At 42.4% G+C, this 107,690-nt stretch overlaps 2 protein-coding genes and 1 pseudogene across 3 annotated transcripts; 1 reads left to right on the top strand and 2 right to left on the bottom strand.

Annotated features, from left to right (window-relative positions):
- Positions 1 to 13,122: 13,122 nt before the first annotated feature.
- On the top strand, positions 13,123 to 31,349 carry C1GALT1 (core 1 synthase, glycoprotein-N-acetylgalactosamine 3-beta-galactosyltransferase 1). Of its 2 annotated transcripts, none has more exons than XM_048510876.1 (4): positions 13,123 to 13,360; positions 18,877 to 19,115; positions 21,131 to 21,798; positions 22,866 to 31,349. In XM_048510876.1, the coding sequence occupies exons 2-4, from the start codon at positions 18,893 to 18,895 to the stop codon at positions 23,097 to 23,099; spliced, it is 1,125 nt and encodes a 374-aa protein (XP_048366833.1). In that variant the 5' UTR covers positions 13,123 to 13,360; positions 18,877 to 18,892; the 3' UTR covers positions 23,100 to 31,349. The 2 variants fall into 2 exon arrangements, with proteins under 2 accessions (XP_048366833.1, XP_048366834.1); XM_048510877.1 differs by having other exon boundaries at positions 13,123 to 13,365.
- Positions 29,406 to 31,974, bottom strand: LOC125440623 (annotated as a pseudogene).
- Positions 31,975 to 32,057: 83 nt separating this feature from the next.
- COL28A1 (collagen type XXVIII alpha 1 chain) lies at positions 32,058 to 107,294 on the bottom strand. Its single transcript, XM_048510411.1, has 36 exons — positions 107,253 to 107,294; positions 105,787 to 105,955; positions 103,917 to 104,473; positions 99,406 to 99,426; positions 96,639 to 96,713; positions 95,067 to 95,117; positions 94,006 to 94,047; positions 93,179 to 93,205; positions 91,272 to 91,316; positions 86,832 to 86,876; positions 83,773 to 83,826; positions 74,597 to 74,665; positions 73,351 to 73,419; positions 72,445 to 72,513; positions 68,524 to 68,592; positions 67,945 to 68,013; positions 65,944 to 66,012; positions 64,156 to 64,224; positions 63,268 to 63,339; positions 61,946 to 62,014; positions 61,020 to 61,091; positions 59,527 to 59,595; positions 57,466 to 57,534; positions 51,985 to 52,053; positions 51,727 to 51,795; positions 44,901 to 44,969; positions 44,273 to 44,341; positions 41,361 to 41,429; positions 40,510 to 40,590; positions 40,393 to 40,428; positions 39,847 to 39,883; positions 38,101 to 38,652; positions 34,680 to 34,852; positions 34,048 to 34,240; positions 33,360 to 33,537; positions 32,058 to 33,061 (listed from the first exon to the last, which is right to left on the bottom strand). Exons 2-35 carry the CDS (start codon positions 105,914 to 105,916, stop codon positions 33,365 to 33,367), a joined length of 3,471 nt encoding a protein of 1,156 aa, XP_048366368.1. The 5' UTR covers positions 105,917 to 105,955; positions 107,253 to 107,294; the 3' UTR covers positions 32,058 to 33,061; positions 33,360 to 33,364.
- Positions 107,295 to 107,690: the final 396 nt, after the last annotated feature.

Here is a 107,690-nt window from a genome sequence, read left to right as displayed (position 1 = left end):
GCCTCCCCATGTTATACTAGATGCAAGGATGATCAAACGTGCAAATTCAGAGGTTGGCTAGGACAGGGGGTGGAACGGAACCAGAAAGAAGATTGGGACAGTCATTGAAAGAGAATACTAAATCTGGTTTGAGTTATCTAGAGTTGCCAACATCCAGGTGGGGGCTGGAGATTTCCAGGAATTACAACTGATTTCCAGACTACAGACAACAGTTCCCCTGGATAAAACTGCAGCTTTGGAGGTTGAGAAGCATGGTATTCTAAGAGGCCCCTCCCCCCCAATTAACCCTTCAAAGGCTGCACGCACAAATCTCCAGGCATTTCCCAACCCATAGTTGGCACAAAATGTGAGAATTGTATAGATACAATAAAATTTTAAAATACAGGGACATGGAGAAATCAGCTGTTTTAAACTCCTGAGAATATGTCCAGCAAGGGATGCTGACAATCATGCCCCCTGGGGTTGCCAGCTCTGGGTTGGGAAATAGGTGGAGATTTTGGGGGTATCCAGTACAAATCTAGTCTTTGAACCCTTAGCCCAACCCTTTATAAAATAAAAGAGGATACCTCCATTCAAGGACATTCATTAGATTTCATTAGAAAAATAGAGGCCTTGATGATTCCTTCCAAATGCAGTACTTGTGACTCTTAATGTATTTTCTTTGTACATGAGTACTCCTAAAGATGAGGGTAGAATGATCCTTTATGATTCTTGACAGACCAAAGCAGATCGGACGGGGACAGAATAGATTTTGGTAGCGGTCGCCCTAACCCTAACTTATTTTTATTTAATTTATTCAATCTTCAATTGTTCCCAAAATTGTAACAAAAACCCAAAACCTAAAACTGACCATAGCCCTATTCTCAGACTGCGCCCTAGAACTCAACATAACACTAAGGCAAGCCCGAGCCTCTGCCCTTGCCTTAACCCTAACCCTAATTTATTATTTTTATTTAATTTATTGAATCTTAAATTGTTCCTAAAATTGTAACAAAAACCCGAAACCTAAAACTGACTATAGCCCTTCTCTCGGACTGTGCCATAGAACTCAACGTAACACCAAGGCAAGCCCGATCCCCTGCCCTTGCGTTAACCCTAACCCTAACGTATTGTTTTTATTTAATTTACTGAATCTTAAATTGTTCCCAAAATTGTAACAAAAACCCGAAAATTAAAACTGACCATACCTCAGACTACACCCTAGAACTCAGCATAACACTAAGGCAAGCCTGAGCCCCTGCTCTTGACTTAACCCTAACCCTAATTTATTATTTTTATTTAATTTATTCTGTCAAAAATTGTACCCAAAATTGTAACAGAAACCCAAAACCTAAAATTGAGCATAGCCCTAGCCTTGGAATGCACCCTAGAAATCAACATAACGCTAAGGCAAGCCAGAGCCCCTGCTATTGCCTTAACCTTAACCCTAACCCTAACTTATTGTTTGTATTTAATTTATTCAGTCTTAAATTGTTCCCAAAATTGTAACAAAAACCGGAAACCTAAAACTGACCATAGCCCTATTCTTGGACTGCACCCTAGAACAGGCAGGGCTCCCCTCTTTTCAGTCAGGCTGCATTTTGAGGGTGGGGCTCCCAGTCCAGTGCTGACCTCCCATCCCATGCGGCTCCTCACCTGGCTGGACACACCTTTTGCCCTGCTTCCCTTCAGGCCAGCAGGTACACTCCCGCTCACTTTCCGCTACGGTCACGTCCGCCCATCTCCATGGCAACTGCAGGAATGGGAGAGTGCATGCACACTTTAAAAAGTGAGTTATCACCAATACGCCTTGCCTTTTGTATAGCTAGATAATATAAATTTGCATAGTTTTAATGAATGATTCCTTATGACCTCTATGACAATGAATACATTCATCTAAGAAATACTGAAGGAAATTCCCTACGAGAGACAGATGCCCTCTATGAAAGTTGTGGAGTTTTCTTCAAGGAGAGTTTTTATGTTGATATATATCAGGAGATGATCATAATCTTTATGATACACCAAACCTTGAGAATGGCTGATAGAAACTGGAATTCAACCGGTTTTCTTGTTGTGATATGAACTTTGTGATGTGGACTTTGTTTATGAATACCTGTTTGAGTATCTTTGTGTTGATAATGCAACAGTGATATGGACTTGGAAATATGAACTTTATATTTATGTTGTTCTATTAGAGTATCTTTATGTTGCTTATGCATTATCAGATCAGATTCTAACAATATATACTGTCAGTAAATAGAAACTGTTTGTTTATACATAGCTTTATTGATCTATTTACAAGATAATTGGTACAGTTGGTGGTTTATGGCTAGTTTAGAGGGTAGACCAGGGGTAGGAAACCTGCGGCTCGAGAGCCGCATGCGGCTCTTCTGCCCTTGCACTGTGGCTCCACGAGCTGAGCCGCTGGCCCCATCCTTGCCCACCCTGCAGGCAGCAGGGCGGGTGCACCAACTGCCCGCGGCTGGCTAGGCCGCGTTGCGGGCTTCCCCTCTCGCCTGCCCCGTTGGAGCGAGGCGAGTGCTTTTCTGCTGGCCCCATCCTTGCCACGTCCATGCGCTTCTCAGAATGAGCGGAGTAAAAGGTTTAAAAAACCAATATATACAGTGTTATCTTTATTTTAAATGTCAAAAATTATTTGCGGCTCCAAGTGTTTTCTTTTCCCATGGAAAACGGGTCCAAGTGGCTCTTTGAAAAGGTGACCAGCCGTCCCGCTTTTGGCGGGACAGTCACGCTTTTCGGCAATGCGTCCCGCGGGGTTTTAAAATTTTCCCGATTACTAGGCAGTGCGCCAACGGGAGTGTGCACGCGGCCACAGGAGCACACTGCCTTTTGCGGCGCTCCCCGGTTTCCTGCCCTGTCACAGGGCGGAAAACAGGGAAGTGCCCCAGAAGGCAGTGCGGCAGCACGCACGCTGCCGCAGGAGCGCATTGCCTTTTGCGGCGCTTCCCGGTTTCCCGCCGAAACCGGGAAGTGCCCCAGAAGGCAGTGCGGCAGCGCGGCAGGCACACACGGCCACAGGAGCGCACTTCCTTTTGCGGTGCTCCCCGGTTTCCCGCCCTGTCACAGATTAAAAATCTGGTCACCTTACTCTTTGAGTGTTAAAGGTTCCCTACCCCTGGGGTAGACAATGTCATTATATGCTGCTGAAGTAACTCCAAATCTCCAGGAATGTCCTACATAGGAGCTGAAAACCCTAATCACATTACATAGGTCCCTGGAGGCCTGTTCCATTCTGTTGCCATAGACACAAATGAACTGGGCAATGGATCGGAACTAGGAGAACTTTATAGGCCCCTGAAGTGTTGTAGCCCTTTGCTGGTTGATTATTTCTGGTTTGAAGTCACTATATTACCCTACAGAAACTGAAAGAAGGCCAAACTTGCACTGAGGCCAGAATGTGGAGGCTAAATGGAGCTTTCGGGGTGGGCGTGTAGGTTCATAATTGTGTAAAAAAGTTCACCAGAAGTACTCCTAGTAGCAATGATATCCAAATTCCAACCCAAATGACTGGATGCATGATAACCTCTATGAAAAGAAACAATTGCTTTGTTCTGTCACAAGATAGCGCTCTTGAGGTATTTGCTGCAATTCTGCTGGTGGGAAGTTAAAAAAATGCACTACATAAGCTGAACCAGCAGTCTGGTGCAAAATGACTTGCAGTGCGTTCACAACAACTTTGAATAAGAAATTTGTAATAATTATGCCAATTATGCTCATTGTTTAATTGAAAAACTGTTCTACAGCGGATACCTGAGACTGAAGAAAGGTAAGTGAGACCTTTCTATGAACATTGTTTCCCAGCTACTCAGTACTCCACCAAAGCTGTCCCACTTAATCAGTTTCAAATTTATTTATTTATAAATATTCAAACTCCACCTCATACCAGTGTTTCTGGGCAGCTTGCACAGGTTAAAAACAATAAAAACCACATCAAACAATTAAAACATAGTAGAATATAACAACAATAAAAATAGCATTAAAATAACACACCCTGACCAGCAGCTGTAGCTCTGGTTTCCAGGGAGGCTAGCCAGGTGCTCTGGACACCTCCTCAGGACACTGTTCGATGGTGGAGTCCAATCCTGTGCAGATCTGAGTAATTTTATCCTAAAAGTGCACATAAAAATCATCATAGCAGGTACCAGGGAGAATCCTGGCTTCAGTCCTCCAAGTGGTGGACAGCAAACCATTAACCGCCCTAAATATCTCTGCTGAACGGTTACTTGCAGATGCAACGAGGGCAGAGAAATTCACCTTCTCTGCTGCCATTTGGTAGTCCTGATAATGGGTTCTCACCAGTGGTGGGATTCAAATAATTTAACAACCGGTTCAGGTGGTGGGAATTCAAATAATTTAACAACTGATTGTTTACAAGCACCATTTTAACAACCGGTTCTGCTGAAGTGGTGCAAACCTGCTGAATCCTACCACTGGTTCTCATCATGTCTGGTCATATCCGCAACACAATTTCTGCTCCCTGCACTCAAGCCATTGCCCCTCCTGTTTCATTGTCCTAAGATCTCCAGTTTACTGTGGAGCCTGAAGGGCTGAACCAGCAGGGCAAGGGCGCTCAGGAGCGATCATGTCAATGGCCTTCTTGGTCTCAGCATTCCAAAGCGAGACCAGGACCTCCACAGGAGCACCAACTGTGTCACCAGGAAAATCTCCCAGAGCTCTCAGGAATCCCTCACCCCTGCATATTTGCAGAAATGGTGAATCTCAAGAAGGAAGGGTTCAGTGCCCCTCATCTCCCCCTCTCCAGTTCTCATTTGCATATCTCAAGGGGCTTTTCAGCCTGAAAAAGGAACAATATAGACTCCAACATCTTGGAGGATTGGTAGAGAAGTTGGACAACTCACCACAAAGTCCTGCAAGCAAAAACCCTGTTGTAAATTGAACTCAGAAAGACCACTAATTACAGGTTTCTGTTCGCAGAATACATGTGTGTTTAACCATAGCAACCTTTGTTGTATTATTCCAAATTGTGTTTTGTTAAAGATTTCTTGTTTGTTTGATTTGTCTTGCAAGCTTTATGTCTGATTAAGAAGAAGAAGAGTTGGATTTATATTCCCCCTTTCTCTCCTGTAAGGAGACTCGAAGGGGCTGACAATCTCCTTTCCCTCCCCCCCCCACAACAAACATCCTGTGCGGTAGGTGGGGCTGAGAGAGCTCTGAGAAGCTGTGACTAGCCCAAGGTCACCCAGCTGCCATGTGTGGGAGTGCACAGGCTAATCTGAATTCCCCAGATAAATCTCCACAGCTCAGGCGGCAGAGCGGGGGATCAAACCCAGTTCCTCCAGATTAGAGTACTCCTGCTGTTAACCACTATGCCACTGCTGCTCAGAGAAGATATGCAGGCAGAAGTTATGCAAGTGGTGCCCAATCAACATGGGAAATTTGGATACAAAAGCTGTGGCTTTGATCTATTCAGAACTAGTTTGTCAAATGATACAGATTCTAGGAATGTAATTGAAGAGACTGAAAATACTGTAGGTGCAATTAGCTAGGCCTAGCTAGATGTTACAAGTACCATGTGACTGCTGTAGAAACTTGTTGCCAGAAAATACCTGCAAGATTCCATGGAAACTCACTCCTGAAGCACCACAGGGCCCCAGTTTGGATTGCAACTATGATGTGTGGCATGTTGGGCTTAAGACGCAAAGGGACAAGATATCCTAATCCAACCCACCCAGTCTTCATCCACATGCAGCTGAGAGGCGGTGAGAAGCAGTGTTCACCTGAGGAATGGGAACCTACTTTCAGCAAAACCCCAACCCAGCCCAGTCCCTTTCCCCTTCCCCCACTTTTTGCTTTTAATTTGCTGCCACTGTCTGGACTAGACCCCTTTCCCTGTACCTCCTTTGCAGTAGTCTGGCACCCTGAAAGTGGGGTGTCGTGTGCATGCTCCGTGTCCAAATCTCCAAGACTTTCACAACATAGAGCTGGCAGTGGCAACCCTACTTGGGGACAGGGCCAATGGCGAGCAACATCACTTACTATTTGCATACTATTTGCAAACTGTAGAGTTTTGGAGACTGCTATTAAGCCATTGCTTCTCCCCCTCTTCCAACGAGAGCATCTGCGGGTGCAAGGAGAAAAGCCATTTTTGCCAGTTCCCCCATCCTGTAGGAGATCCCTGATGTCCTGCAAGTTATTCCTCAGGGTTTAAGGTGCTTGGACTTCTGTGTCACAAACACACTTATTGTTTTAATTCAGATATTTTAATGATGAAAGCATTACAGTGTCTTTTGCATTGCCACGTCTCTGCTTGGTAATAGCCATGGGGGCTAAACTGAGGGTTTGTTACTTAAATGTGTGCTCCAGATTTCTTACCACTACCTCAGATTACAAAAATTGTCTAACATAAGCTATTTTTCAGTAATAAAATATATACCAAGCAACTCCTCCTACTACTCGTTACCAGGTTTTTTTCTGTCCTAGGAAAGGTACCTGAAACGAAACTACGGCTCATTCCGCACATGCAGAATAATGCACTTTCAAACTGCTTTCAATGCTCTTTGAAGCTGTGCGGAATGGCAAAATCCACTTGCAAACAGTTGTGAAAGTGGTTTGAAAACGTATTATCTTGCGTGTGCGGAACAGAAAAGCAGCATAGAAACAAAGTTTTTAAAAATTTAGAAAAAGCCAAGAACAGATCTCTTCAGATCTCTTTTCCTGAGTCTTCCAGGAGGATGTATGAGGTACTTTGTTGCAACCAGCACCCTGCTTTATTATAAACAAATAGCGCCCTGCTTTATTATAAAGAAATAATGTCCCACTACATCAGGCTTCATTTACTTGATCCAAACACTTTTCTTAGTGGCTCCTTCAGTATATAGCTGTACAATATATTTTACTGTGAAGAAACATCCCGTTTACATTCCCTGTTAATTGTTTTCAGTCAAGTGTGTATTTGGGATTGAGTATGTGACAGCTGTCAGTCATCATTTCAGTTGATCCCATAAACTGGCATGCTCAGACGGCATTCAGATTATAACAGGGCTCATCCAAACGAAGTTTATTTTGCTGTGGGTTTGGAGTCTGGTGACTGTGGGTGGGTCTGTCCTCTGGCAGGCCTGGGGAGAAGGAAGGGCCTCTGATGACAGGACATTAATCTCCCTTAACAACTGTGGGTGTTCCTTCAATGGGCACTAATTGCTATGTAACAACTCTGTTCAAGTACCCATCAGAATTTGACCCCTCCCAAGTTAAAGGGAAGGGCAATTTTCTGTTATGCCAGAGAAACAGAATTCTTTGAATTGGCTGAAGACAATCTTTCATTGCATTCTTCTAGCAATTCAATTACAAACAGGACTGCTCAGAATCTTACTATGGACCCCTCCATGTCATTTTCTTGTCATTTTCTTCATGTGAATTGCTCTCTAGTCTGGAGGACAGTCGTAATTCTGGGTCATCTCCAGTCTCCACTGGGGGTTGGAAACCCCATTTTAGAAGCATTCAAACTCTGCTTAAGAGTGTTCTATTAAGTACCCTGACCATTGGGAACTCTCTCAGATTTGAAGCAGCAGCCCTGCTGCCCCATACGAGTGTTTCTTTGTCTCCACCTGAGTTGTATATTGGAAATAAAGGAAATGTTTGGCAAACTCAAGTCTCCAGTGTAAAGTTCCCCAAAGGGAACAGACATAGGAAAAGGTACCTCTGAAACTTTTTACCTTTTTTGGGGGGGAGGGGAGCACCTACCTTTTTGATCCAGGGTCTTGTTACCCCTGGTAATACCTGGAGGGGTGGGGGTGCATTACTAGGGAATGCTGTGGATAGAGGAAGGCAGGAAAGTGACTGCTATGTGTTTTCTAGGGTGTGTAGCCATGGTCTGGTAGCTTTTGCTCCTAACATTTTGCATTCCTCTCAGGTCACCTCTGATTTTTCCCCTTGGCAGTCAAATGACCACGGAAATTCAAAAGCTGCAACTTCCTGCACTACTAAATCTGCATGTAGGGACAAACCTCCCTGGATCACCTTGCCCAGAAAGAGATTACTGCAAGACAATGTAGCCTGCCCTACAAGCTACCATGAAAGTCGACAGCTTGTGTTACAGCAATGAAATTAGAATTAATCAGGTGAAAGAGAGAGGTCAGCTTTCTTTCATGTTGCTACACTAACGTTCAGTTTGTCTCTGAGAAACCTTGAGAACGTTTGAATTCCACATATACTATAAGATTATGCAGGCCTTCTTCTAATCCAGTGACTAACCAATTTCAATTGAACTGCTTCTATTCCTATTTGTTTTGCTCTGCCTTCTGCATTGTTACATGGCAGATTTAATAAGCAAGAAAAGGCTAAAAGATTGTGCCCATGTAATGATGGCTCAGTTGAATCTCTGGCCCACCAATTACTTCACTGTCTCAGATTCAAGGAAATCAGATCCAAGTATGTGAATCTTACTCCTTTACATTTACCCCATCTCCCCGATTTAATTAGATTACACTACTTGTTGGACAACCCTGATCCTTCTCTCTGTACGATAGTGGCAGACTTTCTTCTGGCAATTACTAAATGCCAGTAGATTTCCTTCGTCCTAACATGTATATCCTGTACTGTATATGCTTTTTAATCTGTTTTATTATTGTTGTACTGCTTTATGCCAATAAAGGCTTGCTGATTTAAAATTTGTTTTGCTCCAATGAAGGGAAGAAGAAAAGACATGGTCATCTAATTTTCTCTAAACTAGGAGAAAGATCTGCCTAAGCATGGCCCAAAATAACCTAGACACCTAGTATTGAGAGTATGACTAGATAATATTGGAGAGGGTACAGATTTATGCTCCTATGAAACAGAAAAAAAACATATGCACTCAAGAGTATGCGAACATGGTGACAAGCTGTGCATATGCCTGGTTACCAATTGTGCACCCCTCTGAATATAGCCACTGCCTTTTGATATAAAGTTACCAGAAAACAGTAGCTTTATGTCAACTGTACAAATATTTTGTTTCTGAAACCACTGCATGGTATGGTGTTTCCCAAATTAGGTGTTTCCCAAATTAGGGCGGGGAGGAAAATGTTGAAAACCAAATAAAATTTTCCTATGGGTCTGTAAAACTGCCATTAAAATTTGCATATAATGGATCAGATCCAGCCAGTCTTTTTTGTTCAACCTGGTAGTTCTCCTTTCTGCTGCAACCTTTGTCACATATGACTTTTGCCCATGTAAGTCACATGATCTCTAGCCCAGCCTTTGGGTAGTCAAAGGGGACCTCATGTCTCCCCCTCTGGTTGGTTTGCTGCTTGAATCTAGTCTGATTTTACTAATGAGCATGAAGTAAAGATCCTGGAAGAGAAAGTTACTATATTGGGGACCTCCCATGTTTTAAAAAGGCCTGCCATTTCCTGTGGTATTAATTCTGCATGATTAGAACAGTGAACCACTGACAAATGCTTCAAAAAGGGCAGAGGGCAGGTGCAAAAGGGATGTTAGGAAAACACATACACTCCTAGATGTGCTTTCCAGAAGCAGCAGAGCAGAACACCTTGAAGGCCAAATCTCAATCTAAACAAGATTTCAAAGCTATATAAAGGGTTCAGAAGTGGGAGCTCCTCTTTGCTGAGAACCCTTGTGTATTCACTTATGTTAACAAACCCAAAGAAATGAGCTGTACATGTTGACCCATTCATTGCTGCCTACATTTTAGAAAGGCCTACTAGGTACATTCGCCCTTAGTTTTACTGCTGATTCATAACATTGGCTTCTCCTCTGCTAGGAAGACAAACAGGATCTAGATAAAAAGCTGTTCACAAAAGGTTAATTAAACAGGTGAAGACAAACATGGCTCTAAAGGCTATTTTATTACATTATAAATATTCCTTTGCAAGACAAACTGTAGATATCCTGGCTCACAGAAACGATGCTACATTTTGCCGACTTTCTGATCTTGAACACATCTGAATTATATCAGCGAGATCAGCGAGTCTAATTTTTATGCAGAATTTTTGAAACTGGGAAATGTGCCATAGTATGCTCTATTACTATGTATCAGACTGAAAGTAGGACAATGAAGAAAGCTGATCGGAAGAAAGTAGATTCCTTTGAAATGTGGTGTTTTAAGACAGTGTTACAGATACTATGGACTGCCCAAAAAAAGTGGGTTCTAGATCAAGCCTGATCATCTCCTTCCTGTTTTCAGGGTCCCTGGGTAGGGTTACCCGCCTCAAGGTGGGACTTGGAGTTCTGCAAGGATTACAACTCATTTCCAAGCTACTGAGATCAGTTCCCTATGAAGAAATGGCAGCTTTGGAGCGCAGACATTATAGCAGAGTGATGGCGAACCTTTTTGAGATCGAGTGCCCAAACTGCAACCCAAAACCCACTTATTCATCGCAAAGTGCCAACACAGCAATTTAACCTGAATACTGAGGTTTTAGTTTAGAAAAAACGGTTGACTCTGAGGTGTGCGTTACTTGGGAGTAAGCTTGGTGGTAGTCGGTGGTTTTGATTTGAAGCAACCGTGCAACTCTTCCAATGGGTGAATCACGACCCTAGGAGGGTTTACTCAGAAGCAAGCCCTATTGCCAGCAACCGAGCTTACTCCCAGGTAAAGGATCGTGCTTTAGTTCTTTGCATGAAAATCCGTGGGGCTTAACAGCGCTTAACAGGGTTACCTACACTGCTTCCCCAAAACTAGGTCTTAGGTTTAATGCTAATAATCGAGCCCAGTGGCCCAGACCAGCTTAGATGTGTGGGGGGGAGGGGGGCGACTCTGTTTGCGTGTGCCCACAGAGAGGGCTCTGATTGCCACCTCTGGCACCCGTGCCATAGGTTCGCCACCACTGTTATAGTATAACATCCTTTGTGTTCTTTCCCCAAATTCCACCCTGTCCCGGCACTACCCCTTAATCTCAAAGAACTTCCCCAGCTGGAATTGGCAAGCCAAGGAACTCATTCTTGCTTCCTGCTCCTCATGCTCCCAGCTCATTACTTATTTCTGCTTTCATGGCAAACCAATGAATTTCAGTTAGAATGCAAATAACTGCATTCCCAGCATTCTTCAGTAGTGGCCTATACTCTGTCTCACCAAAAGAAAAACCAAAAATGTAACTTCATTCGCCATATGCTGGACCATCTTTGTTTAAGAATGCTCCAGTTCAGCATGTGGCGAATGAAGTTACAATTTTGGTTTTTCTTTTGGTGAGACAGAGTACAGCATATTCTTCAGTAGCAGCCTAGCATACAGTGCAACACAGTAATTCATTCTAGTTATAGTAAGATGTGTAATAGCAACCAGGTCAGGCTGACAAACTGTTATGTTTCACTGTTTCAAATGGTCAGATATTTTCATTTCAGGGTAATAACACAGGGCAGAGAAGATGTTATCCTAGCCCCAGGAGTCACTATCTAGCCTTGAGTTTGCTCATGTTCGATTTATGGAACAATTGACACCAGTAGTGGGATATGAACTTGTTGTCTCCATACAACCTGTAAATTTAATCAAACACAATTCATTAACCATTTTCTGTTCTTCTCCACCCACAGGCAAACCCATTTATTGGGGAGCAACCTGACTTGAAAAGTAAAATGTGAACACAACAATCCCAGCTGCAGAAAGGAAAACTTACTGGACCAGCTCAAATTCCCAACAAGAAAACTGTCATTGTTTTTATATTTTTAAAATATATTTATATATTTATATTTTAAAATACAGCCTGGTGATTTGAAAAGGATGAAACAATGATCAAAGGGTATTCAAGTTCTAAAATTGTAATGCCTTTTTGCCAAGTATTAGTTTATGTAAACTCTGATTCTCTCTGCTTTTGCTATTGATGGGGGAAGTCAAGGGAGAGATCCTTCCACAATTGGCTCTGGTATCAATTGCTTGTGACTGATTCAACTCTTGCTTGGTTTCTTATGGGCCAGCAAGTGCCTCTGCCTGAGGGTTTCCCCTCCGAATATGGACAGCGTTCTCACCTTCCTAGCCAATTCAGAAACCCCAAGGAAAAGAAGCAGAGTGGTTGTGGTTAGTAGAAGAAACAGCCCTACTTACAAATATATAAATATATCTAGCAGGAAAACCCGCTGGACCTGTTTATTCATCTATATCCACACACCAGTCACTTATGAGGCAATTTGATACTGCTAAATAAGCTTGACAGTTTGGCACTATGCCCCATCGCAGAGATGTTTCCAGTTCTCATGGTGGGGATATTCACCACCCACAGCACTGACAAAATTGCTTCAAATGACCATCCAGTCCCAGGCCTTCGTGCAATTCAATGCTGTGCAGGTTTACATAGAAGTAAATCCTGCTTTATTCAGTGAGGAGTGCTTGGGCTTTCAGTGTTGTTCAGATACTATATACAAACACCTACACACGATATATGTGTATATATCTATTGTGTGTGTACTTGTGTGTATCTACATGTGTCTATAGTGTGTGTATACATGATTGTGTGTGTGTGAATGTGTGTGTGTGTGTGTATATATATATATAGTGTGTGTATATATATATAGTGTATGTGTGTGTGTGTGTGTATATATATAGTGTATGTATGTGTGTATATATATATAGTGTGTGTGTATGTGTGTATGTGTATGTATATATATAGTGTGTGTATGTATATATATAGTGTGTGTATGTGTGTATGTATATATAGTGTGTATGTGTCTATATAGTATGTATATATAGCCATACTTGCTCGCTCACACACACACACACACGCTGGCTCCCGTTACAACCAACTACCCCTCGCCTCCCACCCACAACCCCGTGTGAACGACGCCAGGCTATTGCCGCCAAGGCCCATCACGCTGCCCCTGCTTCAACCGACTCAAAGAGCCTCTCTCTGTGCCCCAGGAAAAGAAATAGGGCACGCTGGGCTCTGTGGCCCTCCGGATCCTACACCTTCTTTGCCTCACCCCACGCCGGTCACCTGTTCTGAACTTCTAGCAGGGCCAGACGGGGGGCTTTGGCGCCACTGGGCCGGCCCTTCTGGTTCCCTCCAGCAGGTCTTTCGCCCGCCGCCCGCCCAGTTTCTAGCTCTTTCCTCCCGAAGGCCGCCTGTTATTTTCCCCCGCCCTGTGGAAGGAAGCCGCGGCGGCAGCCCTCGCCCGCCCCAGCCGGCCTGGGGTCTCCGCTCCGCCCCCCTCTCCCGTCAGCAGGGGTTGGGCGGGGCCGGAGGGCCGGCCAAACGCCGCCCTGTCGCCGGGGCCACGCCGGGGCGGTCCGGCTGCTGCGGCCCTGGGCCCGATGAACTCGAGCCGAGGATGGGCGCCGCGTCGAAGCCCGCCCGCTTCGGCCGGAGGGGGATGCCGGTGCTAGGAACGCGGGGCCGGCCGCTCCTTCCCGTCTGACCCGCCGTCGCGCTGGGGAGGCTCCGGGGTGCTCGAGAGCCGGCCTGGCTGGGGCGAGGTGAGGTGAGGGAGGAGCGGCGGGGCTGCGACGGGCCCCGGGCCGAGGGGGAAGCGGGCGGCTGCTGGGCGACCCTCGGGCTGCGGTGGGGCCACGGAGGGAGGGGGCGCCGATCCCCGCTTGGCCCACGAGAACCCCACGCTTTTGCATCGCCCTGTCCTACACCGCCATTACTGCTCAGGGAGGGTTCCCCCGGGGGAGGGGGACGACGACGACAGCGGCGCTTGTAGCAACCCTGCACCCGGCAGAATGGATTGAGTAAAGGTCGGCGGAATCGCAGCTCGCCCGGGTGGAGGGTGGTGGGACCAGATGTAAAAAGCTCGTTTGACCTGTTTGTCCGAGGTAAGGGGAAATGATTCTCAGAAACTGGAGTAAGGGGAGGAGGGGAGTATTGAATCCCAAACCGAAAGCCGTTCCGTGCTTTTCTCACCAGTTGCAAAAAAGCCATCTGCGAGCTTTCCAGAACACTTCAGTCAATTCCGCACAGCATATTTATAGCGAGTCGTTATAAATTAACTCGTGTTTTTTTAGGATGCCATTTATGTGTTTTTTTTTCCAACTTTTTTGTGTGTCAGTCCCTTGGAAACAGAAGAGTTCCATCTAAACATGTAATCCTTTACTCATTTCCTAGATCTGCGACCACTTTACTCTCTTTCCCTATTAAGAAATATGGAGTGGGGGAACTTCTGTCAGTTTCCTTGCTATGGATTTTGTTTCCTGTCCTACTCTGCTGTATGGTAATATTTGAAGGATTTGGAGAAAATATTGGCATTTTACGATTTCCCAGCAAGTTTGAAACTATCTGTGTGTTGCCGGATGCCCTTGCTGCTGTTTCCTAAGTGACAGAAGGGAGCTCCCAGGTGGTGGTGTTTATTTTCAAAAGGGTGTGTATGGAGTGCGCGCAGTAATAATTTGGGTTTTAAAATAAGAAACTGGCAAGTCTTTCCTCCAACTCTGTCAGTTTCACTTGAGAGCCCAGGAATGCTGAAGAAACAGTTGTGAATGGTCATCTGTGGGATTGCGTTAGAACCTAGTCATAGGGGAATAGGTGCCAGCTTCCTGGTAGGGAGTGTCTTCTGCCATACTAGATGGAAGGAGTGTAGTTAAAATTGGGAGAAGTATTATTTGGGACAGTGGTAATCTGCATTCAGTTTCCCAGATGATAATTAAAGCCCTTATGCTTTAATTTTGCCCAGGAACCATTTTCTGAATGTGACACTAAAATGGCTTTGAATGCTTCTCTAGCTATTTTGGGCAAGCGTCTATAGTTTAATGTGGCACAGACAACAGAAGAGAAATTGGATGGACTTTCAAGAATCTAGATAATGGATGTTTAACGTTTGCTTTATTGACGAGCTCTTTCACAAATTAAACATATCCTATAGAGCCATTTTGCAAAATTTTAATCCATCAAATAATTTTATTTCTTTACACGAATACAGATCTCTTTGAGTAATATGTATCTAAACAGATCTCTTTGAGTAATATGTATCTAAACATTGATTCAGTAAGACACTTGGGCTATAAATAAACTTCATCCTGATTCATAATTCAGTGAGACAAGCAGAGTATAAATAAAATTTGCCAGCTCACTTATACATCTTGATTAACTTTCCCATATAGGTACACGAGGAAAAAATGTTATGAACGTGGTCCTATGGTCTTATTCAACACAACCATATAGCTGTTTCTGCTATTTAACAAGTAAACAGTGATTTAAAATAACATTAATTCTGTAATTCCTTAAAATAGAAATGTCACACGGAGATTGCTCAGTGTCGTTCATCGGAGAAATTCCCTCAGTAGCCTTGCTATTCCAGAACATTGTGAACTTAGCCCGACATTCCATACACTTATTTGAAATGTCAGGAGAGTTTCTTCATGTTCATTAGAGATAAGTTAATTGAATATACAATATATTTTCTTTGACTGAATTTGACCAATCTCTTAGTACTGGAGGGTTCCCCCCCTCCGCCCCATCTAGTAGCAAGGATTATTTTGGCAGCTGAAAGAAGGGCTAAGATGGATTCCAAATCTGACAAAATAACATAATCTTCAATATAAACCCAATAATATAGCACTTGAATTATGAGGTAAATTATTTTTTAACATATTATTAATGAAGTGGATTACAAAAAAATTCTAATTTAAAATTAAAAGTCCAGTGTGAGTTTTACAAGAAATGCACAGGAATAGTGTACAGTCTAAGAACAGATTTATGACCTTTCCACAAATAATGATTAATTCCTGTAAAACTGTAAGCATCTAATTTTAAATCTGAAACATTATTGGGGTGCACATCTGAATTAGACATCTGAATATCTGGATTTGTGTTGCAACACTCTTAACATCTGCCTTGAGAAAAGAACGAACTGCAGATTGAGTAGAAATAACCCTTTGAAATTTGTCACAGGTGGACTTTGTCCTGGCAAGTCAAATTACAGGCTTCTTCTTGCAAAGAAGTGAGTAAACCATATTTGAGTAGCCGTCAGATGCCATCCTAGCTTTTATCTGCAAGTTTAATCAAACTGATACTCTGCTACAGTTTTTAGTTCCTTGCTGAGCACCTTGTATTTCACCCTGTTTTTCTTGACAAATTGTAACCGCCTTCCTTTATCCCAGAGTGAAGGACTATGTATAAAAATGTGCCATGCTGTCAAATGTAATTGGTATAAACAGCTAAACTTCGCTTCATTACTGCTCAACGAATTGGCACAGTAATAGGCAGCCTGTTTTATTTATTCAGATTTTCACCTCACACATTCAGAGCGCATCCAAAAGAGAGCACACCAATGAATATAGGACAAGTACTATCATTTTTTTAGAAATGTGAAGGTGTAAAGGCTATAAAATATAAAATACTAGAGGACCCTAATAGAAATGAAACATTCCTGCATCCATAATTTCCCATTCTTAGAGAACAATCCTGCTCATGTCTAATGAATGGAAAGTGTTCTTAGGATTGCATGCTGAATTTCTGATCCAAACTAGTATTGTGCTTGCATAATTTATTATTTTTTTATCCTTATTTCCTTCTAGAAGTATATGAGGTGGAAAAGGAGGAATTGTTAGAACTCCCTCCCTCTTGCATTAACAGAGAAGGAACTTGTGCGAGGGGGAGCAGCCAATTCCCCTTCCCTCTACAGCGCTCCATGCAAAATCTGTGCTTCCTGAGAGTCTTCTGACCCTCAGAGGCATTTTAGAGATCTTTAGAAAGAAGAGGAAGTAAAAAAGATATTTTTTTGCTTATTTTGATTGTGGTTGTCTGACTCCAACCCAATCTCTTTAGTCTGCTTAGATTCAGGTTCCATGTCGCACAGAAGTGTTGGGGTTTTTTTGCAACTGTTAATACTTTTCATTTCTTAATGTTTCTACAGCGTAACAATTTTTTTCCTGGATAAGTAAAATGTTATATTCAACTAGCGGGCCCAGCCACGCGTTGCTGAGAGCAGCAGGGCGAGAGGTTGGCAGAGCCATCAATCTGAGGAACCGGGTTTGATTCCCCAGCCTAAGCCGGGCTTCTGAGCTGTGGAGGCTTATCTGGGGAATTCAGATTAGCCTGTGCACTCCTACACACGCCAGCTGGGTGACCTTGGGCTAGTCACAGCTTCTCGGAGCTCTCTCAGCCCCACCTACCTCACAGGGTGTTTGTTGTGAGGGGGGAAGGGCAAGGAGATTGTAAGCCCCTTTGAGTCTCCTGTAGGAGAGAAAGGTATTATAAATCCAAACTCTTCTTCTCTTCTTCTTCTTCTCATCACATCCGCAACCCACACAGATGTCCATGCAGGTCCAATGATCCCCAGCATAGCCTTTTGGGGTGATCAAATGGAATCCCTCTTTCCCTTTTCAATGCACATCGTTATATGGTGCTGTCTTGTTTTTTTAGTATAAGGTAACCCTTCCCATTCCACAACGGAACTGGGTCTCCAGAGTGTGAATCTCCGCTGTCCATGAGAGGCTGGTTGACACGCACAGTCCTTGGCTTGGGTAAGGCAGAACTGGGGCAAGCAGGCTATCCCAGTCAGGCAGCAGAGGCAGGGTGGTGAGGCGCTCAGATCGAGGCCAGCTCCCTGGGTTCATAAAGGGCCATGTGCAAAAGAAGCGGAGCAGGTAGTGTAGGTTTGCCCCCACCCCGCTGATTTTCTTAGAAGAAAAAGGCAAATTCCAGTTTGCTTTTAGTAAAAGAGAGCTGTGGTGAATATAGGTGAGGAAGTGGGTAAGTGGTGGTTGGATGTGAGGGAGGGCAGAGTGAGGTGTGTGAGGATGAGCTGGATGTGTGTTGTGTGGTAGCAGTGGATGAGGCACAGAGAGTGAAAGTTACCTGTGTATGGGGGGGGGAACCCACCTGACGTCTCACACGGCAAAGTGTGTATGTGTTTCACTTCCACTCTTATTACCTAACAGTATTACCTATTTACTGTTTTCACTGCTCATCTCTGCCCATCTGCAATGTTAACATTCTAAAGCGCCTCTAATGCCATAGACAGACAAGGTTGCACACTGGAAACATCTCTAAGGGTGACAGTTAAACACAGTCTGCTTCATGGCCTGGTGCGCCAGGAAAAAGACGTTTTACTTGGCCCAGGTATGGACTTTCGGCAGTTTGAAGGTCCGAGTACCTGCCAGCAACAGGGAGGGATGTCCTGTGAAAATTGGGGGCGATCCTTCCAGCAGTTTCTGAGGGAGACCATCAGGGACAAACACACTGTTAGATTTTTATATATATAGATTATGTTAATATTTAAATTGCTCATGTCTGGGAATTTTTCAGCTTAATAGGGTTGGAGTTTTTTCATTGTCTTGCATGCTTATCTTACATTCAGAAGTAAACATCGTTCTAGCTGATGATCTAAAGCCATCTTTCCGTGCAGTTTCATTAAGAAGTTCCTGATTGGATGACACATATCATCCTCCAGGATGGCAAATTCTACCCTTCAGTTGCTTTGGCTAAGATAGGGTACAAAATTACTAAGCTGATCTTCAGGCACTATTTCTAATGTTGCTTACTACATGTTCCTTATTTAATGTGTGATAGCCTCCCTTATATCAAAGCTATGCACTGATTAAAAACAGAAGAACCCACTACTGTTTGGTGCTGTATCACCCATTTCTTATGAAGTAGCCATCGTTTGAAATGACAAAAGACATAAAGATGAACAGGGTTGACTGCAGAGCACTTAACAAAGAAGTTTCATGCACAGACACACACTGAGAACGGAATGGAAAAAAATTGCCTCCTGGTTTAGTCACTCAGGTTCATTCTTGTTCATTGTTCATTCTTTTTTCTTTAGGGGAGGAGCTGTGGCTGAGTGGTAGAGCATCTACTGTGTACACTGAAAGTCCCAGGTTCAGACCTGGGCATTTTCCAGTTGAAAGGTGTGAAAGACCCAGAGATCACTGCCAATCAGAGGAGATTGTACTGAGCTTGATAGACAGTGGTTTGACTGTTTAAGGCAGCTTCATGTGTTCTTGTGTGTTCACAACTCAGAGTAATTCCCCTCTCCCTCTGTTGACAGAGAATCTCTTCAGGAAATGGCCGGTCCTAAATCTTTGCTGAATTTTCTGACCTTTATCTTTGGATCAGCAATTGGATTCTTCTTATGTTACATGTTGTTCAGCATAATACTGGAGGAACAGGTTAAGACTGAGCCACGTATCCTTTACAATGATCCTCATGGTCGTCACTCAGATGATGATGAAAGTGATCAACTGAACGGACAGATGAATTTCAATGCAGATGCTGGACAACATAAAGGTATATTTACATTCTGTATGGAGCAGTGTGTTGCTTTCCTTCACAATATAACTTTATTGTCAGTAAAGAAATGTGTCACTTGAGTCTTTAAAAAATAGTGTGTTTCATCACATGTAAACTTTTGGACTGCATAGTTTTGGGACAAAACCCAAGATTGGAACCAGTAGTTCCCTTTGGCTGTGAGCTTTCCTTTGGATGCGGGAGTTGTCATTAATGGAAAAGAACCTTTGGATCTAGCCCAGTAGTGTGCCCAGTAACTTGAGGAGCCAGCTGTGAATTACCCCTGGCTTTGATAGGATTTATTCCCATCGAAGTGTACCTTGCATCCTAAGAGCTTTTATAAACTTGCATATCTGCAATTGAAATGAAGGTCAAACAGCTTAACACAGAAATTAGAATGGTGTTTTCATAATTATATTTTTGTTGGCTGCTGAATGCTAAACTTTCATGTAAAATATAAACATAAATGTGAACAGAATAACCCTTTTAACATGCACTTTAAACTGCTAAAAATTAACATATGGAGGGAGAGAGAAATTTGCCCTCTGGTCAACAAATGTGAGTATAGAGTATTTCCTATTAAAATGCAGTGTAAGAGACCAAATGGCTGTAGAAAATACATACATTCAAGTTCCATCAGTATTGTGGGAGACCTTGGTTTAAAATGCTTGTTAGTATTGACTTTTTCTGACCACTGTCAAGTTCAGTTGTCTGCAGTCCTTTTTGCTTAGAAGACAGCCATTGCAGTTTTATTTGAAATGCTAACTGAGCACTCCTAAAGATCCTTTCCAGGCAGGAAGCCTCATTGTAGATACTTGAGTAGGATTCTGAGTAGATCTGTTTAGGATTTCTTTCTGAGTTCCTGCTGGCTTTGGATACAAATGGGTAGAGGAAGGTCATGGTTTTAGAGTTCTTTGGTAGAGAGAGGAGGCAGGATTTTATGGCTTACTTTGTTGCCGGCTGTCAGTCTGACTAAACAGTTGACAGAGCAAATGTTAATCTCTCATTGAAGATTTTGTGTATATGCATTTTTGTGAATATTCAATACCTAGACTTGGAAATGTGAAGACATGGTTGATTCCGAGTGGCTTGAGTGTTACATCCTGGATTTTGGGATGAATGCACTTGTCAATCATATCACCTTATGCTAAGAAGACCTAAATTAGGCTGCATTATTTTAATGGTCTGATAATAAACCTACCCCTTCTCCAGGCTAGACTATTGTATCTTGCTGTGTGCAAGGCTGAGCTGAACTGGAAACTCCAGCTGGTCCAGAATGTGGCACCGCAGGTCCTTACAGGGACTCTAAGATCGGCACATATTCAGCTAGTGCTCTGTCATCTGCACTGGCTCCAGGTGGAGTACCAAATCAGGTCCAAAGTTTTGGTATTGACCTTTAAGCCCTTAATGGTCTGGGACCTTCATATCTGTGGGACCATCTCAATATAAACCCCTCCGCCAAAGAGCATAGCACTCATCAAACAACAACTTGCTGGTGGCCCCTGGGCCGAAGAGCATCCAGCTGTCATCAGCCAGAGCCTTCTTGGCTCTGACTTCAACCTGGTGGAACTCTCTCTCAAGTGAGACCTGGAACCTGATGCAGTTCCTTAGGGCCTGCAAGACTGAGATGTTCCACCAGGTCTATCGTTGAGGACAGCGATAGTTTCCCCCTTGCTGGCCTCCCTCTCCCCTCCTCCCTCTCCCCCCTTCTTCCTTTCTCCCCTTTCCTTCACCCTTCCCTTTTCTTCTTTCCTGTTATCCTATTTTACTAGAATTTAATTCAGCCGTACCTTCCTTTTGGTTGCTCTTCAGTTGTTTTAGTGCCACTGGGTTTTATTGAGATGTTAATGTTATTCATATGTTTTAATTGTAGAGAATTTTGTTGGCACCTGCCCTGAGTCTGACGTGTCAGGAAAGGGCAGGGTAGAAGCCGCTTCAATACATTTATTTATTATTACATGATTAAAACTGAAGTTTAATGATGGTGTTTGGAATATGATTTTCTTCTTCAACAGATGAAAACAAAAATGTCGCTGAAGAACTCCACCAGAAAGTAAAAATCCTTTGTTGGGTAATGACTGGTCCTCAGAATCTGGAAAAGAAGGCAAAGCACGTCAAGGCAACTTGGGCCCAGCATTGCAACAAGATGCTGTTCATGAGTTCCGAGGAGAACAAAAACTTCCCAACAGTGGGTTTAGAAACAAAAGAAGGTAGGGACCAGTTGTACTGGAAGACTATTAAGGCTTTCCAGTACGTCTATGACCATCATCTGGGTGAAGCAGATTGGTTCATGAAAGCAGATGACGACACATATGTTGCGCTGGACAACTTGAGATGGCTTCTTTCGAAGTACAGTCCTGAAGAAGCCATTTATTTTGGAAGGAGGTTTAAGCCTTATGTGAAACAGGGCTACATGAGTGGAGGTGCAGGCTACGTGCTGAGCAAAGAAGCCCTGCGGAGGTTTGTGGATGCTTTTAAAACTAGCAGATGTTCTCATAGCTCTTCCATTGAAGACTTGGCATTGGGCAAGTGCATGGAGAGCATTGGTGTAAAAGCTGGAGATTCCCGGGACACAAGCGGCAAGGAAACATTTCATCCCTTTGTGCCTGAACATCATTTGGTCAGAGGATACTTACCCAGAAATTTTTGGTACTGGAATTATAACTATTACCCTCCTATAGAGGTAAGTCACCCTCCCCTCCCCTCCCTTGCATGACACCCCTCCCCTCCCTCCGCTAGGGTGAGTGGGCCATGTCCAGATGCTGGGCCCCCTCCCCCTCCCTCCCTTGCATGCCACCCCTCACCCCCTCCTCTCCTTCCCCTCCCTTGCATGCCACCTCTCCTCTAGGGTGGGTGGGCCATGTCCAGATGCTGGGCCCCCTTCCTTTCCTTCCCTTGCATGCCACCCCTCCCTCCCTCCGCTAGGGTGGGTTTTTCGATCTGTGTGTCTAACCTTTTTTAATACTCTTTTTGTAAGCTAAACTGACCTCTAGAGTATTATCTGCAAGTCTGTCCCTATATATAATATTTTGGGTTGGATCCCTTTGAAAACTTCTGCTTGTGGAAAGGGGATCATTTTTTTGCCTATTTCCTTCCTCTGACTCTCCTTCTCCTTAACAGTTTTTCTTGATTCCTGTCTCCCAGGAATATCATTTGGGGGGCATTTTGGACTTTAGTGGGAGAAAATAAGGATGGCAGGAGAAGAGATTACCGTTTATACTCGTGTATACACCGAGTTTTTCAGTCCTGTTTAAAGGCTGAGAAAAGCCCCCTCGGCTTATACGCGAGTCACCATTACTATACATCACAAAGGAGGCTGGGGGCGGGGCTGGGACAACCTCCCTGCGCTGGGAAGCTGCTTGTTGAGGGTGAAGGGGGAACCCTGAGGCACCCTGGCTGGCTGGGTTTCCTCAAACCCCACAGAGGGAGCTCCTTATTTGGGCAGTGACATCAGGGGGAGTCACTGCCCAAATAAGGAACTCCCTCTGCCTCCTAGCTTCCCACCCTCGGCTTATACCCAAGTCAATAAGTTTTCCCAGGTTTGGCAGTAAAATTAGGTGCCTCGGCTTATACATGGGTCGGCTTATACACAAGTTTATACGGTAAGCATTTTCTAGCTAAGCCTCTTGATGGCTTTCCAAATTTCCAGCATTTATACTTGATAATATTTTTAAAAAGAGAAACATCATTTCGCAGCCTTTCTGAGCTTTCATTATATTCTTCTTTTCTGTTTTGCTTTCCCTCCCGTAGGGTCCCGGATGCTGCTCTGACCTGGCAGTTTCTTTCCACTATGTTGATGCTGCCACTATGTATCAGCTGGAATATTTGATTTATCATCTCCGTCCATATGGTTATCAATTCAGGTACAATCCTGATGTTGCTGATTTTCCTAAGAATTTAAGAACACAAAATTTAAGCGACGCAGCAAAAGATGATACGCAACCCAAAGTTAAAGCAGATGGTCCTCAGATGGCCTCTAAATAAAAGGACAGCTAGTGCACTGAAGAAGCCTTATGGAATGACGAACTGAGACACTGAGCTCACAGGCAGCTTGATGGATTCTTTAAAGTGTTCCATCAAGTGGCTGTAGACTGCAGGTGCTGGCCTCAGATGTCCGGAAGAGGTTTCACAGGTTGTGAAGTTGAAAGGCCAGATTTTTTTTTCTAGCGAGCCATGAAACCTGTTTGGCTGTTTGGTAATGGATGCAGAGGATTCCTGTTGTCACCAGTGACCACTGTTCAGATCCATGTGAATTAGCAGTATAGTAGATCTCTGAATCAAGGACACAATACTTTACCGAGTCGCTACTTAACATTTTTGACTACTTAGGCTCATCACATACTGAGAAGCATCTTGAACAGATTCATTCTTCAAAATGTATCTAGAAAATCTGTTAAATAAACTGCCTGTGTGTGTAGAAGCTGAAGTTTCTTCTGAAAATTTTACACAATGTTAAAAAGATCGAGTTTTAACTCAGTCTGCAGAGAAGGGCAGTGTTTGACCTCTGGCAGAGGTATCAGTGGCAGCCTTAAAGGCATATTCACAGCTCATGAATGGGCACTTTCTAAGGAACAGATTATAAATCTGTACTGTTTCTATACTCTGTCTCACAAAAAGATGTTAGTAGGTTGTATATCCCTCCACCACAGAATTCAACATGCCGGACCTTTTTTGTTATGGAATGCTCCATCTGTGTCCTAGTGCCTACCTATCCCTGCTCATCCCATCTGTTTGAAACGTTGACAATAGTCATTCAATGAACTTATAAATTCTCTTGTATCAAAGTACCATGTTCAGTAATGCACAAAATAATGATTTTGACAAAGGCAGTGTGTTAAAATGAAAGACAATTCTCCTATTTGTTCAGGACTATTATAAAGTGGAAGCCTACAGTTTTCTCAGCCACTGCATCTCAGGTGACCATACTAACATCTTTACCTGAGACAGAAATAGAAAGCTACTTCGTGTAATTGAGCTAATGGAAGTAGTAAGACATTGATGGGCCCTTGTGAGTGCTGATTATCTGCCGTTGGCTCTCTATTTACATTTTCTTTCTGTTTTGCTTATAGGACCGGGCTTACATTGCTTATAGAACCAGGATAGGTGCTGTTTGAATTGGAGCTCTATTTCTTGGCTTATATTCTGAGCATTCTTTGGTTCCATGTGTGGGTTAACTGACTGTAGTATTTGAGTTCAGCTAGTACAGTGGACTTTTTTTGCATGGAGTCTAGGGTTGCCAACTCTGGGTTGGGGAATACCAGGAGATTTTGGATGTGGAGTCTCAAGAGGATGGGGTTTTGGAGAGAGAAGCAGGATATGATGCTGTAGACTCCACACTCCTAAGTGGCCATTTTTACAGGTAAACCGATCTCTTGTCTGGAGATCAGATGTAATAGTGGGAGAGCTCCACCCACCACCTGGAGGTTGGCAGCCCTAATGGAGTCCTTTGTAGTAATTTCAAAACATATTTCTTTGCATCTGGTTTTTAACTTGCTGATGTCTGAGGCCGTTTGAAAGCATAAGACTCTTCTAGCAGGTGGAAGAACTCTGTTCTAAACTGTGAATTGTAGTCCTTTGTAGCTGTCGTTTCCTCAGCCTCCATGTGCCCTACATAAAATTTGAGCTGTTCTGTATTATCCCTGGTATTCAGGCTTCTTGTCACATGACTGTTCTACTTCAAAGTGGTCAGCTAAGGGTTCTTTCTTTAATTCATCATATTGATGTTTGAAAGTATTTACTCAACCGTGTTGGGTGACCAGACGTTTTTGCCAAGCATTGTAACTCTGAACCCAGCAACTTCTCTGAGCAAAGAGTGGTGCCTTCCTCTGACACAAGGAAGTCTCTGAGCATCTCTCATTGGAGGAAGATTCCTTGTGCTTGAGGAAGGGGCTGCCATTAACTCATTAGAGTGTCAGGATCCATTCCAATGGTGTGTATCCTGCTGCTCCAGTGAGCAATGATTGACGCCTTCTTCACCCAAGGAACCTTCCTACAAGTTCAGTGGCTCTTTCTCCAGCCTAAGATTGGACACGTGCCACTATCTTACAAAATTGTTCCTTCCTGTGTAACTTGTCCCTCTGTCATATTCAAGCATAGTTTCTTATTTTTCCTCACTGTAGTTGCCCTTAATGAATGCATAATATTTCCTCACAGAAAACCTGGGTTTACCTCATTTTAAAATAATGGACTGGCTGTGGAAAACTATCAACAGCAATTGCAATTGATTAAAAAGCTTTGCTTTGGATGAGAAACAATGTTGACTATTTTGTTCTATCAGATCTGACTTGAGGACAAAGTGCAAAAATAAGTATGCTAAACTGGCAAATTGCCTCAGTGGCAAATGCATGGTTGAGACAAGCAGGCAAGGTATTTGACTTATCAGTTGATGAATTTTAAGCTTAAATGGAGTTTAAGGAGGTTTATTTCATTTATATCCCAGTTTTCTCTCCAGTGAGGGCCCAAAGTGGCTGACTTCATTCTCATCTCCATTTTGTTCTCACAACAACCATGTAAAGTAGTTCAGACTGAGTGTGTGTGACTGGCTCAAGGACACCCTGTGAGTTTGCATGGCAGAGCAAGGGTTTGAACTTGCATCTCCCAGATCCTGATCTGATACTTTAACCACTATGCCACACTGGTTAATTATTTCACCATGTTGGAGCATCCTCCAGTTTTTAGTATTGATGTCTTCTAACATTCATTTTGACTCTTGTGGCATTCTTCTGTTATATCTACCTCAAAATAATTTGCAAGTACCAGGTGTAAATTGCCAGGGCTGCAGAAAATTGTGCAGCAAAAAGGGGGAAATATTGACTAGTCAAGTCTTTTATTTAAAAAAAAAAGTACAATAAGGTTTTATTGGAATGAAAATGAAGAAAAAGACTTTAAAACCAATATAGTTCCAGTAGATAGCTCAAGCACACAGAAATTAACAAAATTAGCTTCCTAAATACACTTCCGGAGTAAGCCTTTCCGTAGCACTGGTGCAGGCCAAACGAGCAGTACAATTGATTATAGATGTAGCATACAGCAAAAGCAGGCACAAGGGATGGAAAGGGAAATAGGAAGGGGATGTGAGGTGGCCTGATAGAACAGACTGTATTTTATAGAAAATGCAGGCCATGTACCTCTTAACCTCCTTCAACCAATAACTGTTATCTCCAAAAAATCTTCTGGAAAAGGAGCACATACGTGCTGAAACCAGAAAGCTAATTTGTAGAGCTGAAAAAGCTACCTGGATGCAGTAATTGGGGGGCTAACACCTGTTGTTGCCTGGACAGAGCAGGGAAAAAATATCTCAAGTGGAATTTTACTCAGAAGATGTCTTCTCTCCTGACAGAAAGTTTTGCTGTGATCCCCCTAACAATTTTCCAGTTGTCATTTGTCCACTCCAGTTTGCTCTAGAACTTTTTGCTTCTGGACATGCTATCTCCCCCCCTTTTTTTAGCTCCATTCCAAGAGCCAAATTACACATTTTGTGGAGACCAGTTGGGGAACCCAAAACACACTCAATGTTGTGACAGAGGCACGAAGAGGATACAGTTTTAAGGAGAGAAATGACGAGTGTTGGAAGGCTGATGAACTCTTTCTCTGGGTATGGCTTGTCATCTGGAAACAACCCTTTCATCAGCCCTCACAGGAAACATTACTAATTCTGATGCCTATTTTTTTGCCACATGACAATCTCCTTTACTTGCCATAATTCTTTTAAGAGACTATGATGGCTAAAATACAACATTTTACTATCTTGTTTTTTGTTGTGCTATTTTTTGTGTTCTATCTGCTGGAACCCAATGCTGCCATTTCCCTCTCCCACCCTTTCCAAGTAGAGAAAACTAGGTCTATTTGTGCAAGGCTGCCTCTGTTGTCACTTCCACTCTGTGGGACGCCTAAGCATTCAACAGTGGAAGACACTGCCTTGGAGAGTGGTGGAGTCTCCTCCTTTGGAGGTTTTTAAACAGAGGCTGGATGGCCATCTGTAAGGACTATGATTGTGTATTCTTAGTTGGCAGGGGGTTGGGCTTGATGGCCTTTGTAGTCTCTTTCAACTCCGTGATTCTAATAAAGTGGGGGGCAGCATTCTTGCAGCGTGCACGGATCCCTGGATAGAAGAGAGGCCAAAGTTTCTCTGTGCTGTTGGCAGTAAATGGATAGATATGGGAGATGTCTGTCACATTGTAGAATGACAACTTGCTGGCCTTATAGTCCAGAAAAATGCCCACAAAGCTGGTGTTGTATGGGAATTTTAGCAAGGGGAACTTCAAACTCTTGACCATTTATTCTCTTAATATGATAGAATCTGCTGTTTGAATATTGTTCTGGAGAAACGTATTGTAATTGTATTAAGGTGATTTCAGCACCAATGTCCCTTAAACCCATAAGGTTTTGGTTATTGCCTCCATGAAGTCTTTTCTGTGGTCTTCTTCCACCTTTCATATCTTCAATACCTTAACAGCTTTCTCTGTGTTTGTTCAGGAGCTGCTGACTTGGGTTTTTGATGATGGCATTACCAGCTTTCTAGACTAATTTTACAGTTTTGGTAACTGTAGGAGTCTTGGTTTTCTCTAATTTAGGTCACCTAGACTTGACATGCCCCTCCTACTGACAATAATAGCAAACAATCCCTCCAGGTTTATTTTGTATTGGAGTGGCCCACCTTGCACAGTTGGTGTATAGAGTCCCAACTTTTTAGGGCCACATTGTCTGGGTTTCTTATAGGGACTTGGGAATATCCTTTCCCCTAAGTTTCCCTCAAGTTAATCTAATAACAAGGCAACATCTGTAGCAGTCTTTAACTTTTTATCTTTGAAAAACCACCAGAGTCGGCAAGGGATCTGTTTATAAAATTGTTCCAAGCTGATCATCTATTTCAGCTTCTCAGAGGTATTCAGCTTGCTCCCTTTCACCCATCTCTCCAGGGCTTCTTCTATGCGGCTCCTCATTTGAGTGTGTATTGTCTCTGGTTTGCATTTTATATCTCTGAATGTTTTCCTACTTTGTTCAGCTGTAAGGCTGAATCTCACTTTGACCCTCTTTTAAATATATTATAACCAGAGGTTTCCTTCTCTCTTAAGTCTGCATAAACCTCGTTTAATATTCCACATAGTTGTGAACGTAAGAACAGCATTTGTTTTCTTCAGGTGTCTCTAAGTCGTTCTCTTCCCTTTCCTTTTTCTTCTCCTTAGCCTGAATTTTGGCTAACTCTCAACTTCAGCTGCCATTCTAGCCTGTTCTTTTTCTTTCTCCACCTTTGCTAATTCCAGCTTTATTTCTATTAAGCTAAGTGCCTAACTAACATTCTCCTCAGGTGAGGTGGCTGCCACTGCTATGCTGTGGGCCATCCCACAAGCTTCTTTAGCTTTCTTCAGAGATGCCATTTCTGACTGGAAAAAATTGTATCTTAATAAAATGAAATAACTATTTTCTAATACTGATACGTACTAGTGGTGGGAACACTTCTTCGTGGGTTTATTTGAATCACAACACTGGCACCAAAATATCTGTGATGATTTCCCCCTCTTTGCCCACAAGTGCCCTAAGGAAACTTTTCCTTCCAAAATTTCCAAGAGTTGCTTTCAGGGCTTACTGAGCAGCCACCCCCCTGCTTTTAATAATGTGATAGTGCAAACATGTTTTTCCATTTTTTATGATAAACCCCAAGAAAAAGGAATAATCTCAGTATAGGCAGAGGACTATGGTATGTGTAAAATAATAATAAATCAAAACCTTTTTCTTTGCTGTCAGAAACATAAAATTAAGGCACCAGAGGCTTGGGTTCTTTAAAAGATGAACAAATAAAAAGAAGTATTTACAAGAACAAAAAAGGTATAAATATAACAGGAAAATTGAAGTGAGTTGGGGAGTTAATACAAGTTAAGTTGATGCTGTAGCTCACAACTGTGTTTGAGACAAATTATCCCCTGTTCAGGAGAGTGCGGTCCTGTGTTGTGCACAGGATGTGACAGGAGGGTTCTTTTGCTGGAGAAAATAGTGCCGAATCTAAATACGCGTAAAAGAGTCATCTCTGTATGCTGCTTTCCTTTAAAAACAAATCTTTTGACACTATTAAACTTGGAATTTATTTTTAAGAGCCTTTTTATTGCCATAAACAAGCACTGGTGAAAACCTGCCTCTTTTCACGCAGAGACATTCCCTCTAGAAAATGACCGACGGAACAGCAACACGAGACATGGCAGTGAAAATGGCCGACAAGCCCCGCAATTATTGTCTTGAAGGCAGGAATTGTTCCATTTCAGAGCTTGACGAGGAGAGCAGCTGCTGACGTACTCCTCATCCTCCCGAATGCGAAGGAGGTATCTGCTGCTCTTCCTCCAGGAACTGGTACAGCTCCTCCAATTTGCTGATGATGAGCTAGCAGCAATTCTTGACTTTTTGCTTAAGCTCTCAGGGCTTCTTTTCCTCAAGGGATTTGCAGTGAGCAGTATCCTGCAGCTTCTGCTCTAACAGCGTCAAGCACTCCTGCAGCTTTCCCTTGCACTCCAGACGAGTATTATCCAAGCGCATGACCGTGTAGTCCCAATGCTCACGGGAAATCCCACAGGCTAAGCAAATGGCCTCTTTATCATCCTTGCAGTAACAGCACATCACCTCATTGTTCTTCTCACACAAGTTCTCATCCCACCCTTTCTGCTTGTTGGTGACCTGCGACCACGTTGCCCAGCTGCCTGTTGAGTTTCTGGGAGCAGTGACTGAAAGTCTTGTGGCAAACCGGGTAAGGGAAGTCACGGTTCAGTTCCTCCCACCAGTGGGTGATGCAAACTCAGCAAAAGCGGCCGCAGTTGATGGATCACAGGATCTTTCAGATACTCTAGGTATACTAAAGGCTTTTAACCTTCGTGTGTGAGAATACTTTATTACAAATTTCTTTTCAAACTGAGCTGCTCTGTTAGTCATTTATATTGGCATGGCAACTACAGCACTGTCTAGGGGAAGATCCTGTTTGGTTGGGTTTTTTGCTGACGTTAAGACTGAGTGCTTGTGGCACTGTGTCAACTTAGCCTTTCTGGCCCTAGCCCAGTATTGCTGCTTTGTGTGCCGTTTCAGAGGTATGTGTGTATACAGAGGGTTGGGGTAAGAGTTAGGATGAAATTCTAGTGTATCTTTGATGATGAAAGTCATGGGTGCTTTTTATTGAAAATACAAGGAGTAGCTTTTCGTTGACTATTTTATGACCGGGAGTGCCTTTAACGTCAAGAGGCACAAAATACCTTCTGAGAGAGAGGAACTATTCTTTGGAATTCAAAGACTTCATTCTTTGTCTAAATGTACTTTAACAGTATTGCACAGAGACGCAGTAAAGAATCTGCCAAATTATTATTCTTGTCTATTTATCTCTTACCCTTCTCCTTGGATTTTTGCCCCTGGAGATTGTGTTGGCAAAAGTGGTTTTCAATCTAACATCTAGAAGTTTTAACCTTTAAGAAAACACATTGGTTTCTGAAGGCCGTGAAATAATGTTTTCTGTGGTCCAAAGCTCTTTAAGTTGTGTGTCAGTATTGGACATAAAATTATTTGAAAATGGTTCAATTGAACTGTAATTTTGAGCTGTAAAGAGCATTTATTTTGTGTAAGATATAATGTGCTTGTCCTGTTTGGGTGATCAGCAATGCAGCTGATTACTGTGGAATTTAGTTTTTCTTTTCTTTTTTTCTAATGCAGGGGGGTATTTTTATATCATCAGTTAATTTATAAGAATGTTCACTGTTATTCTAAGATTCCCTTCCTATTGTGTCAAAATTTCTTCTTTGATTTCCTGTGAGCACAGTAACAAAGTTCTGTTATGATATCTCTTTAATTTACTTATGGCATGATATAAATGATTCAGCCTTGACTATGTACAGTTTAAATGCCATCATATATAGCTGATAGTAATGCTTATTTTTTTAATCTTGTATTAACAATAAATGTTGTGAACTCTCACTTATAAAGGAACTTCAGTTTAACGTCTGTCACATATAACATAGGTAGTGAATCGCCATGGCATTACATCTGAAAAAACTAACTTTGACTGCTGAGCAGTATGTTAAAACAAAAAATGTTTGAAAATTTGAGACAGGGAAATAGTTTCTTTCACAATGAATAGTGATTGACCCAGTTGTTCAACAGATCAAGATAAACGAGGAAACAAATCTCTGAAGTGCCTTTCACCAGTTTTTAGCAATTTATTTAAATGAGAAGTGTACAAATAAAAATAATTTTATCACAACTGTGAAATGTCTCCTTTGTGGCTTTGAGTGTCTGAATTTGTTCTGATATTGTTGGGAATGGATTGGGTGGGTCATGTTTATGAACAAAGTGTTTACCATACTTCTTCCATAGGTTTTTTTTAACAAAGGAAAACACTTTTCTGGAGCCAGGCTGGAGTTTTCTCTCATTGCTGCCACGGTTCTTTGCCAGTCCTGCTACCTTGGATCCTTTAATAGGAGTCACCAGAGACTGAATACAGAGACTTGGAACAAGTAGTGGCAAGAACAAGACAGAGTGGTGCAACTCTACTTCGGGTTGCATTGTCAAGTGTCTCCTCTTCTAGTTCAATTGCTTGAGATTAAGTGCCAGTCTATAAAACTGCATTACAGGATGGGATACCGCTAATTCATCTAAGCCACAGCCAACTTCTCAGGAATCGTTGGGTTATAGAATACTGTACGCTATCAGCTTCCTTGCATCTGTCATTCTTTCAGGCTGATTCCGCATGGGCCAAAAACAGCAGTGTGAAAACGGCGTAAAAGGGTTTATACTGTTTTCACACCATTTTCACACTGCCGTTTTTGGTCCATGCGGAATCAGCCTCAGAGATTGCAATATCTCCTCAGTTCAACTGGCTCACATTTTGCTGCATCTTCATTAACATGATTTATGTGGAGAATTCAGCTGAATGCCACAACGTTAGTATTTCCAAATAAAAAACAACAAACACCTTTCTCGCGTAACTGATCAGTTTAATCATTGGCCATCAGTTTTAGTTTATACAGTATGTGTGTAAGGAAAACTTAATATGAAAATATACACTTTTATATACATCGTTCAGTGCCTTTTTGAGTTCCTCTAAGTTTTTTTGAGTTCCTCTAAGTTCCTCTAAGCTACCTAAGTTTTAATTCACACTCTTGTACAAGAGCCCTGAGAAATAAGAACGTATGTGACTGTTAACCTCTGCTAAATCAGTTAAAAACACCTGGCCCTGATCCAGTAGGAGAAATCTGTGTCTGAAAGCTGTCTTCTGTGGGTGTTTCTAACTCAGGTGTGTAGCCCCATTGAGATACTCATCTGAGCCTTGTAAAACTAGCTGGTTAGATCTTCTGATGTGAAGAGGAATGTGGGGCCCAGAGCTGCCAGTTCTTGCACATGCCTGATTTGCCTGTTTTGTCAGCTATTCTGAGGCTACCATGTATGTTCGAAACGTGGCATATTCAATGTCATCATTTCTTCCTCCTTTATGTGACTTTTAGCTGCTCAATTGAACTTGGCTTCAATGAGCGTCAAGGCTGCTCATAGGCTGCTTCTGAGGTGTTAAAAGTTTTTACTAGTAAACTAATGGAGCAGCAGCATACAGGAAACACTTGGCTTTTTAGTTTATACCAGTTTCAGACATCATTTGTTCTGCTGCTTAGGGTAGGTTTTTTAAAATTTGAGTTGCATTGCCTAATAATAAACCCTGTTCTAGTTCGATCTAGACATTAAAATCTCTAGCGTTTGTTTTGTTAAAGTTACTGAAACATTACCACATGAAGTACTAAACAATAAACACAGATGGATAAGTTGCTTTGTGTCAGAGAAGCTGTGAGCTAAATACTTTATCAAATCTATTGGATATACTTTTATCATAAAAAAAGTGCAACACACAGCACACGAACCAGCCTCGTATTAGCACAGCATTTGGAATTGACTGCAGACTGTTGAAGTATTTGCCACCTCAGCTGAAACTTGCTCTGGAAGAGGAGAAGAAGCCCAATTATATTAAGAATGCTTTCATATTTTGTAATGAGTACGTGTTGCTTGTAATTATAATACAAAGTTTGCTATGTCTGTATTGATTGCTTTTTCAAACCCATGCAGACTGCCTTATGAACCTTCTTTGAAATTGTTCAAAGAGGCTACCACAAAACAGGAGCAAGTTTCTTTGTTTCTTAAAAAAGCTAGAAGTATTTCCTGTTTATATAATATAGTGCTATATCGGTTATGCAGAGAAAATAGCTGAACAAAATTTTCAGTGTCTTCATTACATACTTGGCTTAGTTTTGAACACAAGTTGTCCGGCACTCTTGTTCTGTTTCAAAGCGGTTGTGGTTCCCCTGACAGCCGCCGTACCAAAATCGGGCACAAGAATTAGCATCCTTATCATAATACCACTTCACTTGGTAATTTCGACAGTCCCCAGGTCTCATTGGTTCCAAGCACCTGGCAGCTGTGAACACAGGGAACAGAAAAGAAACTGCTGAATTTCTACAGATGGATGAATCATTGGCTTTGCCTAAATTACTATGGTGTCACTGTTTTTTTCCACATTTCTCCGTAGCTGTTCTTTTATCTCACTGCCTCTATGCTCATGTCTAGCAGATGGTGTATACAGCTAAATTACTGAGGCTTGCGTAGGGGCTCAGTCCAGACTAGTTCAAAGTTTTCAGCAGCCCTAAAAACAGAGGCGTAGCAAGGGGGGAAAGCACCCGGTGCACCGGTGCCTCCTCCGCCCCCGGAACACCCTTGCCACACCCCCACAAGGGTGCGCACCCAGTGCGTCGCACATTCCCCACCCCCTTGGAGCTATGCCTCTACTTAAAAAGGGTCCTCTTGTCCCCCTAAAGGACTCCTGGAGGAAGTGGTTACTCACAGAATAAATCTAGCAATTGAAAGTGCAAATCAAGTGACACTAGCCTCCCTCCTGCCACCTCCTGCCATCATCAGAACCTCTCCGTACCTTTTGCGCCACCTATTGCTATCTGAGGCTGAACAATGGCTGATGTTGGCTGCACAGCACGAGTTAAATTAGGCGAGAGAGGAATCCCTGGAGTAGGTCTAGGTTGCCAATAATCTTGTCTTCGAGTAGCAGGAGTATGCCTAGGAGAAGGTGTGGTGATACTGGGTTCTCGGTGTGTCCAGGGAGGATACAGCTATTGAAAAAGGATAAACACTAGTTAAGCTTAAATAACACAGAAGAGAAGCAGAATTTCCTGTTTCTAGTAGCCACGATGGATGGTTCATCTTGAAGTAACAGTGCCTATAAAAGTGCTTCTTTCAGAAACCACTATTCAGAAGTAAACTGTTGTCTACACAGGGAAGCAAAAAAAGAAGCATAGAACAATTTTAAAAGAAATGAGGTTCTACAGCTGGCTGTAAAATGGGCTCGGCATGATTTTGAAATGATTTTTTTGAAGAATCAACAAACGAGTCTATTTACTATAGGTAGACTAACACAATAAAGGTTTTTAAAAGCAACCCATGTAGCATGTGTTGCTTCTACAGTGTATTGTCCTTGCCCAACCCATTGAGAATAAGAAGGCCAATGCAAATACAGTGCAAACACAAGGGCTATCTTTGAGACATACTTACATAATCTGTTTCTGGATTAGATGGAGGGATGTATGGCTCTGGCGTCTGTGCTCTGGCAAACTGACCGGTACGCTCACTTCCAGGAGAAAGTGCCGAGGACGAACTGAGCACTTTCTTGATATGGTTGGCGGAACTGTTTTTACAAATTTGTTTAAAGATCTTTTCCTCAAGAGCTGAGAGGATTGCAAAAAACAGTACAGTTAGAGGAAAATGCAGCCAGATGCTGAATAAAGTGCCACAGTTTAGAATTAAACTAGTTGTAACTGAGGGAGACCCATTTGTTTAAATCCAGCTTACAATCGCATAGAAAATAAAGGGGGGAGGGGTTTCCCACAGCTAAACAGTGGGCATGTAAATGGTGTTGAATACTTCTTGTATCTGCTGTTTATCTTCCTATCTCCCACCCACCCCAACATCCTTCCCAGTGTTTTTCTACTAGCTGGGCCCACAGTAGTGGTATTTGGCTGAGCAGAAAATGATGGGAAAGGAGAACTAAGCCCTGCTTTAAATATCAAGACAGATTTGAATGTCTGAATCTCATACCTCCACATGTTATTTGGCCCTTTAAAAAATCTTTGACACATATATACAAAGCAATAGAGCAGTAGAACATAAAAGGAATCTAAATGGTTTGCATATCTTGAACCTAAGACCGACTTCTCCCACTAGGTTCTGTCTTATTCATTAAAATATGTGTCCTCCACCTATCTTTTGTGTCCTGGCATGGATAACCCCAGCCTATCCTGATCTCATCAGATTTCAGAAGCTAAGCAAATCAGCTCTGGTTGGTGTTTGGGTTGGAGATCTCCAAGAAATACCAGTGTTGTGATACAGACACACGGAATGGCAAACCACTTCTGAAGTCTCTTGCCTTGAAAACCCTATAGGGTTGCCATAAATCAGCTGTGACTTGATGGCAAGCAAATATTTTAGCTTTCAGTTCCAAGATTAAAAACACAGCAATAAAACCCTATAAACCTCCTTCCCAAAACAATCTCTGTAGATTACACTGTATTAAAAATGCCTGCAACAAAACAGGTTTACACCATCTCCTAAAAAAGAGAGTGCCCCTCCTCTTGTCTTACCAGACAGCCCATTCCACAAGATGGGAACTACTATAGAGAAGGGATGGGTGCTAGCAGGAAAACAAGTGGACAGCCTTTTATATAAGGGAACAACCAGAAGATGGCAACCAGAAGACAGTGCTGCCCATGTCATTCTGCATCTGTACCATATACACTCACTCTCCCACTTCCCCTTGCATACTGCAGATCCCAAATGATTCCTTTGTGTACAGTAGATCTACTTGTAAAGATCTTTCCAAAAGCAATCCTTCAGTCACCATTTTTAACCACACTGTAAGTACCAATATGGAGCCAGTGAAGTTGGTAAAAAACAAACCATTACGCATCACAGGCTTAATGGGTACACTTTCATAGTCAGTAAATATATAAGAACATAAGAAGAACATAAGAACAAGCCAGCTGGATCAGACCAAAGTCCATCTAGTCCAGCTCTCTGCTACTCGCAGTGGCCCACCAGGTGCCTTTGGGAGCTCACATGTAGGATGTGAACGCAATGGCCTTCTGCGGCTGTTGCTCCCGATCACCTGGTCTGTTAAGGCATTTGCAATCTCAGATCAAAGAGGATCAAGATTGGTAGCCATAAATCAACTTCTCCTCCATAAATCTGTCCAAGCCCCTTTTAAAGCTATCCAGGTTAGTGGCCATCACCACCTCCTGTGGCAGCATATTCCAAACACCAATCACACGTTGTGTGAAGAAGTGTTTCCTTTTATTAGTCCTAATTCTTCCCCCCAGCATTTTCAATGAATGCCCCCTGGTTCTAGTATTGTGAGAAAGAGAGAAAAATTTCTCTCTGTCAACATGTTCTACCCCATGCATAATTTTGTAGACTTCAATCATATCCCCCCTCAGCCGCCTCCTCTCCAAACTAAAGAGTCCCAAACGCTGCAGCCTCTCCTCATAGGGAAGGTGCTCCAGTCCCTCAATCATCCTTGTTGCCCTTCTCTGCACTTTTTCTATCTCCTCAATATCCTTTTTGAGATGCGGCGACCAGAACTGGACACAGTACTCCAAGTGCAGTCGCACCACGGCTTTATATAAGGGCATGACAATCTTTGCAGTTTTATTATCAATTCCTTTTCTAATGATCCCCAGCATAGAGTTTGCCTTTTTTACAGCTGCCATGCATTGAGTTGACATTCCCATGGAACTATCAACTAAGACGCCTAAATCCCTTTCCTGGTCTGTGACTGATAGCACTGACCCCTGTAGCGTGTATGTGAAGTTTGGATTTTTTGCCCCTATGTGCATCACTTTACATTTTGCTACATTGAACTGCATTTGCCATTTCTGAGCCCACTCACCTAATTTATCAAGGTCCGCTTGGAGCTCTTCACAATCCTTTGTGGTTCTCACCACCCTACATAATTTGGTATCATCTGCAAACTTGGCCACCACGCTACCCACCCCTACTTCCAGGTCATTTATGAATAGGTTAAAGAGCACTGGTCCCAAAACGGATCCTTGGGGGACACCACTCCCGACATCTCCATTGTGAGAACTTCCCATTTACACCCACTCTTTGTTTCCTGTTTCTCAACCAGTTTTTAATCCATAGGAGGACTTCCCCTCTTATTCCTTCATTGCTGAGTTTTCTCAACAGTCTCTGGTGAGGAACTTTGTCAAAAGCCTTTTGGAAATCCAAGTAGACAATGTCCACTGGTTCCCCCTTATCCACATGCTTGTTTACACCCTCAAAGAACTCTAGTAAGTTTGTAAGACAGGATTTGCCTCTGCAAAAGCCATGCTGACTCTTTCTCAGCAGGTCTTGCTTTTCTACATGTTTTATAATTTTATCTTTAATGATAGATTCTACTAATTTACCAGGAACAGATGTCAAACTGACTGGCCTGTAATTTCCCGGGTCTCCCCTAAATCCTTTCTTAAAGATTGGTGTGACATTGGCCATCTTCCAGTCTTCAGGGATGGAGCCTGATTTCAGGGATAAGTTGCACATTAAAGTGAGAAGATCAGCAATTTCATGCTTGAGCTCTTTAAGAACTCTTGGGTGAATGCAATCTGGGCCAGGGGATTTGGTAACATTTAGTTTATCAATGGCTGCCAGAACTTCTTCCTTGTCTACCACTATCTTCGCTAGTTCCTCGGATTCGCCTCCTAAGAAGCTTCGTTCAGGTGCAGGAATGTTCCTCACCTCCTCTTGGGTGAAGACAGATGCAAAGAATTCATTCAGCTTCTCTGCAATCTCCCTGCCATCTTTATGTATATGTATATTGAAAGCAAACCTCACATTGCATTTAAGCTATAGGGCAAGTATGTATATGATGATATTGTACTAGCATATTAGAAAATCGTATTGAAAGGTAATTCATTCTTACATCGTAAGCTGAGGAAATTGTGTATCTCGGAGATATGCTCACTGTCTGGGTCTGTGGCAATGAGTTCCATCTCTTTTTGAATATTCCTATAATTGGAATTATTCTTTTGAACCACACCAATTACAAACATTTCTATGTCGCGGCCATGCGCCTGCTTCACTACATCCTCCAACTTTTCATCACGAACATCAGTTTGCCCATCTGTTATGAGGATGGCAACCTTTTTCACATCTGGTCGGGCCTGCCGGAACATGTCAATGGTCTTGTTGAGAGCGGTAGCAGTGTAGGTGCCCTCCCCTAAATAAAGCATTTTATCCACAGCAATATTCAGGCAGTCTTCAGTGGTGCATTGTGGCAAAGTGGATACCACGTATGCTTTGTGGCTGAAGTTGATGATGCCAACACGGGCTGTCGCTGGGTCGACTCGGACTTTGCTAATGGCTGCTTTTACGAAACGTTTGATGAGGTCAAAATTGGTGGGCCCCACACTTTCAGAACTGTCAATCACGAATACAAGCTCCAAAGGAATGTCCCTGCAGTCAAAACCACAGCCTGAAATAAATGGTACACAGTTTTATGATAACTTACGAGGCCTGTTAACATATATTCAATTGTTTTAATTCCCAAGCTCCAATATCTAAATTGACCCTTTTGAATATATAATGTGCATCCCATTCCCAGTGCAAGAGCAGTGTGTATCAACTTTCTGTAATATCATGCAATCTAGAGAGTCCCCATGACTCTTGGGGCAGCTTTTAGTGGGGGCTGAAAAGTAGAAAAGGGAGCTGAAAAAAATCACAACCCCACCAAACATACCACTTGGAATAAATCTTCTACAATAGACCTGGATCCAGGCCTGTGGTTTTAGGATTCTTTTGTTCTGTGTAATGTTCTCAACTCTGCCAATACATGGGCCCCGTCTGCACATACAGAATAATGCACTTTCAATCCACTTTCACAGTTGTTTGCAAGTGGATTTTGCTATTCCGCACAGTAAAATCCAGCCGCAAAGTGCACTGAAAGGGGCCATAGGGATGAGTGCAAAGGGGTATACCAGCTCTATTTAAGTAAGGCATCCCTACTGACAGTGCCAGCAACAAGACTTCACTACCCATTCACAAGTCCAGAGATGTGTTACCAAATACAGGCATGTTATAGCATTTGTGCATGTGTCTTCCTTTGTGTGGTGAGGAGCAGAAGAAACAAAGCAGAAGAAGCCCCAAAGGGCATACACTGACTAAGCCATCCTTATTTCTGTCTCTATTGCTCAATAAACAAAACAAATTCCATGCTCAGGTTTCAATTTGTCATGATATTCTCTCTGTTAAAGGCAATAATGGTTCACTGGCATGTGATATGTGTACCAAGGTTAACTGTATATGGAGCTCAGCTGTAAGCAGTCACACTATAACAACATTGCTGGGGAACATTTTGGATCCCACTGGCAAAAAGCAATTCATGATTTCCTCCCAAGGATACTAATCTCATGGAAGGACATAGAGTTCTCCCAGAACTGCAACTGTTCTCTCGAGTACATAGATAAGTTCTCATGGAGGAAATGGCAGCTTTAGAGAACAGATTCTATGATATACCATAAAATCTAGGAGAAATAGAAGTCCTACCTAGGGTGACATCATATCCCCATTGAGCTCCCTCCTCTCCCAAAATTCTGCCCTCTCCAGACACTACTCCAAAGCTCCAGTAATTTTCAAAATTGGAGCTCCAACCTCTATTTATGCATCTTACCACATATTTCCATGATGAGTTTGATTATATCTTCTCTCTGAAACAGAAAGTATCCATTTGAGTTGGCTTTTCACATTTGGAAATGCAACATTAAATTGAACAAGCACTCTCATTTTTTTAAAAAAAGTTTTGCTTTGTACCACACATATAATTTGATCTTTGCAAACATTCATTTAATAATACAACAGATAATAATATTCTCATTCTCAACAGAGTCTGCAAGAAATGGTGGTGGAAAGGGTCTTTAAGTCACAGATAATTTATGGTGACCCTGTAGGGCAGTGGTGGTGAACCTATGGCACTCCAGATGTTCATGGACTACAATTTCCATCAGCTCCTGACAGCATGGCCAACTGACCATGCTGGCAGGGGCTGATGGCTATGCTGGCCAATTGGCCATGCTGGCAGGGGCTGATGGGAATTGTAGTCCATAACATCTGGAGTGCCAAAGGTTCGCCACCACGGGAATAGAGCAAGTTCATACAGAAAACAAAGAAGATCCAACCCTATCTATGAATTATAATTAAATCATTGAGATGTACTTACAGTAAGACCAGGTTCACCTTTGGCTCCTGAAAATCCCTAAAAGGTCACCAAATTAAATCAGTTATTAGATGTTTCAGCTTTAATTTTGTAAACTTGTTTATACAAATTTTGCTGTACCCTTGGTCCTGTAGGTCCAGATTCCCCAAGCTCTCCTTTGTCACCTCTTCTTCCTTGATCCCCTTTCTCTCCATAGTCTCCCTAATTAAAAAAATGAAATAATGAGACAAGATCTCTTGGTAAAGATGTTTCTTATAAACGTTGCCTATATGACACAAGCTGATATAATCATATTCTCTACAGAAACTGACCAAAACGTCTTCACAAGTTTTAATGAGAAGTGTTTTGTACAATCCAGACACCTTCACCTGATGTTCCCCTTCTCTTGTGGGACTGTAGGTTATGTGATATTTAATACTTTGAGAGAATACAATTCTTCTCCCAGATAGCACAGCTCCCAGAAGCTGCAAATATTTTATGGAATGTGATTGCACAACTACCAGAGATATCTGTTGCATATCATATATGGTATCTTCTGTGTTAATGTTATTTTATTCAGTTCACTGATAGGGCACCCTTGGTTTACGGATGACGTGGCCCACTTTGACTGTCTGGTACCTGGAAATGCAATTGATGCTTTTTCATTAGTAAAAATAACAAACATCCACAAATAACTGGCTCATTATTAGGACAGTGGAGGACCATTTTGCTTCTTAAATCATCATTCTAAAGCAGATAACAAAAAATCAAGCTGAAATAAGATTTTTAGCTGCTTTCATTATGAGACACTTTTGAGATATCATTCACTCCCTTTCAGAATACAAAGATGTTTGGTGTAGTTATGCATGGAACACCAGACTGTGGACTGCTCTAACAGTGACATCCTAAGCAGAGGTTCTGTGAGTTAATGGCCAAAACATCTTAAATAAACATTTAAACTTTTTCTTTATCGCAGGCAAAAATAATCTCACCTTAGGGCCAGGAAACCCAGTCCCCATGGTGCCTTTTTGTCCTGGTAAGCCTTGAACTCCTTGTTCTCCCTGAAAATAACATGGAGAGTAACGAAGCTTTGGAAACATGTCCTGCACCGCAACATTCAACAACCACAAGGAAACCATCATTCTTCTATTATTACAGGTCTTCTTGACAAAAATGCAGACTTCATTCAAATATGTACATTGAGTTTTGCAGACTTAAATTCATTCAGTGACAGACATTTAGTCAGCCAGTGTGTTCCTTGTGAAGCATCAACTTTATGATTAATTGCATATGGAGTCATTAAATGAAGCTGAGTCCCCACTCCCAATCCCTTGAGCTCAGCCTGGGAGTTTAAGCAGCCACAAAATGTTTCCCCAGTAGCAGTGTTTATTTACTTTGCTCAGAGACATGATGAAACCTATAATGACAACGTCTCAAATGACAGGAAATAGTTTTCTGTTTTATGGTTCTGGCTGGCCAAAACACTGAGTCCTGGAGCTTTACATACAAGGAGTACTATCGTAGAAGTGTCTGCTTCATCAAATGTGGAATATAGCCATTTTGACAGCTTAACTTGCTCTACAAATGTTGGATCTTTCTGTGGTAGCATCACAATACACTCTCTCTCTCTCTCTCTCTCTCTCTCTCTCTCTCTCTCTCTCTCTCTCTCTCTCCATTTTGGATAGACTATATTGTCATTTGTAACCATGATTTGCATTTCTGCAACTATATCTTCAAAGCACCCCACATACGTGGGGATGGGTGCAGCCTGCCTTTTCAATAAATTTCATCAAATTCTGCTTCTTACTACAGCCCCCGCCCATTTTACACAGTTTTTGTCCATGCAAGGCTTCAACATAGCCTTTTGGGGGGATCAAAAAGCGCCTCGTCTCCTCTCTTTTCTACAACCCCTCAATCATCCAACCCACTATTGATACCACTCCAGATAGGGTTTCCGTTTCAGCCCTTAAGCCAAAGGAGCAAGGAACCCTTTCCTCCTCAAGCCAGAGGAGGAATGGAGAGGCAGATTTCCCAGCTAATAAGCCACAGCCGTAGTTTAAAGAATAAAAAAGAGTATATTTCTCAAACCAGCATAGGTCTTGTCAGCACCAGGTGAGCCGCAACTCAACTGGCCCAAGACTGGGGTTTATAAGGGGTTTCAGCAGAGCACATCAAAGCAAACGCCATATACATTTCAAAGAGATTTTAGGATTGCAACAAATTACCACATGTCAGACAACTTTAGGAGTTCCCAAACATTCAGGATGTTCCTAAACAATGTAAGCTGTAAATGTAAAACTATCTGCTTATCCTGGTTGCTACATTCCTGCATCGATATCAGCACGTTTATGGTACTCTGTATACAAGTGGTAAGACCATTATGTTCTACAGTGTGGGCAAGAGGTGTCAGACATCTGGGCTGTTTACAGGAACGTAGGGATATTCAGGAGCTGTTATCTTTCTTGCTGCCATGGGTAAATACATTTGCTAAACAAAGGGGCTCCTCTGGGTCTGCAGATGTAGTAGCTAAAGCTATTAGCAAAAGAATGTGACTTGTGATCTACGTGACATCCCTGCTTCTGGGTGCATGGTGGTCATATAACCAGATCTTTAATCTAAAATTCAGTTTCTAGCTCTGGGGTGCTGCTTACACTATGTCAAAAATCTCACAACAACCTGGTAAGGTGGTCCAGTACTATTACTCCCATATAGCAGCCTGGCTGAGGGAATATTTGAGCTGGCATACATGGTAAATGTCAAATATGAAAGGAATAAGAGTGTATTTGTAGCCTCCTGTACTTTAAAACCCACCCAGCAGTGTCTATTCTATATTTCAGGGACAGACTGGTTTTATCATATTACTCAGAACTGTTCTTAGAATGGAATCTAGATCTTCCAAATCTCCCCTATGAACAACAATGCCTTTATTCAACTAGCTGCTTCTGCAAAGGCAAACAGGTGCCCATTTACTCAGTTTAGAGTCTCTCTCCTCAGATTAATCATCAACTATCTGTCTGAGGAGGCAGACTGAGCTGTACCACTTCAGATTGCAGGGGAGGAGAGTTACAGTTACAACACAGCACTCCCTTGTGTAAAAATCCTTGTATATAAAATATTAGCAAATCCAGGAGAAATGTTCTAGTGTAGCCTTTTACAGAAGATGGTGCATTTCCTTATGGGACAATTAATGTAAGAGAACTTTGCAAAGTGTAATCCATTCCTTGAAGTTTAAAATGGTGCAGTCCAATCTATGACCATAATGAACTGACACATCATTCTGCTCCATGTGCAGTAAATAAAATGGAAAATTAATTCACAAAATAGAGTATATGTTGCAAACTTCCTTCTTAGCCCAAAAGATACGAGTGATTAAGTGATGATTCTAATATGCATTTTTACATGGTGCATTAGTCACACAGGGGCTATAATACCAGAGTTTTTACAGTTAAGAGCATTTTTCTCTTTTCCTTTCCACTAGATGAAAATCAAGAATCAGATCATGTCCAAAGATCATTGACTACTTACCACATGGCATTTTGGGGTGATCCAATAAGCATGGCCCTGAGAAAACCCAGGTAAATTTACAAGCAACACCAGGGATCCATGCCACTGTTTGAAAACCACAGCCTTAAATAGAATTTGTGTGTAAAGTGCTGTCAAGTCACAGCCAACTTGATGTAGAAGGAGAAAACCCAGCACATTCTCCTCTTCACTGAACCCTAGTTATGTGTGGCTATTTCTCGGCATAGTTCCCAAAATCGGTGACATGACCTTTTGGGGGGATCCTCCTTGCACTAGCAAACAAGCTAGAGTTGCCAACTGTCTGCTGCCAGTCAGGGAATGCCCTCTGCACTCCTCATCCCACTGTGGCAATAATCCTCAAACACTGTATATTCATTCTTACCTTACTTCCTTGTGTACCATATCCTGGAGGGCCCTGTGGTCCAGGCAAACCTTTTTGCCCAATGATGCCCTATTAAAATTGCCCAAGAAAACAGAAAGAGAGGGAGAGAGAGAATAGTATTAAGTAAATTCCAGATTGAAAGCAGAATTTCCTGGGGTTGGGTGAAACTTTGGGTCCTTATCTACACATTTCAAAATAAAAGATACAGGTCCCTCCCTCCCTCCCCCACCCCCACCCCCAAAGCCTCTGTAACTTGCACCAATAATGCTAGGATCCAAAGGAGAGTGGCCTAGTTCAGTAGTTCAAGTCTCAGTCAGTTCCAACCTCAGTTTCATGTACTTTCCCCTCCCTCTTGCTCCCCTATGTCTGTACCCCAGACATGGACTCCCTTCTTGACTTAGGTCATTTCCACACTTAGGCCATTTCCACATTTCTGCCCCAGGTTCAGTGCTGTGGGGAAGTGGATTTTCCTGAAATGCTTTTCCTGAAATGCAGGGCATCCTTAAAACACACACACACATGGCAAGAATGCGATTGTGATGCACTTTAAGTGCACTGAATTTTCATGCGCTGTAGAGCTCAGACATCTATTTAAATACACAGATCTCTAGAAGAGATTCTCACTAACCTTTGGTCCAGGAATTCCAATTCCTGGTTGCCCAGGAGGTCCTGGAGGTCCCCTCGTTCCAGGATCTCCCTAAACAGGGAGTGAAAGAGAAATCCAACATAAGCATCGCAATCTCAAAATGTTATGATGCTGTCCTCCATTTTATACTCTTCCAGCACTGATTTTATAATCCATTTATTTCCATTTTTCATCCCTTGTCTGGCTTTGTGCATTAAGGACAACATGCAATACAGGGTCAACTGTGTTCCCCATGGCCAGCATTAACCTAGCATTGGGATAAGAAAATGTGCTTTTGGGTTCAGCAGGCATGCCGCCAGCAGACAGGATCTGCCCCTATGAAACACCTTTGCTTCCTATGCCAATAACCAACAAAAGTCAGGCTGTGGCCAAATCTTATACCACAAAGAAGCATGTGTTCTGTGTGTTTATTCGCACGCCAGTATCTCCCATTCCCCCGTCCCCCTCAGCCAGCAAACGAGAGATTTGGGCTGGGCTGTCACTAATATACAGATGACATAGAATCTCAAGCTTCCAGCTGATGTTTGGAGGCAGTTTTGGGGTGGACTCAGGCCAATAAATTGAAGCTTAATCCCCACAAGATAGAAGTGCTACTGCTGGGCAGAAAATCTGGCCTGGAATTTAAGTTGTCACTGATTTTGGGTGAGGTTGCACTCCCTTGAAAGGCACAGGTTTTTATGTGGGGGGAGGGGTCTTAAACCCAGGCCAACAGCTGGATAAATAGATGACTTCTGTGGCCAAGAATGCCATTTACCAGCAGTGACTGGTTAACCAGCTACAAACTTTCCTGGACAAAAAAGATCTGGCCTCTGTGGTGCATACCCGGGTTACTGTGATGCATTCCATGCAGGACTGTTCTTGAAAAGTGTTCAGAAGCTCTGATTGCTGCAGAACGCTGAAACCAGCATGTTAACTAGAATGGGACGTAGGGACCATATTACTCCAGTATTTGGATTCAGATATATGGAACCTGAAAATTTTCTAAATTTCTGAATATTACCAAATTCCCAAACTGGTATGAATTTTTTCAGCTCCATTATACTTTATGGAGACGTTCATTCAAGCTGCCACCAAAAAACAACAGCCAATCAGAACGTGGGATATCGGGGATGTTTGCACATGAATGGATACACTTGCAGTGTAAAGACCCGGACTTGTGCGAAACAAACTGGAGTATTTCCCATGGTCTTCACTTGATTCCTTCACAGAAACAGGCAGCCATGCGAAGGGAGAAACTGGGATAAAATAGACCTGGATTGTAAGATACCGATTGTAACCTCGTATAATTGTGCTGTGCAGAAACGGCCTATGTGAGGAATAGTGGGAATCTGCCATTGTACATTCAAGACTGGATTCATAGACTTGACACATGCTACCAGTAGGTGGTGCCAAAAGATCCTAGAAGTTCCTCTACTGTTTTAATTTTTATAATTCTGTGGATTTGTAATTTCTTTCTGCCAAAACACTATGCATTTAGACTGCAATACTGTATACATTTATGTAAGTCTCTGTTTTAACTCTAATTTGGGTGATTCAAAAGAATATTGTGGCAAATATTTTCCCCTTAACAACTTCAGAAACAGATAGGACAAGATGCTTAAAGTGATATGACTGTTTGCTTTTTAGTCGGTTTATTATAATTACCATATTTTAAGAGACTGCTCCACTTATCTGTCCCTTTTATCTTAACAGATAGCTGGATACTTTATCACAACAATTTGCAAATCTGAAAGCCCTAAGCTGTGCCTTTCACATTAGCTCCACTGATCTTGCACTTTCCCAGAGTACATCTGTGGTTTGACTGGCAGACATATTCTGGGAATTTATGCCTCTCTGACATGCACAGGCCCAATTCAGATCATAGGCCCCATGATGCATGGGGAGAGGATGCTTACAGCTCAATCCAGAGCTCGGGGGGGCAGGGACGGCACCCCCCTGCTGCAATGGCGAAACTGCAACAGGCCGGGGAGGCATGCCGCGCCCCAAGTACGCACCATTGGCATCATGTGGGGGCGGAAAACTGCCCCAGAGATGAGGGCAAGACAGGGGCGTATCAGGGCGGGGGCGCGCAAGCAGGTCATGCCCCAGGTGCAGTTCTCTCTCCCTCTGTCCCTACCCTGCTGCCTCCAGAGAGCTTTCTGGCATCACAGGGAGGGAGAAAAAACCCAAAAAAACCTGCCACCAGAAAACCCTTCATTGAGCTCAATGAGCTTACACTACCCTGAAAGGAACCGACATATGCTCCCGGAACGTCCTCTGCCATGTCAGCACAGGGCTGGGACATGGCTGGGACTGGGACTGGGACATGGCACAGGGCTGGGACAGGGCTGGGACATGGCAGCCACTTCCAGGGTCAGGCACTGCAGAGCCACGTGGCTCCTGGATGCTCATGTATCTGCTCTCTCTGCTGGAGCCACTTGAGTGGAAGGGTGGGCGCCCACATTGGCACAAGGCTCCACCGGCTCCAGAGGTAAGTTTATCCGTTGGAATTTTGCAAGTGTCTGTCACAACTCAGCTACAAAAGGGTTAACTGTTGCTGAACGATTTGCTGAAGTCATTGTTTATGTTTATTGATTAACTATTGGTCAGTCAGATAGCCACTGCTTATATGTTAGTGAGCACATACATCTGAAGTTATAAAGTTAACTCTGTTTCTTTGTTTGAGCAGACATGACACCAGCATTTCCACCACCACGAGCACGAGGCAGCAGATAGGTACCAAGATGTAACACACACACGCACGCACACACGCTAGCACACACACACACACCCCTCCAACATTATCCCCTCCCACCAGATTGGGCTCTCCAAATTAAAACAGTGTGTTCCTGAAAGGCAAGGACACCCATAGTATGTCTGTTGACCTAATTCAGGGACTTTACCGGGGGGGGGGGGGGGGTATATCCTGTGGTTAAGTGCCTGGCTTAAAAATATGAAAGCCAGACATATCTTTTTCCTTCTATTACACTTGGCACACTGGTTATACACATGCACATTTGTGCACTGGGGAACCACAGTTGGTGGCAGGTCATCACTTCCATCTGAAACGAAGACATAATAAATGTGACTCCATCCCATTGCATCTAGAGTTATTTATCGTTACGGCTTCTCCAATTATGTCTTTGTTCATTATTTTGCTATCCTTGTTGCTATCTCCAACATCGTTTTCTTATTTGTTGTGATATATAAATATTGAAATAATATTAACAATTCATTCAGTCATGAAAGGACCTGGCTGTAGCTCTGTGGCCCTAATCCATTCTGTACCCCTCCTGTGGCTATTTTCAAACACCAGTGAACACATCTGGTATTCAAATCACATGGTTTCAGGATCACAAGAAGTTAAATCCTAAATTATTTGAAAAATAAACTTTGCAAGGATGGCCAGGATTTCCATGGGTACTTTAAATTGCATAATTTACATGGGCCTAATTTTATGTAGAAGCCCCTTTGAACAGGTAGACCAGTTCTGGGCACTGCAATTCAAGAAGTATATTAACAAGCTGGAGTGGGTCAAGAGGAGGGCAACAAAAATGGTAAAAGGTCTGCAATCCTCGCCCTACGAACAGAGGCTTAGGGAGCTGGGGATGTATAGTCTGGAAAAGTGAAGGTTAAAGGGGGACACGATAGCTATGCCATGTCGAAGGGGGAGCAAGCTTGTTTTTTGCTGCGTCAGAGACTAGGACACGAAGTAATAGATTCAAGGTGCAGGAAAAGAGATTCCACCTAAACATTAGGAAGAACTTCCTGACCGTCAGGGATGTTTGACAGCGAAATTCACTGCCTCGGAGAATGGTGGAGTCTCCTTCTTTGAAGGTTTTTAAACAGAGGGTGGATGAACATATGTCAGGAGTGCTTTGATTGTGTTTTTCTGCATTGCAGGGAGTTGGACTTGATGGCCCTTGGGATCTCTTCCAACTCTATGATTCCATGAAAAAGAAGGAGTTCAGTTGCATTTTGGAACCATATTTGGCCCAACAGCTTTCTGTAGCTGATTTTTATTATAGAGCTTTCAAAGTGACATTCTTTTGCACAATTTTTGCTTCAAGTATGAGCCTTTTTTTTATCAGAACAATGTGGAATGTATACTTCAATATAAATATTCTGGCATTTAGCTATTAGCAGGTGGAAGCTCAACTCCTTAAAGTTAATAGAAAGTGTTCCTTAACTCTAATGGGATTCTAAAAGTAGACTAATAAAATCTTGTGTTATCGTAAAAGCTTATTGTGCCATATACTTTCATGACTAATGTGATTTTTAATTTTTTATCCACATACCCATGTATGGCATCTTAATATTGTTAAGCCTTATACATATAGTTATATGTTAAGAAACATACTGTTATTACTCGTTATTGATGAATAGCAGGCCCCTTCCACACACGCAAAATAATGCGTTTTCAAACCACTTTCACAACTGTTTGCAAGTGGATTTTGCTATTCCGCACAGCTTCAAAGAGCACTGAAAGCAGTTTGAAAGTGCATTATTCTTCTTGTGCAGAATGAGCCACTGTTTCAATAAGCAGTTCAAAGAACTGAGCTCATAGCTGGTAACTGTAAGACCAATAAAACAGCACGAGACACCTGTCTGTGTGCTGGACTTAAGCCTGGGTTCTACTGGCCAAGGTTTTGAAGAGAGAAGCTTCCTGCAGCTGTCTGTATCTGGACCCTCGGGACTATGTTGGTGGTTTCAAGCTTTGCACTGTTCTTTATAGTTTGAATGCCGGGGTGGGTTATTCCTGCTGTTATGGCAGGCAGGACATGACTTGATTAAAGACCAGCCTTAGAATGGCATTTGCATGCATTTTAGATTCAGTTGTTAATATAGCTCAGCCTCCTTTCCCCCTTAATGTCTACCCTATACACAACAAGAAAATTAAGCCTATACTGAATCCCTCCCACGGGCAGCTTGGCATGAATGAGGCCTTTGTTAACACACAGTTCCTCTCCTCTGCTGTACGCATGTGCGAGAAATCCGGTAAACCAAGAGAACACTGTTCCAATTGAGTTTTAGGGAACATTCTTCCACAGTGGAATTCCAACTTGAGTTGTATGTAAATTTATTACTAGGAGGATCTTTGGTTAAACAAAGCTGTTTTTAGAACACAGAGAGATGAAAGCAGTAATGTTTGTTTTTTCATTTAGGGATTGAAGGAGATATAGAAAAGACCTACAAGGTAATTTTTTTCCCCTCCTTTAAGATGTCCATGGTGCCAAAAATAAACTAAAATTAAATCTGCCATCAGATCTCTGTAGGAAGAAAATCATAATAACAATATTTCACATGTTCTAAATATGTTTTCTGTACATTATCCCACTAATCTATTTGTTCTATCCTGTAATAGTAAAATGCTACACAAACTTTTTATTTATTTCATTAAGATTCTGTAATACAAGAACCAACAAAGAATCCTTAAGCCCACTTGTATTTTCCACACAGGCGTATAGGGGGAAAATGGTGCCCGGAGATAACTCCTTCTCCGGGCACCACCCTGTCCTAGGGGACTGGGTTCAGGGCGTGGCCCCCGAGCCCTGCCTCTGGGCTCCCTGCATTCTGGCTTCTGCTCCCAGCCTACCCCGCCCCTACCCCCGGCCTCCATGCTTTTAAAAGAACAGCCTTGGAGGTTGGCTGCTGCTCTTCCCAAGCTCTAGGGAGGGAAGAAGCTGGGCTGCAGGGAGCCCAAGGGCGGGACCTGGAGAGGAGGAGAGGGAGAGGGGCAGAGCATCCCCCTACTTGTCCCTGGAGGCCAGCTGCTGCTCTCCCCAGGGCCTGGGGAGGGCAGAAACTGGCCTGCAGGGAGGCCAGGAGGGGGGTGGGGCACTGCAGCGGGTGGGTGAATGCTGTTTCATCACATGTGGGGGGCGTCCAGCGATATGTCCCCATATCCCTAGGCTGGTACGCCCCTGATTTTCCACCAAAAAGAGATTTGTGCCCCTCAAGGTTAAAGATGTATCCCATACATGGCATGTGTAGGATTGTCAGCTAGTGGCTTGCAACTGGTGGGAGCTGGTAGAGTGGGGTCATAGGTGGTACCATAGGGTGATGACATTACAACACTTCAGGGATAAACCAGGAAATGGAATCATGCCCTTCTAGGAATTGCTGGAATCTCTGTAGTAAAACCATTGTTTCTGGAATTTCTAGCCCTGAGTGACTTCATTTCAGGGTTTTTTCCTGGAATGCCATCATGCCAACAACATTTTGTTTCTCCTGCCAGCTGCCAGAGCACCAGCAGGCAGTGGGATGTGGATGAAGGACAGCCTTGCCTTTCTGCCCTCATAAAGCCCACCAAGATGGTTAACAAATTAAAGCACAAATAAAACCACACCTTAAAAATCATTAAAATCAACAAAAATACAACATCAAAACCATTAAAAACAGGCTAAAATACACACAAAACATGAAAACAACAATTAAAACACAAGGCAAAATGAAGGATCACTGAAGGAACACCACATGAAAAAGTCTTCACCCGCTGGTGGAAGATAGCAACAGAATGGGACAAATGTGTCTCCCTGGTGAGACTGTTCCAGAGTTTTGGTGCTACAACCAGGAAGGTCTTCTCCCAGATTGCCACTCACCTAGCCTAAGAGGCTAGGGGCACCAGAAGCAAGGCCACAGAAGAAGACTGGATTGATCAGGAAGGTTCATAAGATTGTCTAATAATTTAAGAAGACATTGCGATATACGGTCATTGCTGAGTAAAGATGGACTCTTTTTTTTGCATGAGCAACAGTAGTTAGCTTTAACTGCTTGCAAGGCAGAAACAATCATTTCAAAGATTACATAGTACAGCAGCAGGGAGTACCTTTTGCCCTGGGTCACCTGCTCCTTTGAGGCCTCTTGGTCCTTGAGGACCGGGTGCTCCAGGAAGTCCCTAAAACAGCACCAGAAAAATAAAGACCAATCAGTCTCACATGACTTCATCCTGTACAAACTAATGACATTTTAGTTTAGGGATTCTTTTCCTCCCTATGCTTCCTTTATAAAGAACCATAAGTGTGAAGGTATCAACAGCAAGTTGTTGTCTTTGCCAACTGGAAAATATAAACAAAATTACACTTACTGGTGGACCTGGAAAGCCATCTCCTTTTGGCCCCGGTAGTCCAGGTGGCCCAGTCAGCCCTGGAATGCCCTGGTTCACAATATAAATTCAAATATGTTACTAACCACGTAAACATGGTCAGAGTTTGACATTTGCAAATCAGCTGAGTACTGAGTCATAGCAATGAAGGAACAAAGAAGTCCCCCTTTCTCTACCTGGCTTGTATTCCTGTAAGAAGCACAGAGGGAGCCAGGCAGAAGTTACTGTTTATCGCCCATAATGTTGACATGCAAAGCTCTCAAGGGGCGTTTTCGCAAACACTTTTTGTTCCAGAATAAAAGCGAACCGCATTGATTCCTTGCCTTTTTAATGTATAGTTTAGGTTAAGCTTTCGATGGCATTAAGCACACATGGCCCTGTAGTCCGCATCTTCAACTTGCCGCAACTCCCGTGTTTTTTTGCATCCCCTCCAGGAATGCAGGTGCAAGCGAAAACGAATCTGATGATGGCGCTGGTAGCGCAGTCCTGCAAGTGATCGAGGGGTGGGCTAAGCGTTTCATACTTCGCCGTCACCCGTGGGGGCGTTGCCTCGGTAATCGCGCGATGAGCGTGGCGGTGGGGCCCAGTGAAAACCCTGATTGGCCGCCCGTTAGCTTCGATACATCTTCGGCGTTGATTGAGGCGTGATCTGCGTCTCCATTTTATATCGTAGCCTCGAGTTCTACCATACGTTACCAGGAACCGAGGTATTGCTACCACCTGGTTAGGAGGTTTCCCTCACCAGTTGTGCCCCGCTTTGGCTACAGAACTGCTTTGTGGAGCATAATATCAGATGGAAAGCCATCAGGTCGCTTCATGCCTCCACTGACACCAGAGGAGACAGAGCTGCTTCTTCTGGTTGTGTTTCTGGCCCGAGACTTCACCCGGACCCGGGTCCAACCATCAGAGATCCCTGAGGCGTTCCCCGCATCCCTTACCTTCTCTTGCGAGGGGGAGAAGGGGGGGGGAAAGGAGCGAAGAACCGCAATTCACATTCTTATTTTGCGCCACGATCTTTTTGGCTTGGGTAGAATAAAAAAGGTTGCTCCAGTGGCATATGTATCATCCCTCCAACTCTCCTACCTCCCGGTAAAAAACCAAAGTTAGCAAAATGTCGGAGGCATGGCAAGAGATTGATTCAGCCAAGATGCAATTATCATTTTAAAAGTGCTTGGTGATTGAGGTGCCTGATGTTGGGTGATTTATTCTGCACCTACCATATACATAATTACAAAATTGAGGGAGTGGAGTAATTTTATCAATCTCGTTTGTAGCAGCCTGCAGAGGGGGCAAGAAGAAGGGAAGAGGCCGCCGCCGCCGCCTCTTCCTGCTCTGCTGCTCCGAGCTGGAAGCTCTCTGTTTGATTTTATTAAAAGCGCTTTTGGGATGTGATTCCGCCCCCACTTTTGCCAGAGTGAAACTGATCATTTCTCCAGCTTCGGCGGGAGAGAACAATTCGTTTGGGATTGTGGGAGGGAGAGCGAGAGAAAGAGAAGAGGAGAAGGAGAGGAGGAGGAGGAGGGAAGACAAGAAGGAAGAGCAGCTTCGCATGGCGGTGGAGTTTTGAAGCCTCCTCTCCCTGCCTCTCTTCCCCTCCCACCTCCGATCCGCGATGTTACAAAATACAGCCAGTGAGCTGTTCTTTTCCCATGCGCCTCCTGTCACTTCCCTTCCCTGGCCGCTTGCAGGAATGAGTCCATCTCGCTTTACTTTTATTCCAACCAGGCGCTTTTAGCCTTCTGCCAGCTATCCCTTTTACCCCTCATTGGATTGATTGTCAAGGTTGTGCTTGTGTGCGGTTCCTGGAGGCTGCATGTTGAGCCAGGTGGTGAACATCTTACAAGGCTGGAAGAACTAAAGGCTCTCCCCACCCCTGTCCCCCAACCCTCCTCACTGCGTGTGTCTCTTTCTCTCTCTTGTTGGAGTGGGAGCTGCAAGGCTTGCGACGACCGAGCGGAGACGAGGAGAGGAAGTCGAGTGAGATACAAAAGGAACAAAGGAGATGCTTGTAGCGCAGCAGGAACGCCCCGTCGCACTCCCATTGGATAGATCCAAATCTCAAATTACGGTGGGCGTAAACCCTGCAGCTGCCATCCTGATCCACTTTGGCTCCACTTTTGTTTAGCAACTAGGCACCAAATTCTGGGGGGAAACTGCGTTTTCCAAGAAAGTTGCACAAGTATCGAGCGACAGGAAAAATGCGGAACAACGGCTGGAATGTGGCACAAAAAGGGGGTCGGGACACATTTCGGCTTAAGTGTGTGCAAACAGATGTGTGATACGGCGACGACCTCACATGCCAGATCTGCAACATACAGTGTGTGCGAAAACGCCCAAGGTCTAGCTTCTGAGCACTAGTTGACAGTCCTGAGAGTGAACTTGTGATTCTATAGACCAAGGGTTACAGCATAGTCAGTGTCAAAGGTCAATGAGCAACTGCCCAGGTTCACACTTCAGCAGAGGGCCCACTGTTGTAGGAGGCCTCTTCTCCATGCCGTAGCTCTTGGTCGTCCTTCTTCTTTGAAGGAACAGGCACTGACAGGAGCAGAGCAGCAGACCTCTGTTCTCTCACTTTCAGCAGCATTCAGGACTATGTCCAGCCCAGTCAGAAAGGGAGAATATTTGGATGGCAGAAATGGGGGGCAGGAGAGAAATCCATCAGGTCTGCAGCAATCTCCTGTACCACAGAGCAAACTCAGGAGTCCCAATCTATTAGTTACACTTTACTTTTCCCCAGAGCAGTCTAGCGTAGCATTCATGGTTGTCCTCTCCTTATTTCAGTTCCAAAAGCCACATGTAATATGAGGGAGAGCCTACAATTTAAAGAAAAATGGCAGAAAATCTACTGGAGTCGTTCAAGTTCTTGAGTGACAATAAAGGACCTCCCCTGGACAACTGACAATGTTTGAAAATATCAAGTAGTTTCCCTATTCATTCTTTCAATAAAGAAGGAAATCTAAGAGCAAGAAATTGCTTCTTTATTATGATTTCCAAATGCTTGTGCTGGAAAGAGTTGCCAAACAGATGTTTGCACTTAATATTCAAGATAGATTAACAATGCCGTTCTCTAAGAAGGGCCAAATATTTTTCTGGATATCAGAAAAACTAGTGTGCTAGTGCTTTCATTTCACATGATCCTAACCCTAAAACACATAGGGGGTGGATTCCAGCATCACTTGTTTAAACTAGGGAGCCCAGATTCTCCTTTTAAATCCACCTTAAAGGGAGAATCTAGGATCCCCAGTTTAAATAACATTGAAAGTGATGCTGTTTCCCCCAATTGGGGGGACTGGATACAACACCATAAAATGTTTTCATAGCAGTAATAAAACATTTTGAAAGCATTTTGAAAATGTTTTCAAAAAAATATTTCTGCTGTGTGGCATGGCCCATTGCTGTGTTCAGATTTGTGAGTTGGGGCATGTTCTATAACGTGACGGAGACTTTGAAACAACCTGGTGGAAAAAAATCATTGTTTGGTCACGGTGGGAGAGGGTGGCCACCAATGGGGGGGGGGGCCCATCAGGCTCCAGTTTGCCTAGGTACGCCACTGATCCCTGCTATTGCCAGTGTTGTTCGCCTCCCCACAGCGTCGCTTTTGATTTATGGAAACTAATTTAATAGCCACATGGGTCAGAGGGGTGCAGTGCAGAAGAGGAAAGGGGGGGGGGGAAATCCTGACAAAAGAAAGAAGAGGAAGTGATTTTTATCTCCTTCCAAATGCAGTTCGCTGACCTATATGACTATTAACCCAAGCATGTGCTGTGTGTAACCTCTGGGATACAGGCAGTAGTTAGGATCCAGTCCTTACTGTCTGGTGTGTTTGAAGTGAAAGACTTCAACTGTTTTCAGCCTTTAGACTTCAGAAGAGGATTATAGAAAGTCAGATTGATAATCAGGACTTGTGCATTCTTTGCTTTCTACTGCTCTAATGCTATTTCCTTGATGTGCAGATTGCTAGCCTTAGGTAAGCCTCCTTCCTTCCAGCTACCACCTTCTCTATCTCTCTCCATCTTGCAACCATGAGAGCAGAGCATGTTTTTCTGCATCCCCATCCATCCTTGAAAGTTTAGGATTCTGTCTCTAATTTACCCTGCCCAGAATGAAATTCCTCACAATGAAGGATTATTTTTGGATTGCTAAAGCACAAGAAGACTCTGTGAATTTATCTCCTCAAGCAGCAACCCAACACGTATTCTGCTCTGTGCATATCCGCCTTGAGAACTCTGCCAATCCTGTTCTTTCATAGCGTTTGTAACCAGGTAAGGAAGCAGTCGCCTGTAGCCACCTTTATGTGAAGTGTTTCTACCTTCCCAAACTTTGGAATCTTTGGGGGGGAAAAGATTGCCTGTGGGACAGTCAAAGAACCTGTTGGATTGAAAAACTGTCAAGACCCACAAAATATCCAGTCTAGAAAAGACTGGAGAGGGACTGGAGACATTGGGGGTTTGGGCATTATCCAGAAGAACAAACTAGATGGAGAAGTGGTTGTGGTGGGTTTTCCAGGCTGTATGGCCGTGGTCTGGTGCATCTTGTTCCTAACATTTCCCCTGCATCTGCGGCTGGCAGATGAAAGCCTTAGAAAATACATAGATGGAGAAGGGTGAGCAGAGGAAACAAAATTACTGTTAAGAGTCATCTGTTCATTCACACTGACAGTGCAATCCTAACCATGTCTTCCAAGGTGCGGTTTAGTCCCAGGAAAGTGTTCTTAGCATTGCAGATCAATTGATGCCTGCGTACGGACATGCATATCTCAAGGAGGGAATCCACTATGGATCTGCCTTCACTCCTTCTTGGACAAGCAGTTAATTTTCCTTAGATAATAAAACCGAGGACAAATCAATTCTTCCCGCTATCCAATAGAAGGCAGCTGTGTATTTGTCACATCAGGTTATATAAATGTCTTTTAGTTCCTGGTAATGCAAACACATTTGGCATATGCTAAACCACAAGCCTCTCAAGAGCCTTTTAAAAAAAGTGTTCAGTGGCAAGAGTCTTAACCATGTGCTGTAAACATTATGAAGCAGTTTGCAAACCGTTAGGAACCTTGGGTTATAAACAATTTGTGCAGAATCATGTTTATCCAAAGTTTTTAATTAATTGGACCCTGACACGTTGACAATAAGAATAATGACAAAGGGTGCCAAACCAGCTCAAAATAACAACAAATCATCCACTACAAAGAACACTTGGAGCTGCAAAACAAGGAATCAGGTACTCCCATCATCAGGAATTATACATTAAAATTAATGAGGGGGTGGAGGTAAATATCCCTGAGGCAAAGAAGGATGTTAACACACAATTAACATGCATGTAGGGATCAGAACCTTAATAGAAAACAGCAGCTGAACTTTGTCTGCCCTCTGCCAATTCAAAACAAACAAACAAATTCAAATATTTCCTTGCACTTTGTCTGCGATCATATTACATTATTTATTGGTTCATTAAAAAATGTCATACCATCGGTCCCATAATGGAATTTCCAGGACTGCCGTCGTTTCCAGGAGGCCCAGGAAATCCTTGTTCCCCCTACATGTATACACACAAAGGAATCACATCATCTTCAATCAATTCAGTCAGTTTTTGATTCAAGTATGAAATTCAGGCATTCCTAGACGATGCTGGATTTTCTAGAGGTATTTCAAACTGCCTTCAGTCTGATTTGGAAATTGAAACTGCCTTGGTTGCCCCAAGGACTGAGAAAGTCCTTAGTGAAATCCTTCTGATTCTCCTCAATTGGGCATGATCCAGAAAACAAACTGATTCTCATGTCAGCTCTGATAACAGCAACCATGGTAACCTTTAGGACTGGCGAATGTGGAAAGATATGTGGGGCAACAGTTCCAATCCTACCTGGCGAACGAGCAGTCAAAGAGAGATAATTGTTCAATCCTGTGGCATTTAGGCTAAGGGCTGTATCCAGGTTACATTTTACCACCATGCTTTTTGGTATTTACATGAGTGAGATTGTCTGGATGTTGGGAGTAAAGGGTCAATGACTACAGAAATGATTCCTAGCACTTTAATCTGAGTTAGGTGAATCTGTGGGTAATACCAACAAAATGAAATTGAGTCTAAAGAACACTGAAGTGCTGTGGGACAGAAAGCTGGGCATTCAAGGAGTGAGAAGAAGAAGAAGAAGAAGAGTTTGGATTTATATCCCCCCTTTCTCTCCTGCAGGAGACTCAAAGGGGATGACAATCTCCTTGCCCTTCCCCCCTCACAACAAACACCCTGTGAGGTGGGTGGGGCTGAGAGAGCTCCGAGAAGCTGTGACTAGCCCAAGGTCACCCAGCTGGCATGTGTGGGAGTGCACAGGCTAATCTGAATTCCCCAGATAAGCCTCCACAGCTCAGGCGGCAGAGCTGGGAATCAAACCCGGTTCCTCCAGATTAGATACACGAGCTCTTAACCTCCTACGCCACTGCTGCTCCTTAATTGGACCCTGACACGTTGACAATACAATCCGAGAAGTCGGATTGTTCTGAAAAGTTCCTAAAGGGTCATCCTCTCAGTTGAGTTTGCATTAAATATTGTTTTACAAGTGGAAGTGCAGATTTCTTTTGCAGTTCCCAGCACTTTTAACTGGCTTTGGTACTGGCAACTATGCCAACTGCAGCCCCTTCCATAAGAAGCTAGATTTTGCTAGTATTATCTATGCTCTGATCAGATTAGAAGTATCTGAAAGTTTACACCTTGCCTTTATTCCTGGCAGTTTATATGTTACAATTAATTAATTAATTGGACTTTTATACCGCCCCATCCCCGAGGGGCTCCGGGCGGTGTACAACATAAAATATAATTATAAATAAGTTGCTAAAACCTTTGAAATAGCAATAAGAGTAATAAAAGGCATCCAACCAACCCCATTTTTAAAAATCCTCCCCAAGAGGGAGGGACGGCGAGTCCCATTAAATGGAAAAGACCCAGATGTAAAGAGCCAGCGGGGGGGGGGGGGGGTTGGCACCTTCAGTGGCTGGTTCTTCCAAAGGCCTGGCGGAACAACTCCATCTTACAGGCCCTGTGGAACTCGCTAAGGTCCCGCAGGGCCCGGACAGCTGGAGGAAGAGTGTTCCACCAGGCCGGGGCCAGAGCCGTAAAGGCCCTGGCCTGCGTGGAGGCCAGCCGCATCACTGAGGGGCCATTTAAAACATACAAAATACAATCCAATCCAAAACAATCCATTCCAAAATAATCCACCACTTCACAAAATGCCTGCAGGCTATACCCTACTAAATGCCCATCAAATAAAATGCTCATAGAGTTCCTTTGTGAACTAACCTCAGGCACCAGTATTGACTGAGGAATGTAGGATACACATTTTAAAATAAATATTCCACTGGCTTTGCCAATGGCTGCTTTTCAAACATTGGCTGTGGGGAAGACCCTCCAGCATATCATACCTATGATAGAGAGGATTTGTATAATACTGGCAGGAAAGGGACTGGAAATAAATCAGCAATCACAACGCTTTGTGTAAATCTATAGTGTGGCTACACTTGGATCATTGTATATACTCACCTTGGGGCCAGCTGGCCCACGAATCGAAGGTCCAGGGTTACCAATTGTACCTTTGATTCCAGCTTCGCCCTGGAAGAGAAAAGAATGAGCTACTCTCACTGGTTTGTCAAGTGCTTGTTTTTCATATACATATTAAAAACTCATTTATACATGGGGAGATGCCCATATGTACTGGCTGTGTGCGGAAGGGGCCAAAGTGACCTAAAGCTAGTGCTGTAAGAGACTCCAAGAATCACCTGTTTCAGTTTCTGAACTAACATATGTGCAATTGGACTGCAAATTGTCCTTTTCAGTTATAGCTGGTTTAAGGTAGGTAAAGGTAATGCAAGCACTGGGTCATTATTGACCAATGGGTGACCTCACAACACAACATTTACTAGATAGACTATGTTTATAGGGTATTTGCCATTGGCTACCTCAGTCATCCACACTTTAGAGCAGCAGTGGCATAGTGGTTAACAGCAGGGGTACTCTAATCTGGAGGAACCGGGTTTGATTCCCCGCTCTGCCGCTTGAGCTATGGAGGCTTATCTGGGGAATTCAAATTAGCCTGTACACTCCAACACATGCCAGCTGGGTGACCCTGGGCTAGTCACAGTTCTTCTGAGCTCTCTCAGCCCCACCTACCTCTCAGAGTGTTCGTTGTAAGTGGGGAAGGGAAAGGAGTTTGTAAACCCCTTTGAGTCTCCTTACAGGAGAGAAAGGGGGGAATATAAATCAACTCTTCTTCTTTTATCCCCAGCAAGCTGGGTACCCATTTTACCTACTTCAGAACGATGGAGGGCTAGGTGAGCCTTGAGCTGGCTACCTAAAACTGACTTCCTTCAGGATCAAACTAAGTTCATGAGCAGAGCTTTGACTGCAGCACTACAGCTTACCACTCTGTGCCCCTGAGGCTCCTTATAGCAATTCAAGGATAATTAAAACTTAAGAAGCCTTCTAAAACTTTGTTTCTTCTTGATCATTTTCATGTAGCAAACTCAAAACCCAGCAGGCGTTCATACCCCTTTAGACACGTGGCAGTTGTCTGCAACTCTCGCATTTATGTAATTAATATTTAGTATGTGTTACCTTTTTATACTTCCCTTGCTACATGAATCTCTGCAGTGCATGGATGGCTCTGGTGTCCATCATTTTATCCTCACAGCAGCCCAGAGTGGTAGCCGAGAGAGAGTGACTAGTTCAAGGTCACGCAGCCGGTTTCATACCTAAGTAGAGATATGATCCTGGATCTCCCCAGTCTGTCATCCATTGGCTAGTATCCCTGGAAAAAGCTGTTTCTTCCCTAAACTAGCACTCTCACCATGTACAGTACTTGTTCTTCATATGTTTTAATCATCTATATAGAAGGTCAAGGATTGGTCTGACCAGATGATGGGGAGCAGACACATTAGAGAAGTACCTCCAGCAAATTAACCACAAACAAATGTGTCCTTTGGTTATGGAACCCCTTGCAGGAGGCAAAAAGCAATGAAGAATACAGGTAAATATACCTTTGGCCCTGCAGGTCCTGGTATTCCTCTCACACCTGCAAATCCTTGCTCTCCTTTCTGTCCCATTTCGCCCTGATCAAAAACAAAAATAAAAGAAGCATCAGCGCAGAGTTGTTTCCATAGTTGGCTTACTTGGAGTAATCTAAAACAAAAATAAAAATACTCATTGCAGCTGAACTGCCTATTTGTGACTTGGAGACAGAAATGTAGAATGGAAGGTTTGGTCTACTGGGCCTAAAGGGGTATGAACAATGGCCAAGCATTTGACAACCTTGACTCCAAACACTGTCCTGTCTCAACTTCTGCCTCTGTCTTGTAAGCCTACCCTTGTGGTTGCTGCATAGTGCCAAATGTTTTCTGTCTGCTGCTACACAACAAGCCCCACGTCCATCCAGGGATGAAGAATAGTGATTGCCTATCTGATTTGTTTCAGGTCACAGAAAAGAAAATATACTGACCAGCAGCATTAGAAGCAGCAAATAATCTGGAGAAACTGGCCGATTTACTATCTTAGACAAAAGGCTAAAGGACAGAGCTGTCTTGGAATACCTTCTTAAATGTTCTCCAGATAAAAACATTCAAATTGGACTAAATACAAGCATTTTCCTGTTTTCAAAGAAAAACACAGGCTTTAATTTTCAATTGAACTCACATGCTTCAATTTCCTGTATTTTTTCCTAGGTAAAATCTCCACAGGTTAAATCATTTTTCCACAAGTAAACTCTCTCTCCTCTTGACTACCTAATTGCCTGATCATCTGATAAGTTCTTCTTCAATGTTGTTATACTTAGCATTAAAATATAAACAAGGAGATATTAATGAAGACATGCCACCTATTTTTAAAAGTGTCAATCAAACTTATGACGCCAAAACATTTAATTCCTTGCCCCCACCCCATCCAAAACAAAAAAATGTTTAAAGTATACCTTTAGACCCATTTCTCCTCTCCCAGGCACCCCTTCAGGGCCTCTTGGGCCAGGAACTCCTCGCTCGCCCTAAGGAAAATAAATTCACACAAAACTTTAACAGATCATGCAAAACAAGTTTGTGAATCGCACCTCCTCCTTGATGAAATCAATCATCTAGACTGGGCTCTAGATGATTATTCTAGATGATATTTCTATCAAGGGAATCACAGATCAAATAGGGAAACTGATGAAGAAACATAGCCTACAAACCATCTTCAAACCTACCAGCAAAATACAGCAGATGCTACGCTCAGCAAAGGACAAGAGAGACTCCCTCACTTCTGCAGGAGTCTATCGCATACACTGCAGCTGAGGAAAGGTCTACATAGGAACCACAAAACGCAGCATTCAGACTCGTATTAAGGAGAACAAAATATACTGTCGGCTTAACCATCCTGAAAAATCTGCAGTTGCAGAACATGCTCTAAACAAAACTGGACATAACATTCTATTTGAAAACACTTAAATTCTGGACAATTTGGAAGGTTACTATGTCAGACTACACAGGGAGGCCATTGAAATCCACAAACACCAAGAAAACTTCAACAAGAAGGAAGAGACTCTGAGAATTAACAAAACTTGGCTACCAGTAATTTACAAAACCAGAATCAAAGGCCAAGGGAATGCTAGGTTCATGGACAATGGACTCTACCCAGACACAGGGTTTGCATTCACTAAGACTGTTGCTGCTGCAGGGAATGCAAATGTGAATCACTCCCTGGACTGAAAAACCCCACCCACAAAACAATATTATCAACCACACCTTTGCATAGCAAGTTTCACCCAAACACTTACTGACTGGTTCCCCACCCTGGGACATGGACAATACATCCCCCATGAATAACATTCCCTTCTCACTGGACACAGTGTGTAACAGACTTCCCTCTGTGATACACCTCTGAAGATGCCAGCCACAGATGCAGGTGAAACATTAGGAACAAGATCTACCAGACCACAGCCACACAGCCCGGAAAACCCACAAGTCTCTGAAATACTGCTCCTAGGAAATAGCATGGGGTTCCCCTAAAAGGAGGTTGCAGGGGAGATCTGTAGAATGGACCTTTGGATCCAACCCTGTATTTTTGAAGCTACAGCAGCCTGATAGTGCAGCTGGGAAACCTCAGGCGATACAGTAAAGCTTGTCTTCAGCTGAGCAAATGAGTCTTTGTACCACAGATGCTCCCAGCTGGCCAAGTGGACTGCAGCATATAGTGCAGACTGAAGGCAGGCCTTTTGTTCAGGATGAGTACTTATAGGTGTAACTAACACAGCTGCGTTACCTTTTTCCCCACTTCTCCAGTTAATCCTGGTTTCCCATTTTCTCCTGAAAATCCTGGTATTCCCGGATCTCCCTTTGAAAGAAATTCAAAACAAGGTTATTTTTAATCCAGTGCATCAAATGTTGCTTAGTAAGTTCAGCATGGGAAGTGGTTATTTCGTTTGTCTTGAAAAAATATATTTTCCCCACCTTAAAATGCCTTGTTCTTTCAAACAACCAGGAGTGTGCTAATGTTTTGCTGATTATGACTTCTAGGTGTCTTGCCAAGAAATGCTGCTATTTAAACACATATTCCCATTTGCAAACCCCAGAAAGTCCATATGTTTGATATACAAATATATGATATACAGAATATGAAAAGTAACACCAAGAAGCAACCAGAAAGAAAAAAGAAGGAAGTCAGTGAGGGTTTAATAGCTAGCATGTCAGTCTAGCACAGGGGTAGGGAACCTGCGGCTCTCCAGATGTTCAGGAACTACAATTCCCATCAGCCCCTACCAGCATGGCCAATTGGCCATGCTGACAGAGGCTGATGGGAATTGTAGTTCCTGAACATCTGGAGAGCCGCAGGTTCCCTACCCCTGGTCTAGCATCTGGGAGACCCGGGTCTGACCCCCACTCTGCCACAGATACTTGTTCAGTGACCTGGAGTCACACATTAGCAGTTTAACCTACCTTACAGGATTGTCGTGAGAATAAAACGGAGAAGGGGAGAATGTTGTAAACCCCTGTGAGTCCCCACTGGGAAGGAAAGGAGGGCATAAATAACCCAGAGTGCAGTGGAGTAGTGACTGTACTCCTGGTCTACCTCCTGGCAACTCCAAGTGTTCATCTTCCCAGAGCAAGAATTAAATTTTAGATATAAGAATGCAAAAGAAGGCAGGCTTACTTTAGGTCCAGGTAGTCCAATTCCTGGTAGTCCTACGTCGCCTTTTAGTCCAGGTGCACCATCTTGTCCCTTGAAAGAACACATATTCTTCTTATCTGTAGGACTAGTCACTAATAATTTTTCTTCTCATTCTTCTAATTTGTTGTTTACACAGTAGTCCTGGACCATGTGAACAACTTCTTGAGATGTGTTGTCGAAGGCTTTCATGGCCGGATTCAACTGGTTGTGATGGGTTTTCTGGGCTGTGTGGCCATGGTCTGGTGGATCTTGTTCCTAATGTTTCACCTGCATCTGTGGCTGGACACAGTGTGTAACAGACTTCCCTCTGTGATATACCTCTGAAGATGCCAGCCACAGATGCAGGTGAAACGTTAGGAACAAGATCCACCAGATCACGGCCACACAGCCTGGAAAACCCACCACAACCAACTTCATGAGAATCTATAATTTTGTTTCCAAGTGGCATCAATGTAACATTCCTGTGCTGGGCTGCCACGCTCCCAGTTGGAACCAGGGGATTTCCACACCCTCAGATCCCATTTTTCCTGCCACCACTCTCAGGGGTAGCAAGAGAAAAATATACAAAAAATGGCCATCAGCCCAATAGCATAAAATTTCTTCTGGGGAAACCTAGAAGTGATATCATGACATCACTGCCAGAAAACCACCTCCCATCTCCTGCTGATCATCCCTTTACGTTGAGGTTCTCACAACTGTGCCATTCTCCTTCCCTGCAACCTTTCTGTATAAAATAGCCCATAGCATTTAGCTGCAGCTCAATCAGACTATGGCACTTCAACCGCTGCAGACTATGGCACTTCAAACTACATGTTGGGGCTACCATTTCTGAATCTTTCCTTCCATTTAAAAAAGAAAAAACTCCCTTAGAAAAGTAGCCTGCTAGGAACAGAGGTTCTAGCACAACCGTTTGCCTAATGTGCTGGGTTTCCATGGTTTTTTAAATGTAAATGTGTAGCGGTTAAGTGTTAGATTAGCACTGAGAGACACAGGCTCAGATCTTCCTATTCTATTATGGAAACTTGCTGGGTGACCTTGAACTAGCCACACACTCACAGGCTAACCTACCTCTCAGGGTTGCTGTGTGAAGATAAAATGAAGAGGAGAATGTTACAAGCCTCCATAGGGGAGAAAAGTGGGTTATAAATGAAGTAATTGTATAAACCAGTGATGGCGAACCTTTTTGAGACCGAGTACCCAAATTGCAACCCAAACCCCACTTATTTATCGCAAGGTGCCAATCCAGCAATTTAACCTGAATGCTGAGGATTTAGTTTAGGAAAAACGGTTGGCTCCCTCTTCCTCCGCCCCACCCGCTCGAGAAGGGTTCAGCCAGCTCTAGCCTTCAGCAAGTCCCGTGTGCACTGCTCTGTGCCTCTCTAGCATCTCTGCCTCCTCTGTGACCCCCCCCTCCAGGCAGCAGCCACCTGGAGCACAAGCACCAGTCCTACCAGCCGAGTCCTCCCTGCTCACCAAGGTGTGCGCACATAATGCTCAGTGGCCCAGGCCAGTCTAGATGTGTGTGTGTTTTTTTGGGGGGGGTGATTTTCTGCCCCCCACATGACGAACTCTGTGTGCGCATGCCCACAGAGAGGGCTCCGAGTGCCACCTCTGGCACCCGTGCCATAGGTTCGCCATCACTGGTATAAACCAACTATTATTTTCCTCATAATCACCCTCATCCTTGAAGCTCCACAAACATAGATCCTCAGATTCTAAGTATGAATGTGTTAGAATGGCAGCAGTGTACATATTTACTTTAAATAGTACCTTTGGTCCAGGCAGGCCTATGCCTCGTGAGCCTTTTGCCCCAGGCACCCCTTTCGGACCTTGAATTCCCTGAAGAGGGGAAAAAACATTGTTCATTCTTATGTCCTTTTCTCAGGATAAAAGTAGATGTGACAAAGGGATCCATCTGAATAGATGAGGAAATTGGGGGCTTACTTTTAAAAATATATATAATCTAAAACTGAATGGGAAGGTGAGGGGAGTTTCCATTATACCTCACAGTAATCCATTCTTGGAAGTATGTTTTTTTTTCATTCCAGCTTCAAATGACGGAATACAGTGAAGTTAAATGGGAAAGGAGGCAGAATTTAGCTCCCCTTTTCTGTCATCACACACACAAAAAAAGATCCCCCCCCCCCACTTTGTGTATGATTGGGGCTAAGCATTGGTCCCCTCTGTTTCACCAAGTTTTGTCCTGTATTTTGTATTTTAAAGAAATGGGTTAAGAACATAAGAAAGAGCCTGCTGGATCAGACCAGAGTCCATCTAGTCCTGCACTCTGCTACTCGCAGTGGCCCACCAGATGCCTTTGGGAGCTCACGTGCAGGATGTGAAAGCAATGGCCTTCTGCTGCTGCTGCTGCTGCTCCCGAGCACCTGGTCTGCTAAGGCATTTGCAATCTCAGATCAAGGAGGACCAAGATTGGTAGCCATAGATAGACTTCTCCTCCATAAATCTGTCCAAGCCCCATCTAAAGCTATCCAGGTTAGTGGCCATTACCACCTCCTGTGTTGTGTGAAGAAATGTTTCCTTTTATTAATCCTAATTCTTCCTTCAGCATTTTCAATGTATGCCCCCCTTCTAGTATTGTGTGAAAGAGAGAAAAATTTGATAAATTCTCAAATGTTATGATCTTCAAAATGTTATGATCTTCCAAATATCACATACATTATTCGTGGTATTATATTGCGCTTTGTCTTTCAAGAAATGAATACTGACATGCTACAATTAACCTGCTAGATCTTTGGGTGTCATCAACTCTACCTAAAATAATCTATATTTGAAAGAAGCACAAATGTGTATTGTTACACTGAACCAAAACAATGTTTAAAATCAAACAAGATGCAAAACAACGAAAGTCGGTGTATTTTTAAAAATAATGTAGATCTGCCACAGATTAAAAGTGTAGTCATAGTTACGTTCAACTCTCTTGCCTACTTTATACAGTCAAAGGAAAGAAACTGAACTTATATTCCACCTGTAAGGCCAACTTGACACATATGTGCAGAAATTCCAGTTGGAAAAAGTATCACTATCATAGGGCTGCCCTACATTTTTATTGCTTCATCCAAATCTATGCATAGTACCATATATTGGTTATGCTTGAAATAAACCTTCAGAACATAATTTTACTATGGATACTTTAAAAGCTCACTGTTAAATTCCAAGTAGAAATTCTGTTTTATGCAAGGAAGTAACCTATTCTGCTACTACACAAACACACAAGTGTCTTTCTAAGCAGAATCACATCCTCCAGTCAAGTCAACAGGCTGATAAATGAGCCTAGGATGCCAATCTCCTTCCCCCGCTCCCCTAAAAAGAAATACCTTGTAATGTTGGCTGTAGCACAATCCAACACTGCAAGCACAATTTGCCTTTTGAAGATTAATACTGAGAAAACTACATTTTGATTGTCAGCCCCAAAGAATGTGGGTTTTCATGAGGTCTGTGCTGGCTGAAATCCAGGTATTAGATTATGAATCATGATGCAAATATGCACGGAGTTAAAAAAAACCCAGCAATGACTTAAAACTAGCCAATGATGGAACTGCATCAGAACTGGACAGTTCCAAAGGGGCTCAATAAATTCCGTTGGTTATGATTATGCAAACTATGAACTGTTGGTGTCCTCAGAGGAAATAGCAGAGCCACAATTTATGCCCATATTTATCTACAAACCAACAAAAAGGCACAACATACCCAAACTTGGTACTGAACTGTTCCAAACCCAGTGCAATTTGACTTGCCCCAATACCCATTTACCTGAACTCCCTGGATACCAGTTCCAGTTGGTCCCATCGGGCCCTGTGGTCCATCCATCCCTCGCTCACCCTGCGTGCAAAATGCTCTCTTTAGTAAAATGTTGTGAGTTTTAATGAAAGGATAAATAATCATCACTATACTATTTTTAAACCCCAAATGCCTTTCCCATATTCTTAAGTACATATTAGCTCACCAGCTGTTCAAAAGAAAGCTCTCCTGGGGTAAACAAGAGCATGGAATTTAGAATATTTGTGAAAACGATGAGAACAGGGCAGGATGCAGGAAAATGGCACTTATGTTTGTTCATGACAATGGGTTGGATCCAGCCAGCTTTTTTGCTCCATGTCACCCAATTCCCCCTCCTCACAACAGCTCCCATCCCACTTGATCTTTGTCCATGAAGCCTCCAAGATCTTCAGTACAGCCCTTTGGATGGTCTAAAGAGATCCTATTTTCCCTTTTTCACCAATGGGAGAGCTGGCTGGATCCAACCCCAGATCTAGGCCATTTCATTTTCCCTGTATTCCTGATTCAGTACTGCAGCAACCTAATTCCCAGACTCTGTTCTATGTATTGCACCTTGTCTCCTTTGATGAAATGGCCTGGTGCTCCAACTGGTCCTGCTGGCCCTTCAGAACCCTTTTCACCCTGGAAATATTAAGAATTAAAATTGCATTAAAGCTTAGGAATGAATTCATACACACCTAATTGGACTCTGTGATAGGCATTTAGTAGCTCACTGTATGATACAGATCTTTAGCCTAATGTTTCTTAAATAAACCATCTGACAATCTCAACAGATTTCTTATAGATATAAAACATACTTTCTTATACAGGAAGTACAGTGCAGAGTACCAAACTGGGATGCAAACACTTGCTTGCACAGGTAAAAAACATCTCTACTCATGCAAGAGTTGTCTGTGATTTCCAGGGATTCTCCCTTCCAACTGCAGCCTTATCTATTGATCCCACATAATTCTCAATGGTTCTCTGACTTTTAAGAGTGGGTTTTGGAAGGGTGCGGGAACATCACCACAAGAAGAAAGATGTAAATTCCATTCCACGTACAGATCTCTCTCTCTCTTTATGTGTGTGTGTGTTCTGTTCCTAACATGGAACCAGGAGCTGCACAAGCCTTTGTATTCTTCAAGCAGATGGAAACAGTGATTTTTATGATATCTGGTTTTGCCCTAAAAAACTGCCTCCAGACAACCAGCCATGGAAGCTTTATAAAAGTGTTGGTTTTTTCCTATCTGGTCACAAATTACTAATACAGGTATGTCAAGAGAGGCACACTAATAAACATGTTTTTGGATTACCCGCTTTTGTGGATTTTCAAGGCTGCCCTTGGGTCCCATCCAGGGTTATGTTTACTAGCTTTGTTGATCTCCTTCTAGCAGCAGTAAAATTTTCATGCCACTTAATTTCCCAGGAAAAAGCAACAAGCCAGCAACTTCACCGGCTTTATTTTTGCACGTCAGGCTGCTGTAGCAGGACCAGTACAAAAGCTACCAGTACAAAAAGCTAACTTAACCAGGGCCCGCAACTGAAAATACCGTGTTTCCCCAAAAAGAAGACAGTGTCTTATATTAATTTTTGCTCCCAAAGATGCGCTATGTCTTACTTTCGGGGGATGCCTTATATTTCACACTTCAACTAAACCTCTACTACGTCTTATTTTCAGGGGATGTCTTATATTCGAGAAAACAGGGTAGTACAACTTTTGAAAATATATCTGTTTGGTAGCCTGTGTACCCTCTTTGGTCACAGGAACACTCTGTGTATCCTGTCAAGGAGGACTCATGGCTTAAGTGAAAAGCATCTGTTTTGCACACAGGAGATCCAATGTTCAGTCTCCAGCATCACCAGGTAAAAGGACCAGATGAGGTGAAAGACCACTACCTGAGGTGCTGGAGAGCTGCTGAGAGACAGGGCAGAAACACTGACCATGATAGATCAATGGCCTGATTCACTGTAGGGCAGTTTTGTGTGACTATGACATAACTACTATCTCTCTAACCATTTAAGGGCCAAACATTTTTAATGTTAGGTTCAGGTTCCTCACAGTACATGAGAAGCTCCCCAGCAGGGCAAATCATGCCTCCTGGGGTTGTTTCAAATTGGGGAAATGGCTCAAGGGGAAAGCTGAAGCCCCTGCTCCTCCCCTGCCATAGTCTCAGTCTGAATCAGGATCTTGAGGGGCTTACAAAATAAGTTCTCAGCAGCTGTCATCTGACTGAGGGGAATAACAGTTAGGTCAGTGGAACCCCAACCCAACTTATTTTTTAAAAAATCACATCAATATAGCAAAACAAGGTATAATATAGGTATAACAAGTTAGAGAAGCTAAACAAATATGCAAAGCTACAAGGGCATGGTCCTTTAGGAAGTTGGTTTTGTTCCAAACATATTAAAAGAGGCAGTTAAATATTTAGTTAGAGGGCACTGAGTGGAAGATTTGTGTATCTGAGGGGAATCATTATTTTTCAGAAGTGGAAAAGTAAGTAAACTATCTCAGGCAGCAGGAGGCCGTGAATCTTCCGGTACATGTCAACTCGGACAGGGCAGATGTGGGAACAGGACATGATTAGTTTTAATTGACTTAATTAATCACCGTTACTATCTTTAAATCATGTTTGTTACTCAGCAGGTTGTTAGCATACTTTGTTTCCAGAAATTGGTGAAAATTCATGAAGATATAAGAGTCCATGCAAATACATGACATCATTGCTTCAGTATCAGGGCCTCCCAACATGGAACTGTAAATGGTTTTGTCCTTCAGAGTTAATTCCACGTCAAATGAAATTTCTGATAAAGCAAGTCTACTTTGAAAATACAAGCACAACAGGAGCTACTAAAGACAGACATGCTGCTGGAGGCAATGGCATGTTAAGTCACAAAAGAAAGCCACTTCTGATGGTGGATGAAATCCTCTAGGTGCACCACACAACTATATAAAACCTATTTCTTAATGTTCAAAGCTGCTGATTTTGTTTTTTCTTTTGCATGTCTTGGAATAATTATATACACTATGGAATAATTATTTCATAAAAACTACAGGACAAACAATTAACCATTTTGGATTTGAAGATTTACAGCCCCATGCAAGGGTGTTGTGAATCCACTTGTGGAAGTAGATCACAGCCACGCCAGCAGATTTGCCCTCCCTGGGGCACTTGCCCAAGCAGAGGGGAAAAGCAGCCAACACGTGGTAACTGTGACCCTCCCCAGAGCTGGGACACTGTGCCAGCATCCCTGTGTCCCCACTACATAGTGGGCTGGTCCAGGGTGTGGCTGTGGAAGGAGCTGACTTTGGTCTGCTCCCTCCCAGCCTTTCACCCCATTGCGCCAGCAGATGGGACAGCCAATTTATGCCACCAAAAGCGTGGCATAAGTCTATTCTCCCCAATAGGAGCTTCCTGGCAACAGGAAGGCTTTTCGGCTTTTTAAGCCTCCTCACGCTGCCGGGAAGCCTCTGTGGAAGCGGCGGGGCAACACCAAATAGGTGCGCAGCCCACTCATCCTGAGTTTGGATGGGCTGCTAGTTTTTTTTCCCACTTGGACCCATGAAGCTTCCTGATAACTGAATCAAGTCAGTCTGCCAAGGTCAGTACCGCCTACTTGGACTGGCAGCAGCTCTCCACGGTTTTGGGCAGAGGTCATTAACGTAACCTACTGCCTTATCCCTATAACTGCAGATGCCCAGATTGAACCTGGGACCTTCTAGTACCATTCACAACCCTCCCATCCGTGCCTCCAGCATGCAAACCTAATGCAAAAAACCCGTAATTACTCCATGAGGCCATTCAGATGTAATGCCAAAGTACAGTTTCATATTAGGTGAGCTTTGGGTTTATATGCTCCCCCTTTCCCTATTTCTCCTTGTAGAATTCAATTTCCTTCCTGTTTTGAAGCAAACCATAATTTGCTGTCAAATGCCATTGGGTCCTTTTTTTTAAAAGAAAAGTGGGTTGCAAGTAGGGTTGCCAACCTCCAGGTGGGACCTAGCAATCTCCCAGAATTACAGCTGATCTCCAGACTACATGTATGGAAATCCCCTCTAGGCACAGAAATCCACTGTGCGATTCAACCCTATCGTTGCCACGAAAGGAAAGACTATCAGAGCATGGGAGAGAAGAGGGAAGCCTGCAAGACCAGTTCTTCCTCTATCATTCCAGCTACTCAAGATACTAATGAATTATGTACATGTACAGGTGGACTGAGTGGAATAGAGATAGGAGTGGTCCCTGATGAATAAAGGCATGTTGTTAGAGACAGAACAGGAAAGGCAGACTACCTTCCCTGCCCACACCCACCTCCTGCCACACACTTTCTCATGCAAACTGATGAAACATTAGTAGAATTAATGTGCTTGAGAGAAACAAGGAGAGTAAATACCAGGGAATTAAATATAAACCTAGAAATTCAAAGGTGTTAAAAAAGGTAGCAGATTTCGTGGCTGGAACCCCTATTTGTTTTAGTGGTGTGGGGTTTTTTTACCTTTTGTCCTGGAACTCCTTCTCCTGGTTGACCCCTTTCACCAGGCACGCCCTGGGGACCACGGGGGCCCTGAATTTGGAATAGAAAAGTGTGTTTCAAGACTGAGCTCCAAAGCACTGTTGGACTCTCATTTATACAGGGGGCATACCAAGCAAGGACAAGCCCATTCTCTCCAGCAAAATGGAATACACCACATATGCAGAGGCTTGTGTGCACTGCATAAGCTGATGCTGAACAGAACGTGGTCAGCTCCTGTTTGCGCCCCCATATTCTTTCATTGGAGATGAGACTATACTTACCCTAAGATTACACTGAATGCATAAGGGAATCCTACAGTTATAAGATGAAAACAGTAAAGGCCATCCACAAAATAATTGTTTGTTTCAAGCAGACAAGAAGGGTTCCCTATCATGTTACATTTTTGGCCTTATAGGGTCAAAAATCCATCCCATTGGGGCTTACTCCCAGGGAAGTGCTCTGGGGATTACACTGTATATGGCCCTGGACAACTCAGCCTAAGCTTTAACTCGCAGGGTTGTTTTAAGGGTAAAATGGAAGAAGGCAAAACCATGTTCCCAGGAGAAAGGACGGGATAAACATATAATGCATTTTCAGTTGTTTATCTCAGTTTGAGAGCTTACATATTTTGATGAAGAGTTAAAATGCAGGGGAAAGAAAACTTTACTATTTGGGTTTGTTTGTTTGGGGGTGTTTTTTTGCTATTGTTGTTAATGGATATACCAGACATCATTCTGAGTAAAAGAACATTTCCTGCTAAATGCTTCCCGTCTGGCACACCAATTCTAAATTTTTAGCAAATTTCATACAAGCATTGCATTTAGTCATCAGTATCCTTGAAATTCCACACTGGAAAAATATCCTCTAGAACTTGACCAATTTACTTACCATTGAGCCTGGCTCCCCAATTCCAGTAGGTCCTTGAGGCCCAGTTCTTCCTTCCTGACCTCTCTCACCCTTATTAAAAAATATGAGGAAAACATTTATAGTTGTCCTGAATACTGCTGCGAGCAGAAAGGAATCAGTAGTGTCACACCTTTATCCCAGTCATTCAAAGGAAAGGTATTTTGGTAGCATTGAAATCACAGCAATATACTTTTGGACAGGTTACATGAATTATATCCTAGGCTGTAACCATATGCATAGTCGCATCAGAATGAACCACACTAAACATAATGAAATTTACCTGTGAGAACACATGGACTGTAGTATTCATCAGGAGTTAAATTCAAAGGTTCCCTTCCACTGAATGAAAAATCTACCAATGGAAAGAATTTTTGCATTGGAAGATACTTCTCAAAGGAAGGAAATCATTGGATCCAACCTAATGGGATGAATTTTAATCTTGATTATGTTTACAAGTTACATCACTGTTTTGTTTCATCATTTAACCTAGTCTTTGTCCTGAACACTATATCTTTGTAACAGAATCTCAGTCCTCCATTATCCTTCTGTACAGACAGACAGATTAATAGTTTGTAAATGAATGAGTTCCCTGACCTTTTGTTTTCATACAATATATAAAATATTTAGGGACACAAGACATGTGGTCTTCCTATTCCAGCCACTTTTAAAAATCAAAGTTACAGGACATAAAACTCTAAAGAACTGATACCAGATACATAGATTATTTATGCTGATTTTCATAGGAACTAACAAGTTAAAGTCAATTAACCCTCTCACTGCAGTGTCTCAATGAAATCTTGTGGGAACATATGTCACTCCAAAGGGCCCCACTAACTAACATAAATCCTATGTTAGTTTCCTATATGGACCATGGCTGTTATCATGCATGAGCTGAGAGGATGTTCACTGGACTCCCCCTTTCTTCCATTGCCCTTGTGCTCCTACAATGCATAAAAATGCGTTGTACATATTGTACGTTGGCTGGTATCCAAACGTTGTACGTTGGCTGGTATCCAAACAATAATGCATATTTCTGACAATTAAACAAATTGTTTATTTCGGTAATCCTTTCTTTTTAAAAAAAGAAGCAAAAAAAACCAAATCATCTGAAGAACGGCATGCAAAAAACCCCAATGTTCCATACATATCATTCTTACACCTCCAAGGTATGTAATATAAACACCAATACAAAGGAAAACATGCCACTGCTGTAGATTGTATGTGTCACCTTAGGTCCTGGATAGCCAGTACCAGGAACTCCAGGAGGTCCATAAGGGCCTGTTGGCCCTGGCTCCCCCTTAACAGAAACATAAATAAATGCATTTCAATTACTTTCAACATAACGTGTTAAGCATTCAAGCTTACAGAAAATACAGTATTTCCTCTGTATTAGATCTTTAGTTCGCAGCCTATTCTGGTTTATTCGGTGGTATTAGTATTGGGATGTTGATTAGAATTCAAATTCTTTCTTTAAATAAAATTCATCAATTTTTCATAAAACATTATAACAACAAAAGAATAAAAGATACAGGAGAAAAGATAATAAGTATGGAGAGGTACATTTTAAAGCCAAGGCAGCTAACACTTACTGGTCCTAGATGTTTTCAGAACTACAGGTCAAAGATAAGTCCTAGCTAAATCACCTGCCAAATTTGAAGGTCTCCAGAACTTCTGGAGAGGTTAGTCAGACCTCAGCACCACTCATGGCTTTCGGTGGAGTGCCAACATAAATGCTCTACCTTCAACCACCCCACAGTTCCTTCTTTCTAGCAGATCAAAGGAAGATTTTGTTTGATGGTAGTTTGAAGGGGGAAAGCCCTGAGAGGCCCATGACTTATATGACCACAATATCCTGCAGACCCTCCAAATTAAAAATTCCATGCAGAGAAGATTCCCTATGTTGTTATGGTCATTTGGGCACTCACACTTGGGAATATTTCAGTTCATCTCAATACCCATCCTTGATCCAAATAATTAAGTGGATATTGAAAGTGTTGCCCTACAGTATTTGACATGTAGCATCTCTTTTGGTATTTTTAAAAATACTTGGTTAAAACTTCCTATGAACAAAATGAGATTCTAAAGATCTTACATGTTCTACACATGGTTTCGTTGAGGGTGAAGATGTTAATATGCTGATGTCAATGTTGACTAGAATTCAGTATTTCCCAACAGCAGGAAGCATGAGGGAAGCCAAGAATAACATAAGAATATTTGTGTCATTTCTAACTTCCTTGTTAGAATTTCTACTGTAAATACCGTAGTATGATAGGATTCATTTAACCAGGTCATATAAAAGCACCACAAATAATAATTTTTAGTAAAAAAAATAAGATATTATCAATTTTTCTCACATAATTAAAGATATCCTATTCTGAAAATTTTGTCGATTAACCAAATAGGAGTTATTAATCAACACATATTTCAAATGGGTTTTAAACATTCACACGATAAATGCATTCCAGGTTATGGGCAATGGATAAAAACCATAATGCTAATTCATGCAAAGCTATAACAAGCAGCATCTTACATAGGCAAATACTCTGGGCTGAGGAGGACCCTTTAATTAATTCATTCCTCATGGTATACCATCAACTTTCTCTTGCCCAACATCCCATGGTTTTGAAATTATTGGCCTAGTACAGTGGTGGCGAACCTTTGGCACTCCAGATGTTATGGACTACAATTCCCATCAGCCCCTGTCAATTGGCCATGCTGGCAGGGGCTGATGGGAATTGTAGTCCATAACATCTGGAGTGCCAAAGGTTCGCCACCACGGGCCTAGTACAACTAAATGGGATTCCCCTTCACTGACTTTGTCTTACCAAAACAAATATTTACTGTATAACAGAAAGGAGAACTTTGAAACAGTAGAAGAATAAAACAAAGATGACTTTAGGCTTGATACAGTTGATTAAGAACTTCACCAGCATCCCTACAATACCAGGATTTATAATTATTGTCCTCTTCAGCCTATATCCTAAAAGCTAACATGCAAAATCTCTCTGTTGATTCAGGATTTTAACTTTACAGTTGGATTTGGCAGTTTCCCTGTCAAGTGGGTTTCCTGCTGTTCACGTGGACATTCTGCTTCATAGATTTTTCCGAAGAGCTTGTACAAAAAATCATTAATATTGTTCAACACAAATATAATAGTTCCTAATGTAAAACACTGGTTTGTTCTAACTTGGACAGGGAGGACTATGTTCATGCATGTAACTCTGAGTGGAATGCAAAGGCCAACCCATGAAGGTCAAATAATTTCAGAAGATTTTTCTCAGCTGTGTAAAACACACTCAATTTGTCCATTTCAAGTAACCACTGGATTCTCACCAAATTTTTAGAAGGTGTTAATATAGTTAGCATATATGCTTCCATGAACACATTTCTGCATTAAGTTGAAAAGTCAAACTGTAACAAGTATTTTTTTAATTAAGTGTAGGGTTTCCCCCTCCTTTCTGTCTACTTCCTTGAAGTAAATATTTACATTTTAACTATGACAAAAGTGGGCGGCTTCCTTCACAAATAAATTTTTCACAGTATGTTTCTAGTCATCATGGTCACTGAGAGAAAATTGATAATAGTAACACATACTGTTAAGTATCACATACAAGGAAGCAAATGAAAAAGCCCATCTCCTCTCCCCTTTGGGACACATGTGCATCAGATAGCTACAAAAGCAATCCAAAACAGATCTACACAGAATCCTACTCAGCTCTATTCATTGGGGCTTATTTCCAATGAAGTGCCCAGGACTGCGTAATCTGAAGGCATACAAGTTATACAAGGTTGCACAAAATTACGAAAATCTGCATTAATTATATTGATGCATACAGTTTACTATTGTCACAGAAATTATCTTGCACAAAATGTAACTCATCAACGTGGGAACTTGCCCTTGTAGCATGAGAATGGAATCTTCATTCTTTCGACCTTCAATGACAATACATTGCAATGGCATTTCTGTATGCCATATTTGTGCTCAGGGCTCCATTAATTCCACCATTATTTCAACTACCCAACAATAAAAAACATCTTCCATGGAAAGTGACTTGCTGTACTGGCATTATCCTCAGAACAGATTGTTATTTATACTCTTGGAAAGAATGGCCATCATATAAATAACTGCCAGACTTTGACTCCATTCATAAGTGTCTGGAAACTTAATTTAAAAAGAGTAGCTGCCCAATCTTTGTATAAAGGCAACAGAATTTGCAGAGGCCACTTAGTGTCTATCTACCATAGTACACACATGAAAAAGCACTGACCTTTTCTAGCTGAATGGGCATTTATTGAGTTGTAAATAACCGTTCATTTTATTGAGTAACTTTCTCCCAAGCAAGTTCGTTCCTCTGAAATTTAAATAATGCAGATATGCAAGCCTCAGTCTGGATCATTCCAATTAAAAGAGCTGGCTGTTGTTGAATAGTTTAGAATACAGGGAGTAAATGCTAGAGTTATATAAACATATGCTTTTTCCTCACAAGTCATTTACAACATATCTTGCCTCCAAATGCTACATTTTTCTCTTTGAATTCCACATGTTTTTCTCTGTTTAGTTCCAGAAATATTTTCCCTTCATTTTTCCTCTGTTGTTTTCCCAAGTACTTTAACACTAAGCGTTCATCTGTTTCTGAGCCAGCTTCTCTTGAGCATGAGATGTTGAAATGGTCTTTATTTCTACACCTCATCAAACACCTGGCCCTTAGCCATGCCTCCATGTAATTGCCCAATCTCCCCTTTAGCCATTTTCTCTTTCCCTTCCTCCTCTGATTTCAAAAGGAAATTTTAAAAAAATCTCTTGGTCATATCTAACTAACAATATAATGTTGAAGTAGACATACAAAAGAGACATGGTTTATTGGATCAGCTTTGTCAATTTCATATAGAACTAGCGATGTAATGTTCACAAGTGTCAGGAGGGGCCACAGAGGGATTTCAAGCCCTGGGTGCAACTTCCATGTCATATGGGGAGGACGCATTCAACTGCCAGCCCCCCTCCCCACCCCAGGAGTTAGGAGCTGGAGAATTTCACTCCCTGCAATTTCAATGAACTTGCATTATATTCTTGAAGTTCCAAAAACAACACAATGTCAGAAACCCCTTAAGAAGGCTTCAGAAGAAGCCTGTTGTTTCCAAAGCCAGTTGGGCAGCTACCTGGTCAGCACTCTGTTCCTGCCACTGTGTCCCTCATGTATTTCCTCCACTCGCTTACCAATCCCTGACTCCATCGCAAGGCTAGTTGTTTGGATTCCCCTTTTTGGCCCTCAGAGTAGAGCGGTCAGATTTCTCCAGGTTTTGTGGATGATTCTGCCCCCCTTCCCGCAGTGTGTCTGCATGCTGCTTAAAGACATAATCTGGGCGCCAGCCAACAAGCAGGCAAAACAACCAGGCATGGAGCAGCTGAGTTTCTTTGAATTCCCAAAAATCCCCTGGGGGAAAAGAACCACATACTGGTAAGGGGATTCGGGAATATACAGGAATCTCAGAAATTTAGAGATTCAATATATCTGAATTTTCCCAAATTTGTTTTCTGCACACCCCTACTCACATGAGTAAGTAAAGTAGGAAATATGGGATGAGAAGTTATTGCAATATTCTACAAAGGTGGGATGTTTACAGTTATTTCCCCCCATTTTATTTTCTGAGCTGTAAGACTGTAAAATTGGTTTGCAAAAAAGAAGGCAAACAGAGACTTAAAAAAAATAATACAAGGCAAAAGTGCATTGGAGACCAAGATTCCAAAACTCTTTTGTGTCCCAAACATTTTCCACATAGAATACAGTTCCTCTGTGTCTTCAACTGTTTTGGTTGCCCAGAAACACAGCCAGGATGTTTCACAGAAAACACACCCACATCTAAGGCAACAGAAGCACCATTCATTAGACTCTCAATGACTTGACAGTCAACTATAAAATAGTGTCATTAACACCAGCCCTGATAGTGGTAAATGTTAAGATATCAAATGCTCAAATATTCAAGAGAAGCATAATAACTTTTTTGATATAAATTTGGAATAGTGCACCAACACACTATGGGAGGGGAGTGACTCCTGAATTCAGCAACTCCTGATTTCATTATCTCATGGGTTCCAGAGAAACACACATTCCACAGCTTCTATTTGTTGTATCATAAACTCCTTTTAAAACTCAGAAAGCACTTCAAGGTCCTTTCCACACATGCAGAATAATGCACTTTCAATCCACTTTCACAATTGTTTGCAAGTGGATTATTCTATTTCGTACAGTAAAATCCAGCTGCATAGTGAATTGAAAGTGGATTGAAAGTGAATTATTCTGCATGTGCGGAAGGGGCCCAAGACCTGTTTGCAATGCTGCCATTGCAAACTGAAAGCTTTACAAAGAGTTTGAAATATTTTTAGAGTGTGTAAATCTTATCATGCACAATAATGTCCACGTTCTTTATTGAATTAACATAGCTTTTGTTAACATTGAAAAAAATAACTGATGCCATTTCAGTACTGCATTTATCTACAATCCATCCTATTGCCCATCATAAATTTACATTAGTATCACAAATATACAGTAGCAGTTATTCTACAGGTTCAGATGGTGCCAGGATGCCAACTTGTCTAGCTGGGAAAGTTTCAGTTTATTTAAATCGATTCCCCATGGGGGAAATATCCCGGAATACTCACAGTAGACATCCCGGTTCAAGGAGGGACTCCCCACAACTCCCGGGCCAAATTCATCTCTGTCCTGGCCCTGCCCTGCGATATCCTCTTCATCCCAGGATTTTCAAAAATCGCCAAGAAGCAGGATCTTTTCTGACGATCCCAGGATAAGGCTGATATTGTGGGGAATCGTCAACCATTATCCTGGGTTATTTTTCCCACGCTGAGTCTCCATTTGAGCTGTCAGCCAATCACAGGACACAGTGGCCTGGGTATGCTCAGAATGGGTGACTCAGGGCGGGCGGGAGCGTGCCTTTTTAAAATGTCTTCTTCTTGGATACAAAGCTACGACCATGCAAAGGAAAAAATTGGAACATGCCTTTTTTGTGTGCTGTTCTTGGCCACGAAGCTCTATGCTTTGTGATGATGTAGCTATGTATAAGTAGCCATGATAATGGGGGGGGGGGGGGAGAGAAACAGCCAATCAGAGAATTAGCAACAAAAGAGCCACCGAGCTGATCCCAGGCTCGTGGAAAGGAGGTGGACATTTTGATCCCAGTTTCAACTCAAGACCTCAGCTGTGGTGGGGAGGGACAGACCAGGATAAAAAGATACTAGTATTTTATGTTCCCAGTCCAATCCCAGGATATTTCCCCCATGGGGAATCGACCTCAATCTGAGGGTATGACCAGGATCCTTCGAAGACTGAGATCAGTTTGTATGACCTTTCCCCTTCCTGGCTATTACAGTCAGTGGAGAGGGGGTAGCTGACTGGGTCTGAGAGGTAGTTAATGCCCCCTTGAGAAAAGGGATGGTGGCCTCAGTCTTGAAACAGAATGTGAAGCAACACATAGCAACACATTTCTTAAGAATCCTTTCCTAGCCCCAGGAGATCTCAATAACTATGAACCAGTTCCAAACGTTCCCTTTTTCTATTGTTTTAGTCCCAGACCAACTTTTAGAAATGGTACTTGAAGCAAAAAATGAAGTTCACCAAATATTCTTTCGATACAGAATTTAAGACTTCCAACTCTATATAGATGGTTAAAATCATGGGTGGGACTTTCTGCTGCCCCATATCTAACTTCTGTTACTTTCTCCAAGTTTAGATTGGCTTTTCTCTCTGATGCACTGCGAGTTGCTTACATAAAGGAAGCTCCTAAAGAAGCAAGATGTCAGATGAAGAAGCCTCAGTCAGTGCCTCTAACCCAGCAACAACTGTTTCAGTAAACATCAGTGCAGTACAAACCCCAAACCAATATGCCCAGGCAAGTAATCCAACTCTACCTGCTCTCCCTCATTTGGATAAACAAAATATTTTGATCTGGCAAGATTGTATGATGCATGCTCTTGCTATTCAGAATCTCTCCCACGTGACTGCAAGAAGTGCCCCCAAATCCCCATGAGTTGGAACTGTTTAAAAGGGCTGATTCCAAAGCATGCTATCTCCTGGATTCAGTGACAGGGGATGAGGAGAGTGCACCAGAGGTGGGATCCAACCAGTTCTCACAACTTTTCTAGAAGTGGTTACTAATTTTTTCTGCATGCCGAGAAGGGGTTACTAAAGCAACCTCCCTGCCCAATAGGGACTGGAGGTGCGTGTGTGCGGCGGCGCCACTGTTTGAATCCCACCACCATCGGAATCTGTTATTAAAATTTTTGGATCCCACCACTGGAGTGCGCTTATTATGAGCTGCAAATCTGCTTGGAAAGGTTTGGAAGAAAAATACTGCGCAAAATGAGTTAAGAAAATAAGACTTCTGAAAAGGAAGTTCTACAGTGCAAGAATGAAAGAAGGGGACATCCATTCTGTGTCACCCATTCTGGATGGGGTTGCATTCCCCACCGTCTGAAGGTGCTCATGGATCCAGGGCAACTGCTGGATAAGCAGGTGGCAGCCGTGGCCAGGAATGCCTTTTACCAGTTTCAATTGATTTGCCAGCTGCAGCCTTTCCTGAGCAGAAAAAGTTCTGGTCACAGAGGTGAATGCACTGGCTACATCTAGAAGATATTACTCCAATAAACTCTGCCTGAGGCTGCACTCAAAAAAGGCTCAAATCAGTGCAGAATGCTGCAGCCAGGATGTTGACTGGAATGGGTCATAGGGAACATAGTACTCCAGTCATGGCCTAACCAGGCACAACTCAAGATGCTGCTGTTGACATTTAAAGACCTTTATGGTTTGGAGCCAGCGTACCTGAAGGACCACCTACTCTCATATGGACCTATCTGACCATTGTGGTCATCTTCCGTTGCCTGCTTTGTGGTTAAATTTTGTACCTATGTCCCCTAAGCATTTATATAGTATTATCATGGATGTAATAACTGTGGCAAGAATTGTTTATTAAAAACATTGGAAACAGCATATTGCATCTAAAAGGCCAAGTGTGGATTGGAGCATGTAAGGGAACATATACACTGATAAAGTTAATAGTGTTTAGAAATTGGAGAGATGTATGAGTCAGTTCAATATGGCATGTAACCATTCCAAAGATGAATGAAACCACGGGTTACGGTATATTTCAATATCTTTTTCTTCTTTTCTATTTTTCCTTTCTTTTATGGATATGAATTGTTTATGGTTACATATAACAACAACAACAACAACAATAACCACCTCTGGAACTCTTTCTAGGGAGATCTGTTTGTTCTAGCAGATAATGATTTTTTAAATTTTGTTTGGAGATCCCTCAGCAATCCTTTTTTCCTGCCCAATGATTTAATTGTTGCTTTTGTTTCTGTATGTGTATTTTAGCTCTGGTTTTAATTGTTTTACTTATGTGTTTTTTGTTGGTTTTAATGGTTTTTAAGATGTGATTTTCTTATGTATGATTTTAATTTGTTAACCCCTTTGGTGTCTTTATAGGGGACAGAAAGGCAGTATACATTTTGTAAAATAAATATAAACAAAATCTTAAAACACCTACAAAATTAGCTTCCCATTAAAAATGTTTGATAATAGTACTCTATACCTTTAATGTAACCTCAGTATAGAAGATGCTGGGACGAGCCAACAGGGCATGGCTAGAGTCACCATGGGTGGATGGCTGATGAACCCTCACTACTTTTCAACCTTCAGTGAATCCTAGCCCTGCTTATATGAATTTGGTTGTGTCCCATTTCTTGTAACTGATTCTGCTCCTGACCTGTGTAGTTGGCCTCTAGGCCTTCTTTGGCAATCATTCACATTCACTAGCCTCTCTGTTAAACCATGTTGTATGGCTAGTTTGAATGATCTATGAGCAGACCTATTTCATTATTTAATTCTGCTCTACAAGTACAATAATTTCAACCTTGCGGCTGAAAGATTCTTTCCTGTGAACTGGAATGCACTGTTGGATGACATGGCAAACTCTCATGGCTTTGATGCAAGAGTTTGGGTGATTTAACTTCCTTTTTCTGCCAGATGTAGTGAAATCTGGCATGTGTACACAGTAATAGGTGCAGCATCTACAAATAATCAACCCACTGTAAGACGGAAGGACTCAGCTCGCACAGCTAAACTCATAACAACTGGATTCACTAAAAGAAAACAAAGTGGGAGGGATACAATGTTTTTCAAAAGCGGAAGCGTGGGTTCATTCAAATGAATGAGTTGCATCCTGTCTCAGGCAAGGATGATCAATATCATTTCTTAGCAATAGAAAAACCTCTATGTAAATCATGGCTAAATGGCCAATGTACACACGGAATTTTTGTTAGCATTCTTTTGACAGTAGTTCTCCACGTTGTTATCCCTCCTATAAAAGTATGTATCGTGTATATCTTACCTTCTTTCCTTGAATACCTTTTGGACCAGGCTCACCTGGAGGACCAGCAATTCCCTTAAGCAAAATATCAAAGGCAAAATGTGATTTCTCCCAATGGATGCATAAAGGGTAATTTTGTACAGTTACAGTAACCCTTCCCCCCCCCCCCAAAAAAAAAAACAATTCTACATTAATCTGTCAAAGAAAATAGGATACAGGATACTGTGCATTAATTTTTTTCTCTCCTGTTTTTAATTCAGTGCTGCTTTTCTCCTGTCCTATCTTCCCTGTCTTTCAACATAATCCCCTAATCTACTAAAATGAAATTATGAATGTTTCAAAAAGTAATGTTACAAAAAGTAAACATTGTAATAAAAGGCATCTCCAAAACTAGAATTGAGTGGATTTCTTGTTTATTGCTCAGGAATTTCATATTGTGCTATATTCCCCTCCTTTAAATTCCAGTTTCATGAAGAACATTTCAGAAGTGGAGCCTCTGTATTGTGTTGCATCTTTTGGTCCCTCCTGTTCATTTGCATCTTTTTCTCCACTCTGCATTACAGAAGAGCAAGGACACACTGGTAAACCTTTCCATGCAAGAGAAACAAAATGTTCTCTGACTATTCCATGAATCCTGCAAAGAGTTAATCCAGTCTAAAACCCATTGATTTCAATAGACCTAGAAACTGGAGTAACTTTGCATAGCACTGCACCAATATGATTCAACTATTGCTGCACGTTATGCTAGTGACTAGATGTCATGGCTGCCTTAAAACATCAGACTGGTAGTCAAAAGCCACTTCCGCACGTGCAGAATACTGCACTTTCAATCCACTTTGAATGCACTTTGCAGCTGTGCAGAATAGCAAAATCCACTTGCAAACAATTGTGAAAGTGGATTGAAAGTGCATTATTCTGCATGTGCGGAAGGGGCCAAAGAGATGACAGACATAGTGGAAAAACTCTATCCCTAGACAATGACTTGGCAACTGAAAGGCAGTTCACTACTTAGAGAAGGATGCTCTGGACATGTTCTAAGGGCTCTTCTTTTCAGTCCAAACTATCCTTGCAGTTACCATGTGAGAATAAGGAAGCAGCACCAATTTTGAAGCACTTCCTGTGGCTTGATACCAGCAAATCATTGGCTAGTGCTGTACACATACCTAGGAGTCACTTTCCCCCAGAGATAATGGTTTAATTTGCAAACAAATTTGGAGCAACAATGTTATAGATTTTGGGCTGACACAGAAACTGGATCCATCGAAGACGAATCTGATCTAGATCTAATAAATATCTAATATAGAAGTAATCTAAAACCTAAACTTTATTAGATATTTATCAGATCTAGATCTAATAAATATCTAATATAGAGGTAATCTAAAACCTAAACTTGCTTAGGATGCAACTGTATAATAATAAAAAATGCTATAATTAGTTGTCAAAAGCTGTGAGAAAATCTGATTTCAGTTTCCCCTAAAGTACAGACAGGATTCTCCTGTAGCGTAAGGCTTTCTACCCTGGGAATTCCTCTCAGTCACAGGAAACGTTCACAGAGAAATGCTAGACATTTTCCTGCTGGCTCAAAGGCTGAGGCCTTGGCAGAGTGGTCAGCTGTTCCACTGAGAAAGGCAAAAAATGTTCTCACAGTTCTGCTTCAAGCTATGTGCTGCGGTGCAGGATGAGACGCTGAGCTTTTGAATAAGTGACAACAACAAGGAAATCAAAGCAGGTTCCCCCTGAGAGCAATAATTTTAAAACACAGTAACAGAAGGCCAGCTGTACAGCCCAAGAAAACAGCAGCTCGGAGCTCACGGTTGATGGAGTCCCTAGGACACTAACATCCTGATGCTGCCACAGGCAAGAGCACACCTGGGTTAAACCCTCTACCCTAGCATTCTTCTTCCAACTGAGAAAGGATAGATGCCTCCAGGAAGCTTGCCTGTTCCCCTCGGCTGATGTTCAATATGGAACCTCTCACTTAAAAGACTGAGCAAAACCCAAATGTGTTTTCCTGGCATGTGGAAGAAAGTAAGATAGGTGCAAGGGAGACCTCAAGGTAGCAGGCATTCCAAAGGCAAGAGGGATGTTCCTGTTAGTTATCATGAATATCAATTTATATAATCAATCACCCCTTGCTGAAATATCTGCACTGGCTGCCTGAGCAGAATTTGAAGTGCTAGTTCTTACCTTTAAGAGAGAAATGTCTCACAGCCAGCCAGAGGCGTAGAAAAAGGGGAAAGCACCCAGTGCACTGGTGCATCCTCCGCCCCGGCCCCGGAACGCCCTGACCACACCCACATAGAAGCGAGCGCCCAGTGCGTCGGGCCCCCACCAACCCCATCTCCTTGGAGCTACGCCTCTGCAGCCATCATATCTCAACTGTCACCTCCACTCTGTCCAGCCCAGCAGTAATGAGTCTCTTCTCAAGCCCTGTGCTCCCTGTGCCTCCATTTGCAAAGGAGGTGGCATCATAGACCAGACTTTTCCAGGAGTGACGTATTGCCTTTGGAATGCCTGCTATCTTGAGGCCTCCCTTGCATCTATCTTACTTTCTTTCACATGCCAGGAAAAAGCATTTGGGTTTTGCTCAGTCTTTTAAGTGAGAGGTTCCAACTTTTTAGGTGTTGTTATGGCCTGCATCTATCCTCAATATACCATTTTTAGGATACAGAATGTTGTACTGTTTATGCCCCAGGCTTGTTTTCTTGACTCTGCTGCAACTTTTTGCAAACATGCTTTGACTCTGTCTTCCCTAAAAATTCACATACAAAACATTGGGGAAAATGTGGAGTGGAAAGTGCATATTTCCATACTTCCCTACCAACATCTGGGGTTACATTCAGCTCCATTTTTCCTCATGGCTGCCATTTCCCTCTTTACCACTGATCGGGAGAAGATTTAGAGGGGGAGGGATTAAACTCTTCTCCTCCTAGACCCCTTCTGTAATCTACATTCTGTACGCAACATTTTAAAATAGTGAGAAATATGATCCTCTGGTATATCTCCAACTAGACTTGAGTGGTACAGTCCAGACATAACTAATTAGCTCTGATAGAGCCACAACTATTAAACAGACTTACCTGAGGGCCTCTCGGTCCCTTTGCGCCAAATGGACCTTCTTGCCCCTGTGCAAATGAAATAGCAAAAAATGTATATATTAGTAACAATTTCTAACTCAAATTATTGAGTTTATAGTAGTGCTCAGACAGCACTGCTGGGACCTCTTCGATCAATCTGTTGTTCGGCCATTTTGAGGTGGCAGTTTGCCCCTGCATGGCACAACCCCCAAATCAAAACTGGTTCATTTGTCATAAAGTCTATGGAAATTTGTGTCATGTAGAAATGGAGGGGGGATGAGGGGTCAAGCAGAAACTTAAAGCTAATTGTCTTAGGGAATTAAAATTTCTTGGTAAAATTTGTAACTGTTATATCTGCTTAAAAACAAGTTAACCAGAAAGGAGAATAGCTACTGATGTCATTCAGTCAATCAATCAGAAATCATATAAGGTATTTTATTTCCTGTATGAATTGTTTATTACACTTAGAAATTTAGGCTGCCTCCATTGCTGCAATTTCCATTTACAAAACACTTGTTCCAACATTTCACCTGCTCTTGCCCTGACATTCACAGAATTGGGCAGCACATTTTTTTCCAATCTGCAAATTACATCTGGGAATATGTTTCCTTTCAAAACCTAAACACTTTATGGGATAAACTGCTGGGGAGGTAAGGGAGCATTGAGATCCATAAATCATACTGCATTTCTTTCTCTTGGACCTCTGCAGTGTGGGGGCACACTTTCTCCTTGAGTCATTTTTGCTTAATACTTGGGAAAAACCCAGTCAGTTCTGTCACCAAGGCAACAAAATTATTAATAGAAATAAATAGACTTGAGCTTCTTCTCTGTAGATGCGTACAAACCGTACATATCTGAAATGAATTCAAGCAATATCAACAGCTATTTGCCTCGCAAATTATTATGAAAGCAATACAGTGTGCTGATCGGCTTTGGAATACCCAGACTTCTGAGCAGTGGGAAATACCAGTAAACATTGCTGAACTCCAGGCTGTAAAACAACTTTTTAAATTTTAAAACAAAGAGCAAAGTTGTGCATGCAACTACAGCAAGGCCCATCTGTCCTAATCGTAAATGTGAAGGGTTGCCACCAGTGGTGGGATTCAGTCACTTTGCACCAGTTTGGTAGAACGGGTACCTAATTTTTTGTTGCATTTGGAGAACCAGTTGTTAAAAGCGGCTTTCAGAGCCCCAGAGCAGCCGGGTGCCTTGCAGCCCAGCTGCTCTGAGGCGCTAAAAGCCCTGTCGCGCCCTCACCCACTGTAGCATATGAAGCAGCGGCAAGGCCCAGTTGCCCCCCCTCCATCCCCACAAGAAGTTCCTCTGCAGAAATGGGTGGCGGGTGCAGCGTGTGGTGGAGGGGAGGCGTGTAGCGGGGCGAGTGGGGGGGGACCAGTTAGAATCATTAGAATCCCACCACTGGTTGCCGCTCTCCAGGCGGTAGTTGGAGGTCTTCTGGTATCACAACTGGCCTTCTGGTATCACAATACACACCAGTTCACCTGGAGAAAATAACTTTGGAAGGTGCCTTCTAAAGCATTATACCTCACTGAAGTCTTTTCCCTCACCAACCCCTGCCCTCCTCTGGTTCAACCCCCCAAATATCCAGATATTTCCCAACCCAGAGCTGGCAACCTTATAAATATACTTCTGAATATCGAGACCGGGCACCCAATCTTATGCTCTGCATTTCTGCAGTGTGTGCCCCATGTCTAGCTATTTTCCATTGTCAGGGTTTCTGCCATTCGGAAAAAAACATTCTTGAGTCATGTTTGGCCATGGCCTTTTCATCTCCTTTTGCAAGTGGGAATCCTGTGGGTGATGAGAAACCCTGGCCTGTTCAGAAGTCCATTCAAGTGCTTAATCCTTTACAGATGTCTAATTTTTTTTCATCCCCAATAAAAACTGAGTGACAGAAAAGCCTTTTCCTTACATTTCTGCAGTCTTGGCATATGGCTTCTATGTCCAATTTTCCTGCCAGCTGCTCTCTCCTTTCCTTTTATCTCTGTGTACACACATTTCATAGAATCTCCTTCTACTTTATTCCATGCTGCTAATATAAACTTACACTGCTGATGTGAAGGCTAACAATTTGACAGTTCACACTGATTCCTTTTTAGCAACCCACAGAATCATAAAATGAGTGTATTTTGGGGGGTCTTGCCATTTTGGTCACAAAACCTAAGCAGATCAAGCTCAACAGGCTGTCTAGAAGGGCAAAGTTTATCCTCAAGGAGTAGCATTCCCTGTTATTGACAGTGGCTGACAACGGATAATCTTCAGAGAGTTGAAAGCAGTTCAATAGAATCTGGCATTTCCTGTATTGTGCATTTTGTCCCACTGATCAATTAGGCTTTGGGGGATTTTTTGACTCAATACAAACCCCTGTAAAACCTAGAAGCAAAAATGGGAAGTAGGTGCACACTATCATCAGTTCTCTCTCTTTCAAACAGCATTGGAAACAAAATCTTGAACCAAAAGGCAATGTAAGGTATAAATGTTTTAATTAAAAATACAATTAATAATATAGAAAATAAAAACAATATCTCTGCAGCCAGGATCTCATACACTTACAGTACCAGCGTCCCAACATGGGAATAAATCAGGTTCTGATGCGGCTTTTATGAGGTGGCATCTACTGCTTGATTTGCAGAATGTTATCCCATCTGAGTTTTGGATTTAGAGTTCTAGACTTATTACCTGATTTTCTCAACCGTAAGGAATCTCAGAGAGTTTTACAAACTCCTCTTCCTCTCCTCACAGCCGACAACTTGTGAGGGATGTGGGGCTGATTCTGAGAGAACTGTGACTAAACCCAGCAAACTTCATGTGTAGGAGCAAGAAAACAAATCCAATTCATCCGATAAGAGTCTGCCTTTCATGTGGAGGAGAGGGGATTCAAATTTGGTTCTCCAGATTACTTTTACCCACCACACCAAGCTGGCTCTCTGCACTAAATAGTCATGCACAGTTCTGTATTCCACAGGATCATTTCCTACAATGACTTCTGCTGAAAATGGTTTTGCAACTTCAGCTTGCACACCATTCTGTCTCCTAACTGGTACATTCAACAAATAATGTGACATACCAATTACCAATTTCTAAGTCCAATTCAAGGTAGTTATAAGGCCAAGCTATCTACCATATGATCACCATAGCGACTTGCAGCCATATACCAGAGGCAAGTTCCCCACAGGAATTCAGCTCAAGTGTGCCACAGGTGCTCAGTTTGGATCGGGACTGCAGCAGAGGAGGAGGAGAGGCTCCTGCCTTCTCCCTTGTGCTGTTTTCCTGACCTGAAAGGGCCCAAAGGTGTGGGGTTTTTCCCGTTAGGGGGCAGCACATGGAAGAATTCAGTGCATATGCATCCCCACCCCCAACAAGGCAAGTGACATCTCATAGGAGCCAATTCAGGTCTGGAAAATGGCACCGAGGGAAGACAGGTGCCTTTTATCCCAACTTGTCACAGACTCTACCCAAATCAGGTCCCTGTGACATGTCTGAACTGAATTCCCACAAGGAACGTGCAGCTGATGTTCTGCTATCATATGATAGGTGTAAAGTATCGTTTGATCCCCAGTTAGCTACATAGCCTGCGCTCCACATTTCTAAGGGAACACCTCCTTCTAAATGAGCCTACCATTTTTTGAGATCAGCAGGATGGTTTTGCAAGGATATTCCTCACACAAAAGATATACTGAACTTGAGTTTCGCATTTCCTAGATTAATACTCTAACCACACTGAAACACTTAACAGGTTTTGTCGAAGGTTTTCACGGCCGGATTCAGCTGGTTCTGGTGGGTTTTCCAGGCTGTGTGGCCATGGTCTGGCGGTCTGGCCACACCTTTGCATAGCAAGTTCCACCCAAATACTTAATGATTGGTTCCCCACCCTGGGACTTGGACAATGTACCACACTTAATTTTCCCTTCTCACTACTAGACACAGTGTGAAACAGACTTTTCTCTGTGATACATCTCTGAAGATGTCAGCCACAGATGCAGGTGAAATTTTAGGAACAAGATCCACCAGACCATGGCCACACAGCCCAGAAAACCCACCAGAAGCACCTTAACAGGTTATTTCTGGGTGACCTGAGGTGGGGACTGAGGGAGCTGAAGGCTGCCTGTTGACATAGGTGCCTGTAACAGTAATCTGTAGTGTTGTAATCGTGTCTGGCTGGTCCCAGATAAGCCAAGTGATCTACTGTGTCCTACCACATTATTTTTCTTTCCAGAAGTTCCTAAGGTAAGAAACAAGTAGGCTTCCACTTTGCACTATCAATAGTTTAATATAATTGGAAAGTTCTTATATATCACACAATATCCCTTAGTTGTATCCCTTAGTCACCCTTTACCAATTCATATCAGTACAAATTTTGAATGCAAGCAAAATAGACACTTGGTTAGGAGTGACAAACAATTGATACTCGTTTCAACTCACTCTGTCTCCTTTTACGCCTGGTATCCCACACTCCCCTTTGTTCCCCTGTAAATATATGCATATAGTTAGCACGGTTTGATAATGATATTTCACAGAAATATTTCATTTTCATTATAACAGTTAAAATGCCTCCAGCTGCTAGCCCTAGCCACATAGTTTCTGGTCACTCTCCTTTTCTTTCAGTCCTCAAAACCTCTTCTCATGAAACACCAAAGGTCATTCTGATAATCTTGCCTCTTTCCAGGTTCTATCAACCCTGGAATGTAGACTGAATTATCTGGAGGGACTATAGTAACAAAGAAAGGAAAAATTATCGCTGTGCTATAAAGTACAGTACACACATTGAAGTAGTGTCTTTGTGTGCTTTGCTTAATTTTGGGGGATCACTTAAGCTCATAAATTAGAGTTTGATCATTTGCATTACTTGCAATAAATTCTGAAGTTTTGAAGAACCCATCTCATGGACCCAGAGAAACTGATAGCATTCCTGGAAAATCTTTTTTTTTTTTGAAAAAAAATTCCCAACTAGCAATTTGTAGAAGCTACAGCGAACTTGTTTCCATGTAGTTGTCATTTGTCAACAAATCATCATGAATAGGATCTGACTGACTTCTTTACATACTGGTGCTCTAGTGATAGTAGCTGGCGGGTAGAGATTGGCCTTTGCTGTACAGCAGAAATAAAACATCCTGTAGACATTTTTAAAAGAAGAAGAAGAACAAGAGTTTGGATTTATATCCCCCCTTTCTCTCCTGCAGGAGACTCAAAGGGGCTTACAATCTCCTTGCCCTTCCCCCCTCACAACAAACACCCTGTGAGGTAGGTGGGGTTGAGAGAGCTCCGAGAAGCTGTGACTAGCCCAAGGTCACCCAGCTGGCATGTGTGGGAGTGTACAGGCTAATCTAGTTCCCCAGATAAGCCTCCACAGCTCAGGCGGCAGAGCGGAGAATCAAACCCAGTTCCTCCAGATTAGATATACGAGCTCTTAACCTCCTACGCCACTGCTGCTCCTGCACAAAAGATCCATTTTGGCTTTTTGTGTTTGCTCTGTACAGAGAACACAAGCATTGCCAGCCAAAATGGTTCTTTTTTCCTGCCTGTTGCCCAATGGCGCTATTTTCAGTTTCATAGTTGTGCCCATCATTTTGTGTGCTGCTGCAGAGATTCTCCTGACTCCACCATTTTGTGAAGGTTTCCCATGGAAGGTTCCTCTGCTTGTAGTTCATCCATGTGCAATTTCACTGTAAGAAGTACATCAATAAAGTTCATTTTACTGGCAATCCTACGGACATGTCATTTTTCCCTTTTTTTTGAGGGGGATGTCTGCAAAGCTACGACGACACAAATGCGCATATTACAGATTCTCATGTTTTGTCATCGTAGCTTCGTGGGAAACCTTCATGAAATGGCAAAGGCAACACACAAAATGGCAGGTGTGAGCAGCAAAAATGAAAGTAAAAGAACTGGGGAGAGGGAGAAATAAAGTGTTTCCTGCCTGCTTTTGTTCAACCAGTCTTTAGGAAAAAGGATCGCTAGTTTAGCGATTTTCAAAAAACACGAATTGAGAAAAATAAAACCTCCTGAAGACATTTTGGGGGAGAGAGCAATGTGAACTTCTTCCCCAAAATGCTTTTTATAACGTCTTCAAGATGTTATAATTGTGCTGTGTGGAAAAAGCCATTGTGACATAGAAGCTATGCTACTTCCACAGTACAGAAGCTGATGGTAATGAAGACCATTGAACTTATCCTTTGCTACATTTATCCCATTCCCATTCTACTGTAACTCTGCAAGATATATCTAATAATTTTAATATATACCTAATAATTTTAATGTAATCTTCTAATTATGATGTGTAATACATTGCCTAGTGTGGTTATCAATAAATTACTTATAAACAATCTTACCTTTTCTCCTATTAATCCATGACTTCCCTGTTTGCAAGATAATGGTAAAAATAACAATAAAGTTATTTGATTATGTCTAGTTTAATGTGAACATAAACAATAATCCGGACTCTTTAATTGAAGTAGGATAGGCAATAATAGAAGAAACAAACTGAGGTTAAAATATAAAACCTTACAAAATAAATTATGTTCAAACAATAGACAATCTTCTGTGTTGATCTGAACTGAGCACCAAGGGAGGGAGCCAATCATAAGCAAAGACATAAAGACCTAAATTGGCTCCATCAATTGAAATGCACAGGGAAGGGAAAGGGCTTACATTAGAGTTCAATCATCCAAGAAAGAAGGCTGGGAAAATCATGGGCATGTGCACATACCTATTCCTGGATAGACCATTTGAAATCAATGGAAATAAACCCATCTTGCACCCAGTGAACAAGTGCCCTATATTTCCATAGTATATATAACAGCACAGATGTCACCTGCCCAAAGGTGCTCAACCACATAATTATTAAATGTCATTTCAAGGCTTCCAGAAGCCAAAGACTGTTTGATTTAACAAAAGTTGGTTGTTGCCTTCACAATGCTAGTTTGAAGGTCTTCTGGTCATCTTCGAGAAAGGCAAATGAGTACTATTAATCTATGAAATCAAAGTAATGGCAGTACAAAGGGTCGTCATATTCCTGACTGCAAAGCCTGGCTGGAGACCTAAGTGCTCAGGAGCCTGTGACATTAATAGATGGGTTGTCCAAAAGGACAAACATTGAATATCTTTGGGGAGAAACCAAAAATACATAGGTAGTCAACAACTTTCATTTTCTTTGCACCTCAGAACCTTTTTCTCCAGGGTCTCCTTTTACAGCCTCGCCCTAGAAAGGAGGAATAAACCAATGAGAATTTGCATTTATGTTACAAGTACATGATTATTTTGCTAATACATTTATCCTTGTACAAAGTCCAACTTTGACGGTGATATTGTTTATGTAGTGCCATCAATGTGACTGGCTCTTTACAGAGCATAAGAAGCTTACAAGATAGGGTCTGACATTATACAGACAACACACACACAGGAAGTTGTCTTATACAGAATCAGACCACTGGTCTATCAATATCAGTATTGTCTACTCAGGTTGACATCTGCTCTCCAGGGTCTTTCACAACACTCACTGCCTCATCTTTTAAACTAGAGATACCAGGTACTGAACCTGGGACCTTCTGCACACAAAGCAGTCTCTCTCATTGGGCCACAGCTCCTCCAACCAAAGGAGAGAAGGGAAGTGGAAGTGGGGGTCAACATGTGTTCACTTCAGTCACATATACTAAACAGTCTCGGTGGGGAAGGACATGGATTTGGAGAAAACAAGAAACGGGGGATCATGCAGGTGTCCTGGAAAGCAACTCCTGGGATAGTAAGGGGGGAGTCATTTGAGGGAAGAGGAGCTTACAAATGGCTGAAGGGAGGATTGCACAGGTCATGGGGAGAGAAGCGTGATAAGAGAGCAAAAATAGAGAGCACATCAGAAATAACCATGAGCATTTTTTGGACAGCGTAGAGGACTGAAGAGGGGTGTGGAATATTGACTCCAGCACCTTAAAGTAAGATCCAAAGCCAGTCTAGGCCTTCTGTAGAGCTTAGACACTTTCTTAGGAATTTAGATTTGGCACTGCATTTATCAAAAAGGATGAGAAATCTCTAGGACAGCCTGACTCCCACAAGTAATCAGTTCAGGAGCTGCAGGTTGTCCATTCAGTCAATTGATCAGCAGTTCTATCCATCCCCCACATACACCAAAAAAAAACCCTGTCAATTTTTTATAGGTCTCAACTTGTTCTAGAACATTTTAAAATCCCCTGTTATTTAAAGGGGCAAATCCCTCTGCTCATTTACCTTTTCTCCTTTAGATCCTCGTTCACCCTTCTGCCCTCGTTCAGTATATCCCTTGGGCAAAAAACAAAAACAAAGACAGAGAAATATTATTAACTGTATGAATGTATTATCTTTTTTAAAAGTATTTTGATGACATGAAATTCCCCCCTTTCTCCCTTTGACACTCAAATTCACATGTTTTGGAGTATCCAGATAACTCTTTTTGGGCGATTTCACACTCACTGTGTGAACTCAAGTTCGACCTATGTTCAACCCAAGTGCTCCCCACATCCGGTGAATCCAACGTGGGTTCATCCTGCTCTGCTCTGTTCTGCCATTAAATTTTCAACTCCACCTCCGAGGTGGGGTAACCGGCAAAGCTAAGTTGAACTCAAGCGGAGTTGGGAATCTTCATCGGGTCGATTCGCCCGTTCAGCCAATCACAGACGAATGTTTTGGGCTTGCGCAGAATGGAAGACTTGCGCCGGCAAAAAGCGCACCTTTCCCCCCACTTCCGTATAACACTGACGACCATGTGCAGTAACAAAGGGCAGATTGCACGCCAGTCAACATTTTTCCTTCATCGCACCTCATCCCTCCCTCCTTTCGGGTGGCATGTTATAAACATTTGTCATTTTGGAGGGGAGGTTGCCATTTTGATCTGACTGCTGACAGCTGAGCACAGTTGAGTCATGGCCAGCAGTTGCTCCACCTCAGGATCCATAACAGACAGTTCTGACAAGAGGGTCAAAAGATGCGTTTCCAGCGCGAAATGGAAATGAAAGCTACAAGCATAAGAATATACACAAATTGCGCCTTCTTACGCACATTGCGTTGCGACGTCAACGCTACGTAGCTGTAACGTAAAAAAAATTGAAAAAAAGGGACGCACGTTTGCATTCCCGCCCGAACGCAGCAGCCAATCAGGCACGACGAGTGAATGACACGCCGAGGTGATCCCGCCCTCTGAAAACTCAGCTCCGGCAGGACAACCTCGACTGCTGTGGGAAGTTATGAGGGGATTGACATAGGTCGACTCTTTCTGCCTGATGAGTCGACCCTATGTCAATTCTCAAGTGCGAAATCACCCTTTGACATACTGAACTAGTTTCAGAATGTGGGGGACACAGGAAAGATGTCCAAAGATGACTTCAGTGGAGTGTAAGTACAGTGTGTATGGAACATGCCATCAGGTCACAGCCAACTTATGGCAACCCTGTAAGGTTTTCAATGCATCAGAGGTGGTTTGCCTTCCTCTACATAGCAACCCTGACATTACTTGTTAGTTTCCTATCCAAATACTAGCCTGGGCCAACTCTGCCTTGCTTCTGATATCTGATGAGCCTGGGCCATCCAGGTTGGGAGTGCGGGTGGGGAGTACAGACAGAAGTTTAACTCGGCCTTTCTATAGCTTCAACCCAATGCTGCTGCGTCTTTTTTCCCGAGCACATTATGAACCATTCCTCCCCTTCTGACATACGTTGCAATTTTTTTCAGTAATCATTATATTCCACTTTATGCTTGACTACAGGAAACAGAGACAGTTTGACCTCATGAGATATGAGCCCAGGGGACAAACAAAAATGTACTTACGGGAGGTCCTGGAGGTCCTTGCTCTCCCTTTTGGCATTCACAGCGCTTTTGTTCGCAGCGATCAGGCTCACAGCACTTTTGTTCATTAACAAAAAACATCAGCAACAGCGTTTCATATCTCAAAATGAGGGACACAGTTGTCAATCAACACTTTTACAACCAACCCCAGCAGTGAATTCACTAGAGCTTACTTTCCACTATACCCTGTCTCACAGAAAGATGCAAGCTCAGTTTTGAATTAATCCGCCATCACTTCCTACACCTTCATTGACTTTACTTGGGTCCTAGTGCCTGACACCAGCCCTCCAAAGGCCCCCCCCAAGCCCAAGCTGCCCACTGCCCCACCAGGCGCAATAAGCCAAGGAGACAGAGATCCCCTCCTCCTCCGGCTGGCAATTAACAAAAGAAATCCATGGAAGAGTGAATTTTGGGTGAGGGGGTGAGGGATATGGCTGGACTGAAGGTGAGAGTGGTGTTCTTTTTCAGTAGAGGAGAAAATCTTGGCCCCAGTCTAATTAAAACAATGGGGAAAGGAGATAGGGAGGACAAGGGATGGAGAGCCCGCTGCCTTTGCACAAAGGGAAGTCATGGTCAGAGCTTTGTCCCAGTCAGCCCTGCAAGAAGCCGCCACAGCTGCTCATCCCCAGACTGAGGTAGCCAGGTGGCTTCTGGGCAGGGCGCAGGGCACTGGAAGCCATATATCTGCTTTCAGAAATATAGGAAGCATCCTAAAGTATTCTTCAAATTGCACGTTTAGTTACCACACAAGACTGATAGAGATCAACAGAGAAACAAACCTCCACAAACAAATCACTATTTAAATCATCATTAACATATATTATCCATGCTAGTGACATCTAGAACTCAAAGCAAGTTACAGTAATTCAATATATTAAAAATGAGAAATGAATAAAGTTTTCTAAAGCAGATCAAGGCTTCTGCGCAACAGCATCTGCAAGAAGCAGAATAAATGGTTCTATTTTTGTGTGAGACAAGGTATAGATGCCAATGGTAACCTGTATCTTTGAGAGTCCTGGGGTCCACCTGATACCTTAGCACAAAATGCTGGGCTTCAATGATATTCAGTAGCAGCAGCAAGTCTTTCTGCTTGTGAATAGCTACCAAGGTCAGTGCGATACCCACTCTCAGATCTTCCCCAGGAGATAAAAAACTAGGGAGAAGTTTTGGAAGAGAATAGATGGGGAAGAGTTCAGCATATAACCCTTCCTGCTTATCCATGCTGTACTATAAATTAACCTTTGTCCACAGTTTATAGGAAATTGCAGGCTTCCCAAACACTATATACGTTTCTGACACAAGGCACTTCAGCCAACAGCTAGTTTGTTCCTAACTGAAACGCACACAACAAAATGCACACAAAAGCAAAACATATGCCTTGTGTGAAGGTTACTCTTCATTTCTTAAATAGAAATGCTTCCCCTTGTAGATTTTTAGTCCCAAGTGATCAACTTCACAATGAGAAGCTTTCCTGCTCCCTTCTTCCTTTCAGCTCCACTGCCACTCCTTGTGAGTCTTTTACTACTTAAAACGTTTCACCCTGGTCAGGCTGCATGGCCCACTCATTTATCTGCCGTGATTGTGATTCCAGGCTTAGGGCCAAACAATACAACACAGTAGACATCTATAATCAGACCGTTCCATGTGTTCTTTTGATCCTACAAAGCAGCTGCAAGGGAAATAATTTCAGATTGGGGAGGTACAGCACCCGGCACCTTTTAATTTTATGTGTCCTTGATCATACGTGTCTTTAATGTCAAGGATTTTTTAAAAAAAACTGTTTTTAATTTTGTGTGATTTTGTTAATGTGAATTTTTTATTATATGCACTTTTAAATCTGCAATCTATGCTTTTGGATTCAATGTACTGGCTCATCTCTGAATTCCTGTCTTTAAAAATTGTTCATTACATTCTTTCCTTTGTATCCGAGCACTTGGTTTTGCATGTAGTCGCTTTGAACCTGAGGTATCAAAGTAGAATACAGTTGGTCTGAATAAAATTCGAGAGGGTTCATTTTTCCTCCCATACTATTTTCTTGATCAAAACCACTTTCCAGGTCTGTCATTAACCCTGGTAGGGAAAGAAGACGGGCAAAGACAGCGTGCCTGTCTTCTTCCTATTGCTAACTGGAGACCAGAAAGGGGAGAGGAAAACATTAGCCTTTACCTACCCAGTGCTATGTGTGTGCGTATATAAAGTGGTGTCAAGCCAATTTATGCCAACTCCATATGGGGTTTTCAAGGCTCTGAGGTTTTCAGATGCTCTGAGATGGTTTGCCATTGCCTTTACTTCTGAGATCTGACGAGATTGGACTGGCCTGGACCATCCACTTTCCACTATACCCTGTCTCACAGAAAGATACAAGCTCAGTTTTGAATTAATCCGCCATCAATTCAGACCTTTGACTCTGCTTTGTGCTATGACCACAGTTGTTTTTCAAAGTCAAAATTCCATCAAAAAATCTTATTAAAAATCTCCAAAATAACATGCAATGCGGCCTTTAAACAGCCATCTGCCTCCAAAGGGAACACCATTGTCCATTAAATGTTTAGCTTTCTGGATTTTCCAAGAAAGACTTCCATGCTTGCTCAGCAACTGTTTACAATTATATGTGAAAAGTTGTATGATTTGGCAAATGGGAGTATGCTTTTTCCTACATGTGACTTATTTTTGTACAGAAAAATACTACGTGAGAAACCTACCAAATCATGTAACAATGGAATGCACAGTCAAAACCTATTAAACTTACCTTCTCGTTAAACAAAGTTTCCTGGAAAAGAGAAGACATAAAATATGTTAACTTCACGTGCCATTTCATGCAACAGTCTTTTAAATGGGATACAGGCTGGAACTAGGGTTGCCAACATACAGGTGGGACTTGCAGATTTCCCTGAATTACTGCTGATCTCCGCACTACAGAAATCAGTTCCCTTGAAGAAAATGGCTGATTTAGAGAGTGAACTCTATGGCATTATACCCTGCTGAGGTCTGTCCCCTAACTCTGTCCTCCTCAGAGTCTGTTCTCAAATCTCTTAAGAATTTCCCAACCTGGAGTTGGCAACCCTAGCTAGAACAAACAGCAGTTTCATGGGGTATAGTGGAAGTACTATATTGCAGACACAATGTGTACATAGACATTGCTTCTGTCCCATTCTCACATCTGGTCAAATAAGGTTTGCAGGTTTCTGAAACATTTTTAAAGCCTGTCAAACCTGTTTGCTGGATGAGGGCTCAGTACACAAGTGACAATTCCTCTGCCATGCCACTTCTAATATTTTCTGTGTATGTAGGGAAAAAATTTTGGGCCCTCTTATACTATTGTGGACACATACACTGTTAATAATTTTACTGCTACAAAAACTCATGCTGTAGTTACTATTGTTTGTACAGCGAGACTGACATTATTTCACCCCAGCAGGCTGCAATGATACAGCCACATAGATCTGAGTGTAAACTAAATGATCAAGGAAAAGTAAACACAACCTAATTAGACAGAGAGATGTTAAATGTCAAACTAACCCCTCAAGAGGTACCATCCTTTGACACCATTGCCTGCTACTGGTTTGGAACTTACACAAACAGTCTTGTTCCACCAGGCATTTCAGAAGGAAAGCTATGTTTGAGTACTGCTTTTAGTGCTGATGTTTGAGTTTAATGTTACTTTTCACTGATTATGACTTGTAATAATTTGTAAACAGCTTTGAAAAATGGATTTGGAAAGAAGTATACAAATTTAGCAAATAAATGAAAACAAACATGAAGTCAGGAACATTAACTGTTAACAAGGATTCCCAAATCCTGCATTATTTTTATTGTCTCTTTTCACCTATTATTTTCATAAAATTTCTCCTCTTCAAATTTTCCTGGTCTACTGAAGACTTGTTTCCAACTCTTGACATGTCTGCCTGTATATATAATCTTCACTTATTGGATTCCCTTAGGAACTCTTTAGTCTTCTACAATCTCAAATATTTCTGGCCTTTTGACTCAGTCATATCCTGTTTTTCTTCTCTTTTTTTACTAGACAGCAAATGGCCAAACTTTCCCTGCTATTCCTTTCATAAGATTATCTTTTTATGTTAATGTTTATGATTATGTCTATGTTAACGTTAATAGACATGGTTATGTTAATTTCTTAAATGACCTTTCTGCTCCAAGATCAGCTGACTGTAACCCTTGCTCCCCAAATTCCCTTTATCTATTCCAAATTTATCCTCCCAAAACTGCTTGTATCCTAGGACTGGGTGTGTGTTCTGATGCTTTGATTATTGAGTGCGTATGTAAATAAATTTTTAAAAAATTGTTCTCCTTTGGATTTCTTGCAAAAGCTGACCTTGGTATACATAGGCAACAAAGATCTTGAGCCTGACTGACCTCGCTAATTCCGCAGACAGACTCCCACCATTTTGGATAACATATGGACCTGGTGAATAGCCATATTTGCATGCTGTGTGAATCCAGTGGCCAAGATGCAATGTCTGGCAGGCCAGTCAATGAGCATAACGTGGAAACTGCTTGCCAAATGACCAGGGGCCTGCAAGTTTGGCTGGAGATCTTCAGTCTTTCACCACCATCTCACAGAACACCCCAACCTTTGATGAATGGGACTATTGAGATGCAGAGAGCAGCTAAGCACCTGGGATCAGGACCATGAAATCCTTGTGAACCCAGTACCCAGTGAACCCTCACCATCACCAGGGACAATCTTGTCACTGCTCACCACCATGCTTTCTGGAGCATGGTGGCAGAGCATGTTGTCTGTGTGGTGCTCTGTGCTTTGAAATGGCATAATGACACTTTTGAACCAGCTTGGAGGAGGATGCAGGCTCTCCCGGCACAGGGGGACCATATGAAGGGGGTGAAGGGGGATTGCCAGGTGCTGAGTACATTCTGGTGCAAACATCCCATATTTTGTCACGGGGGGAGGACACTGGCATCAAGTCCCTCTCTGGTGGGTATGTGGCCTTGTGACCATGGTGCATTCCCTGGGGACCAGTGCTCTGATATACCTTGCCACCTTCTCACCCGCAGGTGGCTCACTCAGCAGAGAGGTTGGTGCTAGCAGGTGATGGGGTCACTGAGGAGATGATTCTATGGTCATAGAGTGGAGTGTACCCTCTGGGGAAAGGGGTGACTGTGCAACTGCAGTTCCTTTCTTCTTCATCACTGAATTGCCCTCTCATATCTCACTCCCCCATCTCTGTTGCTCTTGTCAGGGAGGAGGAGAACTTGGGAGAGAGGTACTCTAGGATCTGGCCCTGCAAAACAAAGAATTGGCTACCCTGGATTCTAGAATGTTTGCAGCATTGCCTAGAGCATCTCCTCTGGCCCTGTCAAACAGACAAACACTGGGAGTTCCATAATTAATTAATACATTCCCAGTCACACGTGGTCCCAATTCTGATCAGAACTTTTGTATGCAAGGAGAGGGGTCTTAAACTTGAAGTAGCCCCAGGAAGCTGATGTTTTCTTTACTGAGGAAGTGTACATGTCCCAGTAGGCTGTGTGTGGGCCTGGGATTTATGTTCTAAGCATGGAACTCTCAGACTATATGGTGAACAGAACTGGGGTTGAAATGCAGGGGACATGAGGACTTTGCAATATGTAGCATCGTATACCATAGTATAACTTTCAAGAAATATCCCTGAGATTTAATTAATGGCACAAGATCACACAGAAAGATTTGTGTCTAACTGATTATATAAACCACTCTCACTATCTTGACACTTGTCAGATATTGAGCCCTGAAGTCTAAGACAAAACACAGCTCTCCTCTTAAGGATAACATCTGTGTTCCAAGGGGGGTGGTTTCTTTTTGGCTTCCTAACTCTGGCATTACCTTTCTCTTATAAATCACCAGAGTCACCAAAGCTTAAGACTGCCCTTCTAGAGGCAATTTCTTGACTTTTCATTTGAGTCAATTTTACTGACCCAGAATAAGTTTGTCTATTGTCCTGTTTCTGTTTGTGATATCTGCGTACAATCTTTTGTGTGACCCAATTTTTATATACCAGTGCTACTGTTATTATTCTGCTTGGGCTAACCATTGCATTTGAGGATAGTGTGACTTCCCAATCTAAAACTTATATAAATCTACAGTAAACTTAATCTACAAGGTCTGCATACTCAAAAAAGTCCATCTGCAGAAGAAGAAGAAGGAGGAGGAGGAGGAGGAGGAGGAGGAGGAGGAGGAGGAGGAGGAGGAGGAGGAGAAGAAGAAGAAGAAGAAGAAGAATTGGATTTATATCCCCCTTTCTCTCCTGTAAGGAGACTCAAAGGGGCTCCTTTCCCTTCCACCCCCACAACAAACATCCTGTGAGGTAGGTGTTAACCTACCTCACAGTGAGGTAGGTGTTAACCCAGTTCCTCCAGAAGAAGAAGAAGAATTGGATTTATATCCCCCTTTCTCTCCTGTAAGGAGACTCAAAGGGGCTCCTTTCCCTTCCACCCCCACAACAAACATCCTGTGAGGTAGGTGGGGCTGAGAGAACTCAGAAGAACTGTGACTAGCCCAAGATCACCCAGCTGGATGTGCTGGAGTGCACAGGCTAATCTGAATTCCCCAGCTAAGCCTCCACAGCTCCAGCAGCAGAGCAGGGATTTAACCCAGTTCCTCCAGATCAGAGTGCACCTGCTCTTACCCACTACATCACTGCTGCTCCCTGATCCAGCTGGGAATGGCTCAGCTGGATCAGACCCACAAGCATGAAGGTAATTTCCCTCTCCAGTTATTGCCACAACAACAGGCATTAAGTGGCTTATTATCTTTGAAGATGTTAATTCCATTTAGTCATTATGGCTAATAACTATTAAACAGACTTTGAAAAAATTAAGAAATATAACTGTTAAAAAAGGGATACAATATCTGTATCCCAGTGTTTTATTTATTTAGTTAGTTAGTTATACTCTACTTTTCTTCACACTATGGACCCTAAGTGGCTTTCAGTGCCATTTCTCCTTTCTGTTTTATCTTCAGCCTTGTGAAGTGGGTAAGGCTCAGAAACAGTGAGTGATCCAAGGTCACCCAATGAGTTTCCATGACTGAGCAGAGATTCAAATCTGGGTGTTCAAGATCCTAATCTGACATTCTAAAAATTGTATCATGTTGGTGCTGTATAGCTATATGAAGTTTAAGCTATCCACTTTGAAATGTCGCAGGCAGTACAACTTTCAAATCTCAAAAACCTATAATTCTAGGAAATGAACTTAAACATACCAGGTTTACTCAACTGTTGTGGAATCTGTTAAAATATTACTTACCAGCTGGTCCTGGATTTTATCTGTAAGGTTGGGTTCATCCAAGATTGGAACAGGAGTCTCAGGAGAATCTCCAGATATCAACCGCAATTTGGTTCGATCGACAACATTAGACAGGCCAATGGTGATGAAAGATACTCCAAGAGCTCTGGCATCCTTAGAGATACGCTGAACATCAGGACTGTTTGGATGGTCAATACCATCAGTAATCAACAAAACCACTTTTATGCTTTTTTCCCGGCCTTCTGTTTGGAACAGGTGAGTAGCATTGGAAATAGCATAATAGGTGTAAGTGCCATGTCCAATAAAGGACATTCTAGCAAAGGTTTGCTTAAAGTTCTGCAGGCCTCTCCAGGACCTAAAGTGATGGTCAATAATGACTGAGCTGCTGAACTGCATGATTGCCAGCCGAATATCATGCCTTTGGACTCGACTGGGCTTCAGACGGAAAACTTTGTCACTCAAGAGGTTGACAAAATCTTTCTGGTACTGAAAAGGTTCCCCTCGGGCACTTTCAGAAGTGTCCAGGATAAAGAGGATGTCAATGAAGCAGTTGGAATCTATAAGGGGACAAGACATTATAGATAATCAAACTCACGTGGATAAACAAAATGATCCAGTAGAAGTAGATAAATGGAGATCTAAACTAATTCACATAGGGAGCAATCCTAAGCAGATCTACTCAACACTACATGAGGTACAGTCTCCAGTATGAAGTAATTTAACTGGGGGATCAAGGCCCCAGAGATACAGTCATGAGCACAACACCCTGTGAGGTAGGTGGGGCTGAGAGAGCTCTGAAGAACTGTGACTAGCCCAAGGTCACCCAGCTGGCATGTGTTGGAGTGCACAAACTAATCTAGTTCACCAGATAAGCCTCCACAGCTCAAGGGGCAGAGCAGGGATTTAACCCAGTTCTCCAGATTACAGTGCACCTGCTCTAAACCACTACACTACGTTGGGTCTCCCCTCTTTGACCCACATAGGCCCATATATCATGCAACATAAGTTTATGCAGCATCCTCCCTATCATATGAACTGGGAAATCATATGAACTGGGCCTCTCTGTGATCTGCTGTTCATTTCCAGGATCAAATTCACACTGGGACCAGTGATCTGAATGGTGATTGAGGGTTTGCAGTGCTTCCCGCCATGCCATTATGTTGTTGCCCAACTGAAAATATAATTCAAGACACCAACGACAGAGAAAGTTTAGAAAAGTTATCAGGATCATTCTCCAAACTGTACTAGGGGAAAAATTCTTCCTGCATTCCAATACACCAATAAATTGAACTGTAACCCATTCTCTCAATCACCCCATGGCAAAAGGTCAACTCCAACCCTTGTAAGGAAAAGATTGTAAGGACTGAAGATTGTATGATTGAATGAATATAGGCTTTTTTCAGAGATGCACACAGAGATACTGGCAGATGAATCCAGCAGAAGTAAGTCTACTCTCTCTGATGCAGCATTTAGATTACATTTACTATTTTAGATGAATTGTTAAGGGGAATCTCTTCTGCCAATTTCAAGGACTGAAGTGTCTTAACTCCAATTTATAGGATATCTTAACCCAACTTAAACAGTACTATGATTTATCCTACATGTTGGACTATCTAGCAATCTGGACGTCTTCCAGCCATTCTGGTTGTACTGTACACAGTTTCCAAGAGAACATTCCATGAAAATTTTCGGTTGAGTTCCTTTATGTACAAAAAGATGCCCATTTAGAAGAGAATAATAAAGCTCCTTGTCGTCCAGTACTGATGGGAAACACGCAAAACGGTTATATATTAGTTCGCCATTTCCGTGGAAATTATTCCACTAAGTTTGGAAACACTTCATACAGGGAGTTCTAGGAAAATGGTTTTACCCTGAAGATTGTCTTGTCTTTGTAGAAGAGAACTTGGCCTTTGTCCCCTTCTTCTGGTTTGTCCATACACTATACAATTTGTAGCAACAGCCAAAACAAAGAGGAAAAAGACAGAACGTTTTTTCCACATAGTGACTGGAATCCAAAATTCAAAGATTTCTCACTGCTCCTGTTAATACAAAACAGAAATAGCTGTTAGCATACATATTGATAAACCTATGTAAGCATGATACAGTTTGTGTAGGATACCTATGATAACAGGGTTATACAATTTTTAAAAGGTTTTTCAATTAAAATATTCATTCTTAAAATAAAAGGTACGGATTTTTCTTTAATGCAGCAGATTTGCTGCTGTGGTTCCTATGTTATCTATACCTATATTAGAACATGGAATATTGATCAAGATTCATATTATCTCTTTAAACATACATAAATATTGCTTATTTATATATTTCACTCCAAACAATTGCACTAACAGTTGACTCTGGCAGATATACTAGGAAAGACTGAAAAATGTGTTGCCTAAATCCAAATGTAACTGCATTCTACTGAAAATACTTTTCTAGCATCCTCAACATAAAAAGACAACTTGGGTGTCTGTGTGGGTGTGCCTTTACATTCTTAAAAAACAGACTTAACAATAGTGATTCTCATGTGCTTTGCTTAGCTTATACCACTTGATATTTTAGCAAGAACATTAACTGTGAATAACCACAACCATTTTATCAGCTCTAGCAACTTATAGCAAAACTATCCATAAAAGTAGTAAAAAAGAGGCAATATTATTTCTTTTTGGCCCACTTACAACTTTCTGGATTACCATGTATTTCCTGAATAACTCTGTTAAAGGACTTGTCCAACGTACTTATTACTAAAAATCACAACAAATTTGCCCAGAAATTCTTCCTGGTTAGAAAAATACTTTCAAGACAACACGACAATGAACAATTAGACCCAAATTCTGTTTGAATATTAGTGCTAAGCTTCACTCAGCATTTTGATATAATTTATTCAATCTTTTCCCAAAGACAGAAAATCAGTGATAATTTACTTTTAGCAATATGACAGCTTTTCGATTTAGGTTCCATTTGCTTTTCATTTGCCAAGACAAACTATTATGAAATTATGTTGTCTTACCTTATACAGCACAGAAGATACACACTGCAGAATAAATAAACTATGCACAAATATTAACTGGAAAACTCATTCCTATTTTTTTGGTAAAAGGATAGCATCTTTAAAATAAATAATTTGTCTTGGTGCAAATCAGGGCACTTTGCAACTGGAGCTTTCATGATCCTTTAGTCATATTTTATTAGTCCAAGTTAATGCAGAGTGGTTAGGCATTTAGCCAGGTCTAGAATTCGGGTGGGAGCATTTACTTTAAAGGAACAGACGATCTGAAAGAGTTTTTGTTTTTTTTACAAACCAGCTTGATATTATGTAAACAAAAAAGAAATTCTTACCAACAACTTCTAATCATTTCTCTGACCTTCTGGAGCACTTCTATGCCCTAGCATGATAATATTATTTAAAGACACTTCCTGTAGGAGACACTCAAGAAACAAATGTATAATAAATATGTCATACTGAACATCTAAAGTTCACACATAAATGTTGACAATCCCTGATTAATTTTGGGAATGGGTTGGATCCAATCAGTTTTTCTGTTGGTGAGAAAAGAGGGCGGGGACTTCTATTTTAGACCACCAAAAAAACTTTGATCAGAATCATGAGATCTGCCTGCAGATTGGGAGAGATAGTGAGGAGGGGGATTAAGTGAGATTGAATTAAAACACAGGGTCAACCCAACCGAAAGTCTAAAAATAGAAATGCATCTCCTCCCCTCTTTTGGGACATGCAGCAATGAATGTGGATTATCATATTTTGGTGACTATCAACAT

The sequence above is a fragment of the Sphaerodactylus townsendi genome, linkage group LG11, assembly GCF_021028975.2.
Source record: "Sphaerodactylus townsendi isolate TG3544 linkage group LG11, MPM_Stown_v2.3, whole genome shotgun sequence".
NCBI classification, from domain to species: Eukaryota; Metazoa; Chordata; class Lepidosauria; order Squamata; family Sphaerodactylidae; genus Sphaerodactylus; species Sphaerodactylus townsendi.
The sequence above is the reverse complement of the archived record's forward strand: the minus strand, read 5'-3'. Positions and strand labels throughout refer to the sequence as shown.

Coding starts and splice junctions, on each gene's coding strand:
- C1GALT1 (XM_048510876.1), top strand. CDS start 18,893: ATGGCCGGTCCTAAATCTTTGCTGAATTTTCTGACCTTTATCTTTGGA. Junction 19,116..21,130: donor AGATGCTGGACAACATAAAG/GTATATTTACAT, acceptor CTTCTTCAACAG/ATGAAAACAAAAATGTCGCT. Junction 21,799..22,865: donor ACTATTACCCTCCTATAGAG/GTAAGTCACCCT, acceptor TCCCTCCCGTAG/GGTCCCGGATGCTGCTCTGA.
- COL28A1 (XM_048510411.1), bottom strand. CDS start 105,916: ATGTGGAAAAAACGTTCTGTCTTTTTCCTCTTTGTTTTGGCTGTTGCT. Junction 68,593..72,444: donor AAGGAGTTCCAGGACAAAAG/GTAAAAAAACCC, acceptor TAATATTTCCAG/GGTGAAAAGGGTTCTGAAGG. Junction 52,054..57,465: donor ATTCCATTATGGGACCGATG/GTATGACATTTT, acceptor ATTGTGAACCAG/GGCATTCCAGGGCTGACTGG.